The sequence below is a fragment of the Zalophus californianus genome, chromosome 10 (assembly GCF_009762305.2).
Source record: "Zalophus californianus isolate mZalCal1 chromosome 10, mZalCal1.pri.v2, whole genome shotgun sequence".
Lineage (NCBI taxonomy): Eukaryota > Metazoa > Chordata > Mammalia > Carnivora > Otariidae > Zalophus > Zalophus californianus.
The window spans coordinates 43,239,831-43,384,009 of record NC_045604.1 but is presented as its reverse complement, the minus strand read 5'-3'; the positions used below and the strand labels follow the sequence as shown (position 1 = coordinate 43,384,009).

The following is a 144,179-nucleotide window of genomic DNA, read 5'->3' as shown; positions in this document are numbered from 1 at the left end:
TTTTTTCTCCAGCTCCTTTAGGTGTAGGGTTAGGTTGTGTATTTGAGACCTTTCTTGTTTCTTGAGAAAGGCTTGTATTGCTAAATACTTTCCTCTCAGGACTGCCTTTGCTGCATCCCAAAGATTTTGAACAGTTGTGTTTTCATTTTCATTGGTTTCCATGAATTTTTTAATTCTTCTTTAATTTCCTGGTTGACCCATTCATTCTTTAGTAGGATGCTCTTTAGCCTCCGTGTATTTGAGTTCTTTCTGACTTTCTTCTTGTGATTGAGTTCTAGTTTCAAAGCATTGTGGTCTGAAAATATGCAGGGAATGATCCCAATCTTTTGGTACCAGTTGAGACCTGATTTGTGACCTAGGATGTGATCAATTCTGGAGAATGTTCCATGGGCACTAGAGAAGAATGTGTATTCTGTTGCTTTGGGATGGAATGTTCTGAATATGTCTGTGAAGTCCATTTGGTCCAGTGTGTCATTTAAAGTCTTTATTTCCTTGTTGATCTTTTGCTTAGATGATCTGTCCATTTCAGTCAGGGGGGTGTTAAAGTCCCCCACTATTATTGTATTGTTGTCAATGTGTTTCTTTGCTTTTGTTATGAATTGCCTTATATGATTGGCTGCTCCCATGTTAGGGGCATAGATATTTATAATTGTTAGATCTTCTTGTTGGATAGACCCTTTAAGTAGGATATAGTGTTTTTCCTCATATTACAGTCTTTGCTTTAAAATCTAATTTGTCTGATATAAGAATTGCCACCCCAGGTTTCTTTGGTATCCATTAGCATGGTAAATGGTTTTCCACCCCCTCACTTTCAATGTGGGGGTGTCTTTGGGTCTAAAATGAGTCTCTTGCAGACAGCATATTGATGAGTCTTGTTTTTTAATCCAATCTGATAGCCTGTGTCTTTTGATTGGGGCATTTAGCCCATTTACATTCAGGGTGACTACTGAAAGATATGAATTTAGTGCCATTGTATTGCCTGTAAGGTGACTGTGACTGTATACTGTCTGTGTTTCTTTCTGGTCTATGCTGCTTTTAGGCTCTCTCTTTGCTTAGTGGACCCTTTTCAATAATTCTTGGAGGGCTGGTTTCGTGTTTGCAAATTCCTTTAGTTTTTGTTTGTCCTGGAAGCTTTTTATCTCTCCTTCTATTTTCTTTTTTTTTTTTTATTTTTTTTTTAAAGATTTTATTTATTTATTTGAGAGAGATAGAATGAGAGATAGCACAAGAGGGAAGAGGGTCAGAGGGAGAAGCAGACTCCCCACCGAGCAGGGAGCCCGATGTGGGCCTCGATCCCGGGACTCCAGGATCATGACCTGAGCCGAAGGCAGTTGCTTAACCAACTGAGCCACCCAGGCGCCCTCTCCTTCTATTTTCAATGACAGCCTAGCTGGATATAGTATTCTTGGCTGCATATTTTTCTCATTTAGTGCTCTGAAGATATCATGCCAGTCCTTTCTGGCCTGTCAGGTCTCTGTGGATAGGTCTGTTGCCAACCTAATGTTTCTACCATTATAGGTTACATATCTCTTCTCCCGAGCTGCTTTCAAGATTTTCTTTTTGTCTCTGAGACTCATAAGTTTTACTATTAGATGTCGGGGTGTTGACCTATTTTTATTGATTTTGAGAGGGGTTCTCTGTGCCTTCTAGATTTTGATGCCTGTTTCCTTCCCCACATTAGGGAAGTTCTCTGCTATAATTTGCTCCAATATACCTTCTGCCCCTCTCTCTCTTTCTTCTTCTTCTGGGATCCCAATTATTCTAATGTTGTTTCATCTTATCGTATCGCTTATCTCTTGAATTCTGCCCTCGTGATCCAGTAGTTGTTTATCTCTCTTTTACTCAGCTTCTTTATTTTCTATCATCTGGTCTTCTATATCGCTGATTCTCTCTTCTGCCTCATTTATCCTAGCATTTAGTGCCCCCATTTTTGATTGCACCTCATTAATAGCCTTTTTGATTTCGACTTGGTTAGATTTTAGTTCTTTTATTTCTCCAGAAAGGGTTTCTCTAATAACTTGCATGCTTTTTTCAAGCCCAGCTAGTATCTTTAAAAAAAATCATAATTCTGGACTCTAGGTCTGACATCGCACTAATGTCCGTATTGAGTAGGTCCCTGGCAGATGGTACTACCTCTTGCTCTTTTTGTTGAAGTGATTTTTTTCGTCTTGTCATTTTGTCCAGAGGAGAATAGATGAATGAGAGAACAAAATGGTAACAGGTTAACAACGTCCCCAGAAAATATACTCTAAACAAATCAGAAAAGACCTGAAACCAGGTGAAAAGAAAGGGAAAGAAAGGCAAAAAAAAAGTAAAGGATAAAAACAAAAACAGAACAAAACAAAAAAAACAGAATATGATCAAATATGATCAGGCTGGTGCATAGATCAGTGCCACACACTAGATTTTGGGTATATTTTGGTCTGTTAGAAGAAAGTGCCTCCTAAAATTTTAAAGAAAGAAAGACTTATATAGGTACCAAATAAGGGTTGATACAATGAAGGATGGAATATGAGTGTAAAGATGAAAATTATAAAAAATCTTTAAAAAGGAATTGATAAGAAGGTGTTTGAAAAAAGAAAGAGGATTAAAAAAAAGGAAAGAAAGAAAAAAAGGGGGGAGAGAATGTGATCAGGCAGGAGACTAGAACAAAGCCATACACTAGAGATTTAGGGTATATTTTGATATGTTAGAAGAAATTGTATCTCGAGATTTTAAAGAGAGAACAACTTATATATATATATATGCCAAAAATAAGGGTAACTACTATGAAGGGATAGAATATGATTCTAAAAATGAAAAATAAAAATATTTTTTTAAAAAAAGGGATGAATAAGATGTTGTTTGAAAAAGGGAAAAAGAAAAATTAAAAAAAAAACAGTTAAAAAATTAACTTTGAAAGACTAATGAATCATGGTAAAAAAGCCATGAATTCTATGTGCAGTATTCCCCTAGCGCTGGAGTTCCGCTGTTCTCATTGATCGGTAAACTTGGTCTTGGCTGGCTCTTCATGCTGATCTTTTGGGGGAGGGGCCTGTTGCCGTGGTTCCCAAATGTCTTTGCCGGAGGCGGAATTGCCCCACCCTTGTCCATCCAGGCTAAGCCGTCTGCTCGGGTTTGCTCTCGGGCGCTTTTTTGTTCCCTGCAAGCTTTCCATACAGCATTGGAGGATGACAGTGAAAATGGTGGCCTCCCAATCTCTGCCCCGGAGGAGCCAAGAACTCGGGGCCTAGCTCCTCAGTGCGCCCCCAGAGAAAAGCAGTCAGTCGCTCCCATCTCCCCGGTCTCCAACCACACTCCATGCTCACTCGGCCTGTGACTGAGCATTTCTATCTCTGGCACCCGAGCCCTGTAGAGTCTCCAAACCCAGCAGACCCCTGCAGTGCGCTTCCGCGCCGCTCCTCCCGGGGGGAGGAAGGGGAGTCTCCCCGGATCTGCCGCTTGGTGGGTCCCTTGCTTCCAGAAAGTGGTTGCTTTTCTGTTCAGAGAGTTGTTGCTATTCTTTTCTTCGGTCTCCTGTTGAGTTCGTAGGTGTTCAGAATGGTTTGATCCCTATCCAGCTGAATTCCTGAGACCAGACGAAATCCAGGTCTCCTATTCCTCTGCCATCTTGCTCCACTATTTATTTTTTATTTTTTAAAACATTTTTATTTATTTGACAGAGCACACACAAGCAGGGGGAGTGGCAGGCAGAGGTAGAGGGAGAAGCAGGGTCCCCGATGAGCTGGGAGCCCTATGTGGGGCGTGACCCCAGGACTCTGGGATCATGACTTGAGCTGAAGGCAGATGCTTAACCTGAGCTATGCAGGAGCACCATAATGGGACCTTTTAAAAGTCAGTCTGAAATTTCCTCATCAGCTTCCTTAAGGTTATCTGCATGATAACAAACCCTGCTGGTTACTCTCCCCTTAAAAGAAGATGCCCAGGCCTGAAACAATCCTTTCTTTTCTTTTGCTAATAACTTCCTTGCCCCACTGTCCTTCCTATAAAAACCATCAATTTTGTACAACTCCTCAGAGCATCTCTCTACTTGCTATATGTGATGCTGCTGGATTCATAAATTGCTTAATAAAATCAATTAGATATTCTAATTTGCTCAGCTATATATTTTTTAAATTTTTTTTATTTTTAACAAAAGTGCACCTCAGCTAAATCTGGACTTTATTTCATCTCCCCTTGCCTGGAACAATAGTGTGATTCATCTATCATTGGTTTGGACTATGGTATTTCTTAACTGGCTTAGTAAAACACCTTATTCTGTGTGCAGTTGGCTTGTAAAATTTCACAGTGAACCTACTGATATAGGGAAGATGTTAGGATTCGAAGCCAATGGCCAAGAAAGTGTTCTTGAGAGGTCTTTGGTGCAAAAAGGTGATTTTATTAAAGCACAGGGGAGAGAACCCATGGGCAGAAAGAGTTCACTGGGGTCACGAGGGGTGGTTGATTAGATATTTTCAAGCTGGGAGGAAGTTAGGGATAGCGTGTCTCTAAGGAATTTTGGAAGCAAGGTTTCCAGGACCTTGAGGGGGCTAGCTATTGTTGGGAAAAGGTCATTTATTACCGTCTAATAAAACCTTAGTTATGAAACCCTTCAGATGTATATCGGTGGGTCATATGCTTGGGGATGATTGCCAACACGTATCTTGGGGGGTTTAGAGATAAAGGGAGTTTCCAAAGGAATTTTTATATGTTAAAGTAGACTCACAGTATCTTGGGGGTTGGGCTAAGATTGCCTTTTGCCCTTAGCAAAATATCAACATCAAAGCAGTTGAGTCCCTAGAGGAATGTCACTCTTCCTGTTTCAAGGACTTGTCAATGGGCTGTAAGTAGTAAGGAAATTTAATAATTTTTCTTCTGCCTTTGCTTCCCACATCACCTATGTTGAATAAATTTTTGGCAAAGACAAACTCAGTATCTGAGCTTTAATTCACCTCCTCAAACAAAACAAATGGTATAGTCTGCAATAGCCTGCAACCTGAACCAAATTAATAATAATTAACATTGATCATTGCTATGAAATATATGTCATATTCCATGTAAATTAAAAACAAGTGATAAGTTATAATAAGTTAATAATTAACCAAAATCTGATAAAGCCCATTAATGGCTTGACAAATTTTAAACTTAATATACTGTTTACTATCCATGGCATCCTACTGAGATTATAACCAGCCTTTGAATAGATAAAATTGATAGAGCTACTATAATTTGGATGTTAATGGTGGCCACAACAATTATCTTATTCTGCTTTACCATATTATAAATGATTTGGAATCCTATTAGGCATCTCTACGATAAAACACACATTGAACACAGTTGTTAAAGGCAGCAAAGCAATAGCAAATATGCGCTTCACTTACTAACCTTACCAAAACTATTCAAGTGGTAGTTTAGGGGTAGAATGGATTGTTTATTAAAGTCTGAGGATCCATAGAGACCTGTTGAAGACTTTGGGAAAAACTTAAAACCTCCAGATATTGGCTTGATCACCCAACCCAGTCAGTTATATCATGAATTAAAAAGAGCAACTAAGAAAGATAATCCAGTGCTCTTATCAGAAGCATTAGTTAACACAGATGCCAACAGGCAGAAAGGAAAAGTGCTAGCACAAAAGGTTATCTCCAGGGTAGGAAGAAATCCAGAGCCTTTTGCCTCTAAGGCACCAATCTAAACCCTGAGGATAATAACTATTTCAACCCTTTTGACCCTGGTATAACGAAGGATAGCTGGAAAAAAGGCAGGCAGGGAAAAGGACCCCTGCCACCCCCCCGACTCCCTCCCCTTCCTAAGGGGAAACTACTTTTTTTTTTTTTTAAGATTTTATTTATTTGACAGAGAGAGCACAAGCAGAGGGAGAGAGAGGGAGAAGCAGGTTCCCCGTTGAGCAAGGAGCCCGATGTGGGACTCGATCCCAGGACCCTGGGATCATGACCTGAGCCGAAGGCAGCCGCTTAACCGGCTGAGCCACCCAGGCATCCCTACTTTTTTAATATATATTTTATTTATTTATTTGAGAGCGAGAATGAGATAGAGCACGAGAGGGGGGAGGGTCAGAGGGAGAAGCAGACTCCCTGCTCAGCAGGGAGCCCGATGTGGGACTCGATCCCAGGACTCCAGGATCATGACCTGAGCCGAAGGCAGTCGCTTAACCGACTGAGCCACCCAGGCGCCCAGAGGAAACTACTCTTAAACGGAAAAAGACCCCATCCTGTTATTCTAGGCTTTACTCAGTGCCCCAGCTTTAAGTCTTCCTACTGGGAAGACTTACAACTTGTCAGAAAGGAAGAGAATGGCCTTGGGTGTCCTCACTCAGGCCTGGGGGCCAGCTCAACAGCCAACGAAATATTTAAATAAAGAGCTTGATTGGGTGGCCTGCACTGGCTGCCATGCCTTAGGGCCACCTCAGGGATCAAGAGGCCAGGAAACACCACCCTGGAAGGAGCCCTCCCCCCTTTCCCACTTTCCCACATGAACAACTGCCTGGTAGGTAGATGAGCTTGTGGACAAAAACCTGATTGGGTGACAGGTGCAAGGAGGGTTAATCAGATTAAAACAGTCCACACTAAAGAGCCCATAAAAACCCTTAGATTTAAATGCCAAATTGGCAACCCTCTCTGGTCCCCTCCCTCTTCAGGAGCATGGTCTTATCGTTCAATAAATTTTACTATCGCTCAATGAACTTTGCTTTGCTGCCCGCCACTCTTCCTCTGATTACCTCTTCATTCTTCAAAGAGGCATGACCAAGAGCTGTGGGCACCAGGAAAAAGAAGTCCTGCAACAGTAACATTATTTAGAAGCTAGAAGCCCATGATAATAGACAAAACTACAACAAATGATTAATATGGAACCAATCAGAGTCACTGAAGAGAATGCTAATACCAGACAAGAAATGACAAAAATTAGAATGGAATTCCAACAACCTGCTTTGGACATAGAAGGTCCAAAGAGGACAAAACCGGATTCCCCCAGAGTAGAGATCATGCACTTCAAACCCATTACCACTGATGCAAAAATGAATCAATACCCTAAGAGCATCTGGAGAAAATAATACTAACTTGCAAAGATCTTTGTTTGGGTAGCAGCAAACTGGAGGTTAAGATGACCAACACCTAATATATTATCCCTTAAAACATCTCCATGGAAAACTACAGTGGAAGCCACTAATATATTTAATTTCATTATTATATTTCATTATTTTAAAATTAGGACTATTAACTCTGACTTGTGATAGAGGACATACATTCTCACTGATACATGTGGAAGCAACAGAACAAATTAAAAGGTCAGCTTAAAACCTGTATCCTACAGGATAGAACAGCATTATTTACAGTATTTGCATGAGCCAGAAAAACAGAACTGACTGACCTGATAAGAACAGCTGAGGAATTAAGATAAAGGCTATAGCTTTAAACCTCATGTATATAGACAAAACAGGCTTACACCTATTGAAAATAAACCAAATCGAAACAGACCTAAGTCTATAAGGCCTTTTTGGCTCCCTAAATCATTTAGATCACCACCCTTGAACACAAATTATAAAAAATAGAAACTCAAGAATGCAAGAAAGTATGTACAGTGGCAGAGAAATGGCAATTTACCCTGCTGGCCCTGGCTACTGGGGGGTGGGGCCTCCTGATTAGGTCTCCAGGAACTCCCACCACCAGGGTCGATGGTCTCCAGGCGCAAGGCAGGCAGCAAGCCGAGGCTTCGAGGCACGGACGGTGGGAAGGCCCAGGGACCAGGCAGCCCAGAGGACCCCTCCTCACTACTGCCCCGGCTGCCACCGTCATTGCTCCTGTTGGGGGCCACCGGGGGCAGGCGGCGGCTCTGGGGTGAGGGGCTGTGGCTGGCACCACGGCGTGCACGGGATGAAGGCCGCAGGACAAGGCCAGGGAAGCGGGCCAGGCCTGGGCTGCCCCTACGGTGTCTCTTGGACTTGCGAGGGCTGGGGCTACGGGACTTGGGTGCGAGCAGCTCCAGGGTACTGTCATTCTCATCCTCGGAACTGGCACTTGAGCTGTCTGTGCTGCTGCTGGCCGGCTCCAAGGTGGGCAGTGAGATCTGGAAGGGCTCAGTGACACCGATGACGCTGTGCGTGTGGCTCTAATTGCCCAGGATGAAATCTCCATGGCCCTTAGGCAGTGACGCCTCACTGAAGGTCACCTGGTAGATGTTCCCAGCCACATCCTCGTGTTTGGCCCGGACGTAAGGCATGCAGTACTTGCAGTGGTGGAAACCCACCTGGGGTGAGAGGATTCAGGGTGGTGTCTCCTCTATTTCACCGTATTGCACTTCTCTTCACTTCTGCTCTAGACTGGAAGCCACCTCCCCAGACCTCCTCTCTGTATGTACATCCTTATCCCCCCATGGCTGATTCAGGCAGCCCTTGTAGGCAGGTCAGTGGCCTTAAAACAGCTTCTTTCCCCACCCCAGAATTACAGATCAGGTCTTCTTGGCTGACTGGCATTTCTCCTATGCCATTTAGGACAATATGAAAAACTAGTGAGTGGGAAATAATGCAAAGAGTCCTCCCCCCAAAAAACATCGGTCTTATATACTGGTGTGCCAATATCCATGGCAGCAAAGAGTCTCCAGAGGGTAGAGTTTATTTGCCATTGTCCTTGAACTGTGTCTTCAGTTTGCTTCTCCAGTTTGGTGACCCAAGATAAGGAATAAATCATGGTCCTCCATGGTGAAGTTCTACTAGCCCCAAGGTTGAATAGCAACCAACCTGCCTCTTTCCCAAGTTAGGTGGTGTAATGCCCATTCAATGTATGCAATACAGATTCAGGTATGTTCAATGATTTGCCCAATGACACAGCCAGTGCCAAGGCAGATCAAGGCCGGGGTCCTTCCAGATTTCAGTCCAGATTCTTGTATGTTTTTGGATGGGAAGTGAATTAAAAGCAAAACAAAACTTGTTGGGTGTTGGGTTTCTTTTTTTTTAAATAAGTAAGGTGAGTCAAAAATAACCAGAATGGAAATAAACTTGAGTTTTAAGATACAAATTAATTTTTAAAAAGAGTAATCAAATTTATTATAAGATTAATTATTGTATCTTATAAATCTAATTTGTATTATAATTCATATTATTTGATAAATAATACCATGAGAGCATCAGAAATTAAAAAAAACACCCACACACTCATTACGACAACAAACTATTTTAATATTCCATATTCCACCTCACTTTATTTACATGCATGGAAGAGTTTTGCATAATTGACTTTCTATTGTATTGCTCCATTGTGATGCTGCTTTTTATTTTATTTTTTTAAAGATTTTTAAAAATTTTATTTATTTGAGAGAGAGAGAGAGAGCACAAGAGGGGGTAGGGTCAGAGGGAGAAGCAGACTCCCCACTGAGCAGGGAGTCAGATGCGGGACTCGATCCCAGGACTCCGGGATCATGACCTGAGCCGAGCAGTTGCCTAACCAACTGAACCACCCAGGCGCCCTGCCTTTTTTTTTTTTTTTTAACATATAATGTATTATTTGTTTCAGGGGTACAGGTCTGTGATTCATCAGTCTTACACAATTCACAGCGCTCACCATAACACATGCCCTCCCCAATGTCCATTACCCAGCTACCCCATCTCTCTCACCCTCCTCCACTTCAGCAATCCTCAGTTTGTTTCCTGAGATTAAGAGTCTCTTATGGTTTGTCTCCCTCTCTGGTTTTGTTTTGTTTCATTTTTTCCTCTCTTCCCCTATGATCCTCTGCCTTGTTTCTCAGTTTCCACATATCAGTGAGATCATATGATAATTGTCTTTCTCTGATTGACTTATTTCGCTTAGCATAATACCCTCTAGTTCCATCCATGTCATTGCAAATGACAAGATTTCATTTTTTGATGGCTGCATAATATTCCATTATATATATATTATATTATATATATATATGTACCACATCTTCTTTATCCATTCATCTGTTGATGGACATCTAGGCTCTTTCCATTTTGGCTATTGTAGACATTGCTGCTATAAATATTGGGGTGCGTGTGCCCCTTCGGATGTGATGCTGCTTTTTAAAAAACAATATATACAAGCATAGAGTCCCCCCCAAAAATTGGTCTTATATACTGGTGTATATTGATTTATAGTATTTGAAATGACTGTATAATATTCTATCAATTATGTTATCAAAGATTGTTTAAACATCTTTTGACTTATTTTTATTTGCTTCCTCTTATTAATATGAATAACATTCCAAGAAGCTACTCTAAGCACATAACTTCATCCTTTTGCAAATAAAAAAATTATAGTTGTTGCTTGAAATATGTGAAATATGTGTCTATATGTGTGTGTGTATGTTTAATTTTAGTTCATTGAAGGAAAGTTAATTTAACTTCATTTTTTTGATGATTTTATTTATTTGTCAGAGAGAGAGAATAATCAGGGGGAGCGGCAGGCAGAGGGAGAAGCAGGCTCTCCACTGAGCAAGGAGCCCAATGCATGACTCAATCCCAGGACCCAGGGATCATGACCTGAGCCGAAGGCAGTCACTTAACGACTGAGCCATACAGGCACCCCAAAGATGCATATTCTTTATGTAGTTATCAAATAATATTTGGGACTCATATATATATATATATTATTAATAATAGCTTGAGTCACAGCATAATACTACTTCTGCATCCACTTCTAATCATGAATATTTTCTTATTTTATTAAATATTTGTTTGTAGCCTGCACCATGATTTATTTAATTGCATTCTTCTTGTTGGACACTTAGTGTTTTTCTTTTTTAATTCTCTATAGTAATGACACTACAATTATTTTGAAATTAGTCTTTGTAAATACCTATTATTCTTTAGAGTTAAATTTCTAGAATTGGAATAACTGATTTAAGGGTCTTCATATTTTTGTTTTATATTACCATATTGCTTTCCAGAAGAGTTGTATCACGTAAACTTCTCCTTTTTCTATATGAGGGTGTCTTTTTTCCCTCAGGCTGGCAAGAGGAAGTTTATTTTAAAAAAAGAAGAAGAAAAGACCCCCCAAATATCTTTGTCAGTTTGGTAGGTAAAAAATAGACTCTCCTGTATAATTTTGGATTTCTGTGACTACTCTGAAGCCAAAAATTTATATCATCCATTTGTGAATAATATTTTCATGTAAATGTTCATGTTATTTCTCCGTTTAAAAAAATGTGAGCTGTTCACTTTTTGTCATTTTTAAAGAGCTCTTATATGGACTAATGATATTAATTTCTTTATCAAATATGTTCTATGCATTCCTCCATTTAAATTATATTTGAATTTTGTCTATGTAAAATTTTGATGAATAAAAACTTTAGATCTTTATGTATAATGATATATCATTAATTTTTTTCAGATTTTTACCATAGTGTCATGCTTAGGAAGTCTTTCTCTTTCTGAGATTACATGACTTCACCTTGAATTTTCTTTATTCTATTTTTAAAAAACATTTATCTCCTTAATTTAACAGAAATACTTTTGGTGTATGGCCTTGCTTCACTTAAACTGTATATATGTGTTGAAGGTGGTTAAAAATTTCCATGGACATTTCCACTATCACCACTGCTATTCAACATAGTATTAGAAGTCCTAGCCACAGCAATCAGACAACAAAAGGCATCCAAATCAGCAAGGAGGAAGTCAAACTCTCACTCTTTGCTGATGATATGATACTTTATGTGGAAAACCCAAAAGACTCCACCCCAAAACTGCTAGAACTCATACAGGAATTCAGTCAAGTGGCAGGATATAAAATCAATGCACAGAAATCAGTGGCATTCCTATACACCAACAACAAGACAGAAGAGAGACAAATTAAGGAGTCAATCCCATTTACAATTGCACCCAAAACCATAAGATACCTAGGAATAAATCTAACCAAAGAGGCAAAGGATCTGTACTCAGAAAACTATAAAATACTCATGAAAGAAATTGAGGAAGACACAAAGAAATGGAAAAATGTTCCATGCTCATGGATTGGAAGAACAAACTTTGTGAAGATGTCAATGCTGCCTAGAGCAATCTACACATTCAATGCCGTCCCCATCAAAATACCATCCACTGTTTCCAAAGAAATGGAACAAATAATCCTAAAATTTGTATGGAAACAGAAGAGACCCTGAATAGCCAGAGGACTGTTGAAAAAGAAAAGCAAAGCTGGCGGCATCACAATTCTGGACTTCCAGCTGTATTACAAAGCTGTCGTCATCAAGACAGTATGGTACTGGCACAAAAACAGACACATAGATCAGTGGAACAGAATAGAGAGCCCAGAAATGGACCCTCAACTCTATGGTCAACTCATCTTTGACAAAGCAGGAAAGAATGTCCAATGGAAAAAAGACAGTCTCTTCAACAAATGGTGTTGGGAAAATTGGACAGCCACATGCAGAAGAATGAAACTGGACCATTTCCTTACACCACACACAAAAATAGACTCCAAGTGGTTGAAAGACCTAAACGTGAGACAGGAGTCCATCAAAATCCTAAAGGAGAACACAGGCAGCAACCTCTTCGACCTCAGCCGCAGCAACTTCTTCCTAGAAACATCGCCAAAGGCAAGGGAAGCAAGGGCCAAAATGAACTATTGGGATTTCATCAAGATAAAAAGCTTTTGCACAGCAAAAGAAACAGTCCACAAAACCAAAAGACAACCGACACTATGGGAGAAAATATTTGCAAATGACATATCAGATAAAGGGCTAGTATCCAAAATCTATGAAGAGCTTATCCAACTCAACACCCAAAGAACAAATAATCCAATCAAGAAATGGGCAGAAGACATGAACAGACATTTTTCCAAAGAAGACATCCAAATGGCCAACAGACACATGAAAAAGTGCTCAACATCGCTCGTCATCAGGGAAATCCAAATCAAAACCTCAATGAGATACCACCTCACACCAGTCAGAATGGCTAAAATTAACAAGTCAGGAAATGACAGATGTTGGCGGGGATGTGGAGAAAGGGGTACCCTCCTCCACTGTTGGTGGGAATGCAAGCTGGTGCAACCCCTCTGGAAAACAGTATGGAGGTTCCTCAAACAGTTGAAAATAGAGCTACCATACGACCCGCAATTGCACTACTGGGTATTTACCACAAAAATACAAATGTAGGGATCCGAAGGGGTACATGCACCCCGATGTTTATAGCAGCAATGTCCACAAGATCCAAACTGTGGAAAGAGCCAAGATGTCCATCAACAGATGAATGGATAAAGAAGAGGTGGTATATATACACAATGGAATATTATGTAGCCATCAAAAGGAATGAGATCTTGCCATTTGCAATGACGTGGATGGAACTGGAGGGTGTTATGCTGAGTGAAATAAGTCAATTAGAGAAAGACATGTATCATATGACCTCACTGATATGAGGAATTCTTAATCTCAGGAAACAAACTGAGGCTTGCTGGAGTGGTGGGAGGGTGGGAGGGATGGGGTGGCTGGGTGATAGACATTGGAGAGGGTATGTGCTATGGTGAGCGCTGTGAATTGTGCAAGACTGTTGAATCACAGATCTGTACCTCTGAAACAAATAATGCAATATATGTTAAGAAAAAAAAGAAGAAGAAGATAGCAGGAAGGGAAGAATGAAGGGGAATAAATCGGAGGGGGAGATGAACCATGAGAGACGATGGACTCTGAAAAACAAACTGAGGGTTCTAGAGGGGAGGGGGGTGGAGGGATGGGTTAGCCTGGTGATGGGTATTAAAGAGGGCATGTTCTGTGTGGAGCACTGGGTGTTATGCACAAACAATGAATCATGGAACACTACATCAAAAACTAATGATGTAATGTATGGTGATTAACATAACAATAAAAAAATTTAAAGAGAAAAAAATTTCCCTGGACATTTATTAATGTAAGCTGCAAAAAAATTATTTTACCAACTATATGTATATATATGTGTATATATATATACACATGTATGTATATGTATGTATGTTGTATATATATGTACGTATATATGCTTATCATTTGTATATATATAAATGCATTGAAGGACAACAATTATACAGAAGATAGGAAGGAGGAATTAGGAGTATTTTGTGAGTATAGGGAACTTACACCACCCATGAAGTGGTATAGTATTATTTGAAAATAGACTTGAATTAGTTATAAATTCATATTGCAAATTTTTTTAAAAAGTTCAAAAAAGAAGTATAACTGATATGCTAACAAAGAGGAGAAAATTAAATCAAGAAAATGAAATCATACAAAAAGCTCACTTAAACCATAAGAGACAGAAAGAGTGGATGACAATACAGAAATAAAGAACAAAGGCAATAAATAGAAAACAACAACAAATATGGTAGATAACAATCCACCTATATCAATAATCACTTTGAACATCAGTCATCTAAATATAACAATTAAAATACAGAAATTGTCAAAGTGCATCAAAAAACAAGACCTAACTACACGTTGTCTACAAGAAACTTGCTTTAGATAAAAAACACATATAGATTATAAGTAAATGGATGGAGAAAAATACACCATGCTAACACCAATCAAAAGAAAGCAGGAGTAGCCATATTAATTTCAGACATAACAGACTTCAAAGAAAGGAAAGTTATTAGGGATGAAGAAAGAAATTAAATAATGGCATTAAGGATCAGTTCTCCAAGAAGGTGTAACAGTTTTTAACATATGTGCACCTAACAACAGAGTGTCAAACTACATTAGCAAAAACAAATAACTACAAGGAGAAATAGATAATTCCACTATCATAGTTGGAGACTTCACCCCCTATGTCAGAAATGAGCAGATTCAGCAGGCATAAAATCAGTAAGAACACCAGTTGAACTCAGTAATATTATCAATCAACTGGATATAATTGACATTTATAGACTACTTCATCCAACAGCAACAGAACACTCCTTATGCTCAAGTTCACATGGAACATTTAGCAATATAGATCACATTTTGGGTCGTAAAACACACCTTAAAAAATTTAACAGACTAGAAATCATACAATGTGTACTTTCAGACCACAGTGCATTGAAACTAGAAATCAGTAACAGAACAGTAACTGGAACATCCCAAAATACTTGGAGATAAAATAACATACTTCTAACAACACACAGGTCAAAGAAGAAATATCAGAGAATATTTTAAAATATTTTTAACTAAATAAAAATCAAAATACAACTTATCAAAATCTATGAGATACTGTAAAAACACCACTTAGATGAAAGGTTATATCCTTCAATGCATATGTTAAAAAATAAGAAAGACCTAAAATTAATAATCTAAGTTTCCACATTAGGAAACTGGAAAAAGAAAAGCAAACTAAATCCAAAGTAGGCATGAAAATATAAATAAGAACCAGAGCAGAAATCAATGAAACTGAAAACAAGAGATTAAGAGAGAAAATCAATAAAATCAAAAGCTGATTCTTTGAAAAGATCAATAATATCAATAAACCTCTAGCCAGGCTACTAAAAAAACAGAGAGAGGACAAAAATTATGAATATCATAAATCAAATAGAGGACATCATTACAGATCCCATGGACATTAATTGGATAATAAAGGAATACTATGAACAGCTCTAGATGACAACCTAGATGAAATGAACCAATTCCTTAAAATACACAATTTGCCAATAATCACACAAGAGGAAATAGACAATCTAAATAGGCCGATATCTACTAAAGAAATTGGATCAATAATTAGTACACTTCCAAAAGAAAAATCACCAGGCCCAGATGGGTTCATTGGTAAATTCTATCAAACATTAAAGAAAGAAATTATACTAATCTCTACAGTCTCTTTCAGAGAATAGAAACAGAGGGAATACTAACTCATTCTATGGGGTCGGCATTATCCTAATACCAAAATCAGACAAATGTATTACAAGAAAAAACATAATCAATATCTCTCTTGAACACAGATGCAAAAATCCTCAACAAAATAATAGCAAATCTAATCCAGTAATATATACAAAGTATTATATACCACAACCAAGTTGGATTTCTCTCAGGTATACAAGGCTTGTTTAATATTCAAAAATCAGTTAATGTAATCAATTACATCAAATGACTAAAAAAGAAGAAAAAACTACGTGATTATATCAATAGAAGCAGAAAAAGTATTTGCAAATTCCAATACCATTTCATGATAAAAATCCTCAGTAAACTAGGAATAGAGAACTTTTTCAACTTCATAAAGAACAGCCACCAAAATGCTACAGCTAACATCTTACTTAGTAGTGAGAAACTTAAGCTTTCTCACTAGGATTAGAAACAAAGCATGGATGTCCCCTCTCACCAGTCCTTTTCAACAACGTACTATAAGTTCTAGCTAATGCCATAAGAGAAGAACAGGAAATAAAAAGTATACATTTTGGGAAGGAAGAAATAAAGCTGTTTTGTTTGCAGATGACATAATTATCTATGTAGAAGACCCAAAATATCAACAAAAAATCTGCTGGAATTAATAAGTAGTTAAAGTAAGTTGCAGGGTACAAAGTTAATATACAAGCACCAATCATTTTCCTATATACCAGCAATGAACAAGTGGAATTTGAAATTAAAAGCACAATACCAATTACATTAGCACCCTCCAAAATGAAATTCTTAGATATAAATCTAACAAAATATGTGCAAGATCTATATTAGGAAAACTACAAAAATCTGTTGAATTAAAGAAAAAAGGAAATGGAGAGATATTCTATTTTTATGTATAGGAAGACTCAATATTATCAAGATGTCAATTCTCAACTTGATCGATATATTAAATGTAAAGTCAATAAAAATTCCAGCAAGTTATTTTGTAGATATCAACAAAATTATTCTAAAGTTTATATGGAGAGCAAAAGACCCAGAATTGGCAATATAATATTTAAGAAGAAGAACAAAGTCAGAGGACCTAATTTCAAGACTTATAATAAAGCAACACTAATCCAGACAATGTGGTATTGGCAAAAGAACAGACAAATAGATCAGCAGAAGAGACAAATTTATCAATGGATAAAACAGACAAATGGATCAATTTTCAGAATAGAGAGTCCAGAAATAGACCCATATAAAGGACAAAGGAGCAAAGGCAATACAACAGGGCTAAGGTAGTCTTTCCAACAAATGGTGCTGGGGCAACTGGAATCCATATGCCAAAAAATGAATGTAAGCCCAGACCTTACACCCTTCACAAAAATTAACTCAGAATATACTACAGATCTAAATTTAAAGTTAAAAATGATAAAATTCCTAGAAGAAAAACACAGGGGAAAAACTAGATGACCTTGGGTATGCCTATGACTTTTTAGATACAAAACCAAAGATATCAACCATGAAAGAAAAACTGGTAAGCTGGTCCTCATTCAAATTAAACACTTCTGCTTTGTGAAAGACAGTGTCATGAGAATGAGAAGAGAAGCCACAGACCAGGAACAAACATATGGAAAAGACATATCTGATAAAGGATGTTATCTAAAATTGTGAAAAGAACTCTTAATTCAACAATAAGGAAATAAATAATTTAATTAAAAAATAGGCAAAAACTTTAATGGGAACCTCATCAAAGAAGATATACAGATAGACAAAAAGCATATGAATAGATGTTCCATCTTGTATGTCATAAGGGAAATACAAATTAAAACAAGAACAAGATACTGCTACACATCTACTAAAATGGCCAAAATCTAGATCGCTGACAACACTAAATGGTGGTGAGGATGTGGAGCCACAGGAATTCTCGTTCATTGTGGATGGGAATGCAAACTGCTACAGTCATTTTGGATGACAAAACTAAACATATTCTTACCATATGATCCAGCAGTCATGCCACTTGGTATTTGCCCAAAGGAACTGAAAACACGTCTACCCAAAAACCTGCACATGGATATTTACATCAGCTTTATTCGTAATTACTAAAACTTGGAAACAACTAAGATGTCCTTCAGTAGGTGAATGGATAAACAGACTGGGACATCCCGGCAATTAACTATGATTCAGTGCTAGAATGAAATGATCTGTCAAGGCATGAAAAGACATGGAGGATCCTTAAATGCATTTTACTAAGTGAAAGAAGCCAATATAAAGAGGCTACATACTGTATGATTTCAATTAGATGACATTCTGGAAAAGGCAAAACTATGGAGACAGGAAAAAGATCAGTGGTTGCCAGAGGCTATCAGGGGAGAAGAGATAAATAGGCAGAGCACAGAGGCTTTTTAGGGGCAGTAAGAATACTCTGTATGATACAGTAATGATGGCATGTCATTACACATTAGTCCAAACCCTTTAGATGTACAACACCAAGAGTGAACCTAATGTAAACTCTGGACTTTGGGTAATTATGATGTGTTAACGTAGTTTCATCAGTTGTAACAAATATACCACTCTGGTGGTGGTGGTGGGGGCGCTGATAATGGGGGAGTTATGCATGTGTGTGGGGTAGGAGTATATGAGAAATCTTTGTACCTTTCCCCAGTTTTGCCCTGAACTTAAACCTGCTCTAAAAATAAAGTCTTAATTAAGAAAATAATTTGATATAAGGATGGATTTTTATTCGACTATTACCAAATTCAGCTGCTCTAGAAAGCAAGACATACCTATAATGCTGATTTTTGTTTTAAGATTATATAAGTCTCAGTGTTATTATGCTAAATGGAAAGATGCTTCATGTTCATGGATTGGATGACTTAATATTAAGATGGCAGTACTCCCCAAGTTGAACTGCAGATCACAAAAAATGTTCTAAAATTGTTTGTATTGATGACTGTACAACACTGTGAATATATTTTAAAAGATGTAAAATGTCATGTAGCTATTTCCTTTGATAATACCAAAAGAACTGGATCTAGCCCACAGAAGGCTGACTAGAATGACCAAGAAGACAAAGCCCTCTGTACTTATTCTCATTGCCTATTTTCTCTCCTTCAGCAGTAAAATGTATGTGGCACCTGTCAGTAGTTCTCAACCCTGGCTCTATGTTAGAATCATGTGGGCTCCATCCCAGACCAATTAAGTCAGAAACTTTGTAGGCCCAGGTTCAACCTTTTAAAAAATCTCCCAGGACTTCAGTTTTCTGATCCAGCATATAAGGAGCTTAGAAGTCATCACCCCATTCTATCAATAAGTAAAAAAACTGAACAAACTAAAAAATCAACAAGCCTTCTTAGATCTATCAAAGGAGGAAGATCACAGGGCAAACTGAAACAGGTGAGTACAGAGAATCTCAACTTACCAAAGCAGAAACCCACCTCAGTGAGAACCAAAAAATGGGGGAAGAAATTTAAGCTGTAACTGATAAATTGCTAGAGGTTCTGTAAGGACAAGTTGGGGACATAAAACAAAACAAAACAAAACAAATCCCAGGAAGACTCAATCACAGGAGCAGGACTCACAGTTTTGTGCATTTTACCTCCAGGAGCTCTACCAGGTTCTCACAGTAAAGATCAGAGAAAAATCCTTTTGGGCTTCCAGGAGAGGGAGGCAAAAAGTAACCATTTTGAACACACCAGAGAATTCTGAGAAAGGCATGCCCACAAGAGAAACTATTTTACCAGACCTAACATATTGGGGTTTTATCAGAGTCTAACCAACCCAAGTGAAAGAAAAATAGCCAACTCCAGCTACTCTAGACTTCCATGTGGGAGAAGGCAAATACACAAATCCAGCCCCCTCTGGCCATCCTGGACCACCTAAATGGGTAAAGAAAAAAAAAAAAAGGAAAAACTGCTAAGCATTTGCAAAATTGACAGTCCAGCAGCACAGGCTCACTAAAAGCCTATGATCTAATCATAAGACTATGCAAGCATACCTTGGCTATATCATAGATTCAATGCCAAACCACTACAATAATGTGAATAAAGTGAGTCAAGTGAATTTTTTTGTTCCCACTGCATATAAAATTTATGTTTGCACTATACTGTAATCTATTAAGTATGCAATAGCTTTGTGTCTAAGAAACCAATGTCCATACCTTAATTAAAAAATACATTATTGTTAAAAATGCTAACCATGATTGAAGCCTTCAGAAATTCATAAGCTTTTTGCTGGTAGAGGGTCTTGCCTCCATGTTGATGACTGCTGACTGATCAGGGTGGTGGCTGCTGAAGACTGCAGTGGCTGCAGCAATTTCTTAAAATAAGACAACAATGAAGTTTGTCACATCAATTGACTATTTCACAAATGATTTCTCTGTAGCATGCAATACTGTTTGATAGCATTTTACCCACAGGAGAACTTATTTCAAAATTGGAGTTGATCCTCTCAAAGCCTGCCATTGCTTTTTCAACTAAGTTTACACAATATTCTAAATCTTTGGTTGACATTTCAACAACCTTCACAGCATCTTCACCGGGAGTAGATTCCATCTCAAGAAACCACTTTCTTTGCTCATCCATAAGAAGCATCTCCTCATCCATTCAAGTTTGACCATGAGATTGAAGCAATTCAGTCACATCTTCAGGCTCCACTTCCAATTCTAGTTCTCTTGCTATTTCTACCATATCTACCGTTATTTCCTCCACTGAAGTCTTGAACTTCAAAGTCATCCATGACAGTTGAAATCAACTTCTTCCAAACTCCTGATAATGTTGATATTTGGACCTCTTCCCATTAATCACAAATGTTCTTAATGTTCATTTGTGAATACTTTCCTGAAGGTTTTCAATTTACTTTGCTCAGATCCATCAGGGGAATCACTGTCTATAGCAGCTATAGCCTTAAGAAATGTATTTCTTAAATAATAAGACTTGAAAGTCAAAATTACTCCTTAATCTATGGGCTGCAGAATAGATGTTGCATTAGCAGGCATGAAAACAACATTAATGTCATTGTACATCTCCATCAGGACTCTTGGGTGGCCAGGTGTATTGTCAATGAGCAGTAATCTTTTAAAAGGAATATATATATATTTTTCTGAGCAATAGGTCTCAGTGGGCTTAAAATATTCAGTAAACTATGTTATAAAAAGATGTGTTATCATCCAGGCTTTGTTGTTCCATTTAGGGAGCACAGGCAGAGTAGACTTAGCAAAATTCTTGAAGGCCCTAGAATTTTTGGAGTGGAAATGAGTATTGATTTCAACTTAAATTCACCAGGTACATTAGCCCCTAACAAATGAGCTTTGAAGCAAGGGTTTGACTTCTCTCTAGCTATGCAAGTTCTAGATGGCATCTTTCAATATAAGACTGTTTTATCTACAATAAAAATCTGTTGTTTAGTGTGGCTACCTTCATTGATTATCATAGCTAGTTTTTCTGGATAACTTCCTGCAGCTTCTACATCAGCACTTGCTGCTTCACCTTGCACTGTTATGTTATGGAGATGGCTTCTTTCCTTAAGCCTCATGAACCAAACTCTGCTAGCTTCATACTTTTCTTCGGCAGCTTCCCCACCCTTCTCAGCCTTCATAAAATTGAAGACAGTCAGGGCCATGCTCTGATTAGGCTTTGGCTTAACGGAATGTTGTGGCTGGTTTGATCTTCCATCCAGACTACTGAAACTTTCCCTATATCTGCAATAAGGCCATTTTGCTTTCTTACCATTTGTGTGTTCATTGGGATAGCACTTTTAATTTCCTTTAAGAACTTTTCCTTTGTGTTCACAACTTGGCTAACTCTTTGCTACAAGAGGCCTAGCTTTCAGGCTGTCTCAGCTTTTGACATGCCTTGTTCACTAAGCTTAATCATTTCTAGTGGGAAGACATGTGACTCTTCCCCCCACGTGAATATTTAGAGGCCATTGTAGAGTTATTAACTGGCCTAATTTCAATATTGTTATGTCTCAGGGAACAGGGAGACCTGAGGGGAGAGAGGCAGGGGAATAGCCACTTGGTAGAGCTGTTCTATCAAAATACACATGATACTTATGATTAAGTTTGCTGTCATATAGGGGCACAGTTTGTGCTCCCCAAAACAATTATGATAATAACAACATCAAAGATCACTTGATCACAGAGAACCATAACAAATATAGTAGTAATGAAAGAATTTGAAACACTGTAAGAATTTCAGGAATTCCAAAATATGACAGAGACCTGAAGTGAACAAATGCTGTTAGAAAAATGGTGCCAATAGACTTGCTCAACACAAGTTTGCCACAAACCTCAATTTTTTAAAAAAATGCAATGTCTGCAAAGTGCAGTAAAGTGAAGTGCAATAAAACAAGGTGTGTCTGTAGGATGTTCTTTCTTCTTTCACACCATACCACTACATTATAAAAGGCCTGTTTACCACACTTTTTTTTTTTTTTTTTTTACTAAGTACATCATGTCTGGCTTTCAACAAAAAACTACAAGGCATACTAAAAGGCAAACAACTCAGTCTGAAGACAGGGCAAGCATCAGAAACAGACCAAGATATGGCAGGGATGTTGGAATCATCAGACCACAAATTTAAAACCACTATGCTAAGGGATCTAATGCAAAAAGTGGCCAAAAGACAAGAACAGATGGGTAACGTAAGCAGAGAGATGAATATTCTAAGAAAAAATAAAAAATAAATGCTAGAGATAAAAAAAAAACTGAACAGAAATGAAGAATGCCTTTGATGGGCACATTAGTAGATTGTACACGGCTGAGAAAAAATCTGAACTCGAGGCTTTGTCAATTGAAACCTCCAAAACTGAAAGGTAAAAAGAGAAAAAACTAGAAAAAGGGAAGAGAACATCCAATAACTGTGGGACAATTACAAAAGGTGTAACATTCATGTAATGGGAAAACCAGAAAAAAAAAAGAAAGGAAAAATATAAATATTTGAAGCAATAACGATTGAGAATTTCCCCAAATTAATGCTAGAAGCCAAGCCACAGATCCAGGAAGTTTAAAAGAACACCAAGAATAACTGCCAAAAAAAAACTACACTTAAGCACATCATATCCAAACTACAGAGTATCAAAGATAAAGGAAAAAATCTTGAAAGAAGCCAGAGGAATAAAACACTTTAGGAGCAAAGATAAGAGTTACATCTTACTTCTCAGTAACCATGCAAGCAAGAGGCAAGAAGAGACTTCTCTACAGATCTCCATTAGCTCACCTGTAAAATAAATCTGGTGATTTCCATCCCAGCTCTCACATAGTAAATGCTCCATGAAGAGTTGTGAATATTTTAAAGTATCTGTTAGGGGCTCAGGAGGAAAAAAAAATTTTTTTTTACCTCCTATTAATAGTAGATTCATAGGACATAAAGGAAATCCTCCAAGTGACTATGTAGAAATTACACAGAAATTCATGGGTTTGTGGATGTCCTGGCTACTCAATGCTCATGAACTGCATGAAGAAAAGCATTCAGATTCTTTTCAGGATTTAACTCTTCAACTATGTCACTCCTGGTCAATCATTTCCTTCATGTTCCAGGAAATTTAGGGAAAAGGTAGAAAGAGGGGGAGCAACTAATGTCCTCTCTGCAAGCTCTGTGCCTGGCCCAATGCAGAGCACTTGGCCTACATTGTTCCAATTTGGTTTCCAAACAAACCTTGGAGGTAGACATTAACATCTTTATTTTACACTTGTTGGGACTCAACAAGGTTAAGTAATTTGCTGATGATTGTGAAGGTACTAAGCAGTGGAGATGGGATTTAAAACTACCCTGCCTCCTGGAAAAGTATGAGCTCATAGGAATGGCAGCCGGTCCTCCTGGCCCAGACTCTTGTTCAGGGGAGGACCCATGTGTCAGAGCTTCTGGATGGGTCTGGCTGGTCCATGGTCTTAATCCAGAATGGGAAGTAATATTTCCATGAATTTCTTGAATGGAAAATGACCTTAAGAGCCTCTGGGGAGCAACATATTATTTTCCTGTGCCCTTTCCTTGTATGGGAGGCCCACCAATTGCGAATATGGACATCTTTATTCTGGTTAATGATCTGCAGCTCTGGTTGAAGTATAGGGGTGAGGACTGGCACCCCAAGGTGCTACACACAAGCTGCCCTTTCCTTTGCAGCAACACTTTGGACCAGTTGGAGGCTTTCAAAATGAAGGACAGACATTTTTTCACACTTTTGTAAAAAGAGGGAAGATTTTATGTCATTTCCTGACACATGCAGCTGGAAGGCTTCTGAAGGTGGAAGGTGGAAGGTGGATCTCTGTCTCTCTTGCTGTTTTCCCCTGCCTCTTTCTGTTACTATTTAGTTTGAATGGGTTGTATGAACTTCCTAAAAAAATAGAGAGTTCTTAAAGTATCAAGAGTTATTGGAACATAAAAAAAATTCATAAGGAAAATTTGACATTTCTTCTTTAATGGGCTAGTCACAATTAGATTTGATTACTGATTTGATTTTTCTGGTAAACATCACGGTCTACACTAATTGTGAAGTCAGCATAATTAATTGGAAGGTCATGGCAGGCATAAAGTGCACATTCTCTTTTTTCCTCTGCATTCCCAAACCTAGCACCCTTCATTTACTCGTGCTATCAGCATGTATTTACGGGGCAACTATTATCTGCACAACTATTATCTGCATGTCACTCTGCTAGGTATTGGAGGCATGAAGAAAAACAGGACATGGTCTCTGTCCTACAAAGGTTTATAGTTTAGTAGGTGAGGGATCTATATAAACAAGGATCTCCAAAGAGGGGGAAAAAGTGTTGCAGAAGCAGAGGAATTGGTGGGAAGAGAGAGGAGACAACCAGGAGGCGTCACTGTTGGGATGTCTCTTATCACCTTGACTACCAGGGGGAATGGGAAAGGGAAGGACATTTTACACTACGTTGCTGGGGAATGGAATGCATGAGGAAGAGAGGCAAGAGATGAATCTGGAAATCCAGATTGGGGTTAAATTGTCAGTGGTCTTATATAATATGTCATTAAGGAGTTGAGCCTTTTTCAGTCAGGCAAAGAAAGGTTGACAGCCAGCAAGGAAACAAAACCTCAGTGCTACAATGGCAAGGACTGAATTCTGCCAACCACCTGAATGAGCAAGGGGATGGATTCACCCCCAAAGCTTCCAGAGAGGAATGCAGTTCTGCACACCTGACATTAACCTGATGAGTCCCAGGTCAGACTTCTGACCTATAGCACCATAAGATAGTAATTTTGTGTTGTTTATTGGTAATTTGTTATGTTAGCTAGAATACTAATACTAGAGGAGGCCAGCATCCTTCCCTGGCCTTTTCCTTTGATGTCAGTGACCCTCATGGGCCTATTGTTTGGACTTCTCTTCCTCCCTTCTAATGTTTTCTAAGATAGACCCAGGACCCATACATAATTACAAGGGAAAGAAAAAGTTTAAAGCAAAGATTGCATTTGTTGGTCTGTGGGCCAATGATGCCCACAGCCAAGTTTTGTTTGACTTGCATAGTATTATAAAAACTTTAAATTTCATGTTCTTTTTCTCTTTTCCTTTTTGCCTTTTCTCTCTCCTCCTTCTCTCTCTGCCTCCCTTTCTTCTTTTTCTTTATTTCCTTATTTTTGTCTTAAGTTAGGAAGCTCTGGCCACACTGAGGGTGACCATGGGATGAGAACCAGCCAAAGATTCAGAGTGGTGTGTTCTAGTCCAGACTCTGCCACTTACTACCTGGTGGTCTGGGGGAAAGCCACTTACCTTCTGTGTGTGTCAGTTTCTTTATCTGTTTAAAAATAAGTAATTTTTAACTTGGTTACTCACAGGGTTGTGAGGATTTCCTAAGAATGGATGTGAGTCATTGTACAAGTGGGAGATCCTAGCATTAAGATCCCATCTGTTTACTGTTGATAAAAACAGCACCTTGTTTACTAAAGTGTTTAATGCCATCTACATACATTTCTCATGGGATTCTTTGACAACCGTGAGTCAGAGATTTGCTCAAGGCCATGCACCTCCAGAGTGAATTAAGAACTCAGGTCTCTTGACTCTAAGAGTCAGGTGATCTGTTACATGCCCATTGTGGAAAGACCATCTCTGACAGGACCCCCAGGATCAAGGAGGGTAGAGGTGCTTCTGTTCATGCTCTCTGCTCACATCTTATCCACTGAAGTCCCATCCTACCATGTCTGGGCTGACATCCCATGGATCATTCCAGGGCAGATGACACCAGGGCTTTTCATTTCTGACCAGAAAATTTCTGTCAGTGTTAGGAGGCTTCTGAAAGATGATGTGCCTCTGTTGGGAGCCTGACTTGACTACTTTTTCTCCTTTTTGGTGCCAGGTAATTTTGGTCTGAAGGAAGAGAGAAGAGTGGCCAGTTATTAGAATGGCAATGAGGTAACTGGCATACTGTTGCTGGTTTGTTGCTGTCATTCCCTTTAGGAATGGCAGTGGTCCAAACCAAAACCCTTTGACCTCCGGATAGAGCTCCTTGCATTCTTATTCTCACCTTCCTCTCTAAGAACTATTAACCCCTGAAGCTATGCATTGTCTTTCTGTACAAAGAACTCCAAAGTTCCTGTCTTCCAGGCACCAGCACAGGCAAGTGATACTGGGGCAGCTCTAGACTCCTGTTGGCTTTGTAGAAGGTCTGAGAAGGTGGGATGGCTGGTAAGGAAACCGGGCCTTCTAGTCACGGAGCCTGCTATCTATAACCTCAACTTTCAAGCAGCTCTCTGGCCCAGTTGTGTTTTCCATGACCCCCTGGGGATTTTCTCAGAGCCCGAACTTAGCATTAATTCCACTTTGGTGCTTGTACAGAAGTGAGTTAGGCTGAATCAGATTTTGACAGGCTCAAGTCCTTCATGCTTTTTTCGCCAATATCCTGCCCAGTAGAACAATTCTTCTTCTTTCCATTTTATGCAACTTACCTTGAAGGCTGGAGTATTAGGGAGGCTGGTAATAAAAGATCATCTAGGACACTCTTCTCCCAGCAATAATGTTCTCCTGGAAGGTGGGTCGGGGGATCCAACTTCCTAAAAGTGCCTGTCTTAGCTGGGATACCCACAGAGAAACCCTTCCTTAACTATCTTGACTATAGGACTCTCTGGAAGAAGCAAGCTCAACTTCTTGGTTTCCATATGCTAAAGAGTGTCAGGATGTGGAGCTAGGTCTCTGGGAAGTTTCTCCCCCATCTCCCATTGTACACTTGGACAAAGCAGCTCTGAACTGAGGAAGAGGACTTCTGACTCTTTTCTACCCTAGGACAGGACACAGCTGCACGGTGGAGAGTGCATGTCTTGATGGGGTAAGGTAATATAGAGATATTATATAAATATATGATAAATATTTTTATCATATATATGTATGATAAGTATAGATAAATATAGAGAAATATAGAGATAAATATAGAGATAAAGATAAATATAGAGAAACACTGCTTCAGAACTTAGGGCACAGGCACTCACTGGAGGGTCTCCAGCCCAGGAAGTCCATCCCAGAACAGCTTCCAGGGAAACACCTTCGGGGAAGGAGTTGGGAAATGGAAGGTGAAGCAGTGATGCTCCAGGGACATTAAGGAGACCTGGTTTGAATGCTGCAATACCTTTGGTCTTAGGAGACATTTTATCTGGATGCAAAGGTCATGATGCCGACCCCACAGACCCAGGGAAGTAACATAAGGAGATTAAGCCAGATGAACACAGAATCACAAAACTTTAGGGCTGTTTGGACCCTATGGCTCATGGGCAATATTCCATCGTGGCCTCCCCCATTAAGCAATGAGGGGACATATGCAAATGGGCAGAAGAGGCAAGTTGGCATTTTATGTCCATAAGCAGTAGAGAGAAGCACTATCTCCAACCTGGAAATAGAAGTGAACAATTGGTATAGAAAAAAAAAAGGCTTGTCAGGAGAGACCATGTGGAAACCAAGGCAACTTTAACACTTGGAAGTGGGATTAACTCCTTGAGGCTGAAGATGGAGGGCGAAAAGGATATAACATGGCTCAAATATGGGAGGCTAGGACCAGAGTGTTTATTACAGGGATAAGACGATCAGTAGCAGGCACTTCCAGGAAGCAGGAGGTATGGGTAGAGGTCCCAGTCAAGCCAGCAGGTGCTCTCAGAGGGAGGGGAAAATAACAATTGGGACCTTATGATTGTGTCTTCATAAAGATCCAGACCACATGCAGAGAAGCCAGCAGAGATACAGAGAAGCTTAAGGCACCTGCCTTCAAGGGGCTATAAAAGAACTAGGAAGATACAATTATTCAGATGAGAGCTGTGCACAGAGCCCCAGAAAGGCAGTCAGGAGACCTGCTTCTCATCCCATCTCTGCCACTCACATGCTGTGCGGTTTGAAGCAAATTGCTTCACATTTTGGGGACCTCAGTCTCCTTGTGGTCAATAAGGAGATTGGTCAAACTGGATTAGTGTCACCATCTAAATAGTTAGATCAGCGGGATTCCAACTCCAACTCACAATTTTGGACTGGACTTGTTACTACTTCTCGCTGTTGAGGCCGAAACCACTCAATACCTCTGAGTAAGGTGAATCTTAAGATGGCATGGTCTCCTGGAGAAGAAGGAGAGGGAGTATTAAAATCCCTTATAACACCCAACAAAATAAATGTTTATATGTAAGCAAGGAAGTTCTTGACAATATTCCCTGGAGTATAGGTTGTTAATGATAGACATTATCTAAATCCAAACCTCTGTATTTGAGGTCATGGGTCTGGGGTGGAAAGAGGAGAAGCAAGATGCTCAAGGTTCCTCAGCTCATACACAGTGACTCTTCAGGCCAGGGACCCAAGTGCCCTGACTCCTTAATTTAGGGCATCCTGTTACCCTCTTCCAATTTCAGACACCAGAAAAGATTTGGGGATTTACTCCCCTGGAGCTCAGCAATAGGAAATGAGCCAAAGGTGGAAGCTCTTTGGTTGCCACTAAGTTCTCGCTGTTCTGAGTATCATTTGCCCACCCTGCCTACCCACCTCCCTTTTCTTTCCCTCTTATTATGCCCCCACTTCCACCCCTCCACCCTCACCCCAAATAAGCCCTTGTACCCCCAGGGACACTTTTCCCCACATACTGAAAAGACTGCTGATGTGACATTTTACAAGGCAGAAACAAGGATACTGAGCAACATTCATTGACCATTGGGGCAGCTGCAGCCAGGGAGGTAGAGGATTTATTTCCTACTTAAGTGAGGAACCTCTTAGAGGGGCAGGAACTTAGCTCTACAACCAGCCAGAGCTGCTTCTCCCACTGTTCATGCAAGCTAGGGATAGATTAAGGTTCAAAGGCCTCATTTGTACTCCCCAAAGGGGGTGGGATACTTGTTTGTGAGGAGGCTGGAAGGGGGGCAGGGTTAAGTATCTGTAAAAATGGACATGAGAACTGCATAGGTTTGAGCTAAAACCATGGAATGTTCAGTTCTCTCACAGGACAATTCTCTGGTGTCTTTAAGACTCCTGTCTTATCTCCAAATTTTGTTCTGATGCTGGTACTGTTTTCAGACTCACAGACCTGTTCTCTTTGGTTCTCAGAACCCTCCACTGCAGTGACATCCAGCCTTGCCCTCTCCAGGCACTGCTCTGTGCACCCTCCTCCCTCTCTTTAAAATTTCCTTTTGCTTAAGTGTTGATCTCAGTGCAGATATTAAGAAAGGGATTGAGTTCAACTGCTCTGCTAAGAAAACATATGTCTGTGTATGTTTTCAAACATATCTATTTGCTTGTTTATAAATATATTAATAATATACAACATATGAATAACATACTAAGAATATATTAATAATAAATATGTAAATCTCTCATAATCACACCATACAGAGATAATCCTATTAACACTTTATTTCTGAAATTTTCCCATGCTCTCATAAAAATTATATATATGCGTAAAGATATATATATTTACCACATTAAATCATACCCTACATCCACTTTTTAATTTTCTCACAACACCATAAAACAGATGCTTTTCAAATGGCATGGTTTCTGGAGATAGTTGGAACAGGGGGCTTCTTAAATAGCAGTAAAGCAAGTCACCACCTCCATTTACCCACCACATGGACCATGACCTATATCCTGAGGCTATTGAAGAGGTACCGCTGGGGAGTGTGGTACATGGGTGGGGTACCCTTTTGCTGGTACTGATATCAACAGATAAAACACACTAATGCTTCTCTGAGAGCCAAGTTAATGAGATGCCCCCCACCCCTCCAGGAAATATCCTCTATGAAGTCTTAAGTTGGTCCTTTGGACACTTGCTTTCCCTTCGTGAGTCTCATTTGCTAGAGAATGGGGCTATAGGTCATGGTAGAGCTTACCTCCACTCCAAGGAGAATACTTGTGCATGGGCTTAGGAGAAGTTTGTTTATCCTTGTATGTCTTCCCCCTGTACTGGAAGTAAGAGCGGGTTGCCTTCCAGGAACAAAACCTGTGAGAAGATTGGCCTCTGGTCACATGGAGAAAGCTACCAGCTGAGGAGGCTGGAACACTGAGCACAGGGCAACTGGGTCAAGACCACTCCTCAAAGAGAGTGGAGTGTCCAATAGAGAAGAGGAAAGATTTGGCCTTGGAGTTCTGCCTGTCAGAGGCCCTTCTTCTGAGCCCTCTCTGTGTCCAGGCCTAGCTCCACTGAGGACCCGGTATGGACAGTATGTTGGGATTCCCTTCTGGAACCAGTGAATGGAGTCTGTAAAGAATCTGCTATATCCAGGTCTGAGGAGGAGTCAATCCCTCTGATGCTTGCTTGAGCATCAGACTATGAACTCCCCACTTAACCTCACCTGGTGCAGCCAGAGCTTCTGACTGGTTTCCTCTTAGGTCCCAATCCCTGGTTTCATCCTGTCCCTTACCGAAGGTCGTGACCCTGTCATCACATTCCCAGCAGCCCTTTCCCTGGAGTAGACCCCTGCTCCTCACATGAACTTGCATTCACATACCCACTGCAACCTGAGAACTGTTGCTCCCTGGAATCCCTCACAACACTCTTCATCTCTTCCTCCCTGGCCCCTAATGCCTTGCTGTTCCTCAGCCTACCCTTGCATTGGACCACTTGGAGGTTGGTCTTGGCAAAGATTGGATTTATTTTCTATCCTGCCTTTGCTCTGATAGTCTTAACTGGTACCCTCTTTCCCTTCTCCAAGGGGCATTCTATTTGATCACAGTTGGTTTCTCTAATTCCACTTGCTATAATGGGTCTACCTCCCATCATGGAGCTTCCAGTGTGCCACAATGCATTCTTTATGGTGTTTAAGAAAATAAGAGACCTGGTTTCTAATCCTGGTTTTACCACTTCCAAGTGATCCTAAGTGTCTCTTACCCCCTTTTAACCTCAATTTACTCATCTGTAAAATAGGGATAATAACACTTTGCCTCACCCACCTCATAGGGCTGTTGAGAGGTTCATCTGGGATAACATATGTAGACACAGTTTGTGCAATATAAAACTCTTTATATAGAAGTATATAGGAAAGTAAGTGAAGAACCAGTTGCATAAAGATTAGGGATTCAAAGCCTCCCTGAAGCACTCCTATACTTCCTAAATAGGTATGAGGCAGTGCTGAGCACTGACTCAAGCCAGAAGCAGCATGCATTTCCCAGGGGTTTCTGATCCTCCAGAAGGTTTCAGGACAAATTTCTATTTAATCCTGATTGGTAGAACTAGAATCAAGTCTAGACTTTGTGCTCGATAACAAGTGGTGTTCAAAGGATAAACCAGTTATCTTGAACCTCAATTTTTAATTCTTTCAATCCTGTATTAAATAATTTATTATCGTAGAGATTTCATTTTTTTAAAATGGAACTGAGTTATATTTATTTATTTTTTTCTTCCAAATTTTTATCTAAATTCTAATTAGCTAACTTATAGTGTAATATTGGTTTCAGGAGTAGAATTTAGTGATTCATCACTTACATATACTACCCAGTGCTCATCATAACAAGTGCTCTCCTTAATATCCATCAATTATTTAGCCCATCCCCCACCCGCTTCCTTCCATCAACCCTCAGTTTGTTCTCTATCATTAAGAGTCTCTTAGGGTTTGCCTCCCCTCCCTCCTTCTCTCTTTTTTTTCCCCTTCCCAAACATTCATCTGTTTTATTTCCTAAATTCCACATATGAGCGAAATCACATGGTATTTGTCTTTCTCTGACTGACTTATTTTGCTTAGCATAATACACTCTAGCTCCATCCACGTTGTTGCAAATGACAAGATTTCATTCTTTTTGATGGCTTAGTAATGTTCCATTGCATATATATATACCACATCTTCTTTATCCATTCATTCATTGATGGACACTTGGGCTCTTTCCTAGTTTGGCTGTTGTTGATCATGCTCCTATAAACATCAGGGTGCATGTATCCCTTTGCATCTGTATTTTTGTATCCTTTGGGTAAATACCTAGTAGTTCAATTGCTGGGTTGTCGGGTAGTTCTAGTTATCAAAGAGATTTTAAAATAAAGATTGGAGATTGGTAAGCAACATTTATCCTTCTCTTCTAATAAGGTAACATTTATGCATGTGTGTGTTGGGGCGGAGGGCATCCCCTAAGAGCTGGAATCACATAATAATCTAAATATCCTAATTAGCCCTGTCTTGGAACATTTCAGCTGCTCATCCTCTGGTCACTGTCATACAGGGCACTGTCATTCACTATGTGGAAGGTATAGGCTGGCGCTATAGTGCACTATAAGAGTAAATAACCATCTGGGAGAACCTGGGCCAGCGTCTCAACCCAAACCTTGACAAGCTAGGTTAGAAACCAGGAGCCACAGGTCGCATTTGTCCTGCAGATATTTTGTTTATTTCATTTTTGCTCTTTGGCCTTCATAATTTCCTCACCATGTTTTAGTTTTGAGTTAGTTGCCACATTTGCCACTTTAACATTGGGAGATATGACAGAGAAACCTAAATTTCTGGGGCACCCGGGAGGCTCAGTTGGTTGAGTGATGTACTCTTGGTTTTGGCTCAGGTCATGATCTCATGGGTCATGAGATGGATCCCGGTGTCTGGCTCTGTGCCCAGCGGGGAGTCTGCTTGAAGATTCTCTCCCTCTCCACCTCCCTGCACTCACTCTCTCTCTCTCAAATAAATAAGTCTTTAACAACAAAAGAAATTCCTAAATTTCTAAGCTCCTCTTGAAAATGGAAATATCTAGCAACTGTGCCTCTAATGGTAATTATGGGATTTGGAGATAACAGAGTAAAACTCTTCTGTCTTACTGTCTCACTGAAGCTCCTTAAGCACAAGTACAGTTGTGTTAACCTTGACAGAATTTCTTCCCAGGTAGCTACCTGGTCCATACTCACTTTTAAGTGAGGAACCTATGCCTAAGAAAACTAACATCTTAAAAAAAGAAAAAGAAGAAAATTAACATCCTTTTTCCAAACAAGCACAGGGGAGGTGGGGGTCAGGCACTCTGATCCCCAGTCTTAATTGGCCTTCCATCCTCTGATTCAGTTTCAGCGTGGGAGTGTGAGGGATGGAGTGTATCAAGTAGGATAAGAATACACCATTGTAGTTCCCAACAGACTGGGAACTGCGAAGCAGAGGGCTAGAGGAAGACAGAAAACTCTCTAGAAAGTCAAATGTGTTTTCCTGCCCTCATGGTCCTTGGGCAAGGGGAAATAGTTACCTTTTCCAGAAGTACATAATGACAGGGAAGAGAGACATGATAGTCCCGTGGAAGATGTTCCGATCTAGGTGGCCCTCTGCAATGGCAGCAAGGATGGCATCCTTCTGGGACTCAGAGATGTTCACCTACCCACAGAGTGAGAGCCTGTTACTGGCAGAGGCTCCAGGGAAGGCAGAAAACCTCTCCTGACCCCCAGGACCTATAAGACCACCCCCTCCCCAGAAGGCAGCAGCTTTTCATGCAACTGCTAGGTGAAGGACATATGGTTGACCCAAGACTTAGGAGGTGCTTTCAGAGTTCTTGTGGAAGAAATGCTTCTTGGCAAAAGCCCAGAGAGGAGTGGGAATCCCCCTTACCCTCAGCCTTGGAGGGATTTCAGAATGCAGGTAGAGCTTTAGGATGATGTTAATTTTGGACCTCATTAGGACCACATCATTCTCGTTGTATGCCCGGTTGGCTTGCAGCACCTGAGCTGAACTCACCAAATCATTAAATCTAATGAAAAGAAACGGTAAGTAGGAAATCAGTGAGGAGAAGATAAAAGCAGCAACTAAATAGGGCAGCCAGCCCAGACCCATTTCTGACCTAAAAATGACAGGGTCAATCCTGGGCCAGGTTGCAACTTAATTCATTCAATCATAATGCCTCCATAGGCAAATACAAATTGAGCACATACCACGTGTCAGGTAATATGCTAAGTACTTCTTTAAGTGTATTTCTTTACCATAAACTCCCTTATGCATCCCATCCTGCCTCCATCCTGACCTCTGTACCAGTTTTGCCTCTGAAGACTTTAAGGGCTAAGGGTTATCTTGCTCTTTCTTTCCTCTCCTGTGCTGATGCTCTCACAATTACCACCACTCTTTGAAGCTGCATATTACTTAATTTTTTTATTATAGTAAAATATATGCAATATAAAATTTACCAGTTTAACCATTTTTAAACATACAGTCAGTGGCATTAAGTACATTACTTTGTTGTGCAACCATCAACACAATCCATCTCCAGAACTTTTTTCATCTTCCCCAGCTGAACCTCTATGCCATTAAACAATAACTCTCTATTCTTCCCATATCCCAGCCTCTGGCAACTACCTTCTGTCTCCTAGCAACATATTCTTTTACTAACCATCAAATACCTGTCAGTTATACCTTATCTTGATTTAAGTACGGTTTATTTCTCTCAGGCCTCTTTAAATCTTAACCATTTGAACTTTTCCTAAGAGTAGAATACCAAGATTTTCCCATTATAAGCTTGTTTTGCATATCCACTTATTTATTCCATCAGTGGACATTTAAAAGGGTTTACTCTGTGCCAGGTGCAGTTCCAAGAGCAGGGATTCAGCAGTGAACATGGTAAACAAAGTGCTGCTTTTGTTTTTAGTTGTCTAAATGCACTTCTTGCACCTATCACCCTACTTCTTAACTCTCGTTTGTGTTTTGTCTGCCATCCGGATTGGTTTGCAGGATCTTAGCGAATAGAGAGCATGTCTTTTGTATCTCCAATGTCAAATCCCGTGCCCAAGCAATCAGTAAGCATTTGTGGAACTGACCCTCATTGGGGTGCAGTGGAAGACCTCCTAACCAAATTCCCCTAACTAGTGTGCTGAATGACCAGGTGCTCTTCTGAAAACACACTGACCGATGCCTACGACATGCTCACTATATACACACTGGTTGTGCTTTCTGTAATATACTCTCACATTTTCCCAGTGAGTTGAGGCAGATATATACTGAGAATTAGTCATGTTTCTTCTCAAATATTTTTGTCTGTGGTACTTGTTACTGTAATTGGTAATTTATGAAAATTGATAAAATATGAACATAAAAGGAAAAGGTATTTGTTGTTTCTGTGAAAATAAATTTGAATGTATTGGAATGTTCCAGTAAACGCAAGTTGCTTTTAAAAAAGTTGCTGTTGAGTTAGGTGTGACAAAGCAATTTAAAACCTTGAAAAAACAAGTATAAAAATCCAGAAGGATTAAATTGCCTTTAAATTCTCACTCCACTTTAAAAAGAGAAAGTTTAGAATTAGCAGATAGCATTTTGGGTATAGTTTATGCAAGAAAATTATGTGGATCTCCAATTAGAGGAATGGCTTTGACTTTACATCAAAAGTTTGACAGGTGAGTGAAAGTACATTAGTATGATTTAACATAATAATATCTCTTTAAGTATGGATGTTCCTCACAAAATTAAAAATAGATTTACCATATAATCCCACTGCTGGGTATTACCCAAAGAATATGAAAACACTAATTCAAAGAGATATATGCACCCCTATGTTTATTGTAGCATTACTTATAATGGCCAAATTATGGAAGCAGTACATGTGTCCATTGATAGATTCATGGATAAAGAAAATGTGGTATATTTATACAATAGAATATAACTCAGTCATAAAAAGAATGAAGTCTTGCCATTTTCAACCACATGGATGGAGATAGAGGATATAATGCTAAGTGAAATGTCAGTCAGAGAAAGACAAATACCGTATGATTTCACTCACATTTGGAATTTAAGAAACAAAACAAAGAAAAAAAGAGACAAACCAAGAAACAGACTCTTAACTATAGAGAACAAACTGATGGTTACCAGAGGGGAGGTGGGTGGGGGGTAGGTGAAATAGGTCATTAGAATATACTTATCATGGTGAATACTGAACAATGTATAGAATTGTTTAATCAATATATTCTACACATGAAACTAATATAACACTGTATGTCAACTATACTGGAATTAAAATTTTAAAAACCTAGTCAACCAAAGGCAAGCAAAAACAATAATAATAATGATACACAATGAGTGAAGTAATATAGAGGATTGAATAACCTGTATGTATGTACAGGAGACTTCCAACTTATATCAACTTAAATATCATTTATGCATCTCTATCTTTATTTTTAAATTAGTTTAGAACTTTTAACAGTTCTCAAAAAAAAAAAAAGCCCACCACATTCTAAAATATAGATTCATAAGTCATTCTACTTTAGTACATAAGGTACCTAATGTAGTACCATCATTTCTATGGGGGAAATGTATTCCAAATTTCAAATCAGTATTTCAGGAACATGCCCTTCCTGATAATGGCAAAGATGTTCCCATTGATGAGGACAGAGAAAGAAGTAGAGACTCTTATTTCTTTTAGAGTCACTTGTTTCTATCTGCAAATGTTCAAGAAAATTTTAAGTCAATTCTCCCTTTCAGATGTGCTAGACTCGTGTTCCCAACTGTGCTGCACATCAGAATCACACGAGCAGCTTATTAAAGTACCAGTTCCCAGGCTCTACACTGGAACAGTGAAATCCAAATCTCTGGGACCTTGGCATTGGCAGTATTCACAAGCCCCCAGCGACCCTGATGTGCACCAGTGTTGAGAACCATTGACTAACTTCTTTACCCCAGTATGATTGTTTTGCAAGTTCAGGCCCTGGGCTCACAAATTGGAGAGATTTACACATGAGACACACGTGGTTAAGAATATCTCTAAGTAGAGAGGTGCCTGGGTGGTTCAGTCACTTAAGCACCTGACTCTTGATTTCGGCTCAGGTCATGATCTCAGGGTTGTGAGGCTGAGCCCCGTGTTGGGCTCTACGCTGGGCATGGAGCCTGCTCAGGCTTCTCTTTCTCTCTCTCCTTCTGCCCCTCCCTGCTCAAAGAAATATTTCTAAGTAGAAACCACACTAAACAACAGGTAAGAATAATCTGATCCAGACCAGAAAGATGTTTTGCTCTATATATTTCACCAAAGCTGTAATGGAATGACCTCCAACTTGCTTTTTTCATAAGATGCATGAATAAAGCAAGGAATAAATAAATATATATATATTTTATTCCTATATATTTGTTTAATGTCATGCATACACATATAGACACACACAATTTTTATTATTATAATTCTTTGTTCTAACTAAGGAACTATTGGCCCTATGGTGCTCCATAGAGATCTTCTATCATATTAACAAATAATAAAAAAAAAAAAGTGCTCCACTTTCTGGGTATAAATATCATTTCAATATTTCAATCATTTCAATATTGGCAACTCCATAATACTGAAGAGCTTCTAGGACCTAAAGGGAAGAATGGCAGAAATTGATACAGTGACAGACAGAATTCAGTGAGATTTTCAGTTGGAGATTGCAGCCTGGCAGGGCGGAAATCACTGTGGCACTTATAGGCCACTCCAGACTTTGCTGGATGGTACTAATCAGGGAAAGCCATGATAGGAAGAGATGGGAAACTTACTTCTCCATTTCAGAAAAAAAATACAAATCATTGATTGCAAAGTTGACAATGATAATTCTGTGGCCAAAAATACGGCGCCTCATAAGTATTATATCACCATTCTCAAGGTCTGCATTCCGGACGTTTGTGGCATATGTGGTTGGGCGTCCTGATACATTTGGTGATGTGGAGAAATCTGAGAGAGAAAGAAGAATTAAAATCTAGTTTGATGAAGTCACTCTTAAACTTGAAGCCTTTGACTTGGGCATAACTAAAATGAGGAAAGGAAACTGTGGACCCATCTTTGGGCCTAATCCAAATAGTGATTTCCTACCCTTGGGCTCAACGTTTTACTTTGACTTGAAGGACTGATGAAAAAGCAATCTGCTCAGATGGTATGACCACATACACACCAAAAAAAAAAAAAAAAAAAAAAAAAAAATCAACCGAGTACTGAAAGGTGTTTTCCTGGTGCGTTTCTCATGGAAAATACAATTGTACCGGTATGCTAATCCCTAACATTTCTGCAGAAACTGAATACGCAGATGTGACCTTCAAAATGGAGTCTGTGGTTCTGATGATGCTTATTCTAGGTTTATCAGGGAAGTAATTTAGAAGGAAACTGGGAAAGCAGCACAACAAAAAAGCCAAAACATCAAGAGTAAAGAAGTTTATTGAAATAGAGAGTAGGGCAGTAGAGTAGAAAACAGACAAATGAGTAAAGAAGAAGATAGAAGATTCAAGAAGGTTTGGATTGTGTTTCAGAAAAACAAGACACTTATTTTAGAAAGTTTCTTGACTAGGATATATACAAAGAAACCCATGCATAGGGATTTAGGGCTGCGAAGACAACAGTTTTAGGTTGTATCTGGCAAGTAAACCCTGGTTAATTGCCTGGCTGGGTTTAAGAAAATTGTCTAGTCCAGCTCTAGAATTTACTGTTCTTCCTATAAAATTCATTATTCTGGATATCCGTTCAGGAATCATTGATGTGGGTATGGTGCTTCCTATTGGTGTAAGTGGAATTCCTTTTGGAGAAGTGTTATATGTAAAATGGGAGGGTACTACAACATTGAATAAATAGCTAGCACGTCTTATGCTCCAGACCCTGTGCTAGGTCCTAGGGTTACAGCACCAAATAAAGCAGAGCCTCCTCCTTCCTATCCTAACAATCTCTATCTCTTAGACTTGAGTTCGAAGGGTAAAAAAAAAGTTTGAATAGTAGTGGAAGTTGGTATGATGGTCAGGGATTTTAGGAAAAGAGTGTGCTAAATCCACTCAAGAAATCTAGGAGCAGTGATATACTTGCAAACCAGCTCTGGTAAGGGTGGGGGAGATCTGATTTGTGGTATTTGCTGATTTCTATAATAAATACTTCCACCATAGTTGATTTCAGCTATTGATGGTTCACAAAAAATGTCCTGAACATTTAACAGTTGACTCTCAATTGGGTTAAGATTGTCAGCTTGTATTATTTTTTTTAAAAGCAAGACCCAGTTCTATGCTAGCTTTAGCATAGAATTTAAGGAACACTTTAATGAAGGGCAGAAATAGGTTATAAGTAGAGGAACTGAAAAAGATACCACATGCTAACACTAATAAAAAGAAAGCTGGATTGATTATCTTAATCTACAAGGTAGATTTCAGAGAAAAGAATATTACCAACGATAAAGTATTTTTTGTAATGATAAATGGGTCAATTGATTGAAGGACATAACAATCCCAGAAAAGTCTAAATGACAGTGAAAGAAAACAGACCACTGGCAGGTAGATCTCCCACTGAGCTACAGAAGCACTCTTCTTGGGCTGTCTCATACAAAGCTAAGGATGTGGGAAGCTGAAGTAGGGTGAAATTAGACTTTCTACTATTCTGGGGCATAAGGGTTTGAACTAATTTTATTTAAAAGAGGAAACAAAAGAGCTAGAACTATTCAAAAATCCTAAATGTTTGTGAAGCAGTTCCTAAAACATACATACAAAAACTTTTGCAAATTAGAAAATATCATAATATTAAAATTAAAATTCCAATAGAAAAATGGACAAAGGACATAAACAATTCAGAAAGGAATATGAATGACCAGCAAATAAAGGTACTCAATTGCTAAAGAAATATACATACGAATGGCACATTAGTTTTCATTTACCAGACTGTCAGTTTTTAAGAAATGCTTAATACCCCAGGTTGATGACAATGTGGCATTTACTTATACTGTTGGTAAGAATTTAATTAGTGTAATGTTTTTAAAGCGCTGAACTTTAACTATTTTTTTAAAAGAATTTATTTATTTGACAGAGAGAGAGAGACACAGCGAGAGAGGGAACACAAGCAGGGGGAGTGGGAGAGAGAGAAGCAGGCTTCCCGCTGAGCAGGGAGCCCGATGCGGGGCTCGATCCCAGGACCCTGGGATCATGACCTGAGCCGAAGGCAGACACTTAACGACTGAGCCACCCAGGTGCCCCTGAATTTTAACTATTTTTAACCATTTACCCATTTCTCCCATTTTAGGGAATTAATCTCATAGAAATACATGATTGCAAAATATGTACGTTTTGCAGCATTATTTGTTATACTGACAATTGAAACAACTCAAAAGTCATCAAGAGAGATGAAGGTGATAGGCATTGAGGAGGGCACTTGATGTTATGAGCACTGGATGTTATATGCAACTGATGAATCACTAAACTCTACCTCTGAAACTAATAATACACTATGTTAATTAATTGAATTTAAATTAAAAAAAACTCAAAAAAATAAGAGAGATGAGATTTGTCATTATCAATTCCTCCAGTATTATCTCAGGCACTTTTGTCATCTCATTAATCTTACTTAATTAATCAAAATCATTAATCTCCGGTCCAACTGGCCTGATTGCCGTTCCTGCAATGTGCCATGCTCTTTCTTATTTTAGGATTCTATGCAGACCTAGAAATTGCTCCCCACCTATTTTGCCTGTCTAACTTGCTCATTCCAGAAGACAAATTTGTCATTTTCTAGAAGTCTTCCCTGATCCTCCTCCTTGACTAACTAGGGTCTCCCTACAATTACCATTGGGATTACTCACCACATAATAATAGCAATAACATTGGCTAACCCTTTTATAGTAATGGGTAAAGATGCTTTGCATGTATTAACTCACTCAATCCCCACAACAATCTATGAGATAAGCACCATTATTATTACATTCTGCAGATGAAAAAACTGAGGCACAGAATCTCTTTCACAAGGTCCTTCAGTTAGAAAATGGCATAGTCAAACCCAGGATATTTGGCTCCAAAATCTGTGGCTCTTACTTTCTGTCTTGCCCTCAAAATGTAAGTGCCATGAAGACCTATCCTATACTGCATGTTTACTACTGTATCCCCAGCACCTGGCAAAGTTCCTGCCATATAGTGGATTCTCAAAAAGTGTGTTGAATGAATGAATGAACTAACAAATGAAGTAGTTGAATAAATCTATACTATGGACAACAGTTTAGTGAAATGTAAGATCTTGCTGCACTGTAGACTAGTCATTTTTCACCCTTGCTGGCTCTGTCAGCAGAAGCCACTGGACTCACATTCTCTCTAAGCAGGCCTGAGCATGGCTTTGCACCCAGGAACTAGAGTTCTTGCTAGACCCCAGGTTAACACAGGTATGATGCAAAGCAACAGCTCTGCAGCTTCTTACCTGCGCTAACCCCTGTGTCTGAAATGTCAATAGGAAAGACAGTAAATAGAGAAGCGACTTACTTTCCTTGTTATTTTGTAGTTCTAGGTGAAGATATTCTTCAAATTCCTGGCGCTTCCTGGGATCAGACACAAATCTGCGGTACTTGCAAAAGCTCTTAATAAAGCAAATCATTTTCATCCAGCCTCTTCCCTAGGGAAAGAGAGACGGGTATGCCATAATCATTAGTATAGCTGATGTTCCCTAGAAGTCTACTATGTGCCAGAAACTTGACATTCATTATATTTAATCCTCACAACACCTCCTTTATGAGGAATAATCTTTAGCTCCAATTTAAAGGTGAGGAAAAACAGAGAATTGCAAACCTTCTCCAAATTAAGTGCCTAGTGGGCAGAAGATTCTGGCTTTACCCAGGCACGGGGCCATTGGCAATGCTCCTTCGACTACAGTCTTTCAGCAGTAAGATTTGAGATGCCATGATTAGGAGAGAGAGGGTGAGTGCTAAAAATAGGAAGAAACAGGGGTCGGAGATAAGCATAACTCACAAGAAGGGAATAATGGCTCAGGCAAATTTGAAATGTTGAAGAAATAAGGAAATGAATAAAATCATTTCTAATCATTAAAAAGAGAAAGTATAATTACATGCACATACACACCACACACACACAAATGCATTTTATAAGTTCCTTGCCTGTTTCTTAATACCCAGTGACCATTCTGTAATTCATTTACCCCTTGACAAATTGATATTTGGAGTCAGAAAGAATCTTATTGATCAACTAGTTCAGTTGTTTCATTCTACAAAGAGGGATCTTCAGTGTAAGCATGGCTTTAGAGGGCCAGTACTGAAATACAAAAATCACTGGCTTTGGGATCAGAAACTTGGGAGTCTGGAGCTTAGCTTTTCTCTAATTGTGTAATTTGGGTCAATGTACTTAATCTGTGTCTCAGTGTTTCCATGTGTAAGAGAGAAACAATAGCCTTCAGGGTTGCGGTGAGGATTAGTGATTATATATGTAAACTCCAATGTAGTGCTTGGTACAAAGTAGGCACTAAATACGTGACAGTTTATTTTTATCTTTTCCTGTCTAAGAGCAACTGGAAGACTTGAAATTAAAACGAAGTCTGGTTCTGGGTGCAATATTCTTTTTAATGTCCTACATGAGCATTCATGGTACCCTGACACGGAGCTGACTCATGCATGGAGGGAAAAAAGAAGAGAAAGGAAGGAGTAGACATTTTCATATGGGCATAGTCCATTTTTATTTTCAGAAATATCTTAGCATGATTTTTGGAGTCAGAGCTGGGCTCAAATTTTTCTGATACTAACCAACTCTACAACACACTGGGCAAGTGATTATTTAAAAGGAACACGTATTTTTTTTCTCAAATCATATGAGGAGACTTTCCTGAGTAACATTCCTGTCTGGGGGGAGCATGTGTCTTACTGGACAGGCGTCTGAAGTGCACTGGAATTTACTGATGAAACTTCTTTGTAAAGACAATATTTAATTATTGCCATTTTCTTACAAAACTATATTTTGGAAAATTGTATACTGTCATTTAAAATGCTTTTGTGTAAACTGGAAAAAAATCCTGTCTCTTCCCCTGCCCTCCTTTTTTTTTTTTTTTTTTTACTGCTGTCATGGAGAAAGAATGAGCTAAATAACTGATGAGTTTGGAAGAAGAAAATGGGTATGTTCTGCTCCCAACCCTCTGCATTCTCTGTTTGCAGGATTCCTGTGTTTAGGCCTGCCCTTTGTCATTCAATAAGGGGTTCACCCAGGAGGCCTAAGTTGTTCCGTTATACCAGGGACTGCACATGTAACTAAGTTTAATTTGGCTGCAGAGAGGATTATTAAACCCATCTGGCTTTATGGCCAATCCATGTCCTTCAAACTAGTTTTTAGCAGTAAAAAAACCTGACATTTTGATCTCCATGTATCTGACCGCTGTGTCTATCACAAAATTGGTTCTAGTCACAGAGTGAAGGCAAGGATTTTTCCTTAAATTCCCACCGTAACAATTTCTCTGAGCCTCAGGGTCCTCCTTTGTAAAACACGGAATAAGAAACATAACCAAAGAGTAAGTTGTTTGGGTAAATAAATAAACTAACAGGGAAACTCTTTGCATGGTTGACAATGCCTAAGCAGTGCTTTCCTTGTAACCCAGTGTCTTGTCTTCACTGTCTTCCTCACTGACCTGGGATTCCTGTAGGTGAGCTGCGGTTTTTGAGGGCTTCTTAGCAGTTTGTACTTCAATATGCCCTTCCCGAGGATAAGGTGGGAACAGCTCTTGGTAATCTTTAAACCTGCCAGAAGGAGACCAAGAACATCAAGAAGGCAAACACCTGGTACATAAAAGGTAACAATCAAGGCAAAACTATCTCAGCTTTTGGAGGAAGGCAAAGTGGGAACTGGGGAATGGTAAGACACTCACAAATACTCTTCTTACCATTTCAATTCTTTGCTAATGTCAGCCTATCAATACCGTACTGTTCACTGTTCAGGTAAATGAACTGAAGTGTGTATGTGCACGCACACACACATGCATGCACACACGTGCACAGGTAGGTAGGTAGAGGATTCAAGATAAATTTGATTTTTCTCTTGTAGGGAAGCTCTGGAAGTGAACTGTAAGAATAAATTTGAGACTCCTTGAGTACTATGGCTTTCAGAAGCCAATGAGCAGCTCCAGAAAGAATTATTGCTTCACGAGCAATACTTACCACTTTTCTTCCAGAGATTTCATGACAAAGCCCTGTAGCGTTAACAGTGTGGTTGTGCTGACATGACGCATTTGAGAGATTTCTTTGATAATAGGGGCATCACACTGCAGTATTTCTTCTAAAAAATGCAAGAGAGAGAAAAAAGTCATCATCTCCTTGTCTACTTTTTCTGAGGTAGCTGGTGTGTTCTTTCATCTTGGAGACTCAGTCCCTTATCCTTACTCTGGTTAGACTCTGAGCTCTCCAAAATTTGTTTGAAAATCTCAAAAGCATAATTGTAGAGCAAATACAGTCCTGGTTTACTTCCATTCAAATTTGAAAAATGAGTGCTTAAGGGGAAGGAAATATTTAAAAGACTCATTTCTGCAGCTAGCTTAAAGTGTTTGGTTTAGGAAGAGAGCAGAAGAGTAAAGGATTAAAGTTAAATTGCTAGGGCAGATGGGGAGGGAATCCAAGATTACAAATAAGTATCTTGAGGGCAATATGATTCTCCAGGTGTTCAGAGACTATTGTGTTCATTAATAAGACTTGAAAACTTATCAAGGACAAGATCTGCAAACTCTTCTTTGTCTTATTCCTGAGAATCAACAAGTAAATATTTCTTACACATAAACATTTGCCAGTTTTACCTTTTTTTACTTTCATAAAATTTATAACCTTATCTTGGTTATCACAAACAAATACACACACACACACACCCATTTGTTCCAAATTAAATTTGTGCCAAAATAAAAGACTTTATCTTCATTGCTTTGCTATAGATTTGTTTACTTCGAGGATGGGATTATGCTCACCTCCCTTTTTTCCCTCTAGAATAAGAGGTCAACACTTCACTTGCAACTTCTGTTTCTGGCCAAGATGAATTTACGTGGGTCAGATTGCCCTCCCTCCACAGGCAAGTAAACAAAATTTATTAAACAAAGATTTTCAGGGAGACAGTTCTTCCCAGGACAACTCTCTCTATAACCCATAATAGGTGAATACTCCAATTTTATACACAGCTAACTCTTGCTTTTGTATCTAAATTACTATCCAGTTGATTTAAGGGTCAAATAACTTGAGTTTGAATTCAAGATTTCTGTGTTTCATCGTCCTCATTAGTAAAATGGAGATATTCATTCCTATCTTATGGAGATTAAATAAAATCCTATTTTCAGTGCTGAATAGAGTTAAATGAGAGGATCTATTTCACATTTAAGTACAAGTGTCTTGCGCTTGACTTCTCATAGTAGTATTTACTTTAGATTTATTATTGTTGCTCTCTCCTTTTATTGTCCCTCTTAATCTTTGTCTCAGTACTGCCCATGTGGCCACTGCTCTGTTCTGCTCTTTCAGGGGGCTCACATGAGACAGGTTCTCTGCCAAACTCTTCTCCTAAGATACTAAAGGGAGAAGGGAACGGGAGAAGAGGATGTATACCAGCTGAGGCTTTGCCATGGAAGAAAGTCTTGATTATATTTTCAAAGAGAGACTTGTACACTTTTTCATTTGTCTCAATACTGATCTTATGTATGGCTACCAGGAATTGCAAGGGGCTTTCAGCCTTCCGTTCTTTGAGGAACTCTCTGAAGAACTCCAAGTGGTGTGTATTTAGGAGGACTTCTGTTAAGTTTCTGGAAAACAAGAAAGCATCATTGGTGAAGAGAAAAGGATGGTGACCCCAGACTTTAGCCACGTGTGAAAAGTGGAGTGAATAAATTGGTTACTATGCCTATTTCCTTGGAGATAAATTTAAACTTTTATATAACTACCCTATAAACTTTTATATATCTATCACCTTTTAGTAATCTCTTCCTCTAAGCATGGTCCAATCATTTGACAACCCCAATAGAAGAGGAAGAGAGGTATTTTAAAGGAGATAATGTCTTTTTTTCCAAGGAAACCCTCTTTTTTCATTGTCCATTCAAAGCAACCTCTAACTGGCACTCATTTCAGTGAGGCAGAGCATTAGTGATCAGTTGTTATTGATCAATATTTCTAAATTTCTTTTACTGACTTATACTTTCACATTTTCTTAAATATAGGTGCTCCTAATGTTTTATCCTCAATCTTCTTTACTTTTGCTTTATGATTTTTTCCCCCTGCGTAATGTCTGCATCCTCTGGGGTTTCAGTTTTCATTGCTATGAGGAAATGGTTTCATTTTATTTTGACTTTCACTGATAGCCTATCTCTAGTTCTCATGACCTCCATTTCAAAATTTCAACTGTCCATTCAACTTCATCTTTGTCATAGTTATTATTTAAACCTCTATACACACATCCACATGTTGTCCAACTTATTCTTCCTCCTTTATATACCTATTTCATTAAGTATGATGTTAGCTGTAAGTTTTTTTAATAGATGACCTTTATTTGAATAAGATGGTATACTTCCATTTTAATTTTATTGAGAATTTTTATCATAAATGGGTGATGGATTTTGTAAAATGCTTTTCATTCACCAATTGGGATAATCATGTGGAGGTTTCCCCATTATTTTATTAATATGGCATATTGTATTAATTGACTTTTGGATGTTAGAGCAACTGTGCACTCCTGGGATAAATCCCATTTGGTTATGCTGTATAATATTTTTTATATCTTTCTGGATTTGGTTTGCTAATATTTTGTTGAGGATTTTTATATCTAGATTTGAGAGGGAAATTGGTCTGTAACTTTCATTTCTTATGACATCTTTGTTTGACTTTGGGATCAGGATAATACTTTTTTGACCTCATAGAATAATTTAGCAAGTGTTTCTTTTCCTCCATTTTCTCAAAGAGTTCATGGACTATTATTGGTATTATTTGTCCTTTAACTATTGCATAGATTTCTCCAATGAAGCCATCTGTATCTAGACTTTCTTCTGTGAGAATATTTTAAGTTACTAATTTAATTTCTTCTCTTGTTATAGATTTATTCACATTTTCTGCTTCTTGAGTCAGTTTAAGAAATTTGGTTATTTCTAGAAACTTATTAATTTCATCTAAGTTGTCTAATTTGTTCCTTGCATTTCTTCAAAAATCTAATTTCTGTAGAGTCAGTGATTATGTTCTCTTTCAGTTCAGATTTTGGTGATCTGTGTCATCTCATTTTCCCCCCTTGGCCAGTATAGCTATTGGTTCTTTTTTTTTTTTTTTTATCTTTACAAAAAACCTACTTGTGCCTTGATTTTTTCTATTTTTGTCTACATTTTGTTGACTTCCACTATATTTACTTCCTTCTACTTTCATTGAGTTTAGTTTGAATATATCATTCTAACTTTGGTCTCCATTGTTTCTGATGTGAAGTAAATAATCTTTTTGTAGTTCCCTTGAATATAAGTCATTTTTCTCTTGTAGCATTTAAGATTTTTCTCTTTGTCTTTCAACATTTTGACTATGATGTGTCTAGATGTGGATCCTTTGAGTTTTTCCTACTTGGGATTCATGAAGCTTTTTGTATGTTTTAATTAGGGCTTTAATAAAATTTGGAAAATATTCAACCTTTATATGTTCAAAAAATTTTCTGCCCCTCTCTTTCTGGGATTTCCATTATTTGCATGTTGGTGTGCTTACTGGAGTCTCTCAAGTCCCTGAGGTTCTGTTTCTGTTTCTGTTTCTGTTTCTTTATTCTTTTTTTCCTTTAGACTGGATAATGTCTATTGAGCTATTTTCAAGTTCACTGTTTCTTCTGCCAAATCTGCTGTTGATTCTCTCTAGTGAGTTTTTCATTTTAGTTATTGTACTTCTCAATTCCACATTTTTATTTGGTTCTATTTTACAATTTCTATCTTATTAATATTTTCTATTTGATGAGTCATTGTCCTAAGACTTTCCTTTAATTCTTTAAACATGGTTTCCTTTATTTCATGAAGCAATTTGCCTAGAAGACTTTGGTAAGCCCGATATCTAAATCACCTCAGAGACAGCTTCTATTGACTGCTTTTTTCCTTCTGTGTATGAACTATACTTTATGTTTTTTCTTGGGGGGTGGGGGGTATGTCTCATAATTTTTTGTTGCTGTTCTTTAAAACTGATGTTTTAGATAAAATAATTTACAGAGTTCTGAATTTTTTTGAGAAGTTTGTCCAGTTTTATTACTGCTTTAAAGGGGAGACAATTTGTGACGTTCTTACTCCACCATTCCAGAAGTCTGATTCTTCCTCTTCAGTCATTTTAAAAGCTGTATCTTCTCTTCCATTTCTACTCCCACTGTTTAATTAAGACTTTTAATATCACTTGTCTGAACAACTGCAGTGAACTTCTGACTATTATTTCTGTCTTCAGTCTCTGATTCTCAGACTCCTCATGTATCATTACTATTTCTGCCAGGGTAATGTTTTTTAAATCCATATAACAGTTATTTCTGGTACTCTTGTTCCAACAAATGCCAAGGAATTCTCATTTCCAGTTAAGCAATACAAATTCCTTAATTATTCATTTAAAACCTTCTTTCTATTATTTGGTCTCAATCTGACTTTCTAATCTTATGCTTTATGTCCCTTCACCTCATGCATTCTATGCTTTAACACCACTGGACATTTTAAAGTTTTTAAGTATTTTTATATTTGTGAGTTTATATGTTGGTGTCATTTCTTTAGCTTGGAAGGTTTAGCCCTACCCCCAAAATACTCTCATTTCTTTGCACATGCACATGAATTTGTACATGTAGTTTGGGGCCTCTTCTGACTCTAACTTTTCCTAGTCCTCACTCAGAATTTCCTTCTCTTTCCTATACTCTTATAGTAATTAGCCAATATTTTATTATAACATTATAAGGTCAGCCTTGTATTTTATTTAGTTCTGTGTTAGATTAAAGGCAAGGACTACATTTCATTTTTTGTAACATTAGTGTCTGGGACACAGTATATGATCAATGACTGTTTATTATATTGAATGAGGGCTAGGGACCAAGTTTAAGAGAATTGCAACTGTGATAGCCCTGGGCCATTCTCTTTTGGTCTTAACTGAAGATATGAAACTGGACTATATGACTTCTGTGATACTTATACTCAACTAAATTGGAAAATAAGTATTTCTGTAGACATAATGGAGAGTGGTGAGTGGTACAAATTGGAACAGCAAAAGGAATAAATGATTGATGCTCAGAGAATAATTTCAGTTCCTTGAAGAGAAGGGAGGTCTATCTAGTGTATTTAGAAGAGACAGAGGACTTACCACTCTCAATGAATGTTATCAGTAACTGAAAGCATACTTCAGAAAGCTTTCTCTGTGCAAAATATTCTCCCAGTAACTTTGACTACCAAATTTGTGTGTGTTACTACATCTTTATCTTCTTTAAGGACTTTTCATATACCTAGTAATTAATAGGTAATTACTGAATAAAAAAATGAATTATTGAATGGATGACATGGCCTACAAGAAAATCACAGTCAAGTTGAGAAGATGCAAAACATACTTAAAAAACAAAGAGCAGTAAAAAGTAGTACATGGTGTTTGTGTCATATTTCAGAAATTTAGTATTCAGAGAAGAGGAAATCATAGCATACATATAATTGAAAAACTTTGAATGTAGAGGTGGCACTTATGCTAAGGTAAAGTAGAAAGAAAGGTGAGTGGACACCTCTGAAAGAAAGGGCCACAGAGTTTTTTCCTAGCAGTGAAACCTTAATGAGATTGACTCTAGGACTGATTATAAGGGGGAGAGACATGAAGTAAGGAACCATTTAGGAGGCTTCTACAGTAGTACACAATCCAGAAAAACAAATAGCAAGGAAATATGTATAAAGATATTTATTGTGGTACTGTTTATGGCCGTGAAAAATTAAAAATAATGTAATGTCCATTAAAAAGTCCATAAAAGGGCACCTGGGTGAGTCAGTTAAGTGTCTGACTCTTGATTTCAGCTCAAATCATGATCTCAGGGTCATGGGATCCACCCCTGTGTCAGGCTTCTTGCTCAGTGGGGAGTCTGCTGGAGAGTCTCTCTCTTCCTCTCCCTCTGCCCCTCCCCCCACTCCGTGCTCACCTTTTCTCTCTCTTAAATAAATAAATAAATCTTTTTTGTTAAAGTCCATAAAAATGTCCATAAAAAAACTTGCTGGGGACGCCTGGGTGGCTCAGTCGGTTAAGCATTTGCTTTTCGCTCAGGTCATGATCCCAGGGTCCTAGGATTGAGTCCCACATCAGGCTTCTTGCTCAGCAGGGAGCCTGCTTCTCCCTCTGCCTGCCACTCCCTCTGCTTGTGCGCTCTCTCTTTCTCTGACAAATAAATAAATAAAATCTTAAAAAAAAAAAACCCACAAACATGCTATATCTATACCATGAAAGGAGGTAGAACTCTACATACTGATATGAAATGATGTCCATGATAGTTTTTTAGGTTAAAAAATGTTATTGTATAATATATATTGCATGGTGTCAATTTTAGAAACAAATAATGGGTTTAAAATACAAAGTGTGTGTGGGGAGGAGTTAAGATGGCAGAGTAGTAGGGAGACCCTAAGCTTTTCTTGTCCCTTGAACACAACTAGATAGTTATCAAATCATTGTGAACACCCAAGAAATCAATTGGAGGTCTGAGAGAACAAAAAAATGCAAGTCTACAAGTAGAAAAGCAGCCTTATTTGGAAGATAGGAGGTGAAGAGAGTTGACTTGTGGGAGATATAGCTGTGGATACAACGGCAGGGAGGGAGCCTACTTATGGAGTCTACCACAAAGTGTTATAAGGAGCAGAGTGCAAAATCTGAACTTTTAGAAGTCTGCTACTATGAGGGATGTACCTGGCTTAAAGGTGCTCAGGTGGCAAAGTGGGGCAGAATCTGAGCAGTCACAGCATGGTCTCAGGATCCCCTGGGTTGCAAGAAGAATGGGTGGCACTAACCTGCTGACTGTTCCCAGTCATAGTAGGGGGTAAAGCCCACTGAGAGCAGTGGGTCTTGGTGCTGGCTTTTGCTCTGTTTTGCCATTAACTTCAAACCACTACAGTCCTGCTATGCACGGTCATGTTACTGCTTTCCTGGGACTCCCTGGCAAAGGGCAAAAGTGCAGCGAGACCCTCCCCTGGAGGAGCAGCATGGGTCTGTGCTGCAGGAGTCCCTAAAATTTGGAGTTTTGAAACTCAGCCATGTGCCTGAGATAAAAAGCTTGGACACAGACAGGGTGAACTCAGGGTTCAGATGGAAACTGGGGATACAAGTGAGGTGACTGATTGCTCTTCTGTAAGGGCTCACTGAAGAGTGGGGGGCATGAACTTTCAACTCCAGGGCTAGAGAGCGGGGTGCTGCCATATTCATCCCACCCATCAGTGCTGAAAAGCTTTCAGGGAGCAAAACAGCACCATCTAGTGGAGGCTGGAGCTGCTTACAGCAAACCCCGCCCCCTGTGCCCTGGAGGTGCATTTCCACTGAAACAAGTCAGCCCGAGAATCAGGGCAGCAGGCCCTTTACCAGAAGACCAGCACAAACAACTGGCTTACACCAAGTCTACTGATCATAGAGTGCTTTTTCTTTATTTTCTTATTTTTTTTCAATTCCTCTTGTTAATTTATTATTATTATTTTTAAAATTCTATTTATATATATTACATATATATATTTTTGGTTTACTTTCAGGGTTTTTTCCCTTGTTTTTTCTTAATTTTTTTTTTTTAAATTTTGGGATCTACATTCTTTTAACAGGCTGACCAAAACACACCAAGGATCTAGGGGTTTTGTTTGTTTGTTTGGGGTCTTTTTTTTCATTGTTTTTTTGTTTGTTTGTTTTTCTTTTTTCTTTCTTCTTTTATTTCCTGAACAAAATGACAAGATGGAGAAATTCACCCCAAAAGAAAGGTCAGGAAGTAGAACTCACAGCCAGGGATTTAATCAATACACATATAAGTAAGATATCTGAACTAGAATTTAAAACAACAATTACAAGGATACTAGCTGGACTTGAAAAAAGCATAGAAGACACTAGAGAATCTCAGAGATAAAAGAACTAAAATCTAGTCAGGCTGAAATTAAAAACGCTATAACCAAGATGTAATCCCAAATGGAGGCCATAAAAATGAGGATGGATGAAGCAGAGAAGCAATTCAGTGATACAGAAGATAAAATTATGGAAAATAATGAAGCTGAAAAGAAGAGGGAAAGCAAGGTAATGGACCAACGAAGGTAGACTTAGGGAATTCAGCAACTTGTTAAAACATAATAATATTCATATCATAGGAGTCCCAGAAGATGAAGAGAGAGAAAAGGGGGCAGAAGGTTTATTCAAACAAATTATAGCTGAAAACTTCCCTAATCTGGGGAAGGACACAGACACCAAAATGCCCATTAAATTCAACAAAAGCCGACCATTGCCAAGGCATATCATAGTCAAATTCACAAAATACACAGACAAGGAAAGAATCCTGAAAGCAGGACGGGGGGGGAAAAAGTCCTAAACCTGTAAGGGAGACAGATCAGATTTGCAGATATCTGTCCACAGGAACGTAGCAGGCCAGAAGAGAGTGGCAGGAAATATTTAACTTGCTGAATGGGAAAAATATGCAGCCAAGAATTTTTATCCAGAAAGGCTGTCATTCAGAATAGAAGGAGAGATAAAGAGTTTCCCAAACAAAAACTAAAGGAGTTTGTGACCACTAAACCAGCCCTGCAAGGAATTTTAAGGGGGACTCTTTAGGGAAGAAAAAAAGACCAAAAGCAATAAAGACTAGTAAGGACCAGAGAATATCACTAGAAACACCAAATCTACAGGTAACACAATGGCAATAAAGTCATATCTCTCAATAATCACTCTGAATGTAAATGTACTAATTGCACCAATAAAAAGACATAGGATGTCAGAATGGATAAAAAACCAAGATCCCTCTATATGATGCCTACAAGAGACTAATTTTAGACCTAAAAACACTTGCAGATTGAAAGTGAGGGGATAGAGGGCACCTGGGTGGCTCAGTTGGTTAAGCGACTGCCTTTGGCTCACGTCATGATCCTGGAGTCCCAGGATCAAGTCCTGCATCGGGCTCCCTGCTCAGCAGGGAGTCTGTTTCTCCCTCTGACCCTCCCCCCCTCTCATGTGCTCTCTCTCTCTCTCTCATTCTCTCTCTCAAATAAATAAATAAAATCTTAAAAAAAAAAAAGAAAGTGAGGGGATAGAGAGCCAACTATGATGCTAATGGATGTCAAAAGAAAGCCAGAGTAGCCATACTTAGACAAACTAGATTTTAAAACAAAGACTGTAACAAGAGATGAAGAAGGGCATTATATCATAATTAAGGGATCTATCCATCAAGAAGATCCATCAAGAAGATCCCAAACTGGGAGCACACAAATATATAAATCAGTTAATAATAAACATAAAGAAACCCATTGATAATAATACAAAAATAGTAGGGGACTTTAACACCCCACTTACAGCAATAGGTCATCTCTGCAGAAAATCAACAAGGAAACAGTGGCTTTGAATGACACACTGGATCAGATGGACTTAACAAATATATTCAGAACATTTCATCCTAAAGCAGCAGGATACACATTCTTTTTGAGTGCACACAGAACACTCTCCAGAATAGATCACATACTGGGTCACAAATCAACCCTCAACAAGAACAAAAAGACTGAGATCATACCATGCATATTTTCAGACCACAATGCTGTGAAACTTGAAGTCAACCACAAGAAAAAATTTGGAAAGACCTCAAATACATGGAGGTTAAAGAACATCCTACTAAAGAATGAATGGGTTAACCAGGACATTAAAGAAATAAAAAAAAAAAAATACATGGAAGCAAATGAAAATGAAAACACAACAGTCCAAAACCTTTGGGATGCAGCAAAGGCAGTCCTAAGAGGGAAGTATATTGCAATACGGGCCTATGTCAAGAAGGAAGAAAAGTCTCAAATGCACATCCTAACCTTAAACCTAAAAGAGTTAGAAAAGGAACAGCAAATAAAGCCTAAAACCCAGAACAAGGGAAATAATGATTAGAACAGAAATAAACAATATAGAAACAAACAAACAAAAACCCAGTAGAATGAATTAACAAAACTAAGACCTGGCTCTTCAAAAGAATTAGTAAAATTAAAAAAAAAAAGAATTAGTAAAATTGATAAACTTCTAGCCAGACCTGTCAAAAAAAAAAAAAAAAAGAGAGAGAGAGAGAGAGAGAGAGAAAGAGAGAAAGGACCCAAATAGAGATCACAACCAACACCACAGAAATATAAAAAATTATAAGAGAATACTATGAAAAATTATATGCCAACAAACTGGGCAACTTGGAGGAAATGGACAAATTCCTAGAAATCTACAAACTACCAAAACTGAAACAGGAAGAAATAGAAAATTTGAACAGACCTATAACCAGCAAAGAAATTGAACCAGTAATCAAAAATCTCCCAATAAACAAAAGTCCTGGGACAGATGGATTCCCAGGGGAATTTATTTGTTTGTTTGTTTGTTTTGGGGAATTAATTTAAAGAAGAGTTAATACCTATTCTTCTCAAACTGTTCCAAAAAAATAAAAATGTAAGAAAAACTTCCAAACTCATTCTATGAAGCCAGCATGACCTTGATTCCAGAACCAGACAAGGACCCCACTAAAAAGGAGAATTACAGGCCAATATCCCTGATGAACGTGGATGTAAAAATACTCACTAAAAATAGCAGCGAATCTAACTCAACAGTATGTTAAAATAATTATTCACATTGATCAAATGGGATTTATTCCTGGGCTGCAGGGGTGGTTCAATATTCACAAATCAATGAATGTGATACACCACACTAATAAAAGAAAGGATAAGAACCATATGATACTGTCAATAGATTCAGAAAAAGCATTTGACAAAATACAGCATCCATTTAAAACCCTCAAGAAAGTAGGGATAGGGGGAACATACTGCAACATCATAAGGCCATATGCGAAAGAACCATAGCTCATATAATTCTCTATGGGGAAAAAACTGAGAGACCTTTCCCCTATGGTCAGGAACAAGACAAGGATATCCACTCTCACCATTACTATTTAACATAGTACTGGAAATCTTAGTCTCAGCAATCGGACAAGAAGAAATAAAAGGCATCCAAATTGGTAAGGAAAAATGTAAAACTGTCACTATTTATAGACGACATCATACGCTATGTAGAAAATCCAAAAGGCCCCACCAAAAAAATTCCTAGAACTAATACATGAATTCAGCAAAGTTGCAGGATATAAAATCAATGTGCAGAAATCTGTTGCATTTCTATGCATCAGTAATGAAGCAGCAGAAAAAGAAATCAAGGAATCGATACCGTTTGCAATTGCACCCAGAACAATAAGATACCTAGGAATAAACCTAACTAAGAGGTAAAAGGTCTATACTCTGAAAACTATAGATCGCTTATGAAAGAAATTGAAGAGGACACAAAGAAATGGAAAAGCATTCCGTGCTCATGGATTAGAACAAACATCGTTTAAAATGTCTTTACTACCCAAAGCAATCTATACATTTAATGCAATCCTTATCAAAATACCACCAACATTTTTCACAGAGTTAAAACAAGCAATCCTAAAATTTGTATGGAACCACAAAAGACCCCAAATAGCAAAAGCAATTTCTGAAAAAGAAAAACAAAACTAGAGGCATCATGATTCCAGATTTCAAGCTATATCATAAAAACTGTGGTCATCAAGACAGGATGGTACTGGCACAAAAACAGACACATAGATCAATGGAACAGAATAGAGAACCCAGAAATGGACCCTCAACTCTATGTTTAGCTAATATTCAACAAAGCAGGAAAGAATATCCAATGGAAAAAAGACAGTCTCTTCAACAAATGGTGTTGGGAAAACTGGACAGCAACATGCAGAAGAATGAAACTGGACCACTTTCTTATACCATACACAAAGATAAATTCAAAATGGATGAAAGATCTAAATGTGAAACAGGAATCCATCAAAATCCTAGAGAACACAGGCAGTAATCTTTTTGATCTCAGCCATAGCAAATTCTTAGTAGACATGTTGCCAGAAGCAAGGGAAACAAAAACAAAAAAGAACTATTGGGACTTTGTCAATATAAAAAACTGCACAGCAAAGGAAACAATCAACAAAACTAAAAGTCAGGCCTATGGAATGGAAGATATTTGCAAATGTCATACCTGATAAGGGTTAGTATCCAAAATCTATAAAGAAACTTACCAAATTCACCCCCCCCCAAAATAATCTAGTTAAGAGATGGGCAGAAGACATGAATAGACACTTTTCCAAAGAAGGCATCCAATGGCTAACAGACAAATGAAAAGATGCTCAACATCACTCATCATCAGGGAAATACAAATCCAAACCATGATGAGATACCACCTCAACACCTGTCAGAATGGCTAAAAATAACAACACAAGAAACAACAGGTGTTGGTGAGGATGCAGAGAAAGGGGAACCCTCTTGCGCTGTTGGTGGGAATGCAAACTGGTGCAGCCACTCTGGAGAACAGTATGGAGGTTCCTCAAAAACTTAAAAATAGAACTACCTTATGATCAGCAATTGTAGTACTAGGTATTTACATAAAGGATACAAAAATACAGATTCAGGGCGCCTGGGTGGCTCAGTTGGTTTGAACGACTGCCTTGGCTCAGGTCATGATCCTGGAGTCCCGGGGATCGGGTCCCACGTCGGGCTCCCAGCTCAGCGGGAGTCTGCTTCTCCCTCTGACCCTCTTCCCCCTCGTGCTCTCTATCTCTCATTCTCTCTCTCTCAAATAAATAAATAAAATCTTAAAAAAATGCAGATTCAAACCGGTACATGCACCCCGATATTTATAGCAGCATTATCAGCAATAGCCAAACTATGGAGAGAGCCCAAATGTCCATCAGCTGATGAATGGATAAAGATGTGGTATATATATATACATATATACATATTATATTATATATACACACACACAGTGGATTATTACTCAGCCATCAAAAAAAAAAAGAAAGAAATCTTGCCATTTGCAATGACATGGATGGAGCTAGAATGTATTATGCTAAGTGAAATAAGTCAGTCAGAGAAAGTCAAATACCATATGATCTCACTCATATATGGAAATTAAAAAGAAATCATGAACATAGGGGAAGGCAGAAAAGAAAAAAGGAGAGAAGGAAACAAACCATCAGAGACACTTAATGATAGAGAACAAACTGAGGGTTGATGGAGGGATGGGTGGGGGATGGGCTAGACGGATGATGGGTATTAAAGAGGGCACTTATGATGAGCACTGGTGTTGTATGTAAGTGATGAATCACTGAATTCTACTCCAGAAAACCAATATTGCTCTGTATGTTCACTAACTAAAATTAAAAATTTTTTAAAATAAATAAATAATAAATAAATAAATAATAAATTACAAAGTGTATCTTGCATATGTGTATGATATATGGAAAGAAGTAAAAAAATCCATATACAGGAAGATAAATTCAGCATTAAACATATTGAGATTAAAGAGAGCTTGTGTCTGAAGAATATTGCTTTAACTAGATCCTATGTCTTACCTGGGTCTTAATGAGGGCTTCCTTGCACCAGTCTTTCTTAGGAAGGACATTTTCCTATGTGAGGGTGAAAACACCTTTGGTTCTCTGACAATTTCCACTGCAAAATCTAATGAAAAATCACAAATTTAGGTAACACCATATTATAAAGAACATTTTAGAGAACAAGAAGGGACAAATTATAAAAAGGATATTTATCAGACATTGAGTGCATGTGGAAAAACCACAGTCCCCACAACTGCCAGCATCTCAGGACATTACTGCTGAAAAGAGACTTGGGGATGATCTTTACCCTTGACTTCAGTCCAGATTGTTTTCTAAGTCTGTTGGCCATTAGGCCAAGAACCCACCTTCCTCAGAAGACTCCTAAGACCAAGTCCATTGTATTTCTTTTCATTTTAACACCAAATGTTATCTATCCTTCCCCTAATCGGCCATTTTGACTAGACCATACTCCACAAGACATTCAGTCGGCCTTGACACTTCTGTTATCCCATCCTATGCCCTTTCACTTGCTTTCTGGAACTGCTGCTCTGTAATCAGCAAACTCTCACAGAATCTTGAGCTCTTTAAGTGTTCCCTGTATCTTCTTGCTTTAACTGAAATCATTTTCTTTCCTGAGGACACTGTTTCCACTGCAAGCTTCTTAAAAGGTATTCTATCACGCCATACACAATTTAGAATGGGTGTCTGGTTCCCTATATAAAAACCATTATTTCAAAAAGTATATTAAAACATTACTACTGAAGAATAATAGATTCCAAGGATCTCAGTATCTTAGGAAAGCCCTTTGAGGCGAGTATTGTAGAAGAAAATATAGACTATCAACTCATTAAGGGCAAGGATGATATATTACTTATCTCACCCCCAGAAATTAGAACATGTCCTAGTTATGTAGTTAATGCTTTAAAATGTTTATTAAATAGACTATACTCCCACAGAAAATTTTTGTATGGTTTGGTAATACTAGCAGTGATAGCATAGAAAAAAGATTTGAAAGCAATAGAAGTATATACTGGTTCTAAATAAATGCAATTGAATAGGTGAAAAAAAAATCCAGACTATGGAAGACTAGATATAAAAAAAATCCACACAAAAGAAACCTGAAAACCTCCCGATACAAATACTTATAAATGCTGATAAAAAAATAACACATTTTTGAACTCATAAATAAGCTTGTAGAAAATTACAACAAAACAAAATAAAAACAGAAATTAGAAACAAAGAGGATGTTAGAAACCAGAAAGTTAAGCTGATACCCTAGAGGTATTTGCAGTGTTAAAATCACAACAGGTCAGAAGACAAAACCATTGGCCTTTAGAAAATGAACCAAAAACACCCCTGGAACTGCTTTTATTCTCAAGACACTTATCAATTATGACAGGTGCTACTGAAAAATTTAACAGGCTTCTGGTAGAGTCTCAGCAGAAGAAGGCAAAATTGCAAACCAGCAAAGGAAAAGGGGCTCTGATAAGTATCCCAGTCTTTCAGTTGTGATCCCAAGAAGTAAGGGAAATCAGAAATAGCTCATCCATCAAAAGGAATAAAAGCCAGCTTTGAACCAACTCAGTCCCTAGATGGATTAAGGTTATTTGGATGCTACTAGTTTAGTGTATGTCAGATGTTAGATAAAATCCTCTCTAGAGGAAAATAACATTACCCAGAGACTCAAGTTATCTCTACAAAAATTTTTTTAACCAAATATGTTCACAAATAAAGCAGAAATAACAAGGTATTTAAAAAGACCTGACCAAAAACCAAGGGGAAAAAAATCGATAGTTGAAATCAATACAAAAAATCCAAATATGGACTTTAAAATTACTATTATTAATATAGTTCAAGGAATTAAAAGGAGTAAAATATCAACATAGACTAAGTATCATACAAAGAAAAAATTCTGAAAATAAAATTTTAATGACTGAAATTAAGAAAATTAATAATTAGTAAATTGGTTTAGTGACAAATATACACAACAAAGTGAGAATTACTGAACTAGGAGTTAGATCAAAAGAAAATATGCAGATTGAGACATATGGAGAAATATACGGAAAATAAAGAAAAAATCATATAAGACATAAGCAGTATTTTGTCAAAAATACGTGTAGTAAGATTATCAGAAAGAGGGAAGAAATAAAATGGAGCAGGACAAATATTTGAAGAGATAATAACTGAAAATTTTCTAAAACTGACAAATGACATCAAATCAGAAATGCAAGAAGTCCTGAAACCACAAGTAGTATAAATACTTAGATATATCTTAGTACAATTGCATGAAAGTAAAAACAAAGAGAAAATGGGTGGGGGGTGGACAGTGAATAAAATAAATATTTCCTTCTACTAAACAATGCCAGTGAAGACTTCAGGCTGACTTCTCAAAATGAACTAAGGAAGCCAAGAGATAGTAAAATGATATCTTCAAAGTGCTAAAAGAAAATAATTCCAACAAGAATTCTACAGCCAAAGACTGTATTCTTAGCAAATAAAACCAAAATAAAGATAATTTTAAAAGTCACACTAAAGGAAATGCCAAAAGGTGTTCTTAGAGGCAACTTAGAGGAGTAGGAAATGATGAAAAAGAAAGAAAAAGTGAAAATGTGAGTAAGCCTAACTGAATATTGATTTATAAAACAGTAATATATATGCAATAAAAGTAGTAACTTACATTAAACTTTAATATGTCAAGGATGCATTTTGAAATCTATATGGTAACCAGTAAGAGAAGAAAACATGTAAAAACAACACATTAACAGAAAGAGTATATAGAATTATTAACAAAAAAAAAATTTGTAATCTTAAAGAAAGCCAAAAGGAGAGAAAAGAGAACATAGAACAGAAGGGACAAATAGAAAACAGTAAGGTAACATTTAAAGCCTAATACATGAGAAGTTACAGTGAATCTGATCAGACTAAATAATTAGAAGGCAATTCTCAAATTGGATTTAACAAAAATGCAAATACCAAAAAAAAAAAAAGAGAGATTCTGCTTAGAAGAGGTTCACCTTAGATATAAAGGAAAGAGATATTAAAAAATAAAAGTATGGAAAAGGATATAACAGGCAAACACTACCCAGAAAGAAAGGTGATGAGTATTAGATATAATCAGATATCTAATTAGATTAGATAATACTAGACAAAGTAAACAATAAAGTAAGAAGCATTAATAGAAATAATGAATTGCTCTACCAGAAAGCTATAATGATTCCAACTTTGCTTGTATCTAGAGGTGTAGCCTCAAATAATATAAAGGAAAAACTGCAAGTTGTTTTTTTAAAAAGAATTATTTATTTATTTTAGGGAGAGAGAAAGAGAGAGTGAGTGTGGGGAGGGGCAGAGGGAAAGAGAATCCCAAGCAGACTCCCCGCTGAACGTGGAGCCCAGTGGGGTTCAATCTCATGACCTTGAGATCATGACATGAGCCAAAATGAAGAGTTGGATGCTTAACTGACTGGGCTACCCAGGGGCCCCCAAAACTGTAAGTCTTAAAAAAAGATGGAAAAATCCAGAGTGGAGATTTAAAAATTTCTCTTTCAATAATGGATACAAATGTAAACTAAAACTAGCATCAGAAATATAGAAAATCTGGGGCCTGGGTGGCTCAGTTTGTTAAGTGTCTGCCTTTGGCTCAGGTCATGATCCCAGGGTCCTGAGATTGAGCCCCGCATTGGGCTCCCTGCTCAGCAGGGAGCCTGCTTCTCCCTCTCCTTCTGCCCCTCGCCTCCACTCATGCTCTCTCTCTCTCTCAAATAAATAAATAAATAAATAAAATCTTTAAAAAAGATATAGAAAATCTGAACATACTTAGTCAAATACATCTACTTGCATATACAGAATACTATCCAACATTATATGCCTTACAGATAATTAATTGTAATAAGAGGGTATCATAAACAACAAAATATTTGAAATTTCAAATGAAATCAACAAATTTGTAGAAAATACAAAATATTAAAATGACACAAGAAGAAATAGAAAGTCTGAAAAGTCCCATATATTTTAAAGAAATTAAGTTTGTAATTAAACCTCTCCCTGAGATTGAGACAAGTGTGCTTGCCAACACCATTTCTATCTAAAAGGGTAATGGAGGACCTAGTAAGACCAATGAGGTAATGAAAAGAAATCAAAGGTACAAATATTTTAGCACAGTAAATACAACTCTTTATTGGCAGATGGCACAATTGTGTGTATAAAAATCAAACAAATTTTTAGAATTTATAATTTAATAAAGCAGTAGAACACAAGACCAATATGTAAAAATCAACATATTTCTACATGCCGGACACAATTTAAAAAAAGAAACTTTAAAAATTATACCATTTACAAGTGTATCAGAAAACATCAAAGACCTAAAAACAAATGTAATGGAAGCTATAAAATATTACATGGAAAAACATAAAATATTATTTTTTTAATTTTACATATTTTATTTATTTATTTGTCAGAGAGAGAGCACAAGCAGGGAGAGCAGCAGGCAGAGCAGGCAGAGGGAGAAACAGGCTCCCTGCAAGAAGCCTGATGTGGAACTCGATCCCAGGACCCTGGGATCATGACCTGAGCTGAAGGCAGATGCTTAACCCACTGAGCCACCCAGGTGTCCCCATAAAACATTATTGAAAGAAATTAAGGAAAACTTAAATAAGTAGAGAAATACACTAAATTCGTGGATTAAAAAGTACAATAGGGAATGACATCACAGAAAATGATAAGTAGGGAGCTCCAGGGATCCATCTTCCATAAAAGCAACTAAAAATGTGGCAAAATGGTCATAATCAGGGTTTTACAGAACTCTGGACCTGGTCAAGAACTTATAATAACAGGGGAAGGCTTAGTGAAGAAAGAAGAGGCTGAAGTCTGCTAAGAAAGTGTTGTGGCATTTTAAGCTGTCCACCTACCATTCCCCCATCCCACATCAGTGGTGGCCATATGACAGCAGCCTACATTCTCAATGCAGGTTGCTATTGCCAGAGATAGCAATATGGATCTAATTTTCAAATAATGTGTTTGTCTTTTTTGAAATGAAGTTGTCTTTTGGCTCCCTGAAGGACTAGCATAAGGATTAGCCTTTGTTTTTCCCGATTTAGAGTATTTTCAGGGCTGAGAGGCATCTCATGTGACTTTTGTTGAAAGCATTTATAGGCACAAGTACTGGCTACAGTAGTCTGGGCCTACAGTTGGGACATCAGACAACATAAAGTTGGGGAAAGGTGAGGTTGTAAAAGTAGATACATGGAAGCTCCCCCATATAGTGGGGAATCAAGAAAGGTATTCACATGCCCAAAACTGGATGTGTGCTCAGAAAAGTCATGAGAAGATCCAAAACTTTCACCTCTGGCTGAACTTCAGTGTCCAGGCAAATGGAAAATGAAGGCTAAGGCAGAGTTGTAAATAGCTTGGTTGAGCATTGAAAGAGTATTCCAACACATAGCTAATCTGCAAAGACCAGTAGAGTAATTTTTCCTTTTGTTTTATTTGTTTCCTTTTCTTTTTTCTTTCTTTCTCACAGTTAAGGAAACTCTCAAAACACTGGTTGGCCACAAGCTAGCAGAACATGAACTTCAGTGGTCACACATAACAAAGAATACAGACTTTACAAAAATAGTTGAGAAATTTCACCAAAGAAAAAAACAACACCCACAAAAGCAGCCGTAGCAAACTTGAAGGAGAGGGGACAATCTGATTTTCATAGTTGCCACATGATAATGTCCAAAATGTCCAGTCTTCAACGGAAAAACTATAAGGCATATAAAAAAAACCATGTATGGCCCATTCACAGAAAAAAAGATATCAATAGAAAGTGTCCATGAGAAGTCCAGTCATTGTACTTACTAGACAAAAACTTTATTTTATTTATTTATTTATTTTTTAAATTTTATTATGTTATGTTAGTCACCATACAATACATCATTCGTTTTTGATGTGGTGATCCATGATCCATTGTTTTCGTATAACACCCGGTGCTCCATGCAGTACGTGCCCTCCTTAATACCCATCACCAGGCTAACAAATCTCCCCTCCACCCTCCTCTCTAAAACCCTGTTTGTTTCTCAGAGTCCACAGTCTCTCATGGTTCGTCTCCCCCTCCGATCTCACCCCCTTCATTTTTCCCTCCTTCTCCTAATGTCCTCCCTGCTATTCCTTATGGTCCACAAATAAGTGAAACCATATGAGAATTGACTTTCTCTGCTTGACTTATTTCACTTAGCATAATCTCCTCCAGTCCCATCCATGTTGGTGTAGAAGTTGGGTATTCATTCATCCTTTCTGATGGCTGAGTAATGTTCCATTGTATATCTGGACCACATCTTCTTTATCCATTCATCTGTTGAAGGGCATCTCGGCTCTTTCCACAGTTTGGCTATTGCGGACATTGCTGCTATGAACGTTGGGGTGCATATGGCCCTTCTTTTCACTACATCTGTGTCTTTGGGGTAAATACCCAGTAGTGCAATTTCTGGGTCATAGGGTAGCTCTATTTTTAAATTTTTGAGGCACCTCCACACTGTTTTCCAAAGTGGCTGTACCAACTTGCATTCCCACCAACTGTGTAAGAGGGTTCCCCTTTCTCCACAACCTCTCCAACATTTGTTGTTTCTTTCCCTGTCCATTTTCGCCATTCTAACTGGCGTAAGGTGGTATCTCAGTGTGGTTTTGATTTGAATTTCCCTGATGGCTAATGATGATGAACATTTTTTCATGTGTCTGTTAGCCATTTGTATGTCTTCTTCAGAGAAGTGTCTTTTCATATCTTCTCCCCACTTTTTGACTTGATTATTTGTTTTTTGGGTGTTGAGTTTGAGAAGTTCTTTATAGATCTTGGATACCAGCCCTTTATCTGTAGTGTCATTTACAAATATCTTCTCCCATTCTGTGGGTTGCCTCTTTGTTTTGTTGACTGTTTCCTTTGCTGTGCAGAAGCTTTTTATCTTGATGAAGTCCCAAAAGTTCATTTTCGCTTTTGTTTCACTAGCTTTTGGAGATGTATCTTGAAAGAAGTTGCTGTGGGTGATGTCAAAGAGGTTACTGCCTATGTTCTCCTCTAGGATTTTGATGGATTCCTGTCTCACACTGAGGTCTTTCATCCACTTTGAGTTTATCTTTGTGTATGGTGTTAGAGAATGGTCGAGTTTCATTCTTCTGCATGTGGCTGTCCAATTTTCTCAGCACCATTTATTGAAGAGACTGTCTTTTCTCCATTGCATGTTTTTTCCTGCTTTGTCAAAGATTATTTGACCATAGAGTTGAGGGTCCATATCTGGGTTCTCTATTCTGTTCCATTGGTCTATATGTCTGTTTTTGTGCCAGTACTATGCTGTCTTGGTGATCACAGCTTTGTAATATAACTTGAAATCGGGCAACATGATGCCCCCAGCTTTGTTTTTCTTTTTCAACATTTCCTTGGCGATTCGGGGTCTTTTCTGATTCCATACAAATTTTAGGATTGTTTGTTCCAGCACTTTGAAAAATGTCATTGGAATTTTGATCGGGATGGCACTGAAGGTATAGATCGCTCTGGGTAGCACAGACATTTTAACAATGTTTATTCTTCCAATCCATGAGCATGGAAGTGTTGTTGTTAGTGTATAAGAAAGCAACTGATTTCTGTGCATTGATTTTGTATTCTGCCACATTACTGAATTGCTGTATGAGTTCTAGTAATTTGGGGGTGGAGTCTTTTGGGTTTTCCACATAAAGTATCATGTCGTCTGCGAAAAGAGAGAGTTTGACTTCTTCTTTGCCAATCTGAATAGATTTTATTTCTTTTTGTTGTCTGATTGCTGTTGCTAGGACTTCTAGTACTATGTTGAACAATAGTGGCGAGAGTGGGCATCCTTAATGTGTTCCTGATCTTAAGGGAAAGGCTCTCAGCTTTTCCCCATTGAGGATGATATTCGCTGTGGGTTTTTCATAGATGGATTTTATGAACGTGAGGAATGTTCCCTCTATCCCTATACTCTGAAGAGTTTTAATCAGGAAAGGATGTTGTATTTTGTCAAATGCTTTTTCTGTATCAATTGAGAGGACCATATGGTTCTTCTCCCTCCTCTTATTACTGTGTTCTATCACATTGATTGATTTGCGAGTGTTGAACCACCCTTGCATCCCGGGGATAAATCCCACTTGGTCGTGGTGGATGATCCTTTTAATGTATTTTTGGATCCTATTAGCTAGGATTTTGTTGAGGATTTGGGAATCCATATTCATCAGGGATATCGGTCTGAAATTCTCCTTTTTGATGGGGTCTTTGCCTGGTTTGGGATAAAGGTAATGCTGACCTCATAGAATGAGTTTGGAAGTTTTCCTTCTGTTTCTATTTTTTGAAACAACTTCAGTAGAATAGGTATTATTTCTTCTTTGAATGTTTGGTAGAATTCCCCAGGGAATCCATCAGGCCTTGGACTCTTGTTTTTTGGGAGGTTTTTGATCACTGCTTCAATCTCGTTACTGGTTATTGGCCTATTCAGGTTGTCATTTTTTCCTGTTTCAGTCTTGGCAGCTTATAGGTTTCCAGGAAGGCCTCCATTTCATCCAGATTGCTCAGTTTCTTCGCATATAGTTGTTGATAATAATTTCTAATAATTATTTCTATTTCCTTGGTGTTAGTCGTGATCTCTCCCCTTTCATTCATAATTTTATTAATTTGGGTCCTTTCTCTTTTCTTTTGGATAAGTCTGGCCAGTGGTTTATCGATCTTATTAATTCTTTCAAAGAAACAACTTCTAGTTTCGTTGATCTGATCTACTGTGTTTCTGGTTTCTAATTCATTGATCTCTGCTTTAATTTTAATTATTTCTCTTCTAATGTGTGGCTTAGGCATCATTTGTTGTTTTTTCTCTAGTTCCTTAAGGTGTAGAGTTAGTTGGTGAATTTGGGATTTTTCTACTTTTTTGAATGAGGCTTGGATGGCTATGTATTTCCCCCTTAGGACTGCCTTTGCAGTATCCCATAGGTTTTGGACCGATGTGTTTTTGTTCTATTGATTTCCATGAATTGTTTAAGTTCTTCTTTGATTTCCTGGTTGACCCAAACATTCTTGAGCAGAGTGGTCTTTGGCTTCCAAGTGTTTGAATTCCTGCCAAATTTTTTCTTGTGATTGAGTTCCAGTTTTAAAGCATTGTGGTCTGAGAATATTCAGGGAATAATCTCAATCTTTTGTTATCAGTTGAGATCTGATGTGTGACCCAGTATGTGGTCTATTCTGGAGAAAGTTCCATGTGCGCTTGAGAAGAATGAGTATTCTGTTGGGATTTTAGGGTGGAATGTTCTGTAAATACCTATGAGGTCCATCCGGTCCAATGTATCATTCAAAGCTCTTGTTTCCTTGTTGATTTTCTGCTTAGATGATCTGTCCATTGCTGAGAGTGGAGTATTGAGGTCTCCTACAATTAACGTATTGTTATCAATATGACTCTTTATTTTGGTTAACAGTTGGCTTATGTAGATGGCTGCTCCCATGTTGGGGGCATAGATATTTACAATTGTTAGCTCTTCATGTTGGATAGACCCTTTAAGAATGATATAGTGTCCTTCTGTGTCTCTAATTACAGAATTTAGTTTAAAATCTAATTTGTCTGATATAAGAATTGCTACCCCAGCTTTCTTTTGAGGTCCGCTGGCATGGAAGATGGATCGCCATCCCTTCGCTTTCAGTCTGGATGTATCTTTAGGTTCAAAACGAGTCTCTTTTAGGCAGCATATGGATGGGTCCTGTCTTTTTATCCAATCTGCAACCCTGTGCCATTTTATGGGAGCATTTAGCCCACTCACATTGAGGGTGATTATTGAAAGATATGAATTAATTGTCATCATGTTGCCTGTGAAGACTTTGTTTTTAGAGATTGTCCCTGTAAATTTCTGTTGTATATCACTCTTGGGGTCCTTCTCCTTTTATAGAACCCCCCTTAATATTTCTTGCAGGGCCGGCTTAGTGGTCACATATTCTTTCAGTTTCTGCCGGTCATGGAAGCTCTGCATCTCTCCATCCATTCTAAATGACAGCCTTGCTGGATAAAGTATTCTTGGCTGCATGTTCTTCGTGTTTAGTACCCTGAATATGTCTTGCCAGGCCTTTCTGGCTTGCCAGGTCTCCGTGGATAGGTCTGAGATTATTCTGATGTTCCTCCCTCTGTATGTAAGGAATCTCTTCCCCCTAACTGCCCTTAAGATGGTTTCCTTGGTTCTAAGATTTGCAAGTTTTACTATTACATGCCGGAGTGTTGGCCTGTTTTCCTTCATCTTGGGAGGGGTCCTCTCTGCCTCTAGGACGTGAATGTTTGTTTCATTCCCCAGATTAGGGAAGTTCTCAGCTACGATTTGCTCAAATACATCTTCTAGTCCTCTCTCTCTCTCCACTCCCTCCGGGATTCCAATTATTCTGACATTGGAACGCTTCATGGTGTCACTTATTTCTCTGATTTTATTTTCATGGATTCTGAGTTGTTTTTCCCGACCTCCTCTTTTCCCTTTTTGTCTATTATATTGTCTTCCAGGTTGCTTATTCGTTCTTCTGCCTCAGTTACCCTAGCTGTTAGATTATCTAGGTTGGATTGGATCTCAATTATAGTATTTTTAAGTTCTGCCAATTCAGCTTTCACTTCTGCCCTTAGAGACTCTATGTTGCCATTAATTGATTTCTCCATTCTAGTCATTGTCTTCACAATTGCTAACCTGAATTCCATCTCCAACATCTTGGTTATATCTGCATCCATTTGTAAATCTGCAGCGTAAGTCATAATCTCTGAGTCTTTTCTATTTTGGGGGCTCCCCCTCCTAGTCATTCTGTTGATGGGTGTTTGAGGGAATGTATAGAGTCCAAATTATTGACCAGAACCCAAGCAAGATGCACCTGTGTTTTCTTGGGACCTTAGGGTTGCTGGCCTCTTGTTTTCCCAGCCTGTCTTCTGGGGGAGGGGCGTGCCCTGCTGTTACTCAGGCAACCCTGTTTGGGCGGAGTTGCCCTGCCCCCGTGTGGCAGGGGATGGGCTCAGCAGGAATCAGTTTTTGGGGCTTTTGTTCTCTGGTGGCTTTCCCTGGCAGCTTTCCATGTCTCTTCCACGAGTCAGAGCAGAAGAGACTGTTTCCAACCCTCTGCCTCGGAACAGAGAGATCGCAGTCTGTTCTTCAGTGAGCTCTCCAGGCCACGCTGTCTCCGTTTCTGTCTGTGCTGCTATAAACTGCAGCGTCCTGGGTTGTGCGCCCCTCTGCAGTGCCCCCAGTCCTGCCTCCAGGTCGGAGCACGTCTCTGCCCTTTGTGCTTCTAAAACCGCCAGCGCTCCCAGTTCACGCCCGAGACTCTGCCGCTCTGGGTTTCCACCCTGGGGGCTGTCCTAACGTCTTTCCCCGCCTCTGCGAGTCTGTGCCCCGTCCCCAGCGCGCGAGGCTGTCGCTCACCTGCTGTGCAGAATCCCCATGGCTAGGCACCCTCCTGCTGCCATTTATCCTCTGATATCTGCCCGTGGAATCACAGCTCCCCGCTTCGTACCTCGAAACCAACCTCCTGTGATACCCTGTTTGTAAAGATCCAGATCTTACATCTCAGGCTGGTTTCGTGGGTGCTTAGAGTGGTCTGGTAGATATCCAGCTCAATTCCGGGGACCAGTTGAAATAGGGTCCCCTACTTCTCTGCCATCTTTCCTCAGCTCCTAGACAAAAACTTTAAATCAACTGTCTTAAATATGCTCAAAGAGCTAAGGGAAGTCAAGAGAATGGTGTCTCACCAAATAGAGTATCAATAAAAAGACAGGAATGGCAAAAAGAAATAAAATAGCAATTCTGTAGCTGAAAAGTACAATTTTGAGCTAAATGAAATAAAAAATGTCACATGCCAAAACGTATGGGATGTAGCAAAGCACTGCTCAAAGGGAAATTTATTCTTGTAAATGCAGATATTGAAGAAAAAAGATACCAAATCAGTAAATGAAACTTAACATCTCTAGGAACTAGACAAAGAATAGCAAGCTAAACCCAAAGTTAGCAGAAAGACAGAATAATAAAGATTAGAATGGAATTAAGCAAAATAGGGAATGGAAAACCAATAAAGAAAATCAACAAAACCAACAGCTTTTTCTTTGAAGAGATAAAAAAAAAACCTGATAAATATTTAGTTAGACTGAACAAGAAATAAAAGACTCAAACTACTAAAATCAGAAATGAAAGTAGAGATATTACTACCAACCTTATAGAAATAAAAAGAGACTATTATAAACAACTGTATGCCAATAAATTAGATAATCTAGGTAAATGGAAAAATTCTAAGAAATGTACAACTATCAAACAGACTTAAGAAGAAATGAAAAATGTGAACATACTATAACAAGAGACTGAATCAGTAATGACAAACCTCTCAACAAAGCAAAAACAAGGACCACATGGCTTCACTGGTGAATTCTGTAGTATAACATTTAAAGAGTTAAGACTGTAGATCTTAACATTAAAGGCAATGCAAAGAAGCTTATGGTTAAAAACATGAGTATCTCTATGGAGTAAAGCTACTTGGAGTGAAGAAACAATTGGATTTAACTGGATTATAATTAAGAGATTCTGTTTGTTAGAGATACCATTGAGAGAGAGAATATTATCCTTATAAGACATGTGACTGATAGATGACTCATGTATAAAATATATAAATAACCCATACAAATCAATAAAAAAAAGATAGAAACCAAATAGAAAAGTAGGCAAGAGACTTAAATAAGAATGTCACGGACACACACCTCATATCCAATTAAATATTAAACAAATATAAAGCACTCAGTATTATTACCCAATAGGGAAATAGATGTCAAAACAACGAATGAGACATCACCACATACCCACAAGAATAGCTAAGAATGAAAATTTGGTACATCATATATTGGTGAAGTTGTGGAGCAACTGGAATTCTCATACCTTGTTGATAAGACCATAAACATGTACAAACACTTTGCAAAAGTGTTGGGAATTATTTACAAAAGTTGAATATATGCACATCTTATGACCCAGAAATTCTAGGTACATATTCAACAGAAATGTGTTCATATGTGCATCAAATAATATGCACAAAGATGTTCATAGGAGCATTAAATAACTGAAACAACTCAAATATTCATCACTTTTGAATGAATTAAAAATGGTATATTCATATATTAGAATATTCTATAGCATCCATTCTCAAAGGATGATATTGTTTCCAATAGGTGAAAATTAGTTTTTGAGGGTCAGAAAAGTCTTACTCTTTTATATACCACAGATATATAGTATATCTATGGCATTAAAATTCATGTCTAAAGAGGCTCCTTGGGGGGGAAATAATGAAAAAAAATTTAGGTGAGGGTTATGCAACTGCTCTGCATTACTAAAAATAAATCAACAATGGCTGCATTCAACATTATTGAACTCACAAACATAATGATGAATTAAAGAAGCCAGTCATAGGAGTACATACTGCATGACTTAATTTCTATAAATATAAAAAAATTATGTAAATTTAAAAAACCAGATAAAACTAAATTACCATTACCTTTGGGAAATAGGAAGGGATTAAAAATTGGGAGGTAACATAAAGGTGACCTTTGTTCAAAAGGGCAGTTGATGATCAAACATATTCTTCCTTTTCCTATTCTTCACAATTATTAGTAATTATTAGAAAAGAGGCAAATAAGGGCTAAGAAGAGAGAAAAGAACAGAGGCTGGGTGATTTGAAGTAGAAATTTTTTAATACCATATTGGGAAAAATTTAAAAAAGCCATGGCGCTTTGGCTCTTGATTCCCTTCTGTCAGGGAGAACAGAGCTGAGATATTGGGGTGGGAGCATGCTAAATGCATGAGGTCACAAGATCATATTAAGAGATTATTAAGCTATGCACAGAATAAAGTTATATAAACTATGTACATAGGAGTAGAGCCTGGAGAAACACAATCAGAGTAGACATAGAAGTTCTCCCTGTGACTATACTGATTTAACCATGCTCGTTAATATATCCTAAACTTCTTCTGGGTCAAGAATACTGTAGTAGATGCTGTAGTATGCAGCTCAGATCCCACCCCACCCCATCTAAGTTGAAGCATTCCTTCTCCTAACCTGCTGTAAACTTTGCCTGGTGATGGTACACAGTTGAGGCCCTCAGCTGAAAGAGGAGCTGCTCAACCCAGGGAAGTGAGCCTTTCATAGGAGCAGTGAACCTAGCCAACATGTATTGGCAAAAGCTAGGAGACAATGTATGGGAATACTGCTGAGGGTGCTGGCTCAAAGGGGACAGAATATAAACTTGGTTAAGGGAGAGTTGATTAATATGGGATTGTTCTCCTAGGATATAGGATTTAAGAGCCTAGCAGGGATCCTGGGAAGCATTGCAACACTGCTAGGCTGACTCTTAGAAGTTCGGAGAAAGCAATGGCTCATACTAAGTAGAAATTCTAGTGGCCAAAACAAAGAGGTGAGGAAGACATCAAATGGCTCATAAAACTGAGACTGCTACAGAAGATAAATTGCATAAGACTAAAAAACCCACCAGCCAACAATGTGCCACAGAAGGCTCAATCCTTTCATTAAAGCCAAAGAGTGGGGGGCGGGGGGATGGAGGGGGAAGCACTGATGAGAGCAGCATTAGCCACCCACTGAGGAGCTTCTTGGTGACTTTCTGTGATGACAAAACATCCATTTTGAGTAGCTGCCTAGGCATTTTTGCAGTGTTGACAATTCTGCGTACACCCAGAGTATGGACATTTAGATAAGGACCCAAGCTTAGGATTTTCACCCCAAGTTCCCACCTTGCTTTTCCTGGGGTATCTTTTAAAATGGCCATTCAGAGTTGGGTCCATTAGTGACAGCTGCCCCAACCTCCTTATAAGTAATAGGTGTTTGCTACCCTGCTTGTGCTCTCTCTCTTGCTCACTGGTGACCTGGGATGTGGGAATGCTTTTCCTCTCTCTCATTGCACCCCATTTTGGGACTTGAAAGTAATAAATTTTGTGACTTTACTTTTTCTGTGTGAGTGTATTGAAACTGTATTTTCAATCAAAATGGCCCTAGGGTTTTCTCTTCCCCACAGTGGGAGCTCAGGTGCCAAGGGAATTACCTGCCAACCCTGTGGGGGTGGCTTGAGCTTTCTCACTCAGCAAGTCATAGTCTGCATATTCTTAACACACCAACTCTGGGTTTTCCAACAACACACTTTTCTCTGTAGGTCAGGGCTAACTATTACTAAATTGAGGTCTCTGATAGCAATGGAAATCAAATCCCAAAATCATAGAGGTGAGGTGGAGGCACTTTACTGCCAGAAGTAAGGAAGATGCTACAATTGTAATGAACAATCAATTGGCAATAGAACAACAGGGTGGTAGCTAGGACCACCTGACCCTCAGCAAGCTGTGGGTATGGTTAATAGAACATGGTGTTCCTAGAGATTAAATAGATAGGCAGCCAAAAAAAAAATTACTGCTTAATATATACAACCAAAAGATACCAAGGATAAATAACTGAGAGCACTTGCACCAAGGAAAGTCACAATCCCTTGCTCAGTTTCTAAACCTGAGAGACCTTGAATGCACTGACTGAAGAAAGGTCTCCATGAAGGAAGACCCTTCAACATTATGGAAAGCAAATTCTAATGATACTCATAGTCCCTCTCCATGGGACCTTTGGGCATTTATTCCAGTAACTGGAAGGGAAATATCCAGTCATTTTAAGGACTATTGAACACAGGGTCCTAGTTAACACTATCTGGATCCCCAGAATGTCATTATCAACCCCACTAGAGAAGGCACTTATGAAGATCAGGTAATAAATGGAGTCCTGGCCCAGGTACAGCTCACAGTGGGCACAGTGGGTCCACTGGGCCCACAAATCCATTCAGTAGTCATTTCTCCAATCCCTAAATGTATACTGGAATGGAATTATTTGGTAGCTGCAGGATCCCCACATTACTTCCTTGGTCTAAGGCGTAAGAACTATTATGGTGAGAAAAATCAAGTGGAAGTCTCTTAAACTCTTTCCATGCCCCTACTCAAGATGATAAAAACAATATCACATTCTGGGGATATGTGGCAGAGACTAATGCCACCCTTAAAAAACTGAAGAGATGGCTTTATACCCTAAAAAATTAAGTTATGAAATCATTACTAAGGGCAGAACAAGATAGGTGTCAGTACCGAAAGGGAGAAAGAGCCACAGATTCCAGGTACAGTAAGGGGGACTTTCCCCACAGAAGTACTGCCTTACACTGGGTGCTAAAGGCCAAGCTGGGTGAGGAGAGTATCCACATGAAGGGCAACTTGGATTGGAGAATTCAGAATTCAAGAAGGATGAGGAGGGCATCTACACAAAGGGAGGCCCAACATATGAAGTTCAACTGAGGTGAGAAGGGCACCCACACTGGGACACAAAGGAGAAGACCAGCATGAAGTGTGGAAACTTGAACAGAATGAGAAAGATAAGGGCACCTGGGTAGCCCAGTTGGTTATGTTTGACTCTTGATTTTGGCTCAGGTTCTGATCTTGGGGTCATGGGATCAAGCCAGGTGTCTGCTCCATGCTCAGTGGGAAGCCTGCTTCTCTCCTTCTCTCTCTCTCTCTCTGCCCCTCCCTGGCTCTTGATGTCTCTCTCTCCCAAATAAATAAATAAATAAATAAATAAATAAATAAATAAATCTTAAACAGAAAAGAATGGGGAAGATATTCTCATTAGGTATGGCCTAGCATAGGGTATCAGAACCTAAGCAGGTTGAGGACATCCATGTTAAGGGGTCACCTGGTGCCGGGTGACAGAGTTCAACCAAGATGAGGAGAGAGTCTACACAAGAAATGGGGGCAGCCTGGTATGGAGCATCAGTGCCTGAGAAAAATAAGGAAGACCTCTCCATGGAAGGGGGATGGCCAGGTGTGGGAAGTCAGAGCCCCAATGGCAAGGAGGAATGGCTACATGTAGCAGCATCTTGGCAGAGGTCATCAGAACAGAGTGAGGAGTGTTTCCCCAAGAAGAAGCATCCTATAAATGGTGTTGAAATTCAAGCAAGGTGAGGAGGGTACCATGCATGGAAAGGGCCTGGTGTAAGGTGTTGGAGTCCAGGTAAGGGGAGGAGGGCATCAGCAAGAGGAAGGTGGTGGCAGTGTAGACAAGGTGTTAGTTACATAGAAAGAATTAATCAAATAAGTAAATACATTTAGGGCAATGGGAGTCAATTTTCTCATTGTCAGAGAAGAGATGTAAAAATATGGAAAAGTAGAAAACTAGAATGAACTCAATTGTGTTGGATTAAATTGGAGATATTGGTGGGATCTCATGGTTTTTTTTTGTATAGATATGGAACAACATAGCTATAAATGTGTCTGTGTATGCATATGCACATACATACAAACATATATGTTCTCTAGTTCTGTCCATTGAGAAGATCTGATTGCAGTGATCTCAATAGCAATGAGCTAACCTAATTCCTGGATCTTGACTTCTAAATATCATTCTCTAAGAGAAGGAATCACACTCTTTAGAGAAATGGCTGATTCTAGGGCTAGATTAGGGAGAATGCAAGATGAGCTTGGAACAAATATCTCATACAAGAAACCAAGACAATGCTCAAGAGACATGTCAAGAGGAAACAGAAGCCTGATTTGAATGGAGTGACACTGACCAAGTAGGAGATAATTTGAACACCAAAATAAATAACCATAGTAATAGATTAAAACCCATCAAATAATATCAGTAAATACTGAATCTCTATATCCATTTATCTACCATCTATCTATCATCTATCTATCATCTATCTATCTATCTATCTATCTATCTATCTATCTATCTATAATCTATCTATCATCTGTCATTTATATATCTAAATGAATAAGTTATAAGTGTGGTAAAGAATGGGATATTTACATAATTTCAAAGTACTCTCTCTCTTCCACACACATAATATTTATTAATTACAAAAGGGAAAAATTAATTTATAGTGGAAAATCCTAGAAGGCACCATATAACTAAGAGATCAAAGGAAATATTACCAGTAATGGAACAAAGCAAAACTGTGCACCACCTACTGCACTGAAAAGGACTGCAGTGATAGTTCTGAATAACCTGAACGTATAATCCAAGTTTAAACATGAGAAAACATCAGACAATACATTGAGAGACATCTATAAAAATAACCTTGCAATTTTCAAAAGTGTCAAGGATATAAAAGTCAAAATATTTGAGGAACTGTTCCAGATAATAAAGAGACATTTGGTGAAACTTGAGCATAGCCTGAAAATTAAAGGATAGTAATGTACCAGTGTTAATTTCCTGGCTCTTTTTAAGTTCACAGTCCAGAGGCATAGGCTTACTAAGAGACTGAGACCTAGGACTACAGAATGCTTGCCCTCCCCCCACACCTCACCACCACATTACTAAAGATCCATTTACAGCAGTTCCTTTTACCTGGTACATCATGTCCTACTATTAGAAAAAAAATATGAGGCACACCAAAAGGAAAAAGCCCCATAATTTAAAGAGAAGAGCAAACATTAGAACCAAACATGGCAGAGATTTGGGGATTATCAGACTAGGAATTTAAAACAACTATGACTAATATGCTAAGCACTCGGTTGGATTAAGTAGGCAACATGCACAAACAAATGGGCAAAGTTAGCAGAGAGGTGGAAATTCCAAGAAAGAACCAAGAAGAAATATTAGAGATCAAAACCACTGACAAATTAAGAATGCCTATGATGACCTCATTAATAGATTAGAAATAGCTGAGCAAAGATCTCTGTACTTGAAGATATCTCAATAGAAACCTTGAAAACTTAAAAGCAAAGAACACAAAGAGACTGATAAAAGCCAAAACCAAAACCAAACAAGATATCTAAGAACTGTGTAAGAACTACTCAGAAGGTGTAACATATGTATAATGTGGATACTAGAATGAAAAGAGATAAACAGAAGAAATATTTGAAACAATAATGACTGATGACATCCCCCAAAGTAATGTTGAATACACTCAGAGAACACCAAGCAGAAAAAAATGCCAAAAAAAAAACCCAAACAAAAAAACCAACTACATCTATGCAAATCATTTTAAAACCATAAAAAATCAAAGGTAACAAAAAATTCCTGAAAGAAGCTGGGCAGGGGGAGACATCTCACCTAGAGAGGAACAGACATAAGAATTACATCTGACTTCTCACAAACTATACAAGCAATAAGAGAATGGAGCAAAATATTTGGTGTTGACAGAAAAAACTCCTCACCAACCTAGAATTCTCTATCTTGCAAAATTACTCTTTAAAAGTGAAGGAGAAATAAATGCTTTCTGAGACAAAAAAAAAGGGGGAGGAATGAGGGAATTTCTTGTCAGTAGACCAGCTTTGTAAAAAATGTTAAAGAAATTTGCTAGAGAGAAGGAAAATAATATAGGTCAGAAGCTTGGACATACATAAAGAAAAGGAGAGCATCTAAAAGGAATGAGTAAGGACAGTTAAAAACTTATTTTTCTTCTTCTTAGTTGATCTACTGGGTAACAGTTTGTTCAAAATAAAAATAGTAACAATGTATTCAAATAATAGTAACAATGTGTTCAAATGATAGTGACAATGCATTCAATGATATAATGGATGGGAGAAAGGAATTAAATTATTTTGTTATTATGAAGTATGCAAAATACCTGTGAGTGTTATATAGTTATTTGAAAGTGTACTTGGATTAGTTGTGAATGTATATTGCAAACTCTAGGGCAACTACTAAAAAAAGTTTAAAAAAAGAAATAACCAATATGCTAAGAAAGAAGAGAAAATGGAATATAAAATGCTCAAATTATAATCATAAAAGGCAGACAGAATGGAAGGCAAAAATAAGAACAAAAAACAAGGGCAACAAATAGAAAACAGTTACAAATATGGTACATATTAAACCAACTATATCAATAATCACTTTGAATGTTAATGGTCTAAATGTATCAAGTAAAAAACTGATTGTCAGAGTGGATCAAAAAACAAGACCCAACTCTATGTTATCTATAAGAAACACACTTAAAATATAAAAACATATATAGATTGTAAGTAAATGGACAGAAAAAGTATACCATGCTAATATTAATCAAAAGAAAGTAGTAGTAGCTATATTAATTTCAGACAGAGCAGACTTAAAGAAAAGAATGCTATCAGGGATAAAGAAGGGCATTACATAATGATAAAGGAGTCAATTCTCTAAGAAGACATAACAATCCTTAATGTGTATGCACCTAACAAACAGAGCATCAAACTCCATGAGCAAAACTGGTAGAACTGCAAGGAGAAATATATAAATCCACAATCATATGTAAAGACTTCAACATTCCTCTATCAGAAATAGATCCAGAAGGCAAAAAATCAGTAAGGGCATGTTGAACTCAACAACACCATCAATCAACTGGATATAATTAACATCTATAGACCAAATCCAACAGCAGCAGAATACGCACTCTGCTCAAGCTCACATGGAACATTCACCAAAATAGATGATTTTCTGGGCCATAAGACACATCTTAACAAATTTAATAGAAATTATACCATATCTACTTTCAGACCATAATGCAATTAAACTAGAAACCAATAACAGAAAGATAATTGGAAAATCTCAAAAAACATGGAGATTAAATAATATACTTTTAATAACACATAGGTCAAAGAAGAAATCTCAAGAAAAATTAAAGTATTTTAAACTAAATTAAAATAAAAACATAACATCAAAATTTGTGGGAATGCTCGGAAAGCAGTGCTTAGAGGGAAATTTATAGCATTGAATGCATATATCAGAAAAGAAGAAAGATCTAAATCATCTAAGTTTTCAATGTAGGCAACTAGAAAAAGAAGAGCAGATAAAATCCGAAGTCGGTAGAAGAAAAGAAATAATAAGAATCAGAGTAGAAATCAATGAAATTGAAAGCAGGAAAACAATAATCTATGAAATCAAAAGCTATTTTTTTTTATTCTACAATGTTTATTACATGCTTTTTTTGGATTAAAAAGTTTTTTATTGTTATGTTAATCACCATACATTACATCATTAGTTTTTGATGTAGTGTTCCATGATTCATTGTTTGTGCATAACACCCAGTGCTCCACGCAGAACGTACCCTCTTTAATACCCATCACCAGGCTAACCCATCCCCCCACTCCCCTCCCCTCTAGAAACCTGTTTGTTTTTCAGAGTCCATCGTCTCTCATGATTCGTCTCCCCCTCTGACTTACTCCCCTTCATTCTTCCCCTCCTGCTATTCTTCTTCTTTTTTTTCCTTAACATATATTACATTATTTGTTTCAGAAGTACAGATCTGTGATTCAACAGTCTTGCACAATTCACAGCGCTCACCATAGCAAATACCCTCCCCAGTGTCTATCACCCAGCCACCCCATCCCTCCCACCCCTCACCACTCCAGCAACCCTAAGTTTGTTTCCTGAGGTGAAAAATTCCTCATATCAGTGAGGTCATATGATACATGTCTTTCTCTGATTGACTTATTTTACTCAGCATAACACCCTCCAGTTCCATCCACATCGTTGCAAATGGCAAGATCGCATTCCTTTTTATGGCTGCATAATATTCCATTATGTATATATACCACCTCTTCTTTATCCATTCATCTGTCGATGGACATCTTGGCTCTTTCCACAGTTTGGCTATTGTGGACATTGCTGCTATAAACATTGGGGTGCACGTACCCCTTTGGATCCCTACATTTGTATCTTTGGGGTAAATACCCCGTAGTTCAACTGCTGGATCATATGGTACCTCTATTTTCAACTGTTTGAGGAACCTCCATACTGTTTTCCAGAGTGGTTGCACCAGCTTGCATTCCCACCAAGAGTGGAGGAGGGTACCCCTTTCTCCACATCCCCACCAACATCTGTCGTTTCCTGACTTGCTAATTCTAGCCATTCTGACTGGTGTGAGGTGATTCTCATTGAGGTTTTGATTAGGATTTCCCTGATGCCGAGCGATGTTGAGCACTTTTTCATGTGTCTGTTGGCCATTTGGATGTCTTCTTTGGAAAAATGTCTGTTCATGTCTTCTGCCCATTTCTTGATTGGATTATTTGTTCTTTGGGTGTTGAGTTGGATAAGTTCTTTATAGATTTTGGATACTAGACCTTTATCTGATATGTCATTTGCAAATATTTTCTCCCATTCCGTCGGTTGTCTTTTGGTTTTGTGGACTGTTTCTTTTGCTGTGCAAAAGTTTTTTATCTTGATGAAATCCCAATAATTCATTTTGGCCCTTGCTTCCCTTGCCTTTGGGGATGTTTCTAGGAAGAAGTTGCTGTGGCTAAGGTTGAAGAGGTTGCTACCTGTGTTCTCCTTTAGGATTTTGATGGACTCCTGTCTCACGTTTAGGTCTTTCAACCATTTGGAGTCTATTTTTGTGTGTGGTGTAAGGAAATGGTCCAGTTTCATTCTTCTGCATGTCGCTGTCCAATTTTCCCAACACCATTTGTTGAAGAGACTATCTTTATTCCATTGGACATTCTTTCCTGCTTTGTCAAAGATTAGTTGACCATAGAGTTGAGGGTCCATTTCTGGGCTCTCTATTCTGTTCCATTGATCTATGTGTCTGTTTTTGTGCCAGTACCATACTGTCTTGATGACGACAGCTTTGTAATAGAGCTGGAAGTCCGGAATTGTGATGCTGCCAGCTTTGCTTTTCTTTTTCAATATTCCTCTGGCTATTCAGGGTCTCTTCTGGTTCCATACAAATTTTAGGATTATTTGTTCCATTTCTTTGAAAAAAGTGGATGGTATTTTGATGGGGATTGCATTGAATGTGTAGATTGCTCTAGGTAGCACTGACATCTTCACAACGTTTGTTCTTCCAATCCATGAGCATGGAAAGTTTTTCCATTTCTTTGTGTCTTCCTCAATTTCTTTCATGAGTATTTTATAGTTTTCTGAGTACAGATTCTTTCCCTTTTTGGTTAGATTTATTTCCAGGTATCTTATGGTTTTGGGTGCAATTGTAAATGGGATTGACTCTTTCTTCTGTCTTGTTGGTGTATAGGAATGCCACTGATTTCTGTGCATTGATTTTATATCCTGCCACTTGACTGAATTCCTGTATGAGTTCTAGCAGTTTTGGGGTGGAGTCTTTTGGGTTTTCCACATAAAGTATCATATCATCTGCAAAGAGTGAGAGTTTTGACTTCTTTGCTGATTTGGATGCTTTTCATTTCTTTTTGTTGTCTGATTGCTGTGACTAGGACTTCTAATACTATGTTGAATAGCAGGTGGTAGTGGACATCCCTGCCGTGTTCCTGACCTTAGGGGGAAAGCTCTCAGTTTTTCCCTATTGAGAATGATATTCGCTGTGGGTTTTTCATAGATGGTTTTTATGATATTGAGGTATGTACCCTCTATCCCTATACTCTGAAGAGTTTTGATCCAGAAAGGATGCTGTACTTTGTCACATGCTTTTTCTGCATCTATTGAGAGGATCATATGATTCTTGTTCTTTCTTTTGTTAATGTATTGTATCACGTTGATTGATTTGAGAATGTTGAACCAACCTAGCAGTCCAGGGATAAATCCCACTTGGTCATGGTGAATAACCCTTTTAATGTACTGTTGGATCCTATTGGCTAGTATTTTGGTGAGAATTTTTACATCCATGTTCATCAAGGATATTGGTCTGTAATTCTCCTTTTTGATGGGGTCTTTGTCTGGTTTTGGGATCAAGGTAATGGTGGCCTCAAAAAATGAGTTTGGAAGTTTTCCTTCCAGTTCTATTTTTTGGAACAGTTTCAGGAGAATAGGTATTAATTCTTCTATAAATGTTTGATAGAATTCCCCTGGGAAGCCATCTGGCCCTGGGCTTTTGTTTCTTGGGAGATTTTTGATGACTGCTTCAATTTCCTTAGTGGTTATAGGTCTGTTCGGGTTTTCTATTTCTTCCTGGTTCAATTTTGGTAGTTGATACATCTTTAGGAATGCACCTATTTCTTCCAGGTTATCTAATTTGCTGGCATAGAGTTGCTCCTAATTTGTTCTTATAATTGTTTGTATTTCCTTGGTGTTGGTTGTGATCTCTCCTCTTTCATTCATGATTTTGTTGATTTGGGTCATTTCTCTTTTTTTTTTGATAAGTCTGGCCAGGGGTTTATCAATTTTTTTAACTCTTTCAAAAAACCAGCTCCTAGTTTCGTTGATCTGTTCTACTGTTCTTTTGGTTTCTATTTCATTGATTTCTGCTCTGATCTTTATTATTTCTCTTCTCCTGCTGGGTTTAGGCTTTATTTGCTGTTCTTTCTCTAGCTCCTTTAGGTGTAGGGTTAGGGTGTGTATTTGAGACCTTTCTTGTTTCTTGAGAAAGGCTTGTATTGCTATATACTTTCCTCTCAGGACTGCCTTTGTTGTATCCGAAAGATTTTGAACAGTTGTGTTTTCATTTTTATTGGTTTCCATGAATTTTTTAAATTCTTCTTTAATTTCCTGGTTGACCCATTCATTCTTTAGTAGGATGCTCTTTAGCCTCCATGTATTTGAGTTCTTCCCGACTTTCCTCTTGTGATTGAGTTCTAGTTTCAAAGCATTGTGGTCTGAAAATATGCAGGGAATAATCCCAATCTTTTGGTACCAGTGGAGACCTGATTTGTGACCTAAGATGTGATCTATTCTGGAGAATGTTCCATGGGCACTAGAGAAGAATGTGTATTCCATTGCTTTGGGATGGAATGTTCTGAATATGTCTGTGAAGTCCATTTGGTCCAGTGTGTCATTTAAAGTCTTTATTTCCTTGTTGATCTTTTGCTTAGATGATCTGTCCATTTCAGTCAGGGGGTGTTAAAGTCCCCCACTATTATTGTATTGTTGTCAATGTGTTTCTTTGCTTTTGTTATTAATTGCCTTAGATAATCGGCTGCTCCCATGTTAGGGGCATAGATATTTACAATTGTTAGATCTTCTTGTTGGATAGACCCTTTAAGTAAGATATAGTGTCCTTCTTCATCTCTTATTACAGTCTTTGTTTTAAAATCTAATTTGTCTGATATAAGAATTGCCACCCCCACTTTCTTTTGGTGTCCATTAGCATGGTAAATGGTTTTCCACCCCCTCACTTTCAATGTGGGGGTGTCTTTGGGTCTAAAATGAGTCTCTTGCAAACAGCATATTGATGGGTCTTGTTTTTTAATCCAATCTGATAGCCTGTGTCTTTTGATGGGGGCATTTAGCCCATTTACAGTCAGGGTAACTATTGAAAGATATGAATTTAGTGCCATTGTATTGCCTGTAAGGTGACTGTGACTGTATATTGTCTGTGTTCCTTTCTGATCTATGCTGCTTATAGGCTCTCTCTTTGCTTAGAGGACCCCTTTCAATATTTCTTTTGGGGCTGGTTTTGTGTTTGCAAATTCCTTTAGTTTTTGTTTGTCCTGGAAGCTTTTTACCTCTCCTTCTATTTTCAGTGACAGCCTAGCTGGATATAGTATTCTTGGCTGCATATTTTTCTCGTTTAGTGCTCTGAAGATATCATGCCAGTCCTTTCTGGCCTGCCAGGTCTCTGTGGATAGGTCTGTTGCCAATCTAGTGTTTTTACCATTGTAGGTTACATATCTCTTCTCCTGAGCTGCTTTCAGGATTTTCTGTCTCTGAGACTCCTAAGTTTTACTCCTAGATGTCGGGGTGTTGACCTATTTTTATTGATTTTGAGAGGGGTTCTCTGTGCCTCCTGGATTTTGATGCCTGTTTCCTTCCCCACATTAGGGAAGTCTCTGCTATAATTGGCTCCAATATACCTTCTGCCCCTCTCTCTCTTTCTTCTTCTTCTGGGATCCCAATTATTCTAATGTTGTTTCGTCTTATCGTATCGCTTATCTCTCGAATTCTGCCCTCGTGATCCTGTAGTTGTTTATCTCTCTTTTTCTCAGCCTCTTTATTTTCCATCATTTGGTCTTCTATATCGCTGATTCTCTCTTGTGCCTCATTTATCCTAGCAGTTAGTGCTCCCATTTTTGATTGCACCTCATCAATAGCCTTTTTGATTTTGACTTGGTTAGATTTTAGTTCTTTTAGTTCTCCAGAAAGGGTTTCTCTAATAACTTGCATGCTGTTTTCAAGCCCAGCTAGTATCTTTAAAGTCATGATTCTGAACTCTAGGTCCAATATCGTACTAATGTCCGTATTGAGTAGGTCCCTGGCAGATGGTACTACCTCTGGTTCTTTTTGCTGAGGTGATTTTTTTCGTCTTGTCATTTTGTCCAGAGGAGAATAGATGAATGAGAGAACAAAATGCTAACATTTTAACAACGTCCCCAGCAAATATACTCTATACAAATCAGAAAAGACCTGAAACCAGGAGAAAAGAAAGGGAAAGAAAGAAAAAAGAAAGAGAAAAAGAAAAGAAAAAGAAAAAGATAAAAACAAACAAAAACAGAACAAAACAAACAAAGAAAAAACAGAATATGATCAAATATGATCAGGCTGGTGCATAGATCAGTGCCACACACTAGATTTTGGGTGTATTTTGGTCTGTTAGAAGAAAGTGCCTCCTAAAATTTTAAAGGAAGAAATACTTATATATGTACAAAATAAGGGTTGATACAATGAAGGGATGGAAGATGACTGTAAAGATGAAAATTATAAAAGGTTTTATAAACAGAATTGGTAAGATAATATGTTTGAAAGAAGAAAGAAGAAGACTTAAAAAAAAGAAAAGAAAAGAAAAAGGGAGAGACTGATCAGGCAGGAGACTAGAACAAAGCCATACACTAGTGGTTTAGGGTATACTTTGATCTGTTAGAAGAAACTGTATCTCAAAATTTTAAAGAGAGAAGAACTTATATATATATGCCAAAAATAAGGGTAACTACTATGAAGGGATAAAATATGACTCTAATAATGAAAATAAAAAATGTTTTTTTAAAAAAAGGGATCGATTGGGCGCCTGGGTGGCTCAGTTGGTTAAGCGACTGCCTTCGGCTCAGGTCATGATCCTGGAGTCCCGGGATCGAGTCCCGCATCGGGCTTCCTGCTCAGCAGGGAGTCTGCTTCTCCCTCTGACCCTCTTCCCTCTCGTGCTTTCTATCTCTCATTCTCTCTCTCTCTCAAATAAATAAATAAAATCTTTAAAAAAAAAAGGGATTGATAAGATGTTGGTTGAAAAAGGGAAAAAGAAAAATTCAAAAAAACCCCACAAAAAACAGTTAAAAAATTAACTTTGAAAAACTAATGAATCATGGTAAAAAAACCATGAATTCTATGTGCAGTATTCCCCTAGCGCTGGAGTTTTTCCATTCTCCTTGATCGGTAAACTTGGTCTTGGCTTGCTGGCTGTTCGTTTTGATCTTCTGGGGGAGGGTCCTGTTGCCGTGGTTCCCAAATGTCTTTGCCGGAGGCAGAATTGCCCCGCCCTTGTCGGTCCAGGCTAAGCAAGCTGCTCGGGTTTGCTCTCAGGAGCTTTTGTTCCCTGCAAGCTTTCGGTACAGCTTTGAAGGACCAGGGTGAAAATGGTGGCCTCCCACTCTCTGCCTGGAGGAGCTGAGAACTCGAGGTCCCTCTCCTCAGTGCGCCCCCAGAGAAAAGCAGTCAATCACTCCCGTCTCCCCGGTCTCCGGCCACACTCCGTGCTCACCCGGCCTGTGACCGAGCGTGTCTATCTCTGGCACCCAACCCCGTGTGGAGTCTCCAAACCCAGCAGATCCCTGCGGTGCGCTCCCACGCCGCTCCTCCTAGGAGGAAGGGGAGTCACCCCGGCTGCTTGTTGGATCCCTGCTGGAGGCGCAGTGGCCCAGCTGGGCTGCGGATCACAGTTTATGGCCACCCCGAGCTGAGAGTCCACGCCTCGGCTCCATCTCTGCAGCCGGCTTCCCCGCTCCGATACCTGGGAGCTCTGCTGCATTCAGGCACCCCCGGTCTTTCTGTGACCCCCAGGGTCCTGAGTCCACACTGTCCCGCGAGGTTTCCACCTCCCACTTAGCCACTGGAGTGACATCCCTCCGTGGAGCAGACTTCTAAAAGTTCCAATTTTGTGCTCTGCGGCTCTAGCCTTTGCCAGAAGCAGCCGACGGAGGCCCCCTCCCCCGCCGTCTATCCTCCCGAATATTGCCTCGGATTCACTTCTCCGCACGTCCTACCTTCCAGTAAGTGGTCGCTTCTCTCTTCAGAGAGTTGTTGCTACTCTCTTCCTCAATCTTCTGTTGAGTTCGTAGGTGTTCAGAATTGTTTGATCCCTATTCAGCTGAATTCCTGAGACCAGACGAAATCCAGGTCTCCTACTCCTCCGCCATCTTGCTCCGCCCTCAAAAGCTATTTTTTTTTTAAAGATCAATACTGTCAGTAATCCTCTAGCTAGGCTAACTAAAAAAAGAAAAACCAAACAGAGAGAGGACATAAATTACTATTATCAAAAATGAAATGGGGGACATCATTACAGAAATCACCAGACCCAGATGTGTTTGCTGGTGAATTTTACCAAACATTTGAGAAAGAAATCATTCCAATTCTCTACAATCTCTTTCAGAGGATAGAAGCAGAAGACATACTTTCCAACTTATTCTATGAGACTAGCATCACCCCAGTACAAAAGTCAAAGACATTATAAGAAAAGAAAACCACAAACCAGTATCTGTCATGGACACAGCTGCAAAAACCCTACAAAATATTCACAAAGCTAATCCAACAATTTATAAAAAGTATTATATACCAGGATTGTAAGCAATCCTGGTTCAACATGTAAGCAAGCCTGGTTCAACATTCAAATATTAATGTAATCCATCACATCAACTGGCTAAGAGAGAAATATCACATGATCATATCAATAGATGCTGAATAGCATTTGACAAAATCTAACACCCATTCATGACAAAAACTCTCAGTAAACTAAAAATACGGAGACATTTCTTCAGTGTAATATAAATATACAAAAAACCTTACAGCTAACCCCATAATTAATGGTGAGAAACTTAAAGCTTTTTAACTAACATCATGTACAAGGATGTCCTTTTACCACTCCTTTTCAACATTGTGCTGAAAGTTCTAGCAAATGCAATAAGATAAGAAAAGGAAGTAAAAGTTACACAGAGTGGAGCTTCTACACGATCACGCTGAGCTAGTACATGGACCTGGAATCGGGCCGCAACCTCAGCCATGCCTGCCGCCTGCCGCCTGCCACCGCCTCTGGACCATGGACCCCCACAAAGTGAGCGAGCTTCGGGCCTTCGTGAAAATGTGTAAGCAGGATCCGAGCGTTCTGCACACTGAGGAAATGCGCTTCCTGCAGGAGTGGGTGGAGAGCATGGGGGGTAAAATACCACCTGCCACTCATAAAACTAAATCAGAAGACAATAACGAGGAAGAAAAAACAGATAGTAAGAAGGCAGAGGAAAACATAAAGACAGACGAACCATCAAGTGAGGAAAGTGATCTAGAAATTGACAATGAAGGTGTGATTGAACCAGATACTGATGCCCCTCAAGAAATGGGAGATGAAAATGTAGAGATAACCGAGGAAATGATGGATCAGGCAAATGATAAAAAAGTGGCTGCCATTGATGCCCTAAATGATGGCAAACTACAGAAAGCCATTGACTTGTTCACAGATGCCATCAAACTGAGGCCTCGCTTGGCCATTCTCTATGCCAAGAGAGCCAGTGTCTTCATCAAATTACAGAAGCCAAATGCTGCCATTCGAGACTGTGACAGAGCTATTGAAATAAATCCTGATGCAGCTCAGCCTTATAAGTGGTGAGGGAAAGCACACAGACTTCTGGGCCATTGGGAAGAAGCAGCACATGATCTTGCCCTTGCTTGTAAACTGGATTACGATGAAGATGCTAGTGCAATGCTGAAAGAAGTTCAACCGAGGGCCCAGAAAATTGCTGAACATCGGAGAAAGTATGAGCGAAAACGTGAAGAGCGAGAGATCAAAGAAAGAAAAGAAAGGGTTAAGAAGGCTTGGGAAGAACATGAGAGAGCCCAGAGGGAGGAAGAAGCCAGACGACAATCAGGAACTCAGTATGGCTCTTTCCCAGGTGGCTTTCCTGGGGGAATGCCTGGTAATTTTCCTGGAGGAATGCCTGGAATGGCAGGGGGGATGCCTGGAATGGCAGGAATGCCTGGGCTCAATGAAATTCTTGGTGATCCAGAGGTTCTCGCAGCCATGCAGGATCCAGAAGTTATGGTGGCCTTCCAGGATGTGGCCCAGAACCCAGCGAATATGTCAAAATATCAGAGCAATCCAAAGGTTATGAATCTCATCAGTAAATTGCCAGCCAAATTTGGAGGTCAAGCATAATGCCCTTCTGACAAATAAAGCCCTTGCTGAAGGAAAAGCAACGATCACCTAATGGATGTCGCAATAATACAAACCAGTGTACCTCTGACCTTCTCATGAAGAAAGCTGGGGTGCTGTGAAGAGAATCCCTACCCCTCTGCCCCACATGCAACTGAAACATTCTATAGTGGTTTGCCGTTAGGGTATTCATTCAGATAATGTTTTCCTACTAGGAATTACAAACTTTAAACACTTTTTAAACCTTAAAAATATTTAAAAACTTATTAAAAGGGTGTGTTAGTCCCTACATTTTTCTTTACTAATCATTTCAGTTTTTTTCCTTTGGATTAATTGGGCATGGAAGATACTTCATTGTGGAAGATTTATTGCTCAGTTTGAGTGAAAGGTTTATTAGTTGGAGGTAGATACAACATTTAAATAGATGAAGTCTGAGTTGGAGATATGGTTTCTGAGGCATTTTGACTTGTCTTTTTAAAAGCTTTATTTTTTAAACACAATTCATTTGGATAAAACCATTGGGACCACCAGTATTGCAGTATGACCTGGGTAGGGACCGGAAGTGCTTGGCAGGGCAGCAGCCACCTTACTCCTTTTATATAGTGTGCACCCTTGTGCAGATGCATTTAAATCTTACACTGTGGTGAAGGGATAATTTTTATAATGCTGCAGTAGAATTGGATTACTTAGCTGTGTTCTTGTCTGATATAGACAATAAATGTTTGCATTATTTCCACACACACAAAAAAAGTTACACAGAGTGGAAAAGAAGAATTAAAACTTTTCTTGTTTGTATATGTATGACTATCTATGTAGAAAATCCAAAAGAATTGACAAGAAATCTTCTGGAGTTAATAAGCAATTATAGTAAGGTTGCAGAATACAAGGTTAATATGCAAGTGCCAATTACTTTCGTGTATACTAGAAAAGAACAAATGGAATTTGAAATTAAAAACACAATGCCATTTATGTTAGCACAACCACACTGAAATGCTTGTTTCATTTAGGCATACATATAACAAAATATGTACAAAACCTATGTGAAGAATTACAAACCTCTATTGAACTAATTCAAAGAAGAACAAAATAAATGGGGAGGTTTTCCCTGTTCATGGATAGGAAGACTCAGTATTGTCAAGATGTCAGTTACTCCCACCTTGATTCATGCAGTTACAATCAAAATTCCAGCTACTTATTTGTGGATACAGGCATACCTTAGAGATATTTTGGATGCAGTTCTAGACTGCCACAATAAAGTGTGTATCACCATAAAGCAAACGACATGATATTTTTGGTTTCCTAATGCATGTAAGGGTTATGTTTACACTATTCTGTAGTCTGTTTGGTTTATTAAGAAACACTTTATTGCTAAAAAATGCTAACCATCATCAAAGCTTTCAGTGCATTGTAACCCTGGTAGAGGGTCTTGCCTTGATGTTGATGGCTGCTGACTGATGCAGGTGGTGGTTGCTGAAAGTTAGGGTGATTGTGCAAATTTCTTAAAATAAGACAACAATGAAGTTTGCACATCAATTGACTCTTCCTTTCACAAACAATTTCTCTGTAGCATGTGATGCTGTTCGATAGCATTTTGCCCACAGAACTTCTTTCAAAATTGCAGTCAATCCTCTCAAACCTTGCCATGCTTTATCAACTAAATTTATGTAATATTCTAAATCCTTTGTTGTCATTTCAACAATCTTCATGGCATCTTTACCAGAAGTAGTTTCCATCTCAAGAAACTACTTTCTTTGCTCATTCATAAGAAGCAGCTCTTCATCCATTCAAGTTTTATCATGAAATTGCAGCAATTCAGTCACATCTTCAGGTGCCCTTTCTAGCTCTAGTTTTCTTGATATTTCTACCACATATGCAGTTATTTCCTCCACTGAAGTCTTGAACACTTCAAAGTCATCCATGGAAATTGGAGCCAACTTCTATTAAACTCCTGTTAATGTTGATATTTGGATATCTTCCCGTGAACCATGAATGTTCTTTTTTTCCTTAAGATTTTTAAAATTTATTCACTTAAGAGAGAGAGAGAGAGAGAGAGTGAGTGGGAGAGGCAAAGGAGAGGGAGAAGCAGACTCCCTGCTGAGCAGAGAGCCCAGCTCAGGGCTCCATCCCAGGACCTGGAGATCCTGACCTGAGCCAAAGCCAGATGCTTAACCATTTGAGCCACCCAGGTACCCCAAATCATGAATGTTATTAATGACATCCAGAATGGTGAATCGTTTCCTGAAGGTTGTCAACTTCTTTTGCCTGAATCTACTAGAGGAATCACTATGTATGGCAGCTGTAGCCTTAAGAAATTTATTTCTTAAATAATAAGACTATAAAGTCAAAATTACTCCTTGATCCATGGGCTGTAGAATGAATGTTGTGTTAGTAGGCACAAAAATAGCATTAATCTTGTACATCTCCATCTGAACAATTGGGTGACCAGGTGCATTGTCAACGAGGAGTAATATTTTGAAAGGAATCTTTTTCTGAGCAGTAGGTCTCAACAGCGGGCTTAAAATATTTGGTAAACCATGTTATAAACAGATGTGCTATCATCCAGGCTTTGTTGTTCCATTTATGGAGCATAGGTAAATAGACTTAGCATAATTTTTAAGGAACCTACACTTAAAAATAAGAAAGGTAAATGAGCATTGGCTTCAACTTAAAGTCACCAGCTGCATTATACCCTAACAAGAGAGTTAGCCTGTTTGTTGAAGCTTTGAAGGCAGGCCTTGACTTCTCTCCAACTATGAAAAATCCCAAATGGCATCTTTTTCCAATATAAGACTATTTTGTCTACACTGAAAATCTGTTGTTTAGTGTAGCCACCTTCATGAATTATCTTAGCTACACCTGGATAACTTGCTGAAGTTTCTACATCAGCACTAGCTGCTTCATCTTGAACTTTTATGTTATGGAGATGGCTTCTTTCCTTAAACCTCATGAACCAACCTCCGCTAGTTTCAAACTTTTCTTTGCAGCTTCTTCACCTCTCCCAGCCTTCACAGAATTGAAGGGACTTAGGACCTTGCTCTGCATTAGGCTTTGGCTTAAGAAAAGGCTATGTCTGGTTTGATCCTCTATCCAGACCATTAAAACTTTCCATATCAGCAATAAAGCTGTTTTACCTTCTTATCATTCATGTATTCACTGGGGTGTCACTTTCAACTTCCATCAAGAACTTTTCCTTCGCATTCACAACTTGGGTAGCTGGTGCAAGAGGCCTAGCTTTCATCCTATCTCAGTTTTTGACATGTCTTCCTCATTAAGCTTAATCATTTCCAACTTCTGATTTAAAGTGAGAGATGTGTAACACTTCCTTTCAGTCAAACACCTAGAGACCACTGTAGGGTTATTAATGGCCTAATTGCAATATTGTTGGGTCTCAGGAAAGAGGGAGGCCCAAGGAGAGGGAATGGCCAGTCATTGGAGTAGTCAGAATACACACAAATTAAGTTTGTTATTTTATACGGGTGAGGTTTGTGGCACCCCAAAAACACTTACATTAGTAACATCAAAGATCACCGATTACAGATCACCATAACAAATAAAATAATAAAAATGTTTGAAATATTTTAGAATTACCAAAATATGGCACAGATACACAAAGTGAGTAAATGTTATTGGAAAAATGGCACCAATAAACTTGCTCAACATAGGGTTGCCATAAACTTCCAATATGTAAAAATGCAACATCTGCAAAGCATAATAAAATGAAGTGCAATAAAATGAGTTACACCTGTGTGTAACTCTAAAGTTTCTGTTGGTAGGCAAAAGACCCAGAATCACCAACACAATATTGAAGGAAAGCAGTTAGAAGACTAACACTGACTTCAGGACTTACTATAAAAAAACAAAAAACAACTTACTGTAAAGCAACAATAATCAAGACAATGTGGTATTGGTGAAAGAACAGACAAACAGAACAATGGAACAGAAGAGAAAGCCCAGAAATAGGCCCACATGAATACAGACAGCTGATATAAGACAAAAGAGCAAAGGCAGGTCTGTCTTTATGTCATAATGCTGCATCTCTAGAATGCAGCAAAGATAGTCTTTCTTTTCTTTTCTTTTATCTTTTGACTTTTGTTTATTTATTTGAGAGGGAGAGGGAGAAGAAGACTCCCCACTGAACAGAGAGCCTGACATGGGGCTGGATCCCAGGACCCTGGGATCATGATGTGAGCAGAAGTCAGATGCTTAACTGACTGAGCCACCAGTGCCACAGAGATAGTCTCTTCAACAAATGGTGCAGAAATTACTTGATATCCACATGCCAAAAAAAAAAAAAAAAAATCAATGTGGACAGAGACCTTATACCCTTCATAAAAAATTACTCAAAGTGGATCATAGACCCAAAAGTAAAATGCAAAATAATTAGACTCCTAGAAGATAACATAGGAAAAATTTAGATAATTTTGGATCTGGCAATGACGTTTTAGATACAATAGCAAAGGCACAATCCATGAAAAAAAAGAATTGATAAGTTGTATTTCATTCAAAATAAATACTCTGCTCTGTGAAAGACAATTAGAAGACTAGAAGAAGGGAGAAAATAGTTGCAAAAAGACATATCTGATAAGGAACTGTTTTCCAAAATATACAAAAATCTCTTAAGGCTCAACAATAAGAAAACAAATAAACTGACTAAAAAGTCAAAACCTTAACAGATACTTCAACAAAGGAGTATACAGATAGAAAATAGCATTTTTAAGAATACTTATTTATTTGAAAGAGAGAGAGTGCACAAGTGGGGGGGGGCAATGGGAGAGAGAATCTGAAGCACATTCTGCACTGAGCACAGAGCCCAACCTAGGGTTTGACCCCATGAGCCAGAGATCACAACCTGAGTCGAAACCAAGAGTTGGATGTCTAACCAATGGCACCACGCAGGTGCCCCGAAAATAGCATTTAAAAAGAAGCTTCACATTGTATATCATCAGGAAAAAGCAAATAAAACAACAATGAGATACTACTACACACCTATTAGAATGGCTCAAATCTGCAAAATTGACAACACCAAATGATGTAAAGCAACAGAAATTCTCTTTCATTACTGGTGGGAAAGCAAAATTGTACAACCACTTTGGAAGACAATTTGGCACTTTCTTATAAACCTGAACATGCTATTGTCGTGAGATCCAGCAATTGTGTTTCTTGGTATTTACCCAAAGGAGTTAAAAACTCATGACCGCACAGAAACCTGCACATGGTTGTTTATAGCAGCTTTATTCATAATTGCCCAAACTTGGAAGCAATCAAGATGTCCTTCAGTAGGTGAATGGATAAACAAACTCTGGTACATTAAACCAATGAAATACTATTTCGTGCTAAAAAGAAATAAGCTATCAAGACAAAATTTGACATGGAGGAAGCTTAAATGTATATTACAAAGTGTAGGAAGACAATCTAGAGAGTTTATATATTATATGATTTCAACTTATATGATATTCTGAAAAAGGCAAAACCATGGAGATAGTGAAAAGATCAGTGGTTGCCAGGGGTTGGCAGTATGTGGAGGGATAAATAGGTGGAGCTTATTAGGACTTTTAGGGCACAGAGGATTTTTAGGGCGATGAAAATACTTTGTATGATATGATAATGATGGATACATGTCATTTGTCTGAACTCATAGAAAGTACACTACCAAGAGTAAACCCTAAGGTAAACTATGAATTAGGGTGATTATAATGTGTTAATATAAGTTCATCAATTGTAACAAATGTAGCACTCTGATGGGGGATGTTGATGATGGGGGAGGTTGTGCAAGTGTTGGAGCAAGGGCTATATAGGAAATCTCTGTACATTCCTCTTAATATTTTTGTGAACCTAAAACTACTCTAAACAAAGTCTTTTTAAAAAAGAATACTGGGAGTAAGGAAGACACATGTGGATGAATCTTTGAGAGTAAGCATGAAGAACAAAAATAATACTCACTAATAAACAACCACTGTGAAAGAGGCACTTAAATAACCAAGTAGACAAAATGACTTGGATGGTTGATGTCAGCAAATCTGTGTCATAATCCACCTCAGTGCTGGCACAATGAACTCATGAACAGAGTAGCTAGATGGCAGGGATGGAAATTGTATATGCACCCAATGGCATGGGCCCCATACTCACCAAGGCTGATTTAGTTACCACTGCTGCCAAATGTTCAACTTGTCAGTGACAGGGACAGATGCCAAGGCCACATATTTCAATAACTCTCATAGAAAACCAATCACCCACTTGGTGACAAATTGATAACACTGGATCACTTCTACTCTGGAAAGGGCATCAATTCATCTTGCCTGTAACTGACAAGGATTCCTGCCTGCAAGGCATCAGTGAGCATTGCTATCAGGGGACTTACAAGATCCCTGAATGAGATCCCATGTAAGGTTTCCTCTGACCAAGGAATACACTTACAGCCCAGGAGGTTGACAATGGACATATGATGATGGGATCCACTAGTTCTATCAACAATGGAGGGCTGCTGGTTTGGTAGAACAATGGAGCCATTTCTTGAAGGTGCAACTGTGAAACCAGCTTGATTATGATCTTGGGAAATGGTACATCATCCTCCAGGATAAACTGAAGACCATTATAAGGTATCGTGTCCCCAGTAAGTAGAATACAAGGGGTATGGGGACAAGGGATAAAAGTAGGAGTGAGCCATTTAACATCAGTGTCAATGATTTACTTAGGGAAATTTCTAATCCTTACAACGTTAGGTTCCATGGGTCTAGACCAGTGCTGTCCAATAGAAATATAACATGAATCACATATATAATTTTAAATTTTCTAGTAGTCACATTAAAAAGGATAAAATAAAAAGGATGAAGTTAATTTTAATAATATGTATTTTGTGTAACCTATTTGTATCAGATACATTTTAAGTGTTCGATGGCCACATGATACTAGTGCTCCTGTACTAGACAGTGCTGGTCTAGAGATCCTGGTTCCCAGAGGGGGAATGCTTCTACTCGGGACAGAGTAGGCACTCAGTCGCTTTAAGCTCCTTAGGTTAAGAGGCTAGCAGGCAAGAAAAGGAGTTACTGTATTGAGAGGGTAATTGACTCTTAGCATCAGGGTCATCAGTAACACAGCAGGAGCAGTGGAAAATTCATTTGGCACTCTTGGTATTCTGCTGCCCAATTTTGATGATAAATTGCCAAGCGTAGTAACTATAGTCTGAGAAGTCATGATGACCAGGGAGCTCAGGCCTCTTAGGGATGATAGTCTATGTCATCCTCCCAGGTAAGTCTCCCAAGACCAGCAGAGACACTAGCTGGAAATAAAGGGACTCTAGGATGGGTAGCAAAGGAGGGTGAAGAGGAGTATTCGTTGTGGTCTCCAGATAAGCCATAGGAGTGTGAGTCAGCCCTTCTAGTCTAAGTTCCTTAGGAAAAGGAACCAACCAGAATCCTGGGGTAGCTATTCCAAGATGGAGTGAAATTTCCATACAAAGAAAGTCAACAGGATGCTGTGGTGCACAGCTGATGCACAGCTTAAATCCTCCTTTTAGGACCAAAGCATTCATTCCCAGCTGCCTGGGGTGTTGGCTACAGACAGCTCATAGTTGAGGTCCCCTCCGGGCATTGTCTCAGCCAAAGGGTGCTGCCTGACCCTAGGTTATATCCTCCCCGCAGGCAGCAAATCCCTTATGAGTCAATGTGAATGTAAAAAAAAAAAAAAAAAATCCTTTGTCTCAGTGAGGGACAAATCTGAAAGGCCATCCTAGTTTTAGAGCTTCTTCTGTGGATCTGCTGAGGTCTATTGTAACTGCCTTGCAGTTCAGCCTCTACCTTTCCAATTCTGCTTTCCTTATTTCTTTAAAGGGGTTATTACTAAGAACACACGCCAACAAATCTCCTTCCACACATCTCCAACTCTAAGAAACTTGGTAGAAGACAAATCTGCATTATAAAACCCCAGAATGATAACTAGGTGAGAAGGTAGGAATTAACAATTTTCATCACCACCCTCATTCATTTATAAATTGCCTGTCAGTTTCATGATGCACTTCTGTGGCTGTGTAGGAGAAAAAAAGCCGTGGCAATTCTCCCCTGACCATCCCTCATTTCAAAAGAAGCATGGTTCCTCTCTTGGCTTATGCCTCTTGCGGTTGGAGACTCTCTTACCAGATTGTCTCAACTCTCTCTCTGAGTTGTCAACTCTTACCTATTTTAGGTGCTTTTTCACAATATATTTTGTAGTCGTCACTGATCTTCTGTATGGCCACCTTTGGAAACTTATAGCAGAGATCCTCAAAGGACATTTTCTCTATGTCTGTCAAGTAGGGGAAAAAGGGATAGAGCCTGGTTTGTCCACTCTGGTTCAAAGATTCATACACTTTTATTGAAGGTGTTACCTTTAAAATGTTATTTAAGTAAGATAATAATGTTTTAATAAAATGTTTACACAAGGAATACAAGCTCCTCAGGCCAAATTAGAAGCAAGGAAATAAAGCCTTCCCTCCTCTCCAGAATGGGAGGATTCTGCCCTTCTTGGGGACACCTGACCCATGGAGATATTCTGCCTGAGGGAGACTAGGGTAACTGAAATATGATTTTGAAAGAGGTACTAATTGTTAACACATATACAAGAAGTAATTTATCCAAATGAATACTGACCCCTTCAAAGTAGCCATCTGTTGTGGGAAAGAATTGCAAATGTATTTCAAATATTCTGCTATTGCTTCAAAGAATCTGACACACTTAGGGATAATATATGGGAGATAACATGCTAGGAACTTTCTCTCTTGCTTGGCTCTGTCTTTGGGAATTACTTCCACAATTGACAGCTCATATATGTGAATATCATTAATAGTTGCAAATCATTGTCCTTCAAGAGCAAATTATTTTTTCTAGAAATAGCATACATTATTTATAGCTATACATAGTTAATTGAGAGGGAATATACCTTTTTGCATCCAAAATAAGATGAGGCAGGAAGGCTGAGACATCAAGGGAAGTTTTAGTCATGTACTGGACAATAGATGCAGATTAGCAGCACCTTGCCTCCTACCAAGGTGAAAACACTCAATCATGTTGTGAGTTCTGGAGTTTAAAGTAAGTCTAAATGCACACAGTTCTTCAGAAACTCTCCCAAGGCAGTCCAGTACTTTCTGAAGATTATACTGGTGGGAGTCTAAGGAATGCTGGCGTACGGACCCACAAATGTTAGTTGTTCTTATGTCAGCATTGTCATTGTTCTCATTATCATCTCTCAGCCCGGGGAATCTGGCTGTAAGTTGTAAGAGCAGTAGATCATTCCTACAATAGATCAGGTTTCTAGTCCTGGACCAATCCCTCCCTTGCTAAGCAAACTTGGCCAAGTCTTTCCACTTCTCAGAGACTCATTTTCTCATATAAAAGCTGAGAGTATTCTAGCTCTGATGCACTGTGAGTTTATGGTGTACCCTGAGTGGAGGCATCAGCCTACCTAGGAGTCAGGGCCCTGGGCTAGGCATATATATAGGAGGACTTTATCAGGTCAGACTTGCATTTCAAAAAAAGCAGTGGTGGAGGAAATAATGATGTATGCTGGGGGAGGGAAGAAGCATCTTCATGGAGAGTGGTTCTCACTCTTCCTGGCCATCCCTGACACTCCAAGTCCACCAAAGCAATGCCTATTGCCAAGTATGTGTGCGGCGAAATTTACCAGCCATCCTTTCTTCCACCTTTCTCTTGATTTCTGGGACAGGTTCTGGCATGTTCAGGATTTAGAGAGAAGGTGAAACTCTGATATGAAACAGAGGGTTTGTTCATGCTAGATTTAATAACTCATGCCCAAGCATGGCTCTGAGAGGCAAGCATTCAAAGCATCTTGTTTTGTATATGCAGTGCACATCAAAGTTTTTAAAAAGCTGAGTGTTTTTTAGTATAATCTAACAAGTACTTATTGAGCACCTGTTTGCTGTGTAAATGCATTGCCTCCAATCCCCTCAACAATCCTACCACGTAGGGGCCGTTATCCCTACTCTATAGTTGAGAAAATGAGGCTCAAAGAGATGAAGTAACTCGCCCAGGCTCATTGAGCAAGGAGGCAGTGGAATTGAATTTTCAAAGCTTTGGCTTATTCCTCTTCTGTGTTTTTAAAAGTGCAGGTCATGACTCAATAATACGTCGAAAAATTGTCATTGCCAGCTTTTACAAAATGAAATAGAATAAAATAGAATAGAGAATATTGGAGGAAATCATCTTATATAATAAGGGTAAGTATTGCTTTGTGAAAATGTTTTTCCACATATATGCACACACATATATACAAGTACATGTTCCCTGAAGTTAAATGTGTTTATTGTGGATTGAAGCTTGAGAAATACTGCAGTACTCTGACTGCCCCAGCATAGATAATTAAAGCAGTTTGTTCAATTTGGATATTAATGGCTGACATTATTGGACTTTTAACTATTGCCAAGCATTGTGGTACTAGCTTTCATAGGTGACGTTGGTGCTTCTTCACAACAAACAGCAAACTTATTATGATTAGCCCCATTTTAAAGATGAGAAAACTGGGGCTTACAAAGAGGTTAAATACATTGCTCAAGTTTACAGTCACTAGTGGACCTAGGATATAACCCAGTCCTCTGGGAAAGCAGAGCCTTGTGTTCCTACCCACTCCTCTCTACTACCTGAGTGAGCTGCTTTTGTTATGTTGGGAGAGAGGAGTAGCTATTAAAAATCTATTCACAGAAATGCTTTGGACCTTACTATGGAGGAGGTGTGGTAAGGTGGAATATGCTTATCAGATGTACAAAAATGAATTATTCTGTAACTAAGGTGATGCTTTGATGGGCACGAGTCTGGCCAAACTTAAGTGGCCAGTCAGTGAGATCCTGGCTCTGCCACTTACTGTGTGACCTTGGGTAGGTCACTTAACCTCTCTGTGCCGCTGTTACTCAGTACTTACCTCATAGGTTATTTTGAAGATCAAATGAGGCAATCTTTGCATTGCACAGTGCTGATGTGCAGTAAATAATCACTAAATGTTAAATATTAATATTTCCCAGTTGCCTATATGTTAGTAACGGTCAAAAAATTATGGTGACTGCCCTTACCTGCTTGGAACACTGGAGACTTTAGTTCTACCTGGAGAGACCCGCCTTGTCTCAGGTCCTCAGTAGCTATCTTTTGCCACTGCATAGAATCCATTTCCTCCATGTTAGCCAAACCCTGGCTTAGCTCCAGGGATTCCTCACACCTCTTGTAAAGAAGAATGTTCTCTTCTTTACTTACAGATCCTTTTTTATGCCATTTGCTGCTGATGAACTTGGTCTGAGTCTAAGAGAAGGGGATGGGGGCAAAGAGCATTTGCTATAGGAACTACACCAGCAGCAAGATTTTTGTAACAGCCCAGTCCTCCTGTGCCTCCTTGTGGCATGAACTTATGCTGATTGCTTTCATTTTGTTAAGAACCATTGCTCCTTTACACACCAACCTCCACCCTCTTCTAATCAAACCCATTTCTATAAGGGAGAAATTCTATATGAATGTGACTTCTTCACAATCAGCTATTGCACTTGAGTCTTTTCCCTTGAGGTTTATGTTTAGACTATCAGGGACCATGTCAATGCCCAGTGGCCTCTAGGAAAAATAAAAATTTCATTTACTTTGACAAATAAGGCTTCTAAGAGAGCAGTTACTCTTTTTTCTTCCCACAACCTCATGATTCTTCCCCAACTCAAAGTCCCTCCTACTGTAAAAATGAGAAACCAGTAGTCCTCTTCATCCAGAAATTCATCATACCAGGAGCTGAGCACCTGAAATCCGAACAGGACATAAGCGTTATGAGGTGATGCTCAGTTTGCTGCATCTCTTGTGCTAGTGATCATGTGGGAGAAGAGCAGACTGCAGATTCTGGATTCTCTAATTTGGAGCTATAATGGAACAGCAAACATTAGCCATGACCAACCAGGAGGCAACCTATGTCTCCCTGAATATGGCAGCTTGTGCAGTCTCTCTCTGAATCTCAGAGAATCGTAATTGATATTTACCTAAGAAAAGAATAACAAATTACTGAAAGACAATTACTTGGCATCTTCATACTTCCTTGTTCTTTTCTAAATAAAGTACCATCTCATTTGATGGTCCTGAAAACCAAAGATCTTTTTTGAAGTGTCTTCTCTCAATATCTCCCACTTGAAGACCTTACCCACTTGTGAAGAATATTTCATTACATTAAACAAACAAAAAACAATAACAACAAAAATACCTAAGAGCTAGTGCTCAGCTAGGTTTATCTGTCTGTACTCTCACCTTTATTCATTCATCTATTTGAAAAATAGTTTCTGAGGTCCTCCTTTCTGCCAGGCGCTATGCAAATGGCTGGGAATATACAGATCAATATGCTACAAACCTTGTTCTCAAGGAGCTCACCTTCTAGCATGATGCACAGCACAGGACAGCACATGCCACAGTATAAGGGTGAACAAAGTTCTCTGGGAGCAGAGTCCAGGAAATCCAGAAAGAATTCATAAAGGCAAGGAAATTTTAACCAGAATTTGCATATTGCAGGATAAGTAGGAGCTCACCATATGGAAGTTGAGTAAAGCGCATTCCAGGCAGTAGGAGGCACTTAAGCAAAGGCACAGAGATGGGAAAGGACATGTTTAAGGATGACGAGTACTCCAGCATGAGTACTCTCGCATAGGCAAGCTATACATCCTGCAAAGAGCACAGGGGTGGGGTAGTGGCAAGGAATGAGGCAGTGAAGGTTGGTTGGGACTCTCCATGAGGGACTCGAATGCCTTGCTCAGTAGTCTAGGCGTTATTTTGCAGGAAATGAGTCAACAACAGTAATTTTTAAGGAATATAAGATTGTTTCCACAAACCGCCCCAGTCATGCTGCCTAAAGGTGAGTCGAGGAGTACAAGTTATAGTAACTTCATCAGATCTCCTGGGCTCCTGGGGAACTGGAGTGAACTATATTCCTGAGAAAAATCAGCTCAGTGATTTAATATCAGCAATATATAATGTAATATGATGTGACTGACCAGTGGATAATCTCTAGATACATATATGCTAAATATGAATAATAAATAAACATGTGTGAAATAAGTACCCTGTTAATGTTCCTTCTAGCTTAAAAGATTTGTGACTCTAATAACTAGTGAATAAGTGATCTAATTGGTATCTTAACAAACAGTGCTTAATAAACATTTTCCATTAGAAGAAATAGTCAGATTTGCAGCAAAATAATAGTAATAAATAATAGATATAATAAAACAATATCTAAACCTATAATTACTTTTTAAAATTTGACCTATGAAAAATGTCAATGGTATTTTGATAAGGATTTCATTGAATGTGTAGATTGCTCTGGGTAGAATAGATATTTTAACAATATTTATTCTTCCAATCCATGAGCATGGAATGTTCTTCCATTTCTTTGTGTCTGCCTCAATTTCTTTAGTAAGTGTTCTGTAGTTTTTAAAGTACAGATCCTTTACCTCTTTGGTTAGGTTTATTTCTAGGTATCTTATGGTTTTTGGTGCAATTGTAAATGGGATCGATTCCTTAATTTCTTTTTCTTCTATCTCATCATTAGTGTATAGAAATGCAACTGAGCTGGAACAAATAATCCTAAAATTTGTATGGAATCAGAAAAGACCCCAAATAGCCAGAGGAGTGTTGAAAAAGAAAACCAAAGCTTGTGGCACCACAATTCCGGACTTCAAGGTATATTACAAAGCTGTAATAATCAAGACAGTATGGTACTGGCACAAAAACAGATGCATAGATCAATGGAACAGAATAGAGAATCCAGAAATGGACACTCAACTCTATGGTTAACCAATCTTTGACAAAGCAGGAAAAAATATCCAGTGGAGAAAGTATAGTCTCTTCAATAAATGGTGCTGGGAAAGTTGGACAGCTACCTGTAGAAGAATGAAACTGGACCATTTTCTTACACCATACATAAAGAAAAACTCAAAATGGACGAAAGATCCAAATGTGAGATAGGAATCCATCAAAATCATACAGGAGAACACAGGCAGCAACCTCTTTGACCCTGGCTGCAACAACTTCTTGCTAGACACATCTCCAAAGGCAAGGGAAAGAAAAGCAAAAACGAACTATTGGGACTTCATCAAGATAAAAAGCTTTTGCACAGCAAAGGAAATAGTCAACAAAACTAAAAGGGGAGAAGATATTTGCAAATGACATATCAGATAAAGGGCTAGCATGCAAGATCTATCAAGAACTTATCAAACTCAACACCCAAAGAAAAAATAATCTCCAAAGAAGACATACAAATGGACAACAGACATACAAAAAAATGCTCCACACCACTTGGCATCAGGGAAATACAAATCAAAACCACAATGAGATACCACCTCACACCAGTCAGAATGACTAAAATTAATAAGACAGGAAACAACAAATGTTGGTGAGGATGCAGAGAAAGGGGAACCTTCTTACACTCTTGGTGGGAATGCAAGCTGGGAGAGCCACTCTGGAAAACAGTATGGAGGTTCTTCAAGAAGTTAAAAATAGAGGTGTTATTTGCAACTAATGAATCATTGAACACTACATCAAAAACTAATGATGTACTATATGTTGGCTAATTGAACATAATAATAATAATAAAAAGCTTAAAAAAAAAAGCTTAAAAAAAAAAGCTTAAAAAAAATAGAGCTACCCTATGACCCAGCAATTGCACTACTAGATATTTACCCGAAGGATAGAAATGTAGTGATCCGAAGGGACACCTGCACCCCAATGTTTATAGCCAAACTGTGGAAAGAACTGAGATGTCCATCAATAGATGAATGGTTAAAGATGTGGTGTATATATACAATGGAATATTACTCAACCATCAGAAAGGATGAATACTTAACATTTACATTGACATGGATGGGACTAGAGGGTATTATGCTAAGCAAAATAAGTCAATCAGAGAAAGACAATTATCATATGTTTTCACTCATGTTGAATATAAGAAACGGTGCAGAGGATCATAGGGGAAGGGAGAGAAACCTGAATAGGAAGTCATTAGAGAGGGAGAAAAACCATGAGAGACTCTTAACTATAGGAAACAAACTAAGGGTTGCTGGAGGGGTGGGGGAGGTAATTGGGTGATGGGCATTAAGGAGGGCATGTGATGTGATGAGTACTGGGTGTTATATGCAACTGATGAATTATTGAACACTACATCTGAAACTAATGATGTACTATATGTTGGCTAGTTGAAACCAAATAAAAAATAAATAAAATTTGACCTATTCTTTTAAAGATTTTATTTATTTGACAGAGAGAGACACAGCCAGAGAGGGAACACAAGTGAGGGAGAGGGAGAAGAAGGCTTCCTGCTGAGCAGGGAGCCCGATGTGGGGCTCGATCTCAGGACCTTGGGATCATGACCTGAGCCGAAGGCAGATGCTTAACGACTAAGCCACCCAGGCACCCCTGACCTACTATTTTTAATATATATGTATTTTTTCTATAATTGTTTTTTTATTATGTTATGTTAGTCACCACACAGTACATCATTAGTTTTTTAATCTTTTTTATTGTTATGTTAATCACCATACATTACATCATTAGTTTTTGATGTAATGTTCCATGATTCATTATTTGCATATAACATCCAGTGCTCATTACAACACGTGCCCTCCTTGATACCCATCACCGGGCTACCACATCCCCCCACCCATCTGAAACCCTCAGATTGTTTCCTGGAGTCCATAGTGTCTCATGTTTCATCTCCCTGTCTGATTTACCCCATTTCAGTTTTCCCTTCCTTCCCCTAATATCCTCCGTGCTATTCTTTATGTTGAAAAAGGGGAACCCTCTTACACTGTTGGTGGGAATACAAGTTGGTATAGCCACTTTGGAAAACAGTATGGGGGTCATCAAAAAGTTAAAAATAGAGTTATCCTATGACCCAGCAATTGCTCTACTGGGTATTTACCCCAAAGATACAGAAGTAGTGGAAAGAAGGGGCACATGATCCCCAATGTTCATAGCAGCAGTGTCCACAATAGCCAAACTGTGGAAGGAGCCAAGATGCCCTTCAACAGATGAATGGATAAAGAAGATGTGGTTCATATATACAATAGAATATTACTCAGATATCAGAAAGGATGAATACCCACCATTTGCATCGACATGGCTGGAACTGGAGGGAATTATGCTAAGTGAAATAAGTCAAGCAGAGAAAGACAATTATCACATGGTTTCACTCTATAATTGTTTTCCATTAAAATGTATTAGGGTTTCCTTCAGAATTCATTTTGTCCATCACTTGGTAAACTCTCCTGTCCCATCCTGAGAGCAGTGCATAAAAGGCCAGATAGTAAATAGTTTCCAGTGTCTGTGGAACTCATTACTCCTGCCATCTTCAGTACCTTCTCTCAATCCTCCCCTCTTTGGTTAGAACCCAAGGCAATTTTTATTTATTTATTTATTTATTTATTTATTTATTTATTTATTTATTTAAAAAGACTTTATTTATTTATTTGACAGAGAGAGACACAGCGAGAGCAGGCATACAAGCAGGGGGAGTGGGAGAGGGAGAGTGGGCTTCTTCCTGGTCCTTCTTCCGAGGACCAGGGAGCCCGATGCAGGGCTCGATCCCAGGACCCTGGGATCATGACCTGAGCCGAAGGCAGACGCTTAACGACTGAGCCACCCAGGTGCCCCGAACACAAGGCAATTTTAAGCTGATGCTCTGTCTTCCAGGTTCACACCTACTTCTGTCTACCCATTTCCTTTTACAGTATAGTATTCCTAGTGTATCTATAAACTTATTAAATCTACAAATACAATGACAAAATATGGTTTTGTCCCAATTCTCGTTTTATATATGAGGCAAAGAGACCTAGGGAAATTCAAGAATTTAGACTTTGGATTTGTTCAAGACCACAGAGCCAAACAGTGACACAGCCAGAACTTTAAAAACTTTTCCCCCTACTGCTCATAGACTGTTTTCACATTGGTGAGTTGGAAGTTAGGAAATGGACATATCAGTGGGCATGCTATAAGCAATTCACAAAAGTTGATTGGATAATTGGAGGATTATTGAAGAGATGGATGAAAATCAGAGTTCTCACAGAATCTAGTTGTCTCCAAACAGAAAAGATAGCCCTCGGCAAGGCCAAAAGAGGGACCATTGCTAACTGGGATTGACTAGTTCAACAGACATCTATTGAGCATGAATGTTATCAGCACTATCAAGCACTGAATACTATACCCTAAGGTAGTGTTCTAAATGCTGGGGAGACAGTACTGACAAAACAGATGAAAATCCCAGCCCTCATAGGGAGAAATAAGCAAAATAAGTTAAACATATATACATATTATGCATCTATCTGAAAAATAATACAAGTATATGTGTATATAATAGATGTATATTGTATGCACATACGCATACATGTACATTGTAAGGATTATACATGTATTATACACGCACTCACACAGAGTGTATGTATGTATGTACATATGTATGTAAGAATGGATGGTTGGATCTGAATAATGATAAGTGCTAAGTAGAAAAATAAAGTGGGGATGGGATGCAATTTTATATGAAGTGGCTAAGGAAGGCCTCACGAGATGACTTGAGCAAACAGCTGAAGGAGGGGGGGCACAGTTGTGTGAGCATCTGCACTTTATGCACAGTCGGAGCACTGCCACTGAGCAGGCAGTATGCCTAGCATGGCTGGAGTGATGTGCCCAGAGGCAGTGGCAGATGAAGCCAAAGAGGGGAGGTAGAGGAGAAATTATGTAGGCCTTGTCAGTTTTGGCAAGGACTTTGTATTTTATTGAAGACAGAAAGCCATCTGTTTTCAAGGTCCCCACTCACTTCCTTTTACTTATTTTCAGTTAAATTACACAATTTATGTTTTTGCAGAATCACCATGGCCAGTGTGGAAATAAGCCCGCTTGTCATCTCCGAGGACAAATCCACAGGCATCAGTTAGGAGGCCACTGCAGTAACCCAGGTGGCACTGGATGGGTCTTGGACAAGAGTGGTTGTAACAGGGAAGAGGAGGCATGCCAGATTCTGGATATATTTTTAAGGTCGAGCCAACAGGATTCACCAATAGACTATACATGAGTGTGAGACAGAAAGGCAAGTCATAGATAATATCAAGATTTTTAACCTGAGAAACTGTGATAGGTTAGTCTTACCTATATACAAATACCATCAACATCTTTGCTGAAGACCAAGGTCCAGGCAGGGGGCTTTGCTGTGTGTATCTGCTGATCCAGGAAACACAGCCCCAGTCTAAGCCTCTAGCTCCAAATACCTCTACAAAGAAAAGCGGGGCCTCTGGCCTTCCACTAAAGAACTGTGCAAAGGAGAGCTATGGTGGCTGTGCATCCACTGGACTGACCTACTCAATGTGTAACTGTTGATAACTAAGATGTCCTGGAAATTGTGCTGGTATTAGAGCCAAGACCTCCTGGGTTCTGACCCTGGTTTCTCTACTAGTCTGCTGTGTGCCTTTGGGACTAATCCACTTACCCTCTAGGAGTCTCATTCACCTCCATTGTACAACAGTGGCAATAGTACTACCCTGTCCGCCTCTGAGGTTCTAAGAAGCCTAAAAGAGGTAATATGTTTACACATGCTTTATAAGGCAAATACATCTTAATGCACTAAATAAGTTGTTTATATCCACCTGCCCTTCCAGATCTACTCTCTATCCTTCTTCACTACGCTTGTGCCTTGGGAAATTAACCTGTATGGACCACATCAACAGGCTCCCTTGACCTCACATTGGATTGATCTAGTTAGGAGTCCTAGCAGGAGATGGGAAAGCAGGAGGAGAGTGAGCTTGGGATTAGCTATTCCCCTTGATCCCTTCTGGCCAGATCACAGAGGACTGGCTATACAGTTCTACTGACAGTTAGAGTTCCTGCCAAGTGTCCCACCCCATACACCTCTTTCTCTCCTGGGTCTGGTAACTGCTCCTTCTCCTCAATTCTTCAGGTCTTGGAGGGAGAAAAGTGACCCACCCTTACTGGCCCTGAGGTGTTACACTATCTCCTGTGGTTTCCCTACCCTCATGCCCTTTCCTTTGTAAGCAGTCCCTTGTATCAGGCTTTCGTCTGCTACCCAACTCGATTCTGCCATTTGTTTTCTGTCAAGATATTGACCCTACAATATTCAGGCTATGGCCCTCATCTCCTGTGAGTCTTCAGGATAGTTGCATAATTTTTATCTAATGTTTTGGGATAAGAATAAACTCCTACCAATTGGCCATTTCCTTAATGGTTAGTCTAGTTTACCCTGCATTTCAATATATAATGTTTGGAACGGAATTCTTAGAACTTCCCTCAGTAGAACACTCTGAGGTTCCTGGTTTTGGAGATTCCATATAAGGGGAAATTAAAGAAGAAATAAAAAGTGGAAGTTGGCCACTCGCCCACTTCCATTCTACCTTGGATTTTGGCTGTTTCTTGGAAATTTGTATAGCTTTTTCCTAAGAGATCAACCAAGTCTTCAATATGTGAAGAATTATGTAGGTAATTATATCATTAACTTAACCAGTCTAGATGACCATATAGGATTTTTGGTCAGTCTTGACCTAACCTTCCAGATACTAACCCATTTCTGTGAGGCATGGCCTACCTTGCAGATCTCCCTCTGGGCTCTGGGAATCCAGGGGTTTATATCCCCAGAAGGCAGCATCTCCTTCAGGCCTTCAATGGTTTGCAATTTAAGCGGTAGGCATGGACCAACCTGTTCATTCAGGTAGAGCTCACAAATTCGGTTCCCCAGCATGTGCCGAAAGGTGGCATTCCCAGTCTTCCTGTTACTCATCAGGACACTGAGAAAATGGTGCAGGTCCTGCCAGAGGTCCAAGAGTTGGATCTCCACTTTCAAATTCTGCTTTTTCAGGTGGTCCCGGAAGGGACTCCCTGCACAGGCATCAGCACACAAGGCCCAGTGGGTGTACCCTAAGGAGATGCCTTGCTTGATGGCCTTCTTGACTGTCATCTGGGGGGGGTGATTAATGATGGGGGTGACAGTCCTCAGGTGTGTAGAGAACGTTGCCTCAAAGAGGCCCTCCATGTGGAGGTGGCTCTTGGCTTTCTTCTTCGTGTTGGACTTCCTGGCACAGAAAATATCCTTTTCCAGGGAACTGATTATTCTCTCTTTTGAAGAAGTGACTTTTGGGGAAGACATTTGCATATATTTGTATTTGTATGTGTCCTTCTCTGGAGAATACAACTCCTGGGAGGGCATAATGTTGGTGTCTGGCTTGGTATCCATTTCCAGAGTAAAGCCATGGTCTATCAATTGCCACATCCTCCTCTTGGTCTTCCTGCTCGAGTACTGCTTCTGGGGGTGGTGGCACTTCTTGATGCTCATGTTTAGAGGGAGTCCTCCTATGTGAGTACAGCAAATGGTGCACAGGCGAGTCTCATATTCCCGCATCAGACCTTGGCATGATTCCTCCTTGGCCATAACTGTCCTGGCATGGGTGTAAAAGTTGGGGAGCCAATAGCTCTGAATTTTGAACAGAGCCACTTTCTGCATGTGGCTCAGGATCTCTCTCCTGGTGGTTGACTGGTTGGGATGCCAGATGGAGAGGTTCAGGAGGGACTCTGGAAAGAAAAGAGACATAAAGGATGAAAATGATGTAGTGGTACTGTTGGTGGGAATGCAAGCTGGTGCAGCCACTCTGGAAAACAGTATGGAGGTTCCTCAAAAAGTTGAAAATAGAGCTACCATACGATCCAGCAATTGCACTACTGGGTATTTACCACAAAGATACAAATGTAGGGATCCAAAGGGGTACGTGCACCCCAATGTTTATAGCAGCAATGTCCACAATAGCCAAACTGTGGAAAGAGCCAAGATGTCCATCGACAGATGAATGGATAAAGAAGAGGTGGTATATATACACAATGGAATATTATGCAGCCATCAAAAGGAATGAGATCTTGCCATTTGCAATGACGTGGATAGAACTGGAGGGTGTTATGCTGAGTGAAATAAGTCAATCAGAGAAAGACATGTATCATATGACCTCACTGATATGAGGAATTCTTAATCTCAGGAAACAAACTGAGTGTTGCTGAGTGGTGGGGGTGGGAGGGATGGGGTGGCTGGGTAATAGACATTGGGGAGGGTATGTGCTATGGTGAGCACTGTGAATTGTGCAAGACTGTTGAATCACAGATCTGTACTTCTGAAACAAATAATGCAAGATATGTTAAGAAAAAAGAAAAAGAAGAAGATAGCAGGAGGGCAAGAATGAAGGGGAGTAAGTCGGCAGGGGAGACGAACCATGAGAGACGATGGACTCTGAAAAACAAACTGAGGGTTCTGGGGGGGGGGATGGGTTAGCCTCGTGATGGGTATTAAGGAGGGCACGTTCTGTGTGGAGCACTGGGTGTTATGCACAAACAATGAATCATGGAACACTACATCAAGAACTAATGATGTAATGTATGGTGATTAACATAACAATAAAAAATTTTAAAAAAAGAAAATGATGTAGTGGTGGTGATGATAATGATGTTGGGAGTGTTTTTTTGAACTTTTCCAAATGTCATTGTGTATAGCATTTCATTTGTTCTTCATGCAACCCTGGGGTGTGGACAGGACAAATATATAATAAACACATTTTTAGGGTTTTCTCAGGGAATGGTGACCCCTTTCTCTGATTACCTTCCTTCTTCCCCATAGAAATAAGCCAGTTTATGAGATTCCTTGAATTATTTTTTTAGACAACTGGATATTATTGTAGAGAAAAGCAAAAGGCACAAGGAAATATGTTTAATAACGGGATTTCTGAGTCAGATCTGCCTGTAGGAAGGGGTTTAGATTGGATAATTTGAAGGAGTCATTACTAGCCCTGAGTTTAATGTCATAAATTCTCAATTATCTCTATGAATAGAGGAGTGTGACTAATCCCAAACAGCAAATATTCTGGAAGACACTTACATTTGGGTTAGGAATGTCTCCTTAATTAATAAATAAATAACTAAACAAACAAAGAAATAAATAAATTTAGATGAATCTGATATTCTAGAGAAGAGGCTGGCAAACCTGTAAAAAGCCAGATAGTGAATATATTAGTCTTTGAGAGCCATATGCAGGCTCTGCTTCACGGTCTTCTTCCTTAACCCTTGAAAAATATAAAAACATTCTTAGCTCATAGGCTACATGAACTGTGTTTGGCCTGTGAGCTGTAGTTTGTTCTAGGGAATCTCAGTTTAAAAAAAGACAAGCCATGCAGTCTCAGAAGATGCAGGAGCTGTTTAGTTACCCTGTCCCAATTCCTCCTCACTCCTTCCAGCCAATCTTTACTGGCGAGTAATATCTCAGGAAGAAGTTTAAGGATAACTGGTCTCTTGCAACCCTTCCCTGTTAAGGGTTCCCAATGGCATCCCTGATACATAGAAAATGGAGAGGGTAGCAGTCGGCAAAATGAGAGACTGAGTGTTATCAGACGCTGAATTGATTTCTTTGTTACATCCCCCAGTGATTTCAGTTCAGATATGCTTTATAATTCTTACTGATGTTCATGTTGCAGAGAGTTACCACTCTTGAGCCCTCCTGTAGATGGGTAGCCTTCAGCACAAGGAGGAGGGACAGATAGTGGTCTCTCATTTCCAGGTCCATCTCATCTATGCTCAAGATCTTCTCAGCAAGGATCCAGAAATCCACCAGCTCTTCACCTACGGATTAGAAAGGGTAAGCACAGAGCTCCCTTGCCCTTTCAGTGGTTGCATCTGGGTGTAGCAGCTGATACCACTCCCCACCATCAGCCTGCTCTGTCGCCTCCAATATCACCATTAGTCACTTCTTTAGGTTAAGCCATCATCTCTAGTAATGTCATAATGTAGGGGGCAGATGGAGGCATGGGGAAAATGGATAGGGATCTTTGTGACTTCTGTTGTTGTGAGAAAAACTGTCACTTTAGGGAAAACTGCTAGACTCTGAGGACGGATCATGAGACATTTGAGCTTTATCCAAAAAAAATGAAGATGAGAAGAAAAAAGAACATTTGCTATATCATGGACTAGGAACAGCCAGAAGAAGAATAATGGAGCCCAAAGGTGCCAAAGACTACATTCCCTGTTTCACAACTTTGCCAGGGCTGGAGTCTGAGTGACAAACTAAAAGATAGTCTGTCTAGTTCTTCCCTATCTGCTCCCCGGAAATACAGGATTTTACCCGTAAACTAGAGCTTGTGCTTGGATGAAACTTAACGCTGCTGAACTGGAGTGTCCGCTAGTGCTGGCTGCTGACCTCCCACATTCATCAACCACTGGACCCAACAGAACAGAAAGCAGTGCATCTCAACACTTGTGCTATAGGGATTTGTTTATTTACTTGATCCTTGTCTGTTTCCCCACCGTTGTGGCAGCTTTATTAAGTGGGGATTTATGGCTCTTGTTCAGTGCTCAACAAACACTGTTAAATGAATGGATGGATGGATGAATAAAAGAAAGGCACTCTGATTGCTTTTGCCCTAATCTACACTGTGGACCCATTTTCAAAGACTTCTACCCAAACAACAATATAAAACATTATATTTCCCATATACACACTTTACTGTCAATAAGTGCTCTGGGGCATCCTGGAAGTTGTTAAGAACTTGCAAAGGCTCCAGAAACAACTCCAAGAACCTACCTGTACTGCTGTTGAGGTAGGTACAGAAGCGCCACATCCCTCTGACCCCACCAATGCACTTATGGAGTAGCCACTGGTCTGCTTTTCTCCATCTCATCATCTTGGCTGCCAGGAAAAGTCCATGGAGGGAGGGAGAGAGAGAGAGAGAGAGAAAGAGAGAGAGAATGATCTCTTTCCCCAGCACCTCTCTCAGCCTTTCACAGCTAGACCCCCATTCAGTCAGAGTGAGTGAGGAAAAATAGTGGCCAGTTAGATGAGTCGGTTATGAGTATGTGGTACTCTTGAAGGTAGAAAACAGACCCCCTTGGGCACCTGGGTGGCTCAGTCATTAAGTGTCTGCCTTTGGCTCAGGTCATGGTCCCAGGGTCCTGGGATCGAGCCCCACATCGGGCTCCCTGCTCAGCGGGAAGCCTGCTTCTCCCTCCCCCACTCCTCCTGCTTGTGTTCCCTCTCTCGCTGTGTCTCTCTCTGTCAAATAAATAAATAAAATCTTACAAAAAAAAAAAAGAAAACAGACCCTCTAGTGACATGCATAATACGAGGGACCCACAAACACAGTACAACCCACAGATTAAAAACACCCTCTGACCAAGACCTCTTGCCTTCTATAATCCCCACCTGACAGTGATTTTGCCAATCCAATATATATATTGAAGGAAGGAGATGAGTATATTGGGTGTTTTGTTACATTTTACTCAATGGTGTCTCCTGAATCTTGACTTTTCCCAGGGTGGAGCTGAGAGTCAAATGATCAACTCAGCCCTAGATGGAAATGTTATTAATTCATTCTTTCAACAAATATTTATTACATGTCTACTACTTTGTACAATTCTAGGTGTTTGGGATACATCAGCGAACGGAAAATCCCTGCCCTCAAGGAGCTTACATTCTGGTGAAAGAGACAGATAATAAACAATAAGCATAATAAATACATTATCTGGTAAGGCTGAATGTTATAAGCACTACAGGAAAAAAATGAAAAAGTAAGAGAGGTAAAGGGGGGTGAGAGTGCTAGGGCAAGAGTTGGATGAGTGGACATTAGGGTCATCAGGGTAGCCTCCACCGAGGAAGTGAGATTTGCACAGAGATCTGAAGAGGTGAGAGAAGGAGCCAATGTGGATATATGGAGAAAGAGCATTCCAGGCAGAGTGAACAGTCAGTGCAAAGCCTTGAAGTGAGAATGTGTCCAGCATGTTTGAGGAACTGCAAGCAGGTCAAGTATAACTGAAATGGAGTAAGCAAGGTGGGGGGAGTAGGAGCAGATGAGGTCTTAAAAGTAATGGAACCACATCTCTAGGACCGTGAAGGCCATTGTAGGGGCATTGGATTTTACACCGAGACAGGAGTCATTGGTGGGGGTATGGAGCAGTGAGCAGAGGAGTGACATGATCTGAACTAAGTTTTAAAAGGCTCTCTTTGGCTGCTGTGAGCAGGAGAACAAGAGAAGAAGCAAGGAGACTAATTAAAAGATGATTTCAGTAGCTAGGTGAGAAACGATGGTGGCTTAGACCAGGTTGGAGCAATGATGGTGGCGAGATATGTTGATTCTGGATATATTTTAGGCAATTTTGCCATGTTGTATATCCACCAGTAATTCTCTCATTTCTGGCTGTAGTGAGACAACTAATACACACAACCTATCTGATTCCTGCTTATTGCTCTAGGTACCAATTTTTCAGCCTAAGATTTCACTTACTGCTGTAGTACAAGCTGAGACACCCTCACATCTAAGGCTACAAAGGTGGCCAGTATTTGTACCTTACTATAGAACTAACAGGGACAGGACAGAAACTAGAAGCCTAGTTTCCCACATTTTTCCACACACACACTCTCATGCTTACCTCCTTCTGGGGAGTTAATGAAACTGATGAGCTCCTGACAGAGAATGTAATGGAAACACAAGTTGGTTTTACAGAAGAAAGGTAACCGGTATTTTTCCAACCAGGTCAATAATCCTTTGTACTTTGCCATCTAGAGTCCAAACAAAATGGGAACAGAAGAGAGAAATGGAACTGAACTGCTAAGAAATGCAGCTTAGCAAGGGGCAATAAATAACTTCATACCTGCAGTATCTGGCCCAAGGCAGAGGTATGTTGATTAAAAATAGTACCTAAGGGGAGTGAAGACTTGAGCTGAGGCTCCCAAAGGAGTGAATGAATTGGTAGGAAAGAAAACCTTGGTCTTTTATCCAAAAATTTTCCTTATTCCTGAGTGAAGTTGTTTAAGAAAAGATCTAAGTCTTGCTGTGTAGAAGAGAAGCAGAAGAGATTTTGATCTGTGGTGTCAAGTCATAACTCTATTCAACTTGCTTCTTTGTAAGCACACTTATAATTCTCACAAGTTCCTAACCCATATCAAATGCATAACATGTACAAAAAGACACAAAGACTCACACTTAATGTCATTTAGAGTACGGGTTGGATCCCTGAGGGATTGAGCCACCAGAGAAGGAAGAAGAATATAATTTTTCTTTTTGCTTGTACCTCTCACTTCTCTTCACCCATTTTTTTCATCCCCCCATCCACTTCCTAACTGGCAACCACCAGTTTGTTCTCTGTATTACAGGTCTGTTTCTGCTTTTGTTTGTTCATTTGTTTTGTTTTTTTAGATTCCACATATAAGTGAAATCATACAGTATTTACTTTTCTTTTATTTATTTCATTTAGCATAATACCCTCTAGTCCCATCCATGTTGTCACAAATGGCAAGATCTCATTCTTTTTTTATGGCTGAGTAATATTCTATTGAATATATATACCAAATCTTCTTTATTCATCTATTGATGGACACTTAGGGTGCTTTCATATTTTGGATATTGTAAATAATGCATAAACATGGGTGTGCATACATATTTTCAAATTACCATTTTCATTTTCTTTGGGTAAATACCCAGTAGTGGAATTCTTGGATTTTATGGCAGTTCTATTTTTAATTTTTTGAGGAATCTCCATACTGTTTTCCACAGTGGTTGCACCAACTTACATTCTCACCAACAGTGAATGAGGGCTCCCTTTTCTCCACATCCTCACTAACACTTGTTATTTCTTGTCATTCTGACAGGTATAAGGTAGTATCTCATTGTGGTTTTGATTTACATTTTCTTGATGATTCATGATATTGAACGTCTTTTCATGTGTACGTTGGTGATCTGTACACCTTTTTTTAAGATTTTATTTATTTGTTTGTTTGTTTGTTTGCTTATTTATTTATTTTAATGAGTGAGAGAGACCACAAGCGGGGGGTAGGGGCAGAGGGAGAGAGACAGGCAGTCTCAAGCAGACTCCACACTGAGTGCAGAGCCTTACACAGGACTCGATCTCGTGATCCTGAGATCATGACTTGAGCCGAAATCATAAGTCCATTGCTTAACCGACTAAGCCACCCAGGCACCCCCATCTGTACATCATTTTTGGAAAAAATGTTTATACGGGTCTTTTGCCCATTTTTAATTGGATTTATTTTTGGTGTTGAGTTGTATAGTTCTTTATATTTTTGGCTATTAACCCTTTCTTATATATATCACCCGCAAATATCTTCTTTTTTCACTAGTTGCCTTTTTATTTTCTTGATGGTTTCCTTTGCTGTGCAAAAGGTGTTTATTTTGGTGTAGTCTCAATGGTTTATTTTTGCTTTTGTCTCTCTTGCCTGAGAAGACATATCCACAAATACTTCGCTAAGGCTGATGTCAAAGAGATTACTGCCTATGCTTTCTTTCAGGATTTTTATGGTTTCAGGTCTCACATTTAGGTCTTTAATCCATTTGGAGTTGATTTTTGTGTATGGTATAAGAAAGTGGTTTCATTCATTTGCATGTAGCTGTCCAATTTTTTCAACATTATTTATTGAAGAGACTATCTTCCCCCCCATTGTATTTTCTTCCCTCCTTTGTCATAGGTTAATTGACCATATAAGTGTGGGTATATTTCTGGGCTCTATGTCCTATGGATAGAGCTATGGATAGATTTATCCATAGATCTACCCACATTGATCTATGTGTCTATTTTTGTGTCGGTGCAATAACATTTGATTTTTATAGCTTTGTAGTATATTTTAAAATCTAGGATTCTGATACCTTCAGCTTTGTTCTTCTTTTGCAAGATGGTTTTGGTTTTCTGGAGGCTTTTGTGATTCTATACAAATTTTAGGATTATTTGTTGTAGTTCTATGAAAAATACTATTGATATTTTGATAGGGATTACATTGAATCTGTAAATTGCTTTGGGTAGTATGGACCTAACAACATTAATTCTTCCAATCCATGAGCATGGTACATCTTTCCATTTGTTTGTGTCATCAATTTCTTTCATCAGCATTTTATAGTTTTCAGAGTATAGGTCTTTCACCTCCTTGGTTAAATTTATTCCTAGGTATCTTATCGTTTTTGGTTCAATTGTAAATGCAATTGTTTTCTTAATTTCTCTTTCTGCTATTTCATTGGTAGTATACAGAAACACAACAGATTTCTGTTTACTAATTTGTATCCTACAACTTTACAAAATCCATTTATTACTTCTAACATTTTTTTGATCGAGTATTTAGGGCTTCATATGTATCATGTCATCTGCAAATAGTGACAGTTTTACTTCTTCCTTAACAAATTGGATGCCTTTTATTGCTTTTTTTCCACTCCAACCGGTAATCTATTTTTTTTATTATTATTATGTTATGTTAATCACCATACATTACATCATTAGTTTTTGACGTAGCGTTCCATGATTCATTGTTTGCGTATAATACGCAGTGCTCCATGCAGTACCTGCCCTCCTTAATACCCATCACCGGGCTAACCCATCCCCCAACCCCCCTCCCCTCAGTTTGTTTTTCAGAGTCCATCATCTCTCATGGTTCAATACCCCTCCAATTTTCCCCCTTCATTGTTCCCCTCCTGCTATCATCTTCTTTCTTTCTTTTTTTTTTATTTGTTTCAGAGGTACAGATCTGTGATTCAACAGTCTTACACAATTCACAGCACTCACCATAGCACATACCCCCCCAATGTCTATCACCAGCCACCCCATTGCTCCCACCCCCCACCACTCCAGCAACCCTCAGTTTGTTTCCTGAGATTAAGAATTCCTCATATCAGTGAAGTCATATGGTACATGTCTTTCTCTGATTGACTTATCTCGCTCAGCATAACATCCTCCAGTTCCATTCACATCATTGAAAATGGCAAGATTTCATTCCTTTTGATGGCTGCATAATATTCCATTATATATATATATAGATAGATAGATAGATAGATAGATATATCGATATATCGATATATCTATATATATATATCACTTCTTCATCCATTCATCTGTCGATGGACATCTTGGCTCTTTCCACAGTTTGGCTATTGTGGACATTGCTGCTATAAACATCGGGGTGCACGTACCCCTTTGGATCCCTACATTTGTATCTTTGGGGTAGATACCCACTAGTGCAATTGCTGGGTCGTATGGTAGCTCTATTTTCAACTTTTTCAGGAATCTCCATACTGTTTTCCAGAGTGGCTGCACCAGCTTGCATTCCCACCAACAGTGGAGGAGGGTTCCCCTTTCTCCACATCCCCGCCAACATCTGTCATTTCCTGACTTGTTAATTTTAGCCATTCTGACTGGTGTGAGGTGATTCTCATTGAGGTTTTGATTTGGATTTCCCTGATGCCGAGTGACGTTGAGCACTTTTTCATGTGTCTGTTGGCCATTTGGATGTCTTCTTTGGAAAAATGTCTGTTCATGTCTTCTGCCCATTTCTTGATTGGATCATTTGTTCTTTGGATGTTGAGTTTAAGAAGTTCTTTATGGATTTTGGATACTAGCCCTTTATCTGATATGTCATTTGCAAATATCTTCTCCCATTCTGTCGGTTGTCTTTTGGTTTTGTGGACTGTTTCTTTTGCTGTGCAAAAGCTTTTTATCTTAATGAAATCCCAATAGTTCATTTTGGCCCTTGCTTCCCTTGTCTTTGGCGATGTTTCTAGGAAGAAGTTGCTGCGGCTGAGGTCGAAGAGGTTGCTGCCTGTGTTCTCCTTTAGGATTTTGATGGACTCTTGTCTCACATTTAGGTCTTTCAACCATTTGGAGTCTATTTGTGTGTATGGTGTAAGGAAATGGTCCAGTTTCATTCTTCTGCATGTCGCTGTCCAATTTTCTCAACACCATTTGTTGAAGAGACTGTCTTTTTTCCATTGGATATTTTTCCTGCTTTGTCGAAGATTAATTGACCATAGAGTTGAGGGTCCATTTCTGGGCTCTCTAGTCTGTTCCACTGATCTATGTGTCTGTTTTTGTGCCAGTACCATACTGTCTTGATGATGACAACTTTGTATTAGAGCTTGAAGTCTGGAATTGTGATGCCACCAGCTTTGCTTTTCTTTTTCAACATTCCTCTGGCTATTCGGGGTCTCTTCTGGTTCCATACAAATTCTAGGATTATTTGTTCCATGTCTTTGAAAAAAGTGGATGGTATTTTGATGGGGATTGCATTGAATGTGTAGATTGCTCTAGGTAGCATGGACATCTTCACAATATTTGTTCTTCCAATCCAAGAGCATGGAACGTTTTTCCATTTCTTTGTGTCTTCCTCAATTTCTTTCATGAGTATTTTATAGTTTTCTGAGTACAGATTCTTTCCCTTTTTGGTTAGATTTATTCCCAGGTATCTTATGGTTTTGGGTGCAATTGTAAATGGGATCGACTCTTTCTTCTGTCTTGTTGTTGGTGTATAGGAATGCCACTGATTTCTGTGCATTGATTTTATATCCTGCCACTTGACTGAATTCCTGTATGAGTTCTAGCAGTTTTGGGGTGGAGTCTTTTGGGTTTTCCACATAAAGTATCATATCATCTGCAAAGAGTGAGAGTTTTGACTTCTTCTTTGCTGATTTGGATGCTTTTCATTTCTTTTTGTTGTCTGATTGCTGTGGCTAGGACTTCTAATACTATGTTGAATAGCAGGTGGTAGTGGACATCCCTGCCATGTTCCTGACCTTAGGGGGAAAGTTCTCAGTTTTTCCCTATTGAGAATGATATTTGCTGTGGGTTTTTCATAGATGGCTTTTATGATATTGAGGTATGTACCCTCTATCCCTATACTCTGAAGAGTTTAGATCAAGAAAGGATGCTGTACTTTGTCACATGCTTTTTCTGCATCTATAGAGAGGATCATATGGTTCTTGTTCTTCCTTTTATGAATGTATTGTATCACATTGATTGATTTGTGGATATTAAACCAACCTTGTAGCTCAGGGATAAATCCCACTTGGTTGTGGTGAATAATCCTTTTAAGGTACTGTTGGATCCTATTGGCTAGTATTTTGGTGAGAATTTTTGCATCCATGTTCATCAAGGATATTGGTCTGTAATTCTCCTTTTTGATGGGGTCTTTGTCTGGTTTGGGGATCAAGGTAATGATGGCCTCATAAAATGAGTTTGAAAGTTTTCCTTCCATTTCTATTCTTTGGAACAGTTTCAGAAGAATAGGTATTAATTCTTCTTGAAATGTTTGGTAGAATTCTCCTGGGAAGCCATCTGGACCTGGGCTTCTGTTGGTTGGGAGATTTTTGATGACTGCTTCAATTTCCTTAGTGTTTATAGGTCTGTTCAGGTTTTCTATTTCTTCCTGGTTCAGTTTTGGTAGTTGATACATCTCTAGGAATGCATCCATTTCTTCCAGATTATCTAATTTGCTGGCATAGAGTTGCTCATAATATGTTCTTATAATTGTTTGTGTTTCTTTGGTGTTGGTTGTGATCTCTCCTCTTTCACTCATGATTTTGTTCATTTGGGTCATTGCTCTCTTCTTTTTGATAAGTCTGGCCAGGGATTTATCAATCTTGTTAATTCTTTCAGAGAACGAGCTCCTAGTTTTGTTGATCTGTTCTACTGTTCTTTTGGTTTCTATTTCATTGATTTCTGCTCTGATCTTTATTATTTCTCTTCTCCTGCTGGGCTTAGGCTTTATTTGCTGTTCTTTCTCCAGTTCCTTTAGATGTAGGGTTAGGTTGTGTATTTGAGTCCTTTCTTGTTTCTTGAGAAAGGCTTGTTTTGCTATATACTTTCCTCTTAGGACTGCCTTTGCTATATCCCAAAGATTTTGAACAGTTGTGTTTTCATTTTCATTTGTTTCCATGAATTTTTAAAAATTCTTCTTTAATTTACTGGTTGACCCATTCATTGTTTAGTAGGAATGTCTTTAGCCTCCATGTATTTGAGTTCTTTTTGACTTTCCTCTTGTGATTAAGTTCTAGTTTCAAAGCACTGTGGTCTGAAAATATGCGGGGAATGATCCCAGTCTTTTGGTACCCGTTGAGACGTGATTTGTGACCTAGGATGTGATTTATTCTGGAGAATGTTCCATGGGCACTAGAGAAGAATGTGTATTCTGTTGCTTTGGGATGGAATGTTCTGAATATATCTGTGAAGTCCATTTGGTCCAGTGTGTCATTTAAAGTCTTTATTTCCTTGTTGATCTTTTGCTTAGATGATCTGTCCATTTCAGTCAGGGGGGTGTTAAAGTCCCCCACTATTATTGTATTGTTGTTGATGTGTTTCTTTGCTTTTGTCATTAATTGCCTTATATAATCGGCTGCTCCCATGTTAGGGGTATAGATATTTACAATTGTTAGATCTTCTTGTTGGATAGACCCTTTAAGTAGGATATAGTGTCCTTCCTCATCTCTTATTACAGTCTTTGTTTTATAATCTAATTTGTCTGATAGAAGGATTGCCACCCCAGCTTTGTTTTGGTGTCCATTAGCATGGTAAATCGTTTTCTACCCCCTCACTTTCAATGTGGGGGTGTCTTTGGGTCTAAAATGAGTCTCTTGCAGACAGCATATTGGTGGGTCTTTTTTTTTTATCCAATCTGATAGCCTGTGTCTTTTGATTGGGGCATTTAGCCCATTTACAGTCAGGGTAACTATTGAAAGATATGAATTTAGTGCCATTGTATTGCCTGTAAGGTGACTGTGACTGTATATTGTCTGTGTTCCTTTCGGATCTATGTTGCTTTTAGGTTCTCTCTTTGCTTAGAGGACCCCTTTCAATATTTCTTGGAGGGCTGGTTTTGTGTCTGTGAATTCCTTTAGTTTTTGTTTTTCCTGGAAGCTTTTTATCTCTCCTTCTATTTTCAATGACAGCCTAGCTGGATATAGTATTCTTGGCTGCATATTTTTCTCGTTTAGTGCTCTGAAGATATCATGCCAGTGCTTTCTGGCCTGCCAGGTCTCTGTGGATAGGTCTGTTGCCAATCTAATGTTTCTACCATTGTAGGTTACATATCTCTTCTCCTGAGCTGCTTTCAGGATTTTCTCTTTGTCTCTGAGACTCCTAAGTTTTACTATTAGATGTCGGGGTGTTGACCTATTTTTCTTGATTTTGAGAGGGGTTCTCCGTGCCTCCTGGATTTTGATGCCTGTTTCCTTCCCCAAATTAGGGAAGTTCTCTGCTATAACTGGCTCCAATATACCTTCTGCCCCTCTCTCTCTTTCTTCTTCTTCTGGGATCCCAATTATTCCCATGTTGTTTCATCTTATCGTATCGCTTATCTCTTGAATTCTGCCCTCCTGATCCAGTAGTTGTTTATCTCTTTTTCTCAGCTTCTTTATTTTCCATCATTTTGTCTTCTAGATCACTAATTCTCTCTTCTGCCTCATTTATCCTAGCAGCTAGATTCCCCCATTTTTGATCGCACCTCATTAATAGCATTTTTGATTTTGACTTGGTTAGATTTTAGTTCATTTCTCCAAAAAAGGTTTCTGTAATAACTTCCATGCTTTTTTCATGCCCAGCTAGTATCTTTAAAATCATCATTCTGAACTCTAGTTCTGATATCTTACTAATGTCCATATTGATTAGGTCCCTGGCAGTCGGTACTGCCTCTTGTTCTTTTTGTTGAGGTGATTTTTTTCTGTCTTGTCATTTTATCCAGAGGAGAATAGATGAATGAGAGTACAAAATGCTAACAGGGTAACAACGTCCCCAGAAAATATACACTAAACTATGCAGAAAAGACCTGAAACCGGGGGAAAAGAAAGGGAAAGAAAGAAAAAAGAAAAAGAAAAAGGTAAAAACAAAGAAAAACAAAACAAAGCAAAAAAACCCAGAATATGATCAAATATAATCAAGCTGGTGCATAGATCAGTGCCACACACTAGATTTTGGGCGTATTTTGGTCTGTTAGAAGAAAGTGCCTCCCAAAATTTTAAAGACAGAAAATATATATATACACCAAAATATATAAATATATATATATCAAAAATAAGGGTAGCTACTACGAAGGGATAAAATATGACTCTAAAAGTGAGAAATAAAAAATATTTTTTTAAAAAGGGATTGATAAGATATTGGTTGAAAACGGGAAAAAGAAAAATTCAAAAAAGAAAAGACAGTTAATAAAAATTTAATTTTGAAGGACTAAAGAATCATGGGGAAAACGCCATGAATTCTATGTGCAGTATTCCCCTAGCGCTGGAGTTCTGCCGTTCTCATTGATCAGTAAACTTGGTCTTGGCTGGCTGTTCTTGCTGATCTTCTGAGGGAGGGGCCTGTTGCCATGGTTCCCAAATGTCTTTGCCAGAGGCGGTTTACCCCGCCCTTGCCGGGGCGGGGCTAAATAATCTGCTCAGTTTGCTGTCGGGAACTTTTGTTCCCTGCAAGCTTTCCGTACAGCTTCGGAGGCCGAGAGTGAAAATGGTGGCCTCCCAATCTCTGCCCTGGAGGAGCCGAGAGCTCGGGGGCCCACCTCCTCAGTGCGGCCCCAGAGAAAAGCAGTCAATCACTCCCATCTCCCTAGTCTCCAGCCGTGCTCCGTGCTCACCTGGCCTGCGACTGAGCGTTTCTATCTCTCGCACCCGACCCATGTGGCATCTCCAAACCCAGCAGATCCCTGCAGTGTACTCCCATGCTGCTCCTCCTGGGAGAGGAAGGGGTGTCCCCGGATCTGCCACTTTTTGGGTCCCTGCTGGAGGAGCAGTGGCCCAACTATGCCGTGGATCACGGTTTACGGCAACCCTGAGCTGAGAGCCCACTCCTTGGCAGCCTGCTTCCCTGCTCCGATACATGGGAGCTCTGCCGCACTTAGGCATGCATGGTCTTTCTGTGACCCCAAGGGACGTGAGACCACATTGTCCTGCGAGGGTTCCATCCCCTGCTTAGCCACTGGAGCGATGTCCCTCAGCGGAGCTGACTTCTAAAAGTTCTGATTTTGTGCTCCACGGCTCTATCACTTGCCAGAAGCAGCCGACAGAGGCCCCTTCCCCCGCCGTCTATCCTCCCGAATATCACCTCGGATTCCCTTCTCCACACGTCCTACCTTCCAGAAAGTGGTTGCTTTTCTGTTCAGAGAGTTGTTGCTATTCTTTTCTTTGATCTCCTGTTGAGTTTGTAGGTGTTCAGAATGGTTTGATCCCTATCCAGCTGAATTCCTGAGACCAGATGAAATCCAGGTCTCCTACTCCTCCGCCATCTTGCTCCCAACCATTGGATGCCTTCTATTTTTTTATCTGATTGCTGTGGTTAGGATTTCCAGTTCTGTGTTAACTAAAAGTGGTAAGAGTGGACATTCTTGTCTTATTTCTGATCTTAGAGGAAAAGCTCTCAATTTTTCATCATCAAGTATAATGTTAGCTGTGGGTTTGTCATATATGGCCTTTATTATGTTGAGGTATGTTCCTTTTAAACCATCTTCATTGAGAGTTTTTATCATGAATGGATGTTGAATTTTGTCAAATGTGTTTTCTGCATCTATTAAGATTATCATATGATTTTTATCCTTCATTTTGTTAATGTGTTATATCATGTTGATTGATTTGCAAACACTGAACCATTCTTGCATCCACAAAATAAATCCCACTTCATCTTAGTAAATGATTCTTTTAATGTATTGCTGATTTTAGTTTGCTAATATTTTGTTGAGTTTTGCATTTATGTTCATCAGAGATATTGGCCTGTAGTTCTCCCTTTTTGTAGTGTCTTTGTCTAGTTTTGGTATCAGGGTAATGCTGGCTTTATAGAAGGTATTTGGAAACTTTCCTTCTTCTATTTCTTAGAATAGTTTGAGGAGAATAGATACTAATTCTTCTTTAAACATTTGGTAGCATTCACCTGTGAATCCATCTGATTCTGGTCTTTGATTTGTTGGAAATTTTCTGATCACCAATTCAATTTTATTACTAGTAATTATTCTGTTCAGATTTTCTATTTATACCTGATTCATTTTTGGAAAATGTATGTTTCTATGAATATTTCCATTTCTTCTGGGTTGTCCAATTTTTTGGCATATAATTTTTCATAGTAGTCTCATAATTCTTTGTATTTCTGTGGTGTTGGTGGTTATTTCTTCTCTTTCAAGAAAATAAAGATTTTGAGTTTTGGGGTTTTCCTAGGGAAATCAAATATAAGAATCAGAGGGGAGTGTCTTTCTAAGCTCTCCAGGTTTCAGAGAAAAACAAAATCTTGTTGTGAGTATGGCTTAGTGATCTTTCTGATCCCACATGCCACTGGTACAGCATGCTGAAGTTATTGGTAAGTCTAAGGTGTATGTAGTGGAAAAGGAGAACAGGAAGGGAGAAAAGGAGAAGAGAAAGACAGTAGGAAACATATAAAGGAAAAGGAAAACATATAAAGAGATAAGAAGATTGGGAGAAAGACATGTTTCTGAAGGAGAATCGTAGGGTGGGCATTAGGAATTGCAGAGTGGCACCTTACCTTAGCTATAATTTATAATGCAAATAATCACTGTGGCCAATGTGGCCAATGGGCTGCCACTTCCTATCCTGCACCCATGGCAGGCATTGACAATCAATTCTCAGACTTTTTCTTGATTAGGTACGGCTCGAGAGTTCTAAATGGTGTTCCAAACATTTGCTACCCAATTATCACAGTGGACATGAAAGATGGATATCATTTGCTGACCATAGACTAGATTATAGAGGAGATAATTTACCAGCAATTGTCGCCCAAGTGGTAAAAACACAAAAAGGAGAAATGTCTACTTGGCTTGATGCTGTTTGTAAGGTCCTGCTTACCTGCTTTAGAGTTTCTTCCAGAGTCACCCTCTGGGCTTCCTCTTCCTTTTATCTCTCCATCTCTCAATCCACACTTCAAATTTAGCTCCCTCTCTCCCCATCCCAAATGCTCTGCCATTCAAGAATCTTACCAAGTCATAAGGTATTTCTGGCCACAAGCTCCACTGTGAATTGTCAACAGTATAAAATGGTGTCTGACCAAAGACCTGCAAAAGAAAGCTAAGAAATAGCCAAAGAGGTAGAGCTTCTCTTCACAAATATGTTACACTCCAATGGTAGCCACAAGGGAAGGGGGTTCCATTGATTTCCTATTTTAAGGGACATTAACTCTTAAATTCATTCCCCTAAATAAACTTGCCTTGCAGAAAAACACCCAAAGTAGACTAAACTGCAAGATTCATCAATCTTTTGGGTCTGCCCTGTCCCAACCTGGGAGTTATCTTGACTGTGTATAAAGGCCAAAGCCCATGATATTAAAAGGTATTTACTTTTGCATTGAATTATTAATTTCATTTTTTTAAGATTTATTTATTTGAGAGAGAAAGAGAGAGAAAAAACGAGCAGGGGAAGGGGTAGAGTGAGAAACAGAATCCTCAAGTGGACTCCCCAGTGAGTGCAGAGCCTGATGCAGGGCTCGATCCCAGGACCCTGAGATCATGACCTGAGACAAAAACAAGAGTCGGACACTCAACCGATGAGCCACCCAGGCTCCCTGCATTATTCATTTCTGCATGGATTTAGAGAGTTAGAGCAAAGACTTGAAGCCTTTTTATGAAGAGAAACAGTTTTGGATTGGCCTAAACTCTTGAACTGGAGAAAGTAGAGGGGCCTAAGGATGAGGATTAGGGGTACAAATTACTTAGTGGGGTCATTAAGAGTGTCCAAAATTGATAGATAGTTCTATGTTACTGTCCTGGAGAAGGGACTGTGACCCAGGCAACCAGCTTTGAGACTAATGGGCAAGGGCTTCTGTGTTTACAGATATCTAAGCTTAGCAGTCTCAACATAGGCACCAACATGTCTCAAAGTATCCCCAATCATTTGTGATAAACTAGAAGGGCTGAAGCCCCAAGTCCTGGCTGCACTTTTAGCACATTATGTCAGCCTGACCATTTCCCCAAGACTATCAGCCGCATATTTTGTCAGTCTGAGGCCCTCTCCTTTTCTCCCCTTTGTCCTTGACTATGAGATATAAAAGGAAGGCAATGGTACTGATTGTTTACAAATATCAACCTGTGAAGGAGGCTCAGTCCTTAGTGATCACTCTCTGCTCAGCACTCGGGGTTTGACATGACACGCCCTGCCCAGCATGTGAAGTTGTCTTTATGAGATGTATGGTAGGGCTATGTAGTCATGAGATTATGTGGGAGTAGTGCATGGAAGCAGTTTCACCATGTGACATTTGTACCACAGAGGGCATTAGGCTGATGCCAGGTATATACATGCCAGGTATAGAGCCTCAGAACCTGGTCAGATCCCAGAACTTCCCCAGACTTGCCATGTGTTCTTAGTCAAGTCATTTAATTTCTGAGATCCATCTGTAAGAAGGGAATGGTGTCCATCTCACAGGGTGATTATAGAAATTAAATGGTCAAAATTTATAAGTTGACAGTGGTATTCAGCGTGAACTAATACTATCTCTCTAAATAGACCACAGCTGCCTAAATGGCCAAAACTTTCTCACATTCTTGGCTGGGATTCTACTTCCCACCTCATTCTCACCATTTCTAGAACATTATTGTAGACTACATAAATTGTGTTGATGAATTAACTAACGAAAATGCCTCAAGATTACTTCTGTAACCTTTCATTAAGACAGTGATACCACCTTCCACCCAGGCACCTGACTCCTCCCCTCGTTACCACCTCTCACCAACATTCAAACAGTGACAAATCCAATATTTTTCTTTGTAAAAAAAAAAAAAAAAATCTCTCTTATTTGTTCCATTCTCTTCATTCTCTTGCCTTTAGGCCCCCATCACTGAAATAATCTCCTAACTGGTCTCCCTGTCTCCACCATGATCCACCTGACAGCCCAACCTATGGTCAGACTTCTGCAGAAATAATTTCCCCAAATGAAAGTCTGATCATGTTACTTCTTTACTTGAAGCCCTTCGATGGCTGTCTAGTACCTTCAGGATGATGCTCTCAGAGTCTATCTATGCAGTTTTGTCTCTTGCTATGTCTGCCTCTCACAACTTTTTCTTCAGCCTGCCTTAGTTGCTTAGAGTTTCTCCCCAGGTGCCATAGGATTATTTTCCCTGGTGCCTTTACTTACTCTATTCTGTTTGTAAGGCTTCTGCTTCTTAATACTCAAACCCTCCCCCACCTCCGTCTTTTCCTCCTACCTCTTTATCCATATTTTTCTCATTTTCTTCCCCAGTCAATTGTCAAATATGTTGTCTTCTTTAAAAACTTGGCTTGTATCACCTATTCATTGAAGCCTTTCCTGACCTATGAGGTAGGAGTGGCCTCTCCAGCTCTGATGCACTTATACTCTTGCTGCCTTCTAAACACTCCTATCATGTCACCCAGAAACCTTTTTGCACTCACCTTAAATACTACTTTCTCTCATTAGACTGGGAATTCTTTGAGAACAGGGATGGCATCATTAATATCTGCATCCCCAGTACCAAGCCCACTGGCTCGCACAAAGTAACTACCCAATAAATGTTTGTGAGGTAGTATAAAGTGTTCTTCCCCCAATTGTATGAATTTCACCTTTTAATAGGTAGTTTTCCATGGAAAAGGACACACTGAGTCACAAATTATAAGGCACCAACCTTAAGATATAACCAGAAACTTAAACCAAAAAAGATATGGAATCAGTCTAGGTTTGGATCTAAGAATATTTTGATGTTTGAGATTTTAGTTGCACAGGTTAAGAAAATACATGTTTGGTTTCAGGCAACAGCTCAAAAAGTGCTAGGTGCCAAACAGTTGGTAAGAAGAATAGAGCAAAATAAATAATCCAAGGTCCTTCTCCTGCAGGAATTCACATTCTCACAATTAAGTGGGAGAGACAACACCCATATAACACAAGAGGGTTGGAAAGTGCCAAGGGGCACAGAGGCAGGGAGAAATCAATTCTGGTTAGGAGAAGATAGGAATTTCTCAAAAACAGGATTTAAGTAGAGATTTGAAAAATGGTTAAGACTTTGGTAGGTGGAGGGGTGCCTGGTGGCTCAGTCAGTTAAGCGTCTGCCTTCAGCTCAGGTCATGATCCTGGGATCAAGCCCAGCATGGGGCTCCCTACCCAGAGGGAAGTCTACTTGTTCTTCTCCCTCTGCCCCTCCCCCACTCATGCTCTCCCTCTCTCTCTCAAATGAATAAAATCTTAAAAAAAAGAAAAGACTTTGGTAGGTGGAATTATAAAAACTAACAACACAGCCAAGAAGGGGTGCAGAGGTGAAAGAATGCCAGGTGTACTCGATGAGGGTACAGTTGCTGTCACTGCAGATCTGAGTAGCAGCAGAGGGTGTGATGGGAAATAACCGGACAGGCAAGGGCAATCAAGGAAGCTGAGGATTTGGGATTTATCTGTAACGCGAAGCTCCTAGAGATTTTAAAGGAGATTCAGGTTCCTATTTATTTGCTCAAATTTAAATAGTTTTGAGTTAGTAGCAGTTTATTTATTTATTTTTTTTAATGTACTCAGCTCTGTGAGATTCACTATTTGACTGTTGATGAAACATTTGAATTTAATTCTGGGAATACTTACCGGAAGAGAAAGAAATGTGTTGAAAAAATCAGCAAAGATTTCATCCTCTAGCAGAATTATAAGATTTGTAGAACCGATTATCTCTATATAGGGAGAAAAAAAAAACCAAAACACCCCATGAACTAGGGTTGCATTCAGGATGAGAAAATGAAGCAATAGGATGGATTATTTCACATGGCCAAATCTCAGCATTTGATGACCTTTAGGGTCATCTATCTTGATTTTTCCCTCTGCAATACCACTCTGCAATATCACTCTGCTTAAACACTCCTAGCTGTGGGGACCTCACAGACTTACAGGGCTACCATTCCATTTATGAAGAAATGAAATTGTTAGGAAGATTTTCCTACTATAAAGTGCCTTCTTTTATCTTCTTTCCATTTGTAGAAATTCTGCCTTCTGAAGCTCAACAGAATTCATCTAAGTCCTCTTAAGTGGGTCGATGCTCCCATATTTATAAAAACATCTCAACCTTCTGTCCACCTCCAACCCCTCTGGCTAGTCAGTCACTAAGCCATTCTTCAGCCATTCCTCACATGGCCTCCTTTCTACCTGGGTCCTCCCTCTCTGGCTAGAGTGGCACCCACAACTCAAATACTCTGCATGCTTCCCAGGGAAGAGCATAAACAACTTTGCCCATTTATATGTTCTATTAGTGTGGCCCAAAATAGGATTAGCTTTGGGTACTCTCACATTATACTATTAACTCCACTATCCTTTATTTATGCAGTCACTTTTCAGAAACCAAGGGCAGGAATTTACATTTATTCCATTTGAATTTCCACGTGTTGATTTGGGCCCAACAAGAACTTTTTTGAATACTGATTTGGTCATGCAAAGTATTTATTACTCTTTTCAGGGCTGATCATTGTGTAGCAGAATTTAATCTGAGGAGATGAATGTTGAATGTCACGAAGCCAAGCATAGAGACCACAGGTGGACTAGGTGCCCCCCCCAAAGTTTGCTCTAACTCACTCTCTATGCTCTTTAATGCACAATATTCAACTAGTGAATAATCCAGTTGTTTTATCAATGCCCAGCATTTTTCTACCAGACCCAAAGTTTATAATGAAAGACTTGTAAAATGAGCAACATAAATACTATATTAGTCCTATCTCTCAGTCTAGTTAAATGTCTGGTGAGAATAGTAAGTGCCACTCACAATTGTTAGAGTGTAGTTATGATAATATAAGAAAACTGAACAGTCCCCTCATCATTTTTCATGATGATGGTAGTTATTGTCTTTGTATAATAGAAATAGGAACCCAGACAATTAAACACTATTGTAACAGAGCTGATGTCAGTTTTTGCCCTTTGCTACACAGATGCCTCTGCTCTTCTTTTTAGAAGCATTCCCCGATCTCTTTCATATATTCCACATGAATGATTCCAAAACATATGTTTTGAGTCCAGACTTTTCCTTGGCTCTAGTTCTAAATATCAAATGAGCTATGGGACATCTCTCCATGGACATCTACCAGCACTTTTTTTTTTTTTTTTTGCCTTTTTTAAAAATTTTATTTTATTATGTTAATCACCATACATTACATCATTAGTTTTTGATGTAGTGTTCCATGATTCATTGTTTGTGTATAACACCCAGTGCTCCATGCAGTACATGCCCTCTTTAATACCCATCACCAGGCTAACCCATCCCCCCACCCCCCTCCCCTCTAGAACCCTCAGTTTGTTTTTCAGAGTCCATCATCTCTCATGTCTACCAGCACTTCTATCTCAACATTTTCAAAGCTGATCTGATCATTTTGCTTCCTAACCTAATCTTTTTCCTATATTCCCAGTCTCAATCACTAGAACCACCACTCTTCCAATCGTCTAAATCAGAATCCTGAAAATCATCTTTGATTACCCCCTTGTTCTGTTTCTCTTCCTCTCAAACACTCCCATATGCAATGGAGGACCATGTTATGTGGTCTCTCCTCCTACATATCTCTGGACTCTATCCTCTCATCTCCATCCATTAAGTCACTGTCTTTTTTCAGGTCCTATCATCTCTCACCTAATGGTCTCCCTATTTTTCCTTTCCAAGCACTTTCCACACACGGCCACCATAGTCTTCTAATGCTGTTATTGTTAAAGCCCTTCAAAGACTATTCACTGTCCTACAGAATCTAAAGCTTCACCAGATCTGACTTTTGGGTTGTGTGCCAACACCACCTCCTACCGCACCATACCATGCTTCCTCCTGTTTGCCAGCCAAGATATTGCTCTTTCCTGCACATGCTATACACTCTCACTTCCAACCTCCATATCTTTGTTCCTGCATTCCCATCACTTAAAATGTCTTCTCAACCCATCTCCTTAGCACATCACTAGTCATCTCTCAAGAACTGGTTTACATATGATCTTCTTGGTGAACCAAGCACGGTAGAATCTACCACGATGGTAAAATCAATCACTACTCCCCTGCACCATTATTTACATCTCCCATAATTACAATGAACAAGTCACTGTTTTCTTCCATTGATGTATCATCTGTCTTCCTCAATAGACTGAGCTCTCTGAGATGAGGAACTTTGTCTTTTCACCTTTCTTTCCCTAGACACTAAAATTGCTTACATAATATCTGAATTCTATAAAAGTTGAACAAATTGTTCTTTCAAGAGTTCTTCAATCTTTTGAGCTTTTGTTCAATTGTTGGTTTGTCATTCATAGAGCCTGGCAGGGATTTTTTTAATAAGATTATTGAGACAATCTGAATGCAGGAAAGTAGGGTTTGCAGAAATTTCCCAATTGATTGTGTTCCATAGCTATACACACTGTTGGTGACAAGGGGCTTCACTGTGACAGAATTTGCCATTAATAAGATAGTCTTAATGGGGTATAGCAACAAGGCTTTCCACATCTTCCCTTTCCCTATCCTACTATGTATTCATTCCTGTGTTTCCATTATCACCTGTTCTGCCTTGAAACTTCCTAATAATTTGGGCAGGCCTTCAACATTCACACCATACAATAAAAATACTGATTTGGGAACAAAAGAAATCATTGACCCCAAACCTCATGCTAGCCCTCTCCCTGGAGGAGACATGGCACATGATAGCCCAATCTGCATTTTTCTTTCTCCTTCTTAGTTGCCTTGTTGTTTTATGAATGGGGCTCTGTCCTATTCTTAAAGATCAGGTGGCATAAAGTGGGGGTGGGAGGTGGGAAGGAGAAGAAGAGAAAAAGAAAACAAAGGGCATGAAACATAAAAGCCACATGTGGTTTAAGACCTGGCAGGTGAGAGGTTTGCCTTATGGAAGAGGAGCTAAAACCCTCGGAAACATCCCTTTTAGATACTCACCAGCATTGCTCATGTTGCCATGCTTTCCCTGCCACTGTGATTGATTAGGAGGCAGAATTTTAGCCCCCAGTCAACAGAACTCCACCCCTTGTGAACGCGCAGTGACATCCCCTCCAAGGGGTTCCAGATTCTATCAGGAAGTGGCCTCTTTATCTCTGGTGTAGACCTCAGTCTGAAGATGTCTTCGTTACTGATCTCCTGGATCTCCTGGAAGGTACCAGACTCTTCCTATACTTAGGCTTTTAGTCCATACTATTTTGTGTGCACTGATAGGTTCTTTATAAATTGTTTTCCAATTATATAGATCCCGAGTTTTAGTTCTGTCTCTTTTAATGTGACTCTATGCTTCAGGGAAGCAAAGATCTATTCATTTATTTCTAATGTGTCTTTTGTATCTAATATCCTTCTAGAAATTTAACAGGTATTCAGTGAATGTTTAATGACTTATCTTTCAGATAAGCTGGCAAATTCAACCAAATATCCAAGTGTGTTTTCCACACTCTCTCCTCTTTCCCAGATAGTTTCTCCTCTGGCTATGGGTTACTTCATAATCCATTGGCTTTGAAAAGAAATAGAATAAACATTCGTTGAATATCTTCCATGAGGAAGAACCTAGGCTAGGTATTTATACTTTGTTCTCATTCAATTCTTAACCCCACAAAATAGAGGTTATTACCTCCCTTTCACTGAAAGATAGTAAGTACAACACAGATTTTAGTCTGCCCATTTGATGCAAGAGCCCATGTTATTTCAATATGCTAGTAAATCATACCTACTTTTCACATAAAAATGCATTTGAATGGACTTAAAAATAAGCCCCTTGGACTTCCTCACAATGATCTATTTTTCTGTATCATTCCTCCTAACACTTCTTGGGTGTATCTTTCCATGTTTAATTAGACTTTCTTTCCTGCAGATGTTACAAAAGAAGTAAACTGTATCTCCAAATCTATATGGAAAGGAGATACTTAGAAAAAGTAATCCCGTATATCTAATAATTTACCAGAATATTGAAACAAAGCCATTTAACATTTTCATCAAATCATAGCATAGGCAACAACTGGAGATTTTCTGTGACCAATTTTGACCCCAAAGTTTCTAATCCTGACCAGTCCCCCATTCTTCTAGACCAATCACGCCAGAAAAGACAGAAGTAAGCAAGAGGCAATATGGGGAAGAAGCTATATTTATTTGTCTTCCATTTTAACTTTTCTCAAGATGGTATAAAGTTTTTCAACTGTAAACTAGGCCAGGCCTGCTTATGCACTATCATGACCAATTCAAAGAAAAGAGCAGAACACTTTATCCACATAGAAATGGTCCTAGAAATGAAGAACAATCATAAATGAAAAGAAAGGAGAAAGAAGAATTTTCTAGAATATTTCCAGTTTACCAAGGTTTAAAATGTTTGTTGCAAGTTGTTGCAAGTTGGAGCATAAGTTTGCTCACAGAGAACAACTTGTGGTAAGATAAATGTTTAGAATAGCTTAATACGGAAATTAGATTTTGTTACTCATTTTTTTATTGCCTTAAATGGGTTTGAAGATTAAGATCTTGTTCATTTCAAGGATAGTTAACTCATTTTTGGGTAGTCCAGGATTTGGGTCTGATTTACCACATTTGGATCTTTCCTTGCACTGTCCTGGGATACCTGTAAATTAGCCCAAAGAAGGTCCTGAACACTGAGTGGGGTCAGGAGAAAGTATGTTTAGTAGGGTTTTCTGCTGTTTTGTATTGGTCACTCAGTTTCTGACCACTTGTCCTATTTGGATGAATCTTTCTGCCCTGGCAGAAAGGACACGACACCTGCCCTAGACTCCACCCAGAACTTTTCATCTCAGAGGCATGACTCAAAATCTGAGAGGCAGTGAGAGACTATTTTTGATGGTGCCTATGAAAACCAATGCTCAATGGTAGGGTGCCAGCAGCAGTGGCACACTGTGAATGGCCACAAATGCTGAAAGGAGATGCTCTACTTGAAAATGAGCTTTGAAGGATGCCTGGGTGTCTCTGTTGGTTAAGCATCTGTCTTCGGCTCAGGTCATGATCCCAGAGTCCTGGGATCAGGCCCCGCAATGGGCTCCACACTCAGTGGGGAGCCTGCTTCTCCCTCTGCCTCTGCTTCCCCTGCTTGTGCTCTCTCTCTCTGATAAATAAAATCTTTTAAAAAAAAAGAAAATGAGCTTTGCTTTAAATGGGAGGTGGTGCTTACCACCAATGACAAAATATATTGGGTACCCAAAATATATTGGGTATATACTGACAAAATATATGTGGGTATCATAATAGCAGCTATGGCAATGTGGGTATCAGAATGATCTAACCCACAGATTCTTTGTGATGGCTATTGATCAGAGGATCCCTTGGAAAAATGTGTGGGTATGCCATTAGGATTCTACTTCAGAACATAAGCTCCATGATGACAGGGATTTTGGGCTGTTTAATTTAATGATGCATCCCAAACTAGTGCAGTTTCTGTCACATGGAAGTACTCAATAAATATTTTGTGAAGTGAATGAATTAACATAAATAGGACACTATAATTAATATAAAAATGAGCCATCACAGTGGAATATTGGGTCCCTCATTCAATTTTCAGTCCTGAGTCAGACACAGGAGTTTTAAGTAAAAAGAAAGCATTTTTGCCCTTTAGGAAGAACTTTTGCAATATTTTCTCAAGAAATTACTGTGAATCTCTTTCCTAATCTTTGCTCAAGGGATGTGCTGCCATTTCCAGGGTAAAGATACATTGGGGTAAAGGAGACACCCAGAGCTTTGGGAAATCATTGCATTGTAGATCGGACCCAGCACACAGCCACTAAGTATCAGAGCTGAGATGTGAACTCCAATCTATCTAATTAAAAAATTTCCTGTATTTGCTGGACAATAATAATCATCTTGGGGCACTTGTAAAATATATGGATTCCTGAGCCCCACCCCTGCCCTTCTAAATCAGAATTATCAGAAGAAGGACCTGGTAATGTACAAGTACCCCAGATGATTCTTATTATCACACAAGTTTGTGTGATAATATCTGATTCCCTTCCCTTTCAGCAACTAGAAGGTCTTGAAGGGTCAGGGATCAAGCATTTCAAGCCTGTAACCCGTGATGTTGGCTTTTAGTCCTTGCCATTGTTGGAGTGACAACACTCCATTAAGTTGTTAATGGCTCTAGTAGTTAACCTCTGGGCTGTGAGGAAGATGGTGGATCAGTGATAAGGAGTAGAGAATGCCTGCACACAGCTTCACTGAAGATAAGTCTGAAAGCACACTGTGTTAAGGAATGTGGGTATGTATCAGTGTCATATATGGCATTCTTTTAGGAAGAGACTGAAAGTTTTTTTTGTTTTTTTTTTTGCCCAGGTTGTGATAGCTCTTTTCCAAAGAACATGATAAGGAATAGATGAGATTAGTAAACCATCCAGAGCTTCATCCTGATCTCTCTTAAGATGTGTGTGTGTGTGTGTGTGTGTGTGTATGTGTGTATTATATTGATTAACAAATGAGGTAGTTGATAATTGATTGTCATATGATAGGCTACTAACTCATCTTGGAACACAAAACATCAAGATGTAATGAATCTCTTCACTTTAAAAATCAAAATCACTTTAAAAAAGAGTATTTGCTGGGTGATGGGTATTAAGGAGGGCACGTACTGCATGGAGCACTGGGTGTTATACAAAAACAATGGATCGTGGATCACCACATCAAAAACTAATGATGTATTGTATGGTGACTAACATAACATAATAAAATTTAAAAAAAAGAATATTTGGTCTTTACATATACTAAAGAAAGCATAAAACTTTTTCAAATGTATATGATATATTTTTGGTGGTTCGTTATTAACATTCCTTCCAGCTTCCAAAGTTCTTCTCTTTTATGGGACAACAAGGGTTTTTAGATATGACATGCTTCCCAACCTAGAACTTTTCAAGTCTTTTAACCGTCTCTTGAGTATGACACTGAATGACTCTCTTCTCTGTCACTTTTGGCGAAATTATTAGGGTTTATAGAGGTGATGGTGTTTCATCTGAATATTCACTTCCTATGAGAAGAGAGCAGAGAAATGGAAGAATTGTTTAATAAGATAAAAAAGTGGCTGACAGCCCTTTAGAGAAAGGGAATTCAAGCCTCTTGTAGGCTGATGTTTTCAGTGAACAGAGTGTCCAGGAGATATTACTTGTCAAAATAATATTAATTAGTTTACAAAACCCTTGGAAGCTGAGTTTAGTGATTCAAAAGTCACAAGGTTGGAGAGGATGGAGTCATCCGGAAAGGGACTTAAGTAAGGTTGTTAAACAAATAGAAAGCTGGATGACAATAAATTGGAATAGCTGCCCCCTTGCAATCTGTTCTCTCAAACTGGCATCCTATTTTAACAGTAGGAAAAGAAATCACAATAATTAGGAATTGGATGAACTCAGCTGAAAGGAAATGGTATAGAGGCAGTGGTACTCCACATCCTGTAGTGCCCAGCAGTAGTAGGTGCTGGATAATGTTTGTTCAGTTCAGCTGAGAAGTGGATGTGAAGGCAATATGGAAAGCTTGAAGTCCTGCACAAAAATAAAGACCTAAAAATTGTGATTGAGGAATGGGGACACTGAAAGAGGGTGAGGGAGAGACAAAGCAAATAACATAGAGTCATTGTCCCACTGTTAACTTACAAAAGCTTTAGATATAATATTGATAGACAATAGACTTCTCAGCAAACTGTGCTTTATGATTCAGAACTTTGTGTTCGTTGCTACTCCTTGTTAGCTACCTAAGGAAAAGATACAGCATGTAGAATTTAGATCTTATTCCTAACGGTTGCCATCTTTGCTGATGTAATAGATTTCAATCAAAGACTTCAGAATGGTGGTCAATGCAATACACGTAAGTTTTAAAGTCAAAGGAGGTGCAGTTTCATCCTAGATAAAGGGTTCGAAATGCCATTGGTACATAATAGGTCTTGGTGCAATTATCTACAGTAACACAGAAAGAGAATAAAAACTGGAAAAGTCTTCCACTAAGATACCCTATTTAGCTAACAATTCATTTTAAGGAAAGATACTGAGTTATAAGAAGTACAATCTTTTGGGACTGGTGATTAGTGAAGTCTTCGCCAAAGGCAAAAACAAAACAAAACCAACCAACCAACCAACCAAACAAACAAACAAAAAAACACACACAAAAAACAAAAAACCTCATGGATATAATCATACAAAGGGTTAGTCTTGATCCTATATTCTTTGGCCTAAAATATGTATTAAAAATTCTGAGTTTTGGACAGAGAAGCCTCAAGAAGTTGGCAACAGTAATTTTATTTTTTTTGGTTGAATGGGTAAATTTAAATTTTAAATTTCATAATATGAAATGACTAAGGAATTTTAACTAACAAAATTTGGAAATGGTATCTTTTTAGGAAAATTTGATTTATCAAATGCATGATTTCATTGAAATATAATGAACAAATGATAGCAATTTTAAATAATATTACATTTATAAATAATTTTATGTCAATTTTAAAAATTTAATAATTAGTATATTAAGTGTATGCCTAATATATTGAATGTTGATTACAATACAAGTAATTGCAATTATTTTTGTTGTTTTGGCACAATATTCCCCTTCAATTAGTAAGAGCCCATTAATAATCTTTTGCCTTCAAATTGAAAAGTAAATTATTAAACTTTTCATAAAACAATTTTATGTGGCTCTTCCTTAGCCACCCACCCTAAGGGACAGGAACTTAGTAGTTTTCTCTGTATCATTGGGCCATGAAATTCCATCCCTGGAACTGTACTGCTAAGCTTTTGTTTGCTGAGCTTTGGTGTCTGAGCATAGGAACATACAAGACCTCAGAATTTCTGCCCTGAACTGCTCTAACAAACTCCTACTTATCCATCAAAACCCAGATCAGAATTAAACCAACATTTCATCTATGTTACACCTGTACTAGATACTTTATTTACTCATTCACCAATATTTGTTGCATACCTATTATGTGATGAGCTAAACAAGAACATTTTGATTATTTTATAAAGTTGCTAAAAAAGAGTAGCCATTTCAGCTCAAAGGGCATTGTACACGGTTTTGTTTTTGCAATACACATATATCTGTATGTGTACGTGTAGATATCTATACATGTATATACCTATATACCTTATGTATCTATGTACCTGTTTCCTTTATCTTATCCACATATAATCTATATTGATTGAATTCTATGCTTATTCATGTCCACACATCTAAGTTTAACAAGAAACAGACCTTCATTATGTTTACCAGATGCCTGGATGACACTTGGTTATGTATTTTTTTGCCTTCCTCTTCATCCCTTCATTTCTTTTAAATTGATACTTCAACACCAAATGGAGAGCAAGGGCCTTTTCCAGGCTCATGTAAAGATGATGGCCTCTGGTGGACAGTGGTCAATATTACACCTTTCTCTCCACAACTCTGGGTTTTGTTGTTGTTGCTGTTGTTGTTTCCAAACTTATTTGCAGTTGGCTTTACATTCCAAAATGATTAGGATTACCTTCAGAGTGCTCATACCGACTGTGATGTGAAGAGTACAGAAAGGCCCTTTCATCCAAACACCAAGCCTGTCCATTCCACCATTACATCAGGCCTCAGTAATAATTCTTTGTGGCTTTGTAAGACCCTGCTAATCTTTATTATTTTATCTCAAAGGTACATATTGTGAGACATGAGAATATTGGGAGGCATTAATTTACTACAAGAGATGAGTTTATCAGTATCTAACAGGAGCTCAAAAGTACTCAGAAATGGATAGATCTGTCAATAGATGGCTTTGGTATCTCTCGAACTTCTATCTTTGTAGAGAGATAATATCTTGAAATATTAATATATTAATATTAGGTTTTGCTTTTCCACCCTTGTAAATAACTTTTCCCCCAACTAGTGACAGACATTCTCTCAAGATGAGGTCTGATTGTAATTGTAAAAAAAGAAGAGTCGATTTTTAGTTTAAAAAAATCCAAAATATGCTCTTAATACAAAAATAGGAGGGCTGAGTGAAGTAGAAAATAGGGGTTTCCCATATCGGTAGGGAAGAATGTAGAGGAAAAACAGATTCCCCATCTCAAGACACTAGAGGAGGTTCAACTTGGGTTCAGGACGGAGATGCTGCTAGGCTAGGCCAGGCCTGAAAAATACCCAAGGTTGTGGGGGAGAAACAAGGGGAAGGGACCCAACGGTGACAACCAGGAACAGGGAAGAACCTACAGGGAAAACTGCAGAGCTCCACTGGTCACCAGGACCAAGGAGAAGCACAGAAGCTGAACTAATGCCTAAGAAATATTTTATTTCCACCCCAGGGACCACTGTTCATTTCCAGTGGAGAGCAGCATTGTTACCTGGTTGGATATCCCACTGGTGCAAGGTGAAAGCCTTCCATGGAAAGTTGCTGCCTGCTGGTCGCATGCCATCCCGCATTCGGAGACATTGCTGACCACCATTGAAATGAGAAGCACCTCCCCCTTTTCAGTAACTCAGAATGCTCACAAGCTCCTCAAACCACAGAGTAGAAAATCTTAACAACCAGACAATAATTCACCCCTGCTACACCTGAGCTTTTAAACAAGAAAATTAACAAGGAAGATTAAGGCCAGAACCAAAGGAAGACAAGTATGTCTAGTTCTCCGAAGGACCAGAAGCAAAAGGGAAACTAGAAGGATGATGACCCCCCTAGAATCCTTGCCCCAGCCCCGCTCTGTCCTAAGCCCGGATATTATAACCATGATCAAGAGTAAGGGAAGCCTAACAGATTGTCCATATCCTGCAGACAGCAGGGAAAGAAGCATAACAGATGTCATAAAGACATTCTTTTGCAAGTTGCCAACAATTTAACTCTACTACTCAGAATTCCACCTCCCTTGACACCCAGATATAGTATTATGTGACATAACTAAATAGCCTTAAGGTAATTTTTTAACCCTTTTGAATTTTAGATTATCATCTATAAACCTACATGACAAGATAGTTGTGAGGATTAAAAAGAAAGTTTTGTGGAATAAATAATCCATTGAATTTTACTACACATGAGAAACAGGAAGGAGTGGTTCTAGGTGAATCTACTACTTGGAAATTGACTGAGGCTGATTTACCCAGGTGGAAGAATCTGACAGATTCTTCACTCAAGGAGACTGATAGATCAATTCTAGAAGCACATGGATCTTTTTGTGTCCTCACTATGTGCAAGATGTTGCTTTGTTCTTCTAGACCCCGCAGAGGAAATTGCCTTCAGGGAGTGTGGTGATGTTATCATGGTATCACATATGTCCAAACTCATCAAAATATATACATTAAATATATGCAATTGTTTGTAAATTAAGTATATCTCAATAAAGCTGAAAACAAAAGATCTCTTAGTTGGACAAATCATAATCTAAAGAAAGAATTCAACAATAGTTCTCTGAGTCCTTTATCATTAAAATAACAGTTTAGATTTAGTATAGGTATTGAAGAGATCCAGAAAGAGAAAGGGTGAGGAGGTGGTTATTATGATGGGTCAATTATTATGATGTACTAAATGTAACTAGTGGTCAGTATTATCTCTCTGAGGATATTTATAAAGACCCAAAGGCAGGATCTAGTACATTTATTTTCATGTTCTCCTGGGAGGGATGTGAAGAGTACAGAGAGGAGAAAGGCAAGGAGAACACCTTGGCTGGAGTTTAGGAGAGGGAGGGGAGGTGGGTGAAATACTTGGGGAGCTAAGAGTGAAGGTCATAGTAACATGCCTCCTGTGTTTCATTTGCCTGTCCCGGCGCACTGCTCAGCAAATGAGACTGAGATGAAGCCAGAAAAGGAAAGGGGTATGTCCATCTCAGCAGAGTCTGTTGCCTTGGTCATCTCCCTCTCTAACACTCTCCACTTCCCACAACTTCTCATCCAGGTGTTCCAGAATGTGCAGGTGATAGGAACCATTCTGGGTTTACCCAGGTTCAGACATCAACAAATGTAACAATACCACAAAAAGGAGAAGCCATAGACCCAGATCATCAAAATGGCAATGAAAGCCACATGCCAGCAGAAGAAAGTGGTGACAAATATAATGTTGTTTTTGTCATCATCCATCCATTTGTAGCCAGAAATTGGTTTGTACAGCATAAAGCCTATCTGAATCAGCCAAGAGCCTGTCATCATATAAAAAAAGGCCTTCATCACCCAAAGCTGCAGCCTATTGGGAGCCCACAGCTCTGCGATCACCACCAGCACCAGCAGGAATATGGCCTGAGTGAGCAGGATGTGAGACTGCAGCTCCACACCTTCTGAGTCCTGCATGTGAGACACCATCAGAGGCAGAAACAGACACATGCCCAGGGCTTGGGCACCTTGCTCCAGAGCAGCACACCTCTGGGGCAGCAAGTTCTGGCTCACCACATCCACACACCCGCTCAGGAAGAAGGTCATATATAGAGTGAGATGTTGCCACTGTTTGCGGTACAAAAAGTTTCTCTGATGATATATCTTGCTGATAAGTACAAACTGTCCATGTATGTTATGCAGCTCTTGGGCTGCTAAAATGAAGGCACTTAATATCTTCACCAGTCCAACATAGTATATTTGCTGCAGTCTTGCCCATTTTCCTTTGCTCCAGGGATGACGTGGCAGATACTGGACAGGGTAGTTGCATATTAAGGCCCTGGAGACTAGTCGTGCATGATAAAGCCCATAGAAGAAGAGAGACAGCCCCGGGTACAGATGACCCTCAAAGCCTCCCATGGAACTGAAGGTAGATCTGACCAAAGGTAGAGGCAAGCAGCTCAGGAATGGTCACCTCAGGTTCTAGAGTGTGGAGGGAGCTTCCTGAAGCCTACTTATATCTTCTCTCCAGCTCATTGCATCCACATACACAGGGGAAATGGTTTTGGAGGAAACCCAAACTTATGGTGGGGTGGGTGTCATGGTTTCCGTTCTGGTCTTCTGCTCTGGTTCATTGATAGCTAACCAACCATTGCCAAAGAGTGAAATAAGCATATTCTCCATCACAATGCCTGGACATCGGTAGTTCTCAGAGATTATGCTATGGACTCCCCTTGCCTCTCCTCCTACTTGTCCTTCATGCTATTGCTACTTTCCTTACTTCCCAAATTCATAGACCGTAAGGAAGAACTGAGAGAAAGCATGGAGAGCATACAATGTAGGGCATATCCCTTAAGATTCCTCACATATAATCTCATACAAGTCCTAGGTACAAATATATTCTCCTGGGTATAAATAGTCTTAAGTAAACACATAAAATACTCAATTTCTCTGATGTTTGAGGTTTGCCAGAAAAATATTCACTCCTGAGAATCTGTCTTCTGCTGATCTCCAGATCAGAAATGAGGTGCCACAACCTGACATTCTTTCCTTTGTGCTGAAGCAATGTTTTTCCAAGTTAAAATGCAAGTAAGTTCTACTCAGAGGTACTGATTCGGAATTTCTTGAGGTTGGTGTCTCGAAATAAGCATTCCAAGACATCTTCCCAGGTAGCTCTTAGGCAGACTAAATTTTGAATCACTGAGTAAAATGTATGTACTGGTTAGAAAGAAGATCCTATTAAGCTAAGCTTAGTGTGAATTAGCCATCAAATATTTTCTCTCATGAAATAAGAATTTAGTTTTAAGAATTATATATAGAATTATATAACTTATATATAAATAAGAATTATTAGTTAGAATGTAATGGTCATATTACTCTTCATGACAGTCAGTCAAGTACAGGAATGTCTCAAGTTAAATTTGTCTCATATCGATCCTACAGATTTCCATTTTGGTTTATTTTTTGTAAATTCTCTTTTGTTCTTTCTATCAACGGATCTTTCATTTTATTTTATAATTTTTACTGATATAAAAAACCATAATTTTAAGATCGATCTTCATATTAACCATCTTGTTGCATGGACCTACTGCTCTTACTAACTTTCAAATTATTTTATATAATCATATTAACTTCAACAGTAATGAAAAAATGATCTCCTTTTAGATATACCTTTGTCTTTTCTAATTGTCTTTCCCAATTGCATTAGCATGACAGAATTCTATTGTTGTTTTAACTATGAAAGCTCCCCTCTCCTGGGAAGTGTTTCCTCAAGCCATGTAGGTTAATGGGAGCTGTCATTTGCTGACAAATCCTGCTTTCCTAGTCACAGATCAGTCAAGGGATTGAGCACCTAACCCAGTGAGGCTAATCTAAACCCTTCACCAACAATTTAACTAAAGAAAACAGCTTTCAGCCCTTTCATAGATTATACGAATTCTGTTTACAGAAGAACTAATTCGCATATTTGGATTATATTTCCTTCTCCATGGATCCAATAACGTATTCATTATCTGTTGCTGTGTAAGAGTTTAACACAATTTTAACTCAGTGGCTTAAAACAACATGCATTTACCTCACTTTATGTGGGTCAGGACGCAGAGAGCTTTGTTGGTCCTCTGCTCAGAGTCTCACGAGGTACAGTCATGGTGTCAGCCAGGCTGCACTTCACGCTGAAGCTGAGTCCTCTTCCAAGCTTACAGGGTTGTAGCAGAATTCAGTTCTTTGTAGCTGTAGGATTGAGGTCCCCATTTGCTTGCTAGCTATCATTTCTCATCCACCAGACTGACAAAAATTAGCTTGACAACTGTCTGACAATGTGAAACAAATAGAAAAATTAATATATTGCTAGCAGGACTATAAGTTGATGTAATCACTATGGACAAGAATTTGATGTTATATGGCATTATATAGAGAATTGAAGATATACATCCTTACTTGTTTATACTATACAGTAACGCTCATACATCCATACAAGGATCATATGCAGGAATGTCCCTAGCAGCACTGTCGCTATAGCTGGCAGAGAGAAGGAGGAATAATCCTTCTAATAATATTGTCTTTCAATATTAAAAATTTATAAGATATTCATAAAATAAAATATGATAGAGAAATAAAAATGAAAAATACAGCTACATTCAACAACATTGTGATAGTTAATTTTATGTGTTGACTTAACTGGCCACAAGGTGCCCAGATTAAACATTATTTCTGGGTGTATCCGTGAGATTAACATTTGAATCAGTGGATTTAATAAGTAGATTGTCCATCCCAATGTGGGTGGGCCTCATCTAATCTGTTGGGGCCTGAACAGAACAAAAGGCAGAGAAAGATGGAATTCATCCCTTTTTCTTCCAGCCTGTCTGCTGGGCTGGGACATGGGTTTTCTTCTGCCCTCACACTGTGGTTTATACCATCAGCTCCCTTGGTTCTCAGGTCTGTAGACTCTGACTGGGATTATACTTCAATGTCTCCAGCCTGGAGACAGCAGATGGTGGATTTCTGTGCCTTCGTAATCACATGAACCATTTCCTCATGATCAATCTCCATTATATATATCTTCTATTGGTTCTGCTTCTCTGGGGAACTCTGGCTGATACCAACATGAAACCTCAAAAATATAATTTTAGATGAAAAAAGAATGTCACAAAATAATATATACTGTATGTTTCCATATATATATATATATATAAATACATATTTAAAGTTCAAAAACACACAAAATTAAACAATGTGAACACATACATGGAACCATAAACAAAATTCAGGAAAGTGGTTATGTCCCACTAGGGGCAGAATAGAATAGATTTGAGAGGGACACAGGCATGGCAAATAACAATGTTTTTCTGCTCTTATATTTGGTGGGGACCACAGGAGTGTTGACTATATGCCAACTCTGTAGAGTTTACATCTATTCTATAAATGTTATTTTGTATCTACTCAATATTAATTTTTTTTTTACAAAAATAAGAATTCTAAGTAGAAGCACTGTAAGCAGATAAGTGTGACTTGATGTCCATTCAGCCTACTTTAGGGGGAGAAGGTAGGACGAGTAGGAAGACAGCTGTTTGCAATAGGCCTCTCCCAAATCCCAAATGAGTTTTCCTCTAGAACATCAACACTTATATGTATCATTCTACTACTG

At 38.9% G+C, this 144,179-nt stretch overlaps 2 protein-coding genes and 1 pseudogene across 5 annotated transcripts; 1 reads left to right on the top strand and 2 right to left on the bottom strand.

Moving 5' to 3' along the window:
• Positions 1-27,835: 27,835 nt before the first annotated feature.
• On the bottom strand, positions 27,836-131,284 carry RGSL1 (regulator of G protein signaling like 1). Of its 4 annotated transcripts, XM_027610430.2 has the most exons (21): positions 131,222-131,284; positions 127,918-128,000; positions 124,328-124,402; positions 113,023-113,152; positions 111,182-111,286; positions 110,062-110,223; positions 107,162-108,141; positions 99,279-99,341; positions 98,640-98,862; positions 95,759-95,866; positions 57,396-57,501; positions 45,392-45,585; positions 43,973-44,090; positions 43,447-43,555; positions 41,307-41,436; positions 37,599-37,773; positions 33,711-33,849; positions 33,355-33,479; positions 30,042-30,151; positions 28,194-28,286; positions 27,836-27,964 (listed from the first exon to the last, which is right to left on the bottom strand). In XM_027610430.2, the coding sequence occupies exons 1-21, from the start codon at positions 131,232-131,234 to the stop codon at positions 27,954-27,956; spliced, it is 3,252 nt and encodes a 1,083-aa protein (XP_027466231.1). In that variant the 5' UTR covers positions 131,235-131,284; the 3' UTR covers positions 27,836-27,953. The 4 variants fall into 4 exon arrangements, with proteins under 4 accessions (XP_027466231.1, XP_027466230.1, XP_027466233.1 ...); XM_027610429.2 differs by lacking the exon at positions 27,836-27,964 and having other exon boundaries at positions 28,080-28,286; XM_027610432.2 differs by lacking the exons at positions 27,836-27,964; positions 113,023-113,152; positions 124,328-124,402 and having other exon boundaries at positions 28,080-28,286; positions 131,222-131,249.
• On the top strand, positions 86,483-87,825 carry LOC113932045 (annotated as a pseudogene).
• An 8,530-nt stretch (positions 131,285-139,814) lies between the features above and the next one.
• On the bottom strand, positions 139,815-140,980 carry LOC113932048 (transmembrane epididymal protein 1-like). The gene has a single exon (XM_027610438.1). The coding sequence runs from the start codon at positions 140,954-140,956 to the stop codon at positions 140,183-140,185; it is 774 nt and encodes a 257-aa protein (XP_027466239.1). The 5' UTR covers positions 140,957-140,980; the 3' UTR covers positions 139,815-140,182.
• Positions 140,981-144,179: the final 3,199 nt, after the last annotated feature.

Coding starts and splice junctions, on each gene's coding strand:
- LOC113932048 (XM_027610438.1), bottom strand. CDS start 140,956: ATGGGAGGCTTTGAGGGTCATCTGTACCCGGGGCTGTCTCTCTTCTTC.
- RGSL1 (XM_027610429.2), bottom strand. Junction 99,342..107,161: donor CCCAGAGGGAGATCTGCAAG/GTAGGCCATGCC, acceptor TTCGGATTTCAG/GTGCTCAGCTCCTGGTATGA. Junction 28,287..30,041: donor GTATTCTCCTTGGAGTGGAG/GTAAGCTCTACC, acceptor CTTCTTCTCCAG/GAGACCATGCCATCTTAAGA.